Source organism: Muntiacus reevesi, chromosome 16 (assembly GCF_963930625.1).
Source record: "Muntiacus reevesi chromosome 16, mMunRee1.1, whole genome shotgun sequence".
NCBI classification, from domain to species: Eukaryota; Metazoa; Chordata; class Mammalia; order Artiodactyla; family Cervidae; genus Muntiacus; species Muntiacus reevesi.
In genome coordinates, this window is record NC_089264.1 from 46535660 (window position 1) to 46679838 (window position 144179).

Below are 144179 nucleotides of genomic sequence, written 5' to 3' on the forward strand. Positions count from 1 at the left end.
GTAAGAGAGGGGTTAGTTTCATAAGCAATTGCCAAACTGTCTTCCAAAGCAGCTGCACCATGCTGCATTTCTTCCAGCAATGAATAGAGTTCTTGTTGCTCCACATTCTTGCCAGCATTTGGTGTAGGCAGTGTCCTGGATTTTGACCATTCTAGTTGGTGTGTAACAGAATATCATTGTTGTTATTGTTTTCATTCTAAAACTTTACATTGCTTTGTTTATTTAAATTTATATACTACTTTTCTATATCTCAGTTAAACTAAACAGCTATAGGCTGAGAAAAAAATGTTTTATCTTTGTTAACTATGAATCTCAGAAACTCTCTGAATATTTCCAAGTTATTTAGTTAACACACCTGAGGAATAATTATACAAAACTTCTAGCTCTGTGGATTCAGAGATACATAATCTGTATCTATATAAATTATATAAAGATATGTAATATATTACTCCTTGTTGTTTTAATTTGCATTTCCATCATGACATATGATGTGGAGCATTTTATCATGTGCTTATGTGTTGTCTATTTTTTTATTGAGGTGTCTCAAAGCTTTTGGCCCATTTTTTCATTAGTTTGTTTGCTTTTATTATTGATTTTAAGAGTATTTTAGATAATGATTCATTACTCAGCAGTGTTTTGCAAAAATGTCTCATCGTTTGATGCTTGCCTTTTCATAATTTAGCAGTGTCTTTCACAAAACAGTAGTTGTATATACTTGTATGTTTTATTTTAATGAAGCCTGGCTTATTAATTCTTTCTTTCATGGATGTTGTCTGGTGTTGTATATATAAAGACGGGCTTCCCAGATGGCACAGTGGTAAAGAATCTGCCTTCCAATGCAGGAGACATAAGAAATGCAGTTCAATCCCTGCGTCAGGAATGTTCCCTGGAGTAGGAAATGGCAGCCTGCTCCAGTATTCTTGTTTGGAAAATTCTATGGAAAGAGGAGCCTGGAGGGATACAGTCGATGGGATCCCAAAGAGTCAGACCAGACTGAACACACATGTTTAAAAACACCTCCAAACCCAAGGCAATCAAGATGTCCTCCTATTCCATCTTCTAAGGGTTTTATAGTTTTGCATTTAGCTGTGTGGTTCATTTTGCATTAATTTTTGTGAAAAATATCAAGTCTATGTCTATATTCACTTTTTTGTTGGATACGGATGTTCAGTTGTTCCAGAACCATTTGTCAAAAAGACTGCTTAGCTCCACTGGATTGCATTTGCTTATTTTTCAGAAATCTGTGGAGTATATTTATATGAGTTTCTTTCTAGATTCTCTATTCTGTTCCATTGATCTACTTGTGTATTTCACTGATATCCCATTGTCTTGATTATGGCAGCTTTATGCTTTTTTAATGTCGGGAGTGTTAGTCCTCAGGCTCTGTTACACTTAATCACATTTTAAATAAATTAATCACTTTTAAATTGGAAGTCAGCATTGCAATAAATTAAGCAGGAAGTTATATGGATTAAATGAAGGCTTTGGTCTCAGTTTAGGATTGAATGTTAGCTCTGTTCCTTACTAGTCCTCCGAAGCTAGACATAGGCAAACTACTCTACTTGCTTAATTTCAGTTATAAGTAAAACCTGCTCAGCTATGTCCAGCTCTTTGCAATTCCATGGACTGTAGCCCACCAGGCTCCTCTGTCCATGGAATTCTGCAGGCAAGAATACTTGAGTGGGTTGCCATTTCCTTCTCCAGATGATCTTCCTGACCCAGGGACGGAACCTGGGTTTTCTGCATTGCAGGTAGACTCTTTATCATCTGAGTTACCAGGAAAGTCCTATTTGTTTCAGTTCATTTCACTTCAGTTAAGTCACTCAGTCGTGTCTGACTCTTTGCGATCCCCTGAATCACAGCACGCCAGGCCTCCCTGTCCATCACCAACTCCTGGAGTTTACTCAAACTCATGTCCATGGAGTCGGTGATGCCATCCAGCCATCTCATCCTCTGTGGTCCCCTTCTCCTCCTGCTTTCATTCTTTCCTAGCATCAGGATCTTTTCCAATGAGTCAGTTCTTCCCATCAGGTGGCCAAAGTACTGGAGTTTCAGCTTTGGCATCAATCCTTCCAATGAACACCCAGGACTGATCTCCTTTAGGATGAACGGGTTGGATCTCCTTGCAGTCCAAGGGACTCAAGAGTCTTCCCCAACACCACAGTTCAAAAGCATCAATTTTTCGACGCTCAGCTTTCTTCACAGTCCAACTCTCACATCCATACATGACCACTGGAAAAACCATAGCCATGACCAGATGGACCTTTGTTGGCAAAGTAATGTCTCTGCTTTTTAATATGCTGTCTAGGTTGGTCATAACTTTCCTTCCAAGGAGTAAACGTCTTTTAATTTCATGGCTGTAATCACCATCTGCAGTGATTTTGGAGCCCCCCAAAACAAAGTCTGACACTGTTTCCACTGTTTCCCCATCTATTTCCCATGAAGTGATAGAACCAAATTACCTCATCCTTAAAATGGGAATATTGGAGAGCATATCTCATCACATTGTGAAACTAAGTAAAATTTTTGGTATGTAGTATTATGCAAGGGCATATACCTCCAAGTCAAAATGACTGTAGTATTCTCAATGGCAGTGGTTTTGTTATCATTATTCACATTGCTAAAGACCATCAGCCACTCTAGACTTCAACTTTAGTTCTGAGTATTGGCTATATATATAGTTGCATAAGGTATTATGAACATGAAACCTAAAAGTACCTAGCAAAACCTTGCACAAGTCAGTTCTTAAAAATATTAGGGAATTGGATAATTGGAAACCAATGTTCAAATTTTCTTTTCTGTAAAAAAGCATGATATGTAATACCTGCCTTTCAGAGTTCTTGTCAAGAAGAAATCAGATTATGCATTTAATATTTTGGGATATTATAAAGACTGAACAAATCACATTATCATTATTATATTATTGAGACACATTTTAGCTACAGAACTTGAAGTTTGTTGTTTGCCTTATACCAAACTATATATTTGAGAAAAATGGAATGTTACATTTCATTTATTTTGGTTTTTGTTTGTTTGTTTTGTTTAATGCACTGATTTGTTTGTTCAAATGAAGGCTAACTTCAAAGTCCAAAATAAATATAGGGAACAAGCAGAACTGCTGTGTTTGAAGCAGTGGGGAGTGAAGGGTTCCTCTTACTGAACCCATTACCCCTCCCATCAAAGTGTCCTTGAAGTATATCTATGAAAAACAATTGGAAAAGCAATGATATATTCCAACCCTCTCATTTCACAGAGAAAAGCTGAAAAATGAATTTACTTCAACAAAGTTGCAGAGGAAGTTAAAGACAGGAGTAAAATCCAAGATCCTAGATCTCTGGTCTGTGCTTTCCTAAGTAAAAGGCATGAGAATGACAGTGGGGTTGACAGTGACAGCATGATATATGGATTGTACCAGAAGTTTCCGGGAGGCAGGGACAGTGGCGTTTACTGTTGGGCTTGGACTTGTTCTGCTTCAGGCACTTATGCACTGCTTCATTCACTTCGTTCATGGTTGAAATTTATTGACTGGTAGTCGTTTGGTTTTACTTTGTAAAGTAAAATTTAATTCATATCTTAAATGATTATGAGACTACTCTGCAAAGCAGGATAAAATTAAAAATTTCATAGATCAATGTTCTAAATGGCCATGCCACAGAACCAAAATTATGAAACTATGAAATCCACTTTCCTAATTCTCCTGGACCACATGAATATGATTTAAAACATATTCTTTTTTTAAAAAATCATAAACAATATTTTCAAAGGGTTTTCAGTGATGATATGTTGGTGTCAAAAACATTGTCGGATTGTAATAAAGTGACAATATATTTGTCAGTCATTTAAGGAAAATGGCAGTACCATTCTGGTTTAGGATTATATATATATATTTACTATTAAATTTAAAAATATATTTCAAAAGTAAACAATTTAATAATTCTCAAATGGATAGCTGAAAGATAGCAAAAATAATCTTCCCCTTTATGAGGTATTTTTTTTTTTTTGCCTTCAAAAATGAAATATAACAACGGACTTTTAAATATGTTGGTTAATAAAAATTGGAAGCAAATGCGTTAATCTGAATAGTGTTGAATGTGGGTTCCCCTAAAATATTACCAGAACAACTTGAGTTATTGTTTACTGTAACAAAGGAAATAGCCATGTCCATATTTAGTGAAGGAAAAATTTAGGATATTTATGAGATTTTGAAATCTGCTTGAAGATTACACATTCAGTGGGGGCTTCGTTAGGATTACATAGGGTCATAATGTAAGAGTTAAGGATTGGTGGGTACAAAAGTGAGAGGGATTTGAGTCAAGCGGTGGAGTCAGGGTGTTGGTATGTAAACTGTCCTTTGATGCTTTTCATTGAAGAGTCTATGGGCTTCAGGTAGTTTCTAGTATAAGTAATCAAATGATTTGCCACTTCTATTTTCTCATGCAAAGTTCTGCTCTTCAGAATATTAAAATCATGATAATGAAGGGAATAAATATTCAGATCACATTAATGAAGACAATAAGCCATGTAGATTTAGAATTTTTGGTTTTCGGAGCATTCACATGTAAGAACGATGAGTGGGGAAAAAAAAAACCAGATTGCCTTCTCTTGCAGATTTCTAATGAGCATGCTCAGTTGCTTCAGTTGTGTCTGACTCTGCAACTCGATGGACTGTAGTCCACCAGGCTTTTCTCTGTCCATGGGATTCTCCAGGCAGAATTCTGGAAAGGGGAGCCATTTTCTTCTCCAGAGGATCTTCCCAAGCCAAGGATCAAGCCCATGGCTCCTGCGGCTCCTGCATTGCAGGCGGTTTCTTTACCCCCTGAGCTACCTGGGAAGCTCAGATTTCTAAGATATATATAAGGGCTTTACTTTCCTCCACAAAATCAACTCACATGTACATTTTCAACCCTCTCCCATGTCTGTTACTAATTTCTATTGAATTGCTTGAAAATGTGTGTTCTGGAACCTTAAGACTACTTCTCACTACCTCAAAGAGTTAACGACATTTTCACACACAATTTACACCTTGTTCCTTGAAGTACCCCAGGGAGCATTTGCCTCCAGCTGAAGGTACCAGATAAAGAGTCTTCAGAGAAATTTGACCTTACTCTCAGTAGCTGCCCCATTACCTGCATATATTCCGTATCTAATCTTTTCTCTCTTCAATTCCTTCTTTCATTAATTCAATAAATAAATATTGTTTTCTGGTATGGACTAAAAAGGATAGCAGCAATGGGACCAAGAGACAAAAACATAGCTCTTTACCTTCATTTCTATCTGATGGGAAAGAAATGAAATGAACAGTGAACACTATAATCATCATAAGGGATCTGAAGGAAAACACAGGCTGGGGCCCAAACAAGCAAGTAACAAGAAAAGCAAACCTAGCATAGTCAGGAATAGTTTAGGAAAGATTTTTTGCAAAAGTAAAGTTAAAGCATTGCATTTTATGAGGAGTATGATTTAGCCAGGCAAAACGGTAGTGGGAGGGAGAAGAGAGATAGCAGACACAGAAAAAGTATTCATTTATTTATTAATTAAACAAATGTGCATTCTATCATCTGGTATAACTCCCTCTCCCATTGTGTGACCGTAAGCTTATTTTTTCCCCCTTTTGTTGCTGTCGTTTCCTATTTACTGCTATATCCGTAATAACTAAAAGGAGAGTAGCTGTGATCTGATGGCTGCTCTGTGGCAGGTATTCTTTTCCTTCCTGAGTTCCCTCAAGGCTCAGCAGCTCACCTTTGGTGACGGCTACAATTGCTGATGGCTGTGACATCCCTTGTTTACAGATATGGCAAGCAATATTCCATTTCTCAGTCAGGTGAGGACACAGACAGAAGACAACCATCTATAAAGAGGAAATAGACCTTCACCAGACACTGAATCAGCTGACGTGTTTAAGCTACCCAGTCTATGGCATTTTTGTTATAATAGCACAAACTGGCTATAATACCCTGATTAAATCAAGAAACAGAAAAAGACCATCAATAGAAAAAGTGATAAAGTCCGCTTGAGTTTTAATAGTTATATATCAACGCCAGTTTCTCAGCATTGACAAAGGCACCTGGTAATGTGAGATGTTAACAATCAGAGAAACTGGGCAAGAGTTTTACAGGAACTCTTTGTGTTTTTTTGGTAACTTTCCTGAAATTTGAAATTATTTCAAAATAAAATTCTTCAACCCCCAAGGGCTACATTTCATGGGTTCACAAAGAGTTGGACACGACTGAGAAGCTAACTCACAAAGTTTAAATACAAATAAATAAAAGGCAGCATCGTATCAATTAAGTCCTGTAGGACACTACACCTCAGCAAGGGTCTTGTCTTTCCTTAGATACTCAGTACCCATGGAGATGTCTTCATGCACAACAAGCTACTTATATTTTAATGGATATTGGCTCTGAAATGTTACTGGGCTTTTTCTGTTTGTTTGTTTCTCAAGTGGGCCAGAAAACACTTCAAGAAATGATTTGTGTTGGCTTTTTTTTCTTTTTTTTTTCAACTATTTGGAATAACTGCCATCAAAAGTAATAATTTTAAGAAATAAATGAAAGCAAGCATGTTCTCAGGAAACTATTAAAGGACAGAGAAAATATTATATTTGACAAGTCGATATTAAACATCTTATTTTTTTTGTAAATCTCTGTAGATGTCAGCAATAAACATTATGAGAGCAGGAAAAGTTAGTTTTTAACATGAAAAACATTCAAAATTATGTATTCCTTGGTGACTTTTAAGATGCAGTTATTTTTGGAATATTTTTAACAAAAACAGGGCCATAACTCCACAGCATGACTATGTGCAAGTGTCTTCTGACTTGTTTCTAATGGATTTCTGGTTTGTTTGTTTGTTTGTTTGTTTTCATTTAGACCTATGTGACACTGCTCTTGCAGCTCAGTAATGAGCAAGTCAAGTGTTCTATTCCACAGAATAGTTATTTCCAGAAGTCACTCCTGATTGGTCAGAGGCAGAAGAGATAGAATATACTGCCAAGATTTTTGCATCCTTTCATGAAGTTCTTTTTAAGCATGAAGTACTCACAAATCCATTCTACTTCAGTAAATCCAAAAAAAATAGGGATATATGTATATGTATACCTGATTCACTTTGCTGTACAGCAGAGACTAACACAGATTGGAAAGCAACTATTCTCCTATATATATATATATATATATATATATATATATATATATATATATTTTTTTTTTTTTAAGAATTCTGATTGCCTTAGACTCATTATGATCAAAAACTTACCTCAAGAACCTGTGTTACTTCCTAATTTCTATATGTATTTGCAAAGCACTAAACTTTCTAAGCCTTAAGAACAGTGGTCTCTGATCTTTGAATTTATTTTACTCCACCCATTTAATAAATGGGGAATATATATTGATTCTGATTTTGAGTTATTTCTTCATACTTCATCCTCTATATGGAGAAGGCAATGGCACCCCACTCCAGTACTCTTGCTTGGAAAAGCCCAAGGATGGAGGAGCCTGGTGGGCTGTAGTCCATGGGGTCGCGAAGAGTCGGACAGGACTGAGCGACTTCACTTTCCCTTTCATGCACTGGAGAAGGCAATGGCAACCCACTCCAGTGTTCTTGCCTGGAGAATCCCAGGGATGGGGGAGCCTGGTGGGCTGCCGTCTATGGGGTCGCACAGAGTCGGACACAACTGAAGCAACTTAGCAGCAGCAGCAGCAGCATCCTCTATAACTATGCCTAATAATAAAGTTGTCTTCTTGGCGACCTCATGCTTAGACAGCTCGTTTCGCAAGCCATCAGTAGGCATCTCTGGCTACCGTTTATTTCCAACAAATTCTGATAAAACTGTGTTTAACGATCTTTCCCAGTCCCCCAAGGAGAAAAAAAAATTTTTCCCCCCCGGAAAGGCTATTGGCCAACATGGTGATCATCATTCATTAAAATCAGGCTTTTTGTTTCCCTTGACTTTTTGGCAAAACAAAGGCAGCATTAAAACATAGAAACCAATTAACCAAAACTCTAATCTTCTGGGAAAAAACGTTTATCTACACTTTTTTTCTAATGCTTTTGTTCTCATTAGCTTGTGCTTGTTCCTCTATTTGTTATAGAGTTGTGTTCCAAGTGTCCTTCATTAGACCTTTCCTACAACTGCTCTAGCATCTTGTAATGTTTCACTTTCAGATCATATATATTATCTCCATGCATTTTCAGCTTTATACAGATATTTATTTTGTCTTTGTTTAGTTTGTCTCTTCAACAAAAGAGAAGGCTCTGCAGATCTATTATCTGTCAACTTATCAATGAACATAGTTCAATGAACCTATGAAAAAAAGGAAGAAATTTTAATTGCTTGAAACTCAGCCATTACATATCTGGTGTCCTTGATGTTGAGGTGCATGACCACCTCATATCAGAAATCTACAGAAGTGACTGTGTCTTTCATATCTATATATGTCTCTATCTCTACTAGCAATTCATTTTATGATGTATACAAATATAATATATAATTTAAAAACTAGCAATTTTCACACTTACAGTTTTGCCATCCAGAGATCCTTCATGGAACAGGGAAACTCTGTTCCACTCTCTACCTTCATCTTCTTATGCTTTTCTCCCTGTGCACATGTCTAAATTCAAATTTTCCATTTTTTACAAGGGCACCAACCATATTGGATTAGAGTCTACCACCCTAATGTTCTCACCTTAACTTGATCATATGAAAAGATCTTATTTTCAAATAAGGTCACATTTACGGGAACCTGAGTTTAGGATTTCAACATATTTTGGGGTGTTATAATTTGACCTCTAATAGGTATCTTATATTGAATAGGTCTCTCACTGGTAACTCACATGATCAATCTTCACTGGGGACCCAAGCACTGCCAAATATTGTGATTTCTTCTCCACCTGTCATCAAGATATTTTATTTGCTATTTCCTATATTATCATTATATTCTTATAGTTGGGTATAATATGAGCAATAAGCATAATTTCCATGAAGTGAAACATTCTATTAAGACATAATTTAAAGATTATACCAAACTCATTTACAATACCATTACTATTTGGAATTATATGTTTTACCTGTATATTTGTGCTTATCTATGATTGTTTTTTCAGGAACATGTTTTAGACTGTAATTTCTGAGCAAGAGTATGTCATGTGAAAGCTGTCCTATATTGCCTTTTCATCAAAACTATAAGGAGGTATTGGTCTTACTTTTCTGATGTTCTCTAATTTTCTTAGTAGTGAAGTAATGTTATTGTAATATTTTATAATTTATTTGTATTATATCCCTTGTACATTTTAATTTGAAATCACCAATCATTTTCTCATCAGAAAGCAAGTCCTTAATGCTACTTAAATAATATCAACCTCTTACGCACTATGTTTTCAAAAATATATGTATATGTATCGGGGGATTCCCTGATAGCTCAGCTGGTAAAGAATCTGCCTGCAATGCAGGAGACATGGAGAAGGGAAAGGCTACCCACTCCAGGGTCCTGGCCTGGAGAATTCCGTGGACTGTATGGTCCATGGGGTGGCAAAGAGTCAGACACAACTGAGTGACTTTCACTTTCACTTTCACATTCATAACATTATATGAAGTTCTGAAGATAAATTTGCTATGATGAAATTGACCAAATTTGCCATTCTGGCACTTTCTTTTTTACTGTAGAAAAACATTCTCATTTATATATGAGAAAAACATTATTTTTTTTTTAACATTATCATATATATGTATATATATGTATTTCAAATCACCTTTTATTTCTTTTTTTTGGTAATTTAACAAAGTGCTTTATCTGAAATCTATTTTATTGTGTTGTTGGAAGTAAATATGTAAATATATCCTTTTTCAAATAATCAATTTTCTTAAACCATTTACCAGATTACATCCTTTTATCTGATGTTTGGTCTTTGTTTGTCATATTCTAAATATTCATATATAATTTGAAGTATCTGATATATAAATACCATAATTTCTTTTTCAAATAACCATTCATTACTGTAAAAGCTATTAGGGAGACAAACTGAATGTTAATCTTCTTTTTTTTTTTTTTCATACTTTGAGTTACTTTTATCTACTTTTACTTCCAAATATATTTTGGGATCATTTTGTCAATGTGTTATATTTATAAAATAACATGTGAAACATAAGATTCTTAATTAAGATTAATCTTTTCATTGAAGAATATCTCTTAATGTCATTAAGTTTTCCCTTTTGGCTCTTTAGATGAGTTATATTTTAGCATTTACTTTACAAGTCTTAAAATATTATTGGTATTTCAAAAACTCTAAATTTTAGTTTACTCTATTGTTTGCTTTATATATCACAACTCTTCACCATGGTCACTGATGTGCTAAATAAACATCTTAATTCACCATAAGGATGTCGAATATACTGTTACTGCTGCAGTTGCCATTACTACGAACACCATTACTATATCCAGTATTTTATGTCAAAGCCAGTTATTCATAAACTTCACTTAAACAGAAATCAAAATTTCTCCCATAGTCAAGTCTTATGGAAATGTGTTTACAAGTAAAGTAGTATATTTGAAAACATTTCTAAAAGATATTAAGAACTAACTTTAATAGCTAACACAATCATGTTAGCTATTTGATAGAAGGTATAATTTCATCATGCTATTTAAACTTCACATCAAACTACACAACAAGGCTATTTTATCTCCAATTAACAAATGAAGGAAATCAGATTGATAACAGTCAAATACCATCTTATACTATTTCAGTCATGCAGCAAGAACTTGAACTCTATCAACCAAACTCCAGACCCACTCACTTCATCACAACATTGCTCTTGACACTTACACAGGTTCAGTCTGTTTTTAAGAAGGACAAGTTCAGATAGGAACAACTTGGTCATTAGATAGTAGGTCATGTTTCATGAGCTCTATCTTTGTTCTTAGCATTGCCCTTGCCACGTAGAAGGGGTTTCTAAAGAGTGACTATACATTTATCAGGTGATTAAATTGTAACTAGGTAGAAATATTTTATTTTTCATATTTAAACTTTGCTAATGTTTGGTCAGAAGTTTTAGTACAAATGTCTGTATGATTTCTCAATATTCATTCCTGAAAATTTCTTACAGAAGTTATTGTTGGGGTTTATTTTGGTACAATCAAGAGACTGAAATTGCTGTTTCTTAAAAAGAAAAAAAAAACTACTAAGTATTATATTAAATCAGGCACAAGAAGATTTATGAGCAGAGATGTCTGATATAAATCTTGGAATGAGTTCAGGATTTTGCGACTAAATTTTTATAAAGGTTGGTTAAAAAACAGCAATAAAAATACAAACATGTCTTTTTTGCAACATAATAATAGGAAAATGACCACAAAAAGAAAATAAAAATGTTTGCTTCCACAGTTAAATTTCACAAAAGCTGTTTTATTTATTTTTTTATCCTTAAGTCACTGCAGAAAGGAGTAGAAATGGAGGAATAAAGATGACTAGAAAAAAAATTATTAACTAGATCTAATAAATCCATCTGCAAGGGTGTTATCAATATTATCTTAGTGTTTTTCTATAGAAAAATATTATTACAAGTCGAATTATTTCACAAGAACAGAAGCTTAGAAATAATAAACATCTTGGTTGAGAAATGTGTAGAGAGATCCAAAGTTCAATCTTTAGAACCCACCCCCCCCCCATCTCAATGCATTAAGTTAGGATTATAAATTCAACTTGAGACAGTTTACAGGACTATCTAACTAGTACACTATTGAAGTTTATATTTCATTGCTGCCACTGTAATACCGTTCTAAGTTACTTTATGATCCAGAGGTTTCTGCAATAAACTGTTTAACAGTAATTTAAACAGAAATCACTAAATGCTGTTCTTTAGTTTTCAGGAATTTTAAATTTAATACAGTCTTATTTCATTATAATTTTAATAAGCCAATCCATTTTTATGACATCTATGCCTATCTAAAAATGTGAATTATCCTATCATTTTACATAGTTCAAATCCTATTTCTATTTGAAATTAATAGAAAACTGAATCAATTTTATTATTTTTGAGTCTCTACTATGTCCTTGAAACCAGATGCTGAAACTTATTGACACATTATCCTAATTTGGAGTATAATTAATCTAAGCTAAATTATTTTTTAGTATTTTTACAATTAATAAAATTATATTGCACAGATTTCCTCTCCATAAAAGTATTTGCATTTTCCTCTTAACGGCATGTACACAAGATAAATCCATAGATAAGCAAGATTGCTTCAGCACATCTCATATTGAAAGGATTTCAACAATCAAACATTGCTTACGTCAGACAAACTAATTTCCATTCCGAAAATTTACAGGTTGTCACGTACATATGTTCCTCCCCATTGATTTCATATAGCTCCCTTTGCACAGGCAGGTATTTTCAATGTGATTTTATTACTCCAATTTATTAACCTGACAGAAACATTTCAAATTAAAGAATTTTTCAATCAATATGTTCCAGTCCACTTAAATCTGTTTGGGCCATTTTAAACTGATATTTTATAAGCTTAGAATGAAAACAAGTGTGATATCTAAGCAAACTTATATACAGACCTACTTTCAAAAGATGTATATCTGACTTTCTTATCAAAGTACTAAAAACTATTGAGAAAAAGACAGCGTTAGTCATGGTCTGCCATTTAGCAACTAAACACAGAAGCCTCTTGTGTGCGTTACATGGGTCGATATTTACATCAGCTTGTTTTTACAGCTCAGAGCATCCTTATATAAAAGACTTGAATATTTTCATGTAATTCTAATAACTTGTTTATTATGAATATATCCTGTGGTGTCAAACCCAGTATACAGTTAGTAGATTTTTCTGTTCATCAATTCATTTCATTTGATTTTAATTGCTCACACTTTCATATGTCAAGAAATAACTCCTAAATTTATATCTGCATCCAAGACTTCTGTATGCAACTCTAGATTCGCCTGTCTAAATGTCTATCTTAAATCCCCATTTGAATGTCTAAGGATCATCTTAAACTTACCATGCCCAAAATTAATTTGATCCTTCCTCTCAAACTTATTGCAGTAACAGTTTTTCCATCTCTGTGAATGACATCTCCATCCTTCAATTTGGCTTACCCCAAACTTTGATTTTATCTCCCCTTTCTTGTATGACACCCAGATATTACATTAGGAAGTAGCTCCAGATTGCAATCACTTCTCTTTACTAAACTGCTGTGACTCTGGTTTGAACCTTATCATGTCTTCCCTCACTGTGGTTATCCAGATCTAGCTATCATTATGCCTTATTTGAACCATTTCAATAACTTCCCTATCTATGTCCTTGTTCCAACATTGACCACTTAGCCTTACTCCCTACAAAGAAGACAGAGTCATCCTATTTAAGCATAAGTCAGGAAATGGCAACCCACTACAGTGTTCTTGCCTGGAAAATTCTATGGACAGAGGAGCCTGGCAGGCTACAGTCCATGGGGTCACAATCTTGTCGCACGTGACTAAGAGACTTTCACTTTCACAGGCCACACCATCTCTCTACTCAAAACCATTCAGTTATATCCTATTTAAAGCCAAATAAAAGGCAATGGCCTTACAATAGTCAACCCCACCTTTCACGATTCTAGTCTAACTTTGTCTACTGCTCTCCTCATTGCTAAAGCCAGCCTAGGCTCACTGCTTGCATTCCTTCTTTGCTTGACCATGTCAGGCATGGACCATCTCAGGGTCTTTCCGCTGACTTGACTCTTCGACTGGAATGCTTTCACCTTTAGATATCTACATGGCCAATTTTTTCATATTCTTCAAGATGTTATTTAATGGGAACCTTCCTCACTATTCTTCTCTGATCACCCTGTTCATAATTTTAACCATTGTCACAGTTTCACAGTCCTCCTCTCTTTCCTCTTTTATTTCTTCCTTACTACTCATTACGGGCTTCCCAAAGCCTGACACAACTGAAATTCCTGAGTGCAACATATGTACCACTGGTCAATTTTACACACGTGATTTAATTTTCTGATGTTTATTCCCTATCTCCCTCTTTGTAAATTACTTCAGCAACAGGCTTTCCATATTTTATTCTTTGTTGTATTGCAAGCCCTATTTAAGGTACTAAGGGAATCTTGGCTGTATAAATAAAACAAAATGATGAAGTAGAAGTATATATCGAGTGTTTTCATAAATACTTTATCTCTTGTTCATTTTCATTTGATTACATACTCATGTAATCTTTCTTGTTAAATATAACTAATTTGATTGAAAATAAGAATGTAGCTAAACATTTTGTAGGAGGCATTCAGTTTTAGCTCTAATAATTCATAAGCTAGTTCATCTTTCTTCTGATATTACAGCTGATTGTGTGTATGTTTACTGAAAGATGAAGTGAAAACATTGAGAAGCTTTAAATATATCTTTATTTACTGGAAATAATCTCTGTCATGAAAGCAGAGAGCTCTATAGTTTGCTCTGAGCCCCTTCCAGCTTTCTGAGTAGTCATCACATGATCAAACCCTTATGTGTTAATAATTATGCCAACAGTCCAGACAAGTAAAGTAAGATTGCTTCCCTGGTCATTAAGCTATTGTGCTTTGGAATCTTTATTATCTGTGGGGTTTTTACCATGTTCTTATCCACATATAAAAATAAATAAATACAACATAAGCTTTGGAAATAAAGAAAAATATTGGGGGAAAAATAAATGAAAATTTTGGAATCATGGAGGATTGATTGAGGAAGTGTAGGTCATATATACAGTTTCAGAAGGAGATAATACAAAGAGAATATAATCCAAAAACCAATAGTACAAACTTACCCCTAGCTAAAAAAAATGACTAAGCAATGTGGTCACTGATTGTAGCTTTCTCTTAAGCAACAATGGAATGTATGAGGACATTTTGTTTTGTTTCTAAAATTCAATATACCATGGCAATTTTAATGATATATAGTGGTCTGAAATGTAAAGATAACATACTAAGACAAATTATATTGCCTCATGCAAAATTCTAATATATTTTCTTATAGGAAAGCAATTAATTTTTTAAAAATAAAGTATATACTAATTTATAATCTGATTCAATTATAAAATAATTTGTCCTCATACTAACCCTGTATGTAAAAGGCCAGTTGTATTAGGTAAAACATATATAATTAAATTGTATGCATCTCAAGTAATTATAAAGTGTGAACATATTAAATATTAATAATTCATATTTTATTTATCTTTGAGATGGTATCCTACAAAAAAGTGACTGGAAACTTAAGCAAATAATTAGAGGGTATTTTTCATTACATTTGTAGGATTATCTTATTTAATAATTGCAGTTCATTTTTTCTGAGTATTCTATAATTAGAACTTATGCTTAATGCTGTCTACACTAAATTTGCTAATCAATCATTGTAAATGTGTGTAGTTTACCTATAATACTGTTGCTACCTAGTATTAGTATATAATAAAATATTTTATAAAATATTTCATTGCCAAAAACAATAAGAGGTGTCAACAAAGAACCATGGCATTTTAGAGAGAGAAAAAGAAAAGTGAGGGAGGTAAGAAAACTTTAAAGTTGTTATAAGGATTAGATCAAGACTAAACCTCATGTGCTTTGTATCTAGATTCATTCTTATAATATTTTGATGAGTTTATTGCACATGCATTGGATAAATTCTATTTTTTTATCAGTACCATCTCAAATCTACTTTTCTCCTCATCACATAGATCTCCTTTCTGACTGACTCTGAATGTGTGTGTGTGTGTGTGTGTGTGTGTGTGTGTGTGTACACATGCATGTGCTTCCTTTACTAGCAAAAGTTTTTCGGGTCACTTGTGAGAACTCCATTTTCAACATGCAGTCAATGTTTTCCCCCCAATTTCCACAGCAAAGTGACATTATAGTAACTCAAAATTACTAAGAATTACTAAAACTTCCATGCTATGAAATTTAATCATTTCCTTAAAAATTTTATTAGAAAAATAAAGAACAAATTATAAGACGGATGACTGCACATTAATGAGACATTCCTCAATTTCCTCTAATTCTTATCCAAACTTTTTATCTTTTACAATCATTCATTTCAAATTAACTAACTTAATCTCATAATAGCTACATGATGGGAGAGATAACAGGTATACAAAATTCAGGACAATGCCTGACACTCAATAAACATTTCTTATTTTCAAGCTCTTTATCAATTAAGAGTTTTATAACTTTTTATGATATATATTAATTCTTTAAAACAGTTCTTAAGTATATTGTCTATGCCTTGGATTCAACAAAACACAAAATACATCTTTCCTTTGAAAGAGATTAGAGTCACATACTAATACCTAAAAGTGTAAATAAAAGCTAAAGTAGAAAAGAGCATTCTTTTGTCATACATAACATAAAATCCAGTCAAGAATAATTAGGTCAAAATTGCCTAGCAATTTACAGCACTAATTATTATAAATATATATATATATATATATATATATATATATATATATATATATATGTTACATTTTCCCCATAGGAAATATTCACGGGAAACTATTTAAATAAATTCTTCAAAATTGCATTATCACATAGATCGTGTATAGTTTAGTATGTTTTCTTCCTTATCCAAAAGAAGTTCCAAATTCTTTACTTTCTAACAATCCTGGGAGCACTAATGTGGGTAGGGAACCAGGTATCTTTCTGAGCACTGAATCTAAATTGTAATCCAAGATTTGCGTTTCGTTTCCCTAGTCTTACACAGTATATACGACCATTACTTAGTGCTACATATGTAATAAGGAAGCAACACTCCACCTGCAGACTCCCTCCTTTCCTTAGCTATATCTTTCAAATAATATTCTATCTGTTTTTCCATTGATATCTGGGGATTTATGTGCCTTATTCCACTGTGCATTGATCGGTGTGTAAATCCCCACAATATGTTTCTTTTCCAGGTTTTGTTATATATTTCAGACCAAATGTTACTGTCATATTTTTAGAGCTTATACCACACAAACTGCAGATAATTCAATAGACCAAGAAACATAATTCACTTCTTACCCTGCTAAAAAAATATGCTTGAGAAATGTTTCTGAAAACTTAACAATAGTTAACATGTGCCTTCAGTTTTTGAACATGGTTATTCTTGTTGAAATTTATAGAGAAAAACAAGGGCAAATTCTGAAAGGAGTATTGTTATTATCATTTGTGCTTATAACACACAGTCTGACACAACAAAGTAAAGGACATTTATAATATATATGTTTTTAGAATATATCAATAAAGGTTGTCAGTGTAGGGTTGGGTTAAGCATCCAATAACTTATATGAAATTCATTCTATGATTTTTCTTGTGTGGCATTTATTGGTACACCTTTGATGCATAGCAGAGCATCTAAAAGTTGTTTTAAAATGTTGCATTAAATCAATTCAATCAAGAAATACTACAGTTAAGACACATTAAAATACATGCAACATTCACTTTACACCATAGCAATCATTTAGCTAAAATATTTTTTTTATAAAAAGGTGAGCAATATTCAAAGAAAAAAAATTAAAGGAATCATTTCATCTAACAGTAAAGTGATCAACTGAAAAGCAGTTATATTATATTAGTTCAGTTTTGTTGGATCAAGTTATATATTGCATAGAATTAAGATTCACGATTGTGACAAATATGCAATAGGAACCTATGAATGTCCCGACCACTTCAAAAATCACCTGAAAGGAAAGTGCTTGGAATATAGTAGATAACAAAATTAATTGACTTGGGATCTATTTGTTACATGAAATAATTGCAAGCTAGAGCACTGATATGGTGATCAAAAAGTGACACTAGGAAATGTATTTTCACATAGGTATCCAACATGGATGCTTACAATCTTGTATATGAAATGTCTCTCCAGGACAAGTATGTAGAAGCTGATAATTTTAGATGGGTATGGCTATGTATCATAATGTTATTTTATCTGAATTGACATGTAGACTCATAAAAATTAAGACTGTGTTATGCATTTAATGATCATGAATTTATGAAAAAAAAACAACATTCCAGTTAAGCTTATTGCTGCATCCTGAAATTTCAACATAAAGCCAAGCCTTTTCACATTCAACTACCTTCTTTGGGCTGTTGTGAGTATAAGGTAACTGTAGTATTTGATGGTGACTCAAGAATTTCACTTCATTTTTCAAATATTAGAGATATCCCATTAAGTCCAGCCTCATGACAACAAAATTATATGAGTTAAATAAGACAGATTTAATAAATCCAAGTAAGTCTTGAGCCTTGAGATGTCTTCATATTAAGCTTTTTAATTTGTATCATAAATTCCAATATAATTACTATCAAAGATTTTGGAATATCTCCTGGCATTACCATCAAGCTAGGTAAAATACATGAACTAGTGAATCAGTATTTTTCAGTGCATTCACAGTGTACTGGATGTATGAACTCAGTGCATTTACAAAGTATATATACAATGAATGTATAAATTCAGTGCATCCATAATGTATAAGTAAATCTACATTTATGTTTTAACTTGTATTGCTCTACTCTGAGTGATAAAACTTAAGAAGTAGAGATCTTCCTTAACTTATGAGAGAGATACATCCTGATAAAGCTACCATAAATTGAAAATATTCTAAATCAAAAATGCATTTAATGCATTCAAAATACTGAACATCATAATTTACCTAGCCTACCTAGAACATGCTGAGAACATTTACATTAGTCTACAGTTGGGCAAAATTAAACCCATTTTATAACAGTGTTCACTATCTCATGGAATGTATTAAATAATATAAAGTCAAAAACAGAATGGTTGTATGATACAGAATTGTTGTATGTTTATCAGTTGTTTACCCTTGTGATCATATGGCTAACTGTGAGGAACAGCTCTCTACCACTGTCCAGCATCACAAGAGAGTATCACATGGCATATTGCTAGCCCAAAAAAAGATAAAAATTCAAAATTTGAAGTATAGTTTGTACTGAACGCATATAACATTGGCATCATCATAATGTTTAAAATGAACAGTATGAAAAAGCAAAAAGATATGACACTGAAAGATTAACTTCCCAAGTCAGTAGCTGTCCAATATGCTACCAGAGAAGAGTTGAGAAATAACTCCAGAAAGAATTAAGAGATGGAACCAAAGTCAAAACAACACCCAGTTGTGATTCTGACTAGTGATGAAAGTAAAGTCTGATGCTGAAAAGAAGACTATTGCGTAGGAACCTGGAATGTTAGGTCAATGAATCAAGGCAAATTGAAGTAATCAAACAGGAGATGGCAAGAGTGAACATTGACATTTTAGGACTCAGTAAATTAAAATGGACTGGAATGGGAGAATTTAACTCAGATGACAATTATATCTACTCCAATGGGCAAGAATCCCTTAGAAGGAATCGAGTAGCTCTGATAGTCAACAGAAGAGTCCAAAATGCAGTACCTGGGTGCAATCTCAAAAATGACAGAGTGATCTTGTTCATTTCCAAGACAAACCATTCAATATCACAGTAATCCAGGTCTATGTCCCAATCACTAATGCCAAAGAGGCTGAAGTTGAACAGCTCTATAATGACCTAGAAGACCTTCTAGAACTACCTCCAAAAAAAGATGTCCTTTTATCATAGGGAACTGGAATGTAGAAGTAGGAGGTCAAGAGATACCTGGATTAACAGGCAAGTGTGGCCTTGGAGTACAAAATGAAGCAGGGAAGAGGCTAATAGAGTTTTGCAAGAGAATGCACTGGTCATAGCAAACACACTCTTCAAACAACAAAAGTGCCTCTACACATGGACATCATCAGATGATCAATACCAAAATCAGTTTGATTATATTCTTTGCAGCCAAAGATGGAGAAATTCTATACAACCAGCCAAAAAAAAAAAAAAAAAGACCAGGAGCTGACTATGGCTCAGACCATAAATCTCTTATTGCCAAATTCAGACTTAAATTGAAGAAAGTAGGGAAAACCACTACACCATTCAGGTATGACATAAATCAAATCCCTTACAATTACACAGGGGAAGTGACAAACAAATTCAAGGGATAAGATCTGAGAGATAGAGGGCCTGAAAGACAATGGAAGGAGGTTCGTGATATTGTACAGGAGCCAGTGATCCAAACATTCACCAAGAAAAAGAAATGAAAAAAGGCAAGATGATTGTCTGGGGAGGCCTTACATATAGCTGAGAAAAGAAGAGAAGCAAAAGGCAAAGGAGAAAAGGAAAGAGATATCGATCAGAATGCAGAGTTCCAAAGAATAGCAAATAGAGTTAAGAAAACCTTCCTAAGTGATCAATGCAAAGAAATAGAGGAAAACAATAAAATGGGAAAAACTAGAGATCTCTTTCAGGAAATTAGAGATACCAAGGGAACATTTCCTGCAAATATAGGCACAATAAAGGACAGAAATGTTATGGATCTATCAGAACAAGGAGATACTAAGAAGAGGTGGCAAGAATACACAGAAAAACTACACAAAAAAGCATCTAATGACCTTAAATAATCACAATGGTGTGATCACTCACCTAGAACTAGACATCCTGGAGTGCAAAGTCAAGTGGGCTTTAGGAAGCATCACTACCAACAAAGCTAGTGGAGGTGATGGAATTCCAGCTGAGCAATTTCAAACCCTAAAAGATAATGCTCTGAAATTGCTGCATTCAATATGCCAGCAAATTTGGAAAACTCAGCAGTGGCCACAGGACTGGAAAAGGTCAGTTTTCATCTCATTGCCAAAGAATGTTCAAACTACCACACAATTGCACTCATCTCACATGCTAAGAGAGTAATGCTCAAAATTCTCGAAGCTAGGCTTCAAAAGTACATGAACTGAGAAATTCCAAATATTTAAGCTGTATTTTGAAAAGGCAGAGGAACCAGAGATAAAATTGCCAATATTCATTGGATCATAGAGAAAGCAAGAGAATTTCAGAAAAATATCTACTTCTGCTTCATTGACAATGCTAAATCCTTTGACTGTGTGGATCACAATAAACTGTGGAAAATTCTTTAAAAAGTGGGAAAACCAGACCACCTTATCTGCCTACTAAAAAATCTACATGCGAGTCAAGAAGCAACAGTTAGAACTGGACATGGAACAACAGACTGGTTCCAAATCAGGAAAGGAGTACGTCAAGGCTGTATATTGTTACCCTGCTTATTTAACTTATATGCAGAGTACATCATGAGAAACGCTGGGGTCATTGATGCACAAGCTGGAACCAAGATTTCCAGGAGAAATATCAACAATCTCAGATATGCAGATGACACCATCCTCATGGCAGAAAGTGAAGAAGAACTAAAGAACCTCTTGATGAAAGTGAGTGAGGACAGTGAAGAAGCTGGCTGAAAACTCAACATTCTAAAAAGGAAGATCGTAACATCCAGCCCCATCACTTCATGGCAAATAGATGGGGAAACAATGGAAACTGTGGCAGACTTTCTTTTCTTGGGTTCTAAAAATCACTGCAGATGGTGAGTACAGCCATGAAATTAAAAGATGCTGGCTCTTTGGAAGAAAAGCTATGGCAAGCCTAGACAGCATATTAAAAAGCAGAGACATTACTTTGCCAAAAAAGGTTCTTATTGCCAATGCTATGGCTTTTCCAGTAGTCACATATGGATGTGAGAGTTGGACCATAAAGAAAGCTGAGCACTGAAGAATTGATGCTTTTCAATTGTGGTGTTGGAGAAGGCTCTTGGGAATCTTTTGGACTGCAAGGAGTTAAAACCAGTCAATCATAAAGGAAATGAATCGTAAATATTCTTTGGAAGGACTGATGCTGAAGCTGAAGCTCCAGTACTTTGACCACCTAATGTGACAACCCTGATGCTGGCAAATTGAAGGCAGGAGGAGAAGGGGAAGACAGAGGATAAGGTTGTTGGATGGCATCTTCGACTTAATAGACATGAGTTTGAACAAGCTCTGGGAGTTTGTGATGGATGGGGAAGCCTGGTGTGTTGCAGACCATGGGGTCACAAAGAATTGGGCTCAACTGAGTGATTGAACTGTTTGTTTAAAAATTATAAGTTGAACCATAAGTCAGGGATGATCTGTACAGTGAAAGGCAAACAACTTTGACCAAAACATCTGATACAACACTGCTTAATGATAATGTTTAGAAACATGGCACAAAAAACAAAGCTATATGAAAGTCAACATACGTATATAATCAGACTCACACTCACAGGTGATGCTTGCAAAATTTCAGATTTGATACAGTCCCACAATGCCAACTTTGCTCTAATTAGCATCAATGATCAATGTCTTTAGAATGACAATAAGTATCACATTCAATAGACATCATCAGTATAAGTAATAAAGATCATTCACCTTTTAAAAATGTCAAAAAAAATAGTGAAAAAAAATTATTCCAAATAGCCTTAGTATCTCGTTCTGCTCTTGGCAACTGCGCATAAAGGACTATGGTGGAATCTTAGTAAATCTTCAGTTCAGAGAAGCCGTCACATTTTATGCTTAGACCCTTCAGACATGCATGATCAATTCCCATTCTCTCAGTTCTCCTGAATTGCATCAATGATGGGTGCTCTTTACTCAACAAGAATGCTCCTGATCATAAAATTCCGGTGTTTGGTATTGTACATATGTCTCAGCCAAATTTTCGGTTGTTCAGTGAAGGACCATATCTTACATTATACATTCCAGGAGACCAGGACAAATGCTCGGAAACCACCAAAACTAGAGCAATGACAATAAAATCAATATTTTCCTTCCACTGCTGGATAATAACTTAGGTTACATAAACATGACTTGATTGAATGAATGAAAAGTCCTTAAAATGCCTTCCAGTTTATTAGACACTTATTACAAATGCAAATGCAACCTTAAAATTAGTAGTTTCCTTTTTAATGCTATAAAATATATTAAATTGAATATAGATAAAATGATTATAACATGATCATAATAATTTGGAATATGTATTTAAGTGATTGGTGTGAAGTTAGTTAAAAGAATGGACTGTTCTGGAAATTATTTTAATTCACCTCACTTCTGAGAAAGACAGTAGTATCTAGTCCCTTAAAGCAGAGTAAATTTAACACTCATATCTTATTTTTCTAATTATATTTTCAGTGAATGCTTTTGCTAAATCTTTGTAATTTACAAACTGTTAATGATTAGCTATTTAGTCATTAACCTTTCTAATATCTCCTTATTTGTGTAAATCTTACCACATTAGAAAGTATTAACCTACAGTTCTAATGCATCAGGTTGCAGAAATAAAATGGCAGCTATTTTTTCTTCTGTAATGTATGTTACTATATGAAAAGATATTCAATATAGCAATAAAAAAGTAGGGTTCTATTTAAAAGACATTGCAATAATGTAGCAAAATAGAAATCTTTGTTTTTGCTAAATAAGTAGCTATTTTAATGCATTGGTGTATTAATATTGTTATATCTTTATATGATGCAAAAAAGTATACATGCTTAAATTCCAAATCTATAATATATTGATCTATATTTATTATAATTTACTGTTTAAATATTTTAATATCCTGCTATTTTAATTTATCTTTACTAATTTTATTGTTATATAAAGTCTTTTAAATCATAAGAGAAAATATAAATGATCATGTTTTAAATGTTTTAGACTCTTTGTAACTGGTCTTAATTTAACATGAAAGAACAATTTTTCTGTGTAAATTATACAATGTAAGCTCTTTTAGCTTAAAATCATTTGTCTATGATTACTTAAATTTTTACTAAGTGAAAAATTCATGGAGGAGAATATACTATTTCCTGCTAGTATGATAGAGCTTCCCAGGTAGCTCAGTGGGTAAAGAACTCCCCTGCAATCCAGGAGCTAAAGGAGCTGTGGGTTTGATCCTTGGGTTGGGAAGATCCCCTAGAGAAAGAAATGGCTACCCACTTCAGTATTCTTGCCTGGAGAATCCTGTGGGCAGAGAAGCCTGGCGGACTACAGTCCACAGAGTGACAAAGAGCTGGACATGACTGAAGCAGCTGAGCATGCACATTAGAAACCTGCAAGATAATTTATTATTTATTACTAGTAACATAAAGATGACTATAGTTTAATATCTGTTCTCCAGGTCCATATAGTGTAGTTATGACAATAATGCTATAATATAAATAAAAATTTGTGGGAAGTAGTTTCAAAAGCTAGAAGATTCTATCAAAATTCAAAAATAGAAAATTCACTTCCATCATACTGAAGGAAAGTGGCATTTAATTCAGGGTTTAAAGGCAAGTAAAAAGGCAGGACAATGAGAAGACTGGGAGAAGGTATCAAAATATGGAGGAGGGAAACCACATGGTGTGTTCTAGGAATGATGAGCAAGTCAGATTGGCTGCATCAGTTAACATATATTGAGAAACAGTGTGAGAAATGTTTGGAATATATAGCTCATGCAGAGATCTGAATAATCAGATCAGATTTTAAAACATTATTGGGTGTAATGGGTAATCATCAGGAGTTTCTGGGTAAGGAAATTTGATGCAAATTTCTTTGATTTAGGGTATGTTAATTTGACAACTATATGTAGAATAACTTGGAGGACAAATATACTAGAAATATTTAAAAGAGTTTACAAAAGGACTATGAGATTTATGTGTTGGTTAGGGGTCATCTAACATAGTGGCATGAGATGCAGAAATACTGAAGGCTTAAACTAAAATGGCACTTGGAAATAAAGACCTTCTATCCATATGATAATTGTATGCATCTTCCATAGTTTGAAGTTTTTACTGAGAAGCAGCATCCAGCCCATGTATTACCCAATCAGACCCAGCTGACTGGTGGCTTTGGGCTGTCATGATCTTACCTTAATTTAATGGGCTGAATTCTGAAATCTGCAGCCCAGAAAATGTGCCTACAGATAGCCCATGAGTGCACGCGGGATCTGTACCACTGTGGATGGGTCCCTATGAGGCTCAGTCTTGTTCACCCCATGCCTTTCCCAAGATGCACCCCTTCTGATGTGATGGAGTTTAGGGATACACTCAAATCCAGCAGAAGCTGCATCAAACCTCCAGCATCTGCTCAGAACTTGATGCTTCTTAGCCACTCTGCCCTTCATGGGTCTTCACCAGGAAAGGCCACGCCGAATACATCAAGGGCTCAGGGGGTGATGTCTGAACCCAGGAGATGGAGAGACATCATGTTCCCCAACCTCTTGGGAGCATGGGACTTCCTTTCCCAGATCACCCACATCAGGAAGACTGGCAATGGTCAACCTCAAGGTCGAGCTGCCCTACTGCCTCCAGGTGGTGGATCCTGAGAGCCCTAGAGAAGCGGTCCCCAATCTTTTTGGCCCCAGTGACCGGTTTTATGGAAGAAAATTCTTTCAGGGACCAGGGTAGGGAATGCTTTGGGGATGATTCAGGCACATGACATTTATTGTACACTGAATTTCTATTATTATTATATCAGCTCCCCTCAGATCCCTGAGTCAGGAAGATCCCCTGGAGAAGGAAATGGCAACCCACTCCAGTAATCTTGCCTGGAGAATCCCATGGACAGAGCCGCCTAGTGGGCTACAGTCCATGGGGTTGCGAAGAATCAGACAGGGCTTAAGGACAACATCCAGCCAGGGACTGCAGTTTTTAACCCCCACTGCACCAAGGTGTAATTAAACATCTGAAGATAGTCAAATGCGTGGAAGGACAAACATCATGTCCAGTTGTTAGGACAAGTGTTAAGAAGCAAATTTCCTTTTGCCAATTTTTGACACTGTCTACTAAGTGAAAGCAAGCAAACGAACAGCAACAACAACAAAAACTGAAGTCTAAGATGGCAAAACTTACAGACGGGAGGAGCCCAGTTTCCTTATTATGAGATGCAAGGAAGCCCCTGAAAATCTGAAAAAGAAGTGAAGTGTTGTGTTTTTGAGGATTTAAGTTTGGGATTTTAATAATTACAACTAGCTTTACCCTCTCAAAGTTGAAAACCATATTCAAAAGCCTACATATAGTTCATATTGTGTTTTTTAATTTGTTCAATGTTACTTTTTATTGTTCATTCAAACAATATGCAAGAAATATTATATTCCATTAACTCATTAGGAACCAAGGCTCCTTGAAGAAACAACTGACTTTAGGCCTTTGGCAGGATAGATCAAAGATAAGTATGAAGACTCTTCCTGTGTCAGAAGCACACATTCACAAATATAGGGAGAATATCAAAGGAGCACAGAAGCCAGCTGAAAGATCTCCCTATGGATTAAGTCTCAATGGACTAAAAATTTGAGCATCAAAGCAGATAAAAAAATACTAGGTCACAACTCAAAGTGAAAAATAAATATCCATGAGGCCACATTAATATTAATAAATGATTAAACAAATAAGGGAAAAGAAACATCTCCCACAAAGAAGAATTTTTAAAAACCTATATGCATACCCTGCCTTCAGAGAGGTGGGGAACTGCTTAAATTCTGGCTCGGCCTGACGATTACTTCCAAAGAGTATATATCGTATGGAAGGGAAAAAAAAAAAAAACACAAAAATCAATAACTATAAAGTGGAGAAAACGGCCAAACAATATCTCAGCTAAGAGATTAATACCAACCATTGTAAATTGGGTTGGTAGTATATGTCCTTAATATAATGTGGCCAATACTTTGGCCACCTGATGCAAAGACCTGACTCATTGGAAAAGATTGAGGGCACGAGGAAACGGGGACAACAGAGGATGAGACGGTTGGATAACATCATCAACTCCATGGATATGAGTTTGAGCAAACTTAAGAAGATAGTGAAGGACAGGGGAACCTGGTGTGCTGCAGTCCATGGGGTCACAGAGTCAGATGCAACTTAGCAACTGAACAACAACAGCAATATAATGTGACGGGTGGTACTTTATCTTCATGATCTTCTTAAAACCCCACAACCCCAGCCTAACCATGAGAAACCTATCAGACAAAAGGCAATTGAGAAGCATTACTACTCAAAACTGTAACTGTCATCCAAAAAAGGAAAGTGAGGGAAGAATAAATTGGGAGGTTAAGATTAATTAACCTTAAGATTAAATACACACTACAATCTATAAAATAGATGGCTAATAAGAATTTACTGTATAGTCCAGGGAACTCCACTAACTCTGTAATGACCTATGTGGGAACAGAATCTAAAAAAGACTTGATATATGTATATGTAAAACTGACTCGCTTTGCTTCACAAAAGAAACTAACACAACACTATAAATCAATAATACTCCAATAAAAACATGAAATAAATTTTTTTTTTTTAAAAAAGGGAATCTTGAGAAACTATCACAAAAAGAAGACACGTGACACAATGTGACATAATAATTAAAGTAAGTGGTATGTAACCCCATGTACTGTAGCCCGCCATGCACCTCTGCCCGTGGGGATTCTCCAGGCAAGAGTACTGGAGTGGGTTGCTATGCTCTCCTCCAGGGGATCTTCCCAGCCCAGGGACCAAACCCAGGTCTCCCACATCACAGGCAGATTCTTTACCATTCAAGCCACAGGGAAGCCCAAGAATACTGGAGTGGGTAGCCAATCCCTTCTCCAGGGGATCTTTCTGACCTAGGAAATGAACCAGGGTCTCCTGCATTGCAGGTGGATTCTTTACTAGCTAAGCTAGCAGGTAAGCCCATGTGACTGGAACTTAGAACAATAAAAGAGCCTTAGGTGAAAGCTAATTAAGTAAGCATCATAATTTATTTAGATTTCATATGTATTAATATCAAAGTTGATTCACTGGCTATGATAATGATACCAAAATAACACAAGATGTTAATAATAGAGGAAACTCATGGCATATAGAAACTCTGTATCATCTTACAAATTTACTGCAAATCAAAAACTATTATAAAATTAAAATTTCATTTTAAGTAGTAATGATTACAAAATTAAGACATAAAGAAAAATCATAGATCATAAAGAATACTAGACACTTTATCCCAGAAAGCAGAATAAGCATCTAATCAATACATTTACTTGTTATCAAGATGAAGGTATTTGAGGAGACAATTCTCTATGGTTGTCATGTTTTTGCACATTTTATGACAGTAATTGCCCTTTTGTTTCAGACTATCTTTTTAATGCTGTTTTTATGGCAAACTGTATATATCAAACATTTCTATATCAAATATCCTTGAAAGGTAAAGTTAAGAACAGGTTCATTTCCTGTCCATTACAGAAGATTCAGATTCCCTAAGCTCATGTTTCATCTACTGTGACACAACTTATTTTTTTGAAGGTGATACACAAGGTCTTTGTATTTCCCTGTGAGAACTGTGGCTCAGAGAACCAGGACAGGTAAATGCTGACATTGCTATGATATTAAACTGTCTTTCATCTGTGACCTAGAAATATTTAGTCTACCAACATCCACAAATCTGATCAAGTTAATAGACTGTGAGTAAGGTATCATATCAGATATTTCATGATTCTTGACAAGGGACCTCACAGTGCATGGCTGGTCTGGTGGAATCCTTGATGGGAACCAGTGACACCTATGTGCCTCCTAGCCTTTCCTTTTCCAAAGGGGAGTTTCTATTGCAGCCACTCACTGTTGCATATAAAGTGTTGCTATTGTTCAGTCACTAAGTTGTGTCCGACTCTTTGTGACCCCATGGACGGTAGCATGATAGGTTTCCCTGTACTTCATCATCTCCTGGAGTTTGCTAATGTCCATTGAGTCAGTGATGCCATCCAACCATCTCATCCTCCGTCCTCCCCTTCTCCCCCTGCCTTCAATCTTTTTCAGCATCAAGGTCTTTTCCAATGAGTCCGCTCATCACATCAGGTGGCCAAAGTATACTAAATGTTATAACTAAGTTATGTTTAATTTGTACATTTTCAGGCAACTGAATTTATATCCAGATATGATAAAGAAGTATATATAAACATATCTGATATATTGGCATCTCCTTTGGATGACAGCTCTTATGTGGATGGGAAGAGGGTTTGGAAAACTATTTAGTGGTCTTGTAGTTAGACTTTGGCCTAGATGTACTACAGCATTTTTGGTTTCAGTTTTCCTGGCAAGTATTTATAAGACCAGGAATTCTAAGGTCCTTAAACCAACACTTTAGGCAACTAATGAATGTAAAACAAAAATGAAGTGATATACAATTTCCTGGACAATGTGGTGAAATTTATTTGAGCTTTCTATGTCCTTCATCTGTTATCTGCCTGCTGGAAATAACTCCATGGCCTTCTGAGATGATTGACACAAAAGTTGGTAGGATTCTGTGTCTCCAAATCACTTTGTAAAATACTGGCTATTGAACATATTTATCAAAACATTGCATGACTAAGAGGTAAACAAATTTTGTTAAGCTACTGAGTATTTAAGCTTTATTTGTTATTGCAGCTAGTACTATCCTACCTAATGCAATGATGGTGCAAAAAGAATGGCCATTAGAGACAAAATAAATATTTTTTGGTGATATCAATAGATTTTTTGACTGATTTATGGAAATGTAAACAAAAACATAATTTTTTATGGCACTTGAGGAGGATGTTTGGGAGGTTAAATTTTGAGATTTGTTTTGAAACTTCTCTCTAGACCTTACAAATACTTATTTTGATTTGTTAGCTTTGGTAGGCAGAATAACATATTGCCCAAAGATATCTATGTTGTAATTTCTGAAATGTTTTAATAAGTTATTTTCCTGCAAAGTTGGAGTTAACATAGAAGATGGAGTTAAGATTGCTAATCATGCACCTTAAAATAGGGAAATTATTCTGGATTATCAGGTTATACCCAAAACAATCACAAGGCTCTATAATGTGGAAAAGGGAGATGAAAGAGAAGTGCAGTATGATGTAACATTAGGACTCACCTTGGCTGTTGCTGATTTGAATTTGGAGGAAGTGGCTGCAAGCCAAGGAATGCAGGATTCCTCTAGGTGCTGTAGAGGACAAGGGAACAGATATTCCCTGAGAGCAGTAATGCAGAAAAGAAAGTAGACCTGCTGATACCTTGATTTTAAACCACTTGTTCTCATTCTGTATTTCTAAACTACAGAATTGTGAGTTAATGAATTTGTCTTTCTTTAAGACAGTAAATTGGGGAACATATTATTGCAGCCATGGAATACCAACGAACGTAGTAGTCATCTACTCAGAGATGATATCTCAAACATCAAGAGAGTAAAAGATCAGCAGGAAAGAAAAGTTAGAAGAGGGAAGTGAAGATAATTGAAAAAAAGGGAAAAAGAAAACTGACAGTTATTTGATAACATCTATATTTCTTATCAAGATAAGAAAAATCTAGAGGTTTATATGTTTCTTTTTAGGAAGAGAGGGAACTTGTACAAAAACACAAAAGCAGAGTAGAGCACAAAGTTATGAAGCTTGTACCTTTCTTCTATCATCTCTCAAACTGCAGTGGTGTTCTATGCATGTGTGCTCAGCCGTTTCAGTCGTGTCTCACTCTGTGAGATCCCGTGGACAGGCTCCTCTGTCCATGGGATTTTCCCGGGCGAGAATACAGGAATGTTTTCCCATGCCTTCCTCCAGGGGATCTTCCTGATCCAGGGATCTTCCTGATTCTGTCTGCTGCATTTCCTGTATTGCAGATGGTTTCTTTACTTGTTGAGTCATCAGGGAAGACCGTGGTGTTTTATATTAGCTACTTCATGTTATATGACCTCTAACGCAGTTCTTTCCTCAGTTCTGAGTGAGAGCAGATCACGCAGATGTCTCTGGCCTAAGGCTTAGCATATTTGGGTGCCTGCTCTGCCGCCAGGTCTCCTCCCACCACCCACCAGACCAGTGGGCCAGAACTCCATCAGGGATGGGGAGCATGAGACAGGTGACTCCCTCTGCTTCCCACAAGCCCACAGCTGTAACACAGAAAAGACAGGCAACCCCGGAGGGTGCCTCGACACTCTTAAAGCATTAGGGATATGGATGGGGTATGGTGGGTCGGGGACACTCCTGCCATCAACACACCAGCAAGCAGATTAGGTAGCTCTTGTCTGTGGAGGCTAATCCTTAGTACATGCCACTAGGAGCATTGGTAGCCACACAGTATCTGAGCCACCAGAGAAGTCCAAATGTTTGGGGGGTCAGTCGCTAAGTCATGTCCAACTCTTGCAACGCCATGGACTGTAGCCTGCCAAGCTCCTCTGTCCACGGGATCCTCCAGGCAAGATTACTGGAGTGGGTTGCCATGTCCTTCTCCAGGTAAAGAAGGGTATACTCACTTAAAAAGAAAATCATCTGGATGGAGCACCAGTGCTATTTAATACAGCAACAGAAGTCACACTCTCATTTTGGGGTGCCACCTGGCTTTGTACTCAACTCTGACTAAACTATACCTTGTTTATTTACAGTTTGATAGTAGCTGTGGATTTGGAGAGCTGACATTAAAATACTAGGCCACATATTCATTCATTTGTTAAAATATGTAATGAAATTGTAAAGAGATTTTAGTTTGTTATCCATCATCAGAGAAGTCTGGGGTTGGTGGCTACTATTATAGTATTGATCAGGATCATAAACAGAAATTAAAAAAAAGAAAAAGACAAAATAGTGAAAACCAAAACAGCAGGGATTAAAAAGAATAGCTGAAGTCATATTGGAGTATTACTTAGGATAGAGTCAGGTTATTAAAGATTTAACAGGGAAAAGAACATTTGCTTATGCCATTCTAGGATTTAATAAAAGCAAATGCCAATCTGTCAAGCATAGGTATGTGCATGTGAAATTGCCAAGGTTTGAACGTGGCACATACACACAGGCATACACGTGAATTCAACAAACAGCTATATGTTTTCAGTTGCTCATTCATGTCTGACTCTGTGCAACCCTTTGGACTGCAGCCCGCCAGATTTCTTTGTCCGTGAGATTTGTTCAGGCAAGAATACTGGAGTGGGTTGCTGTTTCCTTCTCTGAAACAAACAGCTAAGATTTTACTTAAATAGTGTTGATTTGTTTTAAAATAAAAGAAAATATATTTCTGGCATTTCATATGCTTTCTAATGTCAAGATGGTAACATTACTTGGTAAAGAATATAATGTGAAAAATAACACTGAAATATCATTGACATTCATATATGCATAAAACCAGATTATACTTTCTTATTTACATTTCATTAAAGTATGGAATCAAAACATTAGATTCATTTTGTCATTTTATTTAATTTATTTGACTGTGAGGTGATTGCTAGTTACTTTGCAAAATATGTTTTCTATAAAATTTTTTGCCTCAAAGGCACTTGAAAGCTATTAAAGACGATTTGCCTTTAGGGTAATGGCTTGGTGTTTGGTAATTGTGTAATTTATTTACATTGAATTTGTAAGAGTGATATATTTTCTGGATATTTGAAGAAGTATATTTTGATAAAACTTTTTATTTATTACTGTGGATATTTTCAAACATTTACTTGAAGAATATGTGAAATTAAATATAGTATTAAAGAATTAATATAAAAAAATACAACTAGTGAGAAAAATTGAGTTTATTATCTATCATGATTTTTAAAGTATCACTTAATTAGTTAGTATTTTTTAAATTAACCAAACAGTTATAAAGTATCTTTCATCAAGATTGAGCTCATCACTATTCACAGAAGATATTTAATATTGAGTATATGACTGTAGTAAGAAAAGAATAACTTGTAAATAAATTGTGTTTATATTTGATTATATTTGAACCATAGGTACACATAATTTAATTTAGAAAGGATCTGGAAACCTCTAAATTCATTTTCTAGTTGAATGGCCTTGGTCAAATACCCTTTCAATGCCTATATTTCCATATCAATAAAAGGAGAATAACAGTATTAATTTCCTGTTATTTTTCAAGATTCGGTGAATAGACCTATCAAAGGATTTTAAACAATGTTCAGTAAATATTAGTTATATGTTGTTATCATTGGTTTCTTCATCTACATACTTTACGTATTCTGATAAAATGAATATCCCACTATCAGACATATCTCAGCAAACAATTTTCTGAACTAGTGTTGATGGTTACTTTTTCCATGTGTATCCCTGCCTTGTGCAATTCATACATCCCCAAGATCATCCATGAGTTTTGGATGAGACTGAATCTACTCCACATATCCAGGGATGGTCCTACTCTGAGTAATTTAAGCCAATGAGAACATCCCATTCTTTTGGCAATAGTGATCGATTCATTGTTGGACAGTTGCAGCAATTCATGCAAGTGGCAAAGAGAAGATCACATGAATCTCTGGGTTATACAATGAGAGCTTTCAAAATCAAAACATACTATGGTCATACTGCTGCTATGAGGGAATGCACTGAATCACCCTCAAGCTACCATGTGAGACTGAAGAAAACTCCCTTAGTAAAAGGCATAGTAAAGACAAATAGGCAGTTTATATCACTGATATATCATCATGTAGGTAACTGGACCAACACTCACCTGAAACCAATTCTCCATTTGTTGTACCAATAAAACATTTATCATATAAGTGAATTTACAATTTAATTATATCTATAAGCTATATCTAAAAGTAACTTTTGATATTTGGGAAGAGTAGAATAGATTTTGAAACATAAATTTTAAAAGCTGATAGTAAAGAATCTGCCTGCATTGTGGGAGAGCTGGGTTCGATCCCTAGGTTGGGAAGATCCCCTGGAGAAGGAAATGACTACCCACTGCAGTATCCTTGCCTGGAGAACTCAAATGGACAGAGGAGTCTGGTGGGCTACAGTTCATGGGATCACAAGGAGCTAGACATGCCCAGAGCGACTAACACTTTCACTTTCAACCGCAAAATAGGAAAATAAATTATACCTCCTTTTCAAGCTTAGTGAGCATGCACTGGGCAGCAGATGACATGTGGGTTTAAAAGTATATTAGGCAGAACTTTATGTTCCCAAATTCCTGGATTAAGTAAACATTTAGAGCACTCTTAAGAACACCCTAAATGGCACTGAGATTGAGAATGCAAAAACTGAAATATCTTTGTGTATTTCAGGGAAGAAGATTAGCAATAGAGATGTGGTACTCCTGCTATTTTCTAACTTATATCTTTGAAAGCTCCATTGACAAAGTATAAAATCTTCAAATTTATGCTGCAAAAAGAGAGAATTCTTTCCATGATAATATAGTATCTAATCTTTCATCTAAACTCATTCTAGGTTGTTGAAAGAGAGATCTATCACTTTCTTTTATCATTTAAATAAAAAACAATTCTATTATTTGAAAGAAACCTCATTTACCATTTTCTAGCCAGCTTGCTTATTTAGGTCAAAATACCCAATTCTAGAAAATGCTGATCTCAATAATGGGTTAGTGGTAGTAATGTTAGTTGCTCAGTCATGTCTGACTCCTTCTGATCCCACAGACCAACCTGCCAGCCTCCTCTGCCCATTGGACTCTCCAGACAAGAGTACTGGAGTGGGCAGCCATTCCCTTCTCCAGAGGATCTTGCGAACCCAGGGATCAAACCTGGGTGTCCTGCATTGCAGACAGATTCTTTACCATTGAGCTACATTAGACTGTTGGCCATTAGTAAATAATTCCGCAGCAATCATAATAGGAGCTGTGGACATAGAGCTCAACTAAAGAAACAGAATTAATAAGAAATATATATTAATAAATTAACAGCAAGTCACTAGCTTACAGAATAGTGGGGACTGTCTAAGCCAAGTGCAAAATCCTTAGAGTCGTCTGTTAGGAAATGTAGTCTGTAACTCATTGATAGGGGAAAACCTACTGTCCAGAGGTGGAATTTCATTTGCCTCTGACTTTGACTACATTTATAAAGACCCTTGTGGTTACTTTGATCCCACCTGGATAATCTTCTCAAGTCATATCATATTACTTAATCATATCAGCATGTAAATATCTTGTTGGGAGATGGGTGGAGAGAACTATTCTCTCTACAATAATAGTTAACAGTAACAATAAACATAGAACATAGGAAACAAAGATTAATTTCACCAAATTTTCTGATTTTCTTGAATACAGATACTGAAAATTATTTTCAACTATAACGGAAAAAATGGCAGCATCAAGCTTTTCATAGTTTTGCCAAACTATCAAAAATACAGTATTTGTTTTGATCTACCTATTTAGAAAAAAGAAAAAAAAAGAGTTTGTAGTATTGTATATAGGGGGAAAGATTTAGTAAGAAAAAGCCAGTTTTATATTAACCATAAGGAGACCAAATTATAAAAAGTTATAAGCATACAAAATCATAACCCACCTGGAAAAATGAAAAATCCACAGATACTCAAGAGATCATCTCAAGTTTCAAAATGAAAAATAATTTTAGATACAGTAGATGTTTGTATCTTCCAATGAACTGAATTTCTCAAGAGAGCATAAATGATTTTTTTAATTCAATTATATCCTTTGGAGCTTCACCAGAGCTTATCTTTTTACTAGTCCAATTTCTGGACATACTAGTATGACACTAGTATGTGCCATATGACAGGAAAAAAAAAAAAATCGAATGATCTGCCAGGTTATTCCTCGACAGTGAAGAAAACTGTATGTTCTATTAAAAACAAATGTAGCAAAACAAAAGCTACAAAAAGAAAGAACAGAGTAAAATAAAGGATATTTTAAGAAAAATTTTATATATATATATATATATATATATATATATATATATATATAAAACCAGTAGATTAAAAAAAAAAAACAGTAAACAGAGCAACAAAAGAAATAAAATAATATTGAATCAGTAATGACAGAATCAGTACTAGTAAATTAAATCAGTACTGATCAAATATTTTGCTGAATATGTGCAAAAGTTTCCCAAGTTTAAACCTGTAGAGTGGTTAAAACCATGAGTGGTAATTTTTGAAAAGACAGTTTTGTATTGTGATTTCAAACCCTTTAAATTTTATCTTAGGAATAACTTAGATGCAGGTTCTGGTATTGCTTTACATGTGTCTTCCTTTTCTTGTTGGAATATTAAGACATATTCCCCATTTCTGCACTTAACTCCATCCAATCATAAAAAGCAAAATTCTAGCATCTTTACTTGTTGGCTTCCCCTATGGCTCAGTGGGTAAAGAATCCACCTTCAATGCAGTAAACCCAGGAGACACGGGTCTTATCTCTGCGTCAGGAAGATCCCCTGGAGAAGGAAATGGCACTTAACTCTAGTATTCTTGCCTGGAAAATCCCATTGACAGAGAAGCCTGGCTACAGTCCATGGGGTTGCAAAGAGTAGGACTTTACTGATGGACATGACTCTTCTCACTGTGGATGTATTTTCTTACCTATCTACTCACAGACTTTGGTCACCCTCTTGTTATATGTCACTGCTATACTTTATTACAACACATAAATATTCTCGCAATAGTGAGGGCAGAGGCCTCTGGTACCATGTGAGTAACTAAATGTCACAAATTGTGTCTTAATTATTTTCAATCCCTAATCACTCATCACAGCATCAGGGGCAGAGTACGATCTCCCACAGTATTGCTAAATAATATATACATATAATGCATAAGCTTGTGGTCATGATGTTTAATACGTCAGCTCTGTCCACAGATAAAATACTGGAGGCATGTAATTGTTATAATAAGAACTAGTAGAGTTATCTGAAAGGGATAGGAGAAAATAATAATAAACTGGGGTCCTCATTTAGGTTTAAATATTTAAAGGAATATAACATTTTCAACTATTTGTAGACTCTATATGAAATATTCAATTATCTTATTCCTCAGGTGAAATCTGATAAAGAATGAAAAATTCATCACATATAATTTACTGCAGTGTTATAATGCAAAATAAATATTCTGACATCTAAAAATAATATGGGTAACAAAATGCTTAGTTAGTTTTATTATGTTCTTCTACTAGTTAATCATTCATTGTACTAATATTTTATATATGATTCTGTCTATTTTGATTCATCAAAGCAATTGTAAATAGTAGTTATTATGTCTCTTTTATAGATGAGAATGCATGTGCTTTGAGTCCTACACTTAGAACTGGCAGAACTAAAATACAACCAAACTTTGCCCAAGACCAAAATTATGCCTTCCCATCAGGACATACCTATCACGGCATCACTTTCATTATATCCTTTACTCAGCAAAGGCTTTTACAGAAAGCAAGATACAAATTCAGTTTGAATCTTTATTTTCCATACTGATAACTGTGTTAGATTAATTGGTTAGCATTATCCTTTACATTGTTTTTCACTGCTATCAGGATTATATGTTATATATAAACTATTTATGAAATCTGAAGAGTTTTAGATTCCAAAATTTGTGTCGAAAATAATCTCCCAGCTTTCAGTTTCTTTATATGATGGATTTTTTTAAAGAGAGAAACTCCATTGAAGTAAATATTTTTCTTGATGTGCTTTTCTTACTGCATCTATTTTCTCTGTCATTCCCAAGAATCTTAAAGAATATGTTCTTTGTTTCACCACTGATTGAACTCAAATGTAGACTCTTTCTCATTCACCTGAACATTCTTTGTCTAGTTTCTTTTACCAACTGTATTCTTTTTCTGGGAAACAATCTTCTGTGCAGTGAATCCTTTGAATGGGGTCACTGGTAGCAGGCAGGTAGTTGGCCATGATATGGTTTAAGACAAATTACACATCCTCCATGATGATTTTCACCTTAGTTCTCAGAGATAAGACTCCTGCGATTTCACTTACTATGGATAATACAGAGGAAGAAAATGTCAAATATGTAGACTCTCTAATAACTCATGTAAGCACTGAGGCTCCCTTTTCTGTGTGGCTAATGCAACTATTACTCATCCTAATAAAATTTTAGTCATATTCAGTTGTATTTAATTATTTCTTTGCAATGGAGTATGCAAACCTGGAAAGAAGCTTTCTCTGTCAGGGGTATATCCTTAATGCTAAACAAAACTCTGCACCTGTTACCTGATCCACACATTTAGTAAATTAGTGAATACTTTTAATTATGAAAAGATCTAAGGTATGGATGTCTAATAATACAACACATGGCAATTAAATTCCTTATTAATTGTGAGTAAAGCTAAAGAAAAATCACATCTGGAAGGACAATCAGTCTCTGGAATTGTCATCTTTTGTCCTGGAACACCTAAAACAGCATTTGGGCTTATGAAGAAATGCAAACTAAATAATTTATCTTTTCTAAATTCCTTCAGTAGTTTAAAGCAAACCCTATTCTATTGAATTGCAAAAAGAGCTATGTTGATGCTTGCTGCTGCTGCTGCTAAGTCGCTTCAGTCGTGTCCGACTCTGTGCGACCCCATAGATGGCAGTCCACCAGGCTCCCCCATCCCTGGGATTCTCCAGGCAAGATCACTGGAGTGGGTTGCCATTTCCTACCTGACTATTAAAGTGGAAAATGCATGTCAGAAGTTTTTAGTTATTGAGAATTTTAATATCCTGTGAAATATTCACCTGAAAATAACTATACAAGGAAATAAATTACAGAAATATGATCTATTTTAAGCCTAATCATCTAGAATGTTTTTTATTTATTATGATTATCTATATTACAAAATGGAATTAAAAAAAAAACCAAATAAAAATGGTCATATAGTAAAAGTGTTGGGAGCTTAAATATATGTGTGTGTGTGTGTGTGTGTGTGTGTGTGTATAATTTCTTAAGAGGCAAGGTCAATTATAGAACAACTTAAAAATGTCTAACTTGATTAAACAGGTATGATACATCTCAAATAATATTTTTCATGAAATACTCTCCAAAAACTATGAATTTATGGAAGATTGTTCTTTAACAAAATTAAGAAGAAATGTAAGCAAAAACCAACAGCACTCTTTTCAACTGCTGGAAGACTATCCCCTAAAAATTGGGGGAGTAGTATTTATTATATATTATCTATAGATATGACACACTCTGAAGTTTAACCTACATTATTGATACTCTCTGTCACTTTGTGAATTCTAGACAATTAAAAATAAAAAATTAGTCAAAGCCTCTATTAGTGTTTCCTGATTTCTAGGGCATAAATACTCACATCATGGTTGGTTTGAAGCTACTAATGATGTCACTGGACCCAAAGTTTGGAAGAACTGCATATTATCATGCTATTTTTCAAGCATTTTCATCATAAAGATAAACATAGTTAACCTCAATACCATAGATTATAACAGAATGTAGTAAGTGCTGTCTTGAATATTTATTACATGTATTTTTAATATACTGTTTAATTATAAATTATGCTACACATTTTAAAATAATGGTGGTATTTAACAAATTTTTTAGACGTTTCTGAAAAATTAAAAATAAGCATTTGTGAGGTGATAAAATCTGGATTAAGACTACCATTGTTAGGGTTTTATACAGCAGAATATCAAAGACTGGCTTGTAATGTTGGAAAGGTAGTGATCTGCAAGTATTCTCCAGACACTGATAAAGAAAGTGGCTAAAGAATTCCCTTAAGATATCTTCAAAGTCACTTGGAATGCAAGGAGATCAAGCCAGTCTGTCTTAAAGGAAATTAACTGAATATTCATTGGAAGGACTGTTGCTGAAGCTGAAGCACCAACTCTTTGGACACTTCATGCAAAGAGCCAATCCACTAGAGAAGACATTGATGCTAGGAAAGAATGAGGGCAGAAGAGAAGGGGGCAACAGAGGATGAGTTATTTAGATGGCATCATTAACTCAATGGACATGAATTTAAGCAAACTGAGAGACAGCAGAAGACAGAGGAGTCTGGCAAGAGGCAGGCCATAGCATTGCAAGGAATTGGACATGACTTGGTGACTGAGAAACAAGTCAGGAGTGAGTAGAACCAGCACAGATAATAAGTTCACATCACTGATACTCTGAACTAAGATGGAGGAACAGGAACCAGTTTTACCCTCTTGACTGAAACAACTTAAAAACTGAACTAAAATGCCTGAAAAAGCATACTTTTAATTATTAGTTATCAAATACTGTCAGATAGTGAGCTCTGAGAAAATCAGGGGGAGAAAAGATGAACTTCATGATTTTCCCAGCCTTCAGCCTAGTTATCAGGCCACAGTGAAGAGAGAGAAAGCTTAAGCAGAATATGGAAGTCTCTTTGACTTGGAAACGTGGAGTTTGGGATCCACAGAATCCAAAATAGCCAGAGTTCATGGAAGCAAGAAGAGAGAGTGTGGCACAGACAGAGAATATTGGTGATCTTCACAATATTTCTCTCAAATATTCATCTGAACACTAATCAGTGTATATGTGAGGATATTATTGACGGCCAGAAAAATAAACTAACAGAAAGATTAGAAGGAGTATGCCCCCAGTTCATACAGGGACAGAGTGGGAGGGTGGTGAATGTGTTCCCATTAGTCTAAGGGAAAAACTCATAATTCATAGAGAATCCATTAGGCTAAGGATTTTTGCGTCTGTGGTTGGGAGAAGTTAACTTAGACTAAAATTTACTGCCGTTCAGCAGACCTCTGTTTGACCCCTAGGTCAGGAAGATCCCCTGGAGAAGGAAATGGCAACCCACTCCAGTATTCTTGCCGGGAGAATACTCCATGAACAGAGGAGTCTAACAGGCTACATTTCATGGGGTTGCAGAGTCCAACACAACTATGTGACTATCACTCACTCACTCAAAATGTACTATGGACTCACCTAAAAAGCTTTAAAAACAGAAACCCAGGAGAATTAACCTGTTTCCCTGATGGCTCAATGGTAAAGAATTCACCTGACAATGCAGGAAATACAGATCCAATCTCTGGTCTGGGAAGATCCCCTAAAGAAGGAAATGGCAACACACTCCAATATTCTTGCCTGAAAAATTCTGTGGAGAGAGGAACCTGGCAGGCCACAGTCCATGGCATTTCAGAGTCAGACATGACTTGGTGACTGTACAAGAGTAAAAGTAACATAACTGTAGCCCAGAACAAGCCTTCAGAGTAATAAAGGAACATAAAAAATACCCAGCTCTAAACAAGGAAAAATTCTCCTATTTGGTATTTCATAAAAATTACAAGGCATGAAAAGGCAGGAAATTATAATTTACAGTGAACAAGAAGAAAAAAATTCAATGCAAACGACATATAAGTGACACGAAAAATACTGGATGAGAACATTCAACAGTTATTTTAGCTGTAATCCATATTTGAAGAAGCTATAGAAAAGATTGGATATGTTAAATGGAGACATTAAAAATACATTTAAAAAGAGACCAAACCAAAATTCTATAAACGACAAGTAAAATGTCAGTGATGAAAAACGTTGTGTGTGAGGTTAACTATATACTAAATATTTCAGAAAAAAATAGTAGGTTTGAAGTACAACAGATATCTGTTCAAGGATAACAATAGAAACTCTTGAATGATAGCAACAGAAACTCTTTGAAGTGAAATATGCATGTAAATAACTTGTAAAAGAAAGAAGATTGCATCAGTGAACTGTGGCACAACTATGAGCAGTCAAATATATGTATAATTGAAGTCTTCAGGGAACGTGGGGCAAAAAAAAAAAAAAAATAGAGGCTGAAATTTTTTTACAAAGACATCCAAAAGCTTTAAGAACTCCAAGCACAAGAAAAGCTCTAAGAACTCCAAACACAAGAAGCATTCATCAATCTGCTCAAATTCAGTTGCTCAGTCATGTCTGACTTTTTGAGACCCCATGGACTGCAGCACGCCAGGCCTCCCTGTCCATCACCAACTCCCGCAGTTTACGCAAACACGTGTCCATTGAGCCAGCGATGCCATGCAACCACCTCATCCTCTGTCATTCCTTTCTCCGACCATCTTCAATCTTTCCCAGCATCCGGGTTTTTTCCAATGAGTCAGTTCTTTGCATCAGGTGGGCAAAGTATTGGAGTTTCAGCTTCAGCATCAGTCCTTCCAATGAATATTCAGGACTGATTTCATTTAGGGTGGACTAGTTGGATCCCCTTGCAGTCCAAGGGACTCTCAAGAGTCTTCTCCAACACCACAGTTCAAAAGCATCAAGTCGTTGGCTCTCAACTTTCTCTTTAGTAGGGCTTCCCTTGTGGCTCAGTGACAAAAAATTTACCTACCAATTCAGAAAACAAAAGAGATGTGGGTTCAATCCCAGGGTCAGGAAGGCCTTCTGGAGTAGGAAATGGCAACCCACTCCAGTATTCTTGTCTGGAAAATCCTGTGGACAGAGGAAACTGGCAGATTACAGCTCACAGGGTGGCAAAGAGTCAGACATGACTGAGCACCACCACCATACCATTTCTTTATTACCCAACTCAAACATCCATACATGACCAGTGGAAAAAATCATAGCTTTGACTAGATGGACATTTGTTGGCTAAGTAATGTCTCTGCTTTTTAGCATGCTGTCTGCTGTTGCTGCTGCTAAGTCACTTCAGTCGTGTCCGACTCTGTGCGACCCCATAGACAGCAGCCCACCAGGCTCCTCTGTCCCTGGGATTCTCCAGGCAAGAACACCAGAGTGGGCTGCCATTTCCTACTCCAATGCATGCATGCATGTTAAGGCTCTTCAGTCATGTCTGACCCTGCGTGACCCCATGGACAGGAGCCCACCAAGCGCCTCTGTCCATGCGACTCTGCAGGGAAGAATACTGGAGTGGGTTGCCATTTCCTTCTTCAAGTATGCTGTCTAGGTTGGTCATAACTTTTCTTCCAAGGAGCAAGAGTCTTTTAAGTTCATGGCTGCAGTCAAAATCTTCAGTGATTTTGGAGCCCCCAGAATAAAGTCTCTCACTGTTTCCACTGTTTCCCCATCTATTTGCCTTGAAGTGGTGGGACCAGATGCCATGATCTTAGTTTTCTGAATGTTGAGCTTTAAGCCAATTTTTTCACTCTCCTCTTTCACTTTCATCAAGAGGCTCTTTAGTTCTTCTTCACTTTCTGCCATAAGGGTGCTGTCATCTGCATATCTGAGGTTATTGATATTTATCCCGGCAATGTTGATTCCAGTTTGTGCTTCATCCAGTCCAGTATTTCTCATGGTATACACTGCATATAAGTTAAATAAGCAGGGTGACAATATACAGCCTTGAAGTACTCCTTTCATGATTTGGAACCAGTCTCTTGTTCCATGTCCAGTTCTAACTGTTGCTTCCTGACCTGCATACAGATTTCTCAGGAGGCAGGTTAGGTGGTCTGGTAGTCCCATCTCCTGAAGAATTTTCCACAGTTTGTTGTCATCCACATAGTCAAAGGCTTTGGCATAGTCAATAAAGCAGAAGTAGATATTTTTCTGGAACTCTCTGGTTTTCTCATTGATCCAATGGATGTCAGCAATTTGATCTCTGGTTCCTCTGCCTTTTCTAAAACCAGCTTGAACATCTGGAAGGTCAGTGTTCACGTACTGTTGAATCCTGGCTTGAAGAATTTTGAGCATTACTTTGCTAGCGTGTGATATCAGTGCATTTGTGAGGTAGTTTGAGCATTCTTAAAAAAAGAATTCAGTTTTTTTGTTCCTGCTTCCCTAAGTTAATCTTTATTTTTCATAATTATATCATCCTAGACATGAAATGCAGTGACAGTAGATATCACATCAAAACATTTTACTCTTAATCCAGAACACCACAAGTACTGTAAGAAAAGAAAGAAGCTTTCACTAATTTGTCAAGTGAAGATTGTAGGTAATTTTAAAGTGGGTACTCTTTTTTTTTTATTTTAAAACTAAAGGAAGAAAAGTGGCCATAATAATTCTGCAATGAAAATGTAAAAATAGTACAGTCCATATCTCCAGGAGTTATTAATTCTCTTCACTTTGTGATGCAGTAAAAACCTAACAAATAAAACATTTATGCAAAAAAAAAAAAAAAAAAAAAACAGTACAATGAGCTAATTGGAATTCAAGTTATCATATAGAACATTCAAATAATGAACACTAATTTAAAGATGTATCACTTAATATCCTGTCACAAATATTAAAATTTAACAAAATGGTGTGCATATAATGGCATATCTGGTATACTTACGGATTTTTATAATTCTCAACCTAGTGAAAAATTAAAATTATTTGAGAGGTGATAAAAACAGTAATAATACCATCATAACAGAACATGATAACATGGTTTCTATGATATTCCTACTGTCAGTGACTCAGTCGTGTCCAATGCTTGTGACCCCATGGATTTTGCTCACCAATCTTCTCTGTCCATGGGATTCTCCAGGCAAGAATACTAGAGTGGGTTTCCATTCCCTTCTTAGGGGATCTTCCCACCCCAGGGGCTGAACTCTGGTCTCCCACATTGCAGGCAGATTCTTTAACATCTGAGATATCGGGGAAGCTCATGATAGTCTTAATTATTGAACTATTTCATAGGGAACAAAATTTCCCTTCTATAAAACAAGTTTTGCCCCTCTTATGCTACATAATCACAAGGAAATATTTAAAGTACTTCAAAATATATTAGACAAGTCTTCTAACGTGCTTGAGGCATTTTGAGGACGATACAGAATAAAATAGGTAATTAACATACAAACCTTAAAGAAAAATAAAAATCTGGAAAATAGACTAGAAATAATAATAACTATAATAATGAATTGTGCTTTGCTGTTTTTGTTTTTTTGAATGAAGAGTAGAATGTCCTTAATCCACAAAGAACTACCCTACAATTTTATGCATCTTCATACTTATTAAAATAAGGTAATAACATAATTCACTTTAAAATTACCTTCAGATGTGTTTATTAATAGAAGCAGTGTAATCCACAGAGTACCTGTCCAAGTCAAAAGGTGTGTGTGTTGGCCATATCTATTTTATTTTGTAGAGACTAACAATAGTATAATTTCATGTTTACAATAAACTATATAGACTATAAAAACAATGTATATTAAACTGGGGTTGAAATAAAAATATATAATAAACTGGAAATGAATTTCTCAATTTAACTACATGGGAAAGGACAACTAATCTATTGGTTTGGGTGGTCATGAGAAGGAAAGTTTATTTAGGGTTTACTAGATACCAGATGCTGTTGTTAATGCTGTTTGTGTAATATTATGTCTTCAGTTCAGTTCAGTGGCTCAGTAGAGTCCGACTCTTTCTGACCACATGGACAGCAGCATGCCAGGCTTCCTTGTTCATCACCAATTCCTGGAGCTTGCTCAAACTCATGTCCGTCGAGTTGGTGATGCCATCCAAACATCTCATACTCTGTCATCCTCTCATCCTCCTGTCTTCAATCTTTCCCAGTATTAGGGTCCTTTCAAATAAGTCAGTTCTTCACATCAGGTGGCCAAACTATTGGAGTTTCAGCTTCAGCATCAGTCCTTCCAATAAATATTCAGGACTGATTTCTTTTAGGATGGACTGGTTGGATCTCCTTGCAATTCAAAGGACTCTCAAAAGTCTTCTCCAACACCATAGTTCAAAAGTATCAGTTTTTGGCACTCAGCTTTCTTTATGGTTCAACTCTCACATCCATACATGATAACCAGAAAATTATAGCTTTGACAAGACAGACTTTTGTTAGCAAGTAATGTCTTGAACCACACCCTTGTTTAACTGAACAAAACTATGAGCCATGCCATGTAGAGCCACCCAAAATGGATGGGTCATGGTGGAGAGTTCTGACAAAATGTGGCCCACTGGAGAAGGGAATGGCAAAACACTTCAGTATTCTTGCCTTTAAAACCTCATGAACAGCATGAAAAGGCAAAAAGAGAGGACACTGAAAGATGAACTCCCTAGGTCGGTAGGTGCCCAATATGCTACTGAAGATCAGTGGAGAAATAACTCCAAAAAGAATGAAGAGATGGAGCCAAGGCAAAAACAACACCTAGTTGTGGATGTGACTGGTGATAGAAGCAAAGTCCGATGCTGTAAAGAGCAACATTGCATAGAATCCTGGAATATTAGGTCCATGAATCAAGGCAAATTGAAAGTGGTCAAACAGGAGACGGCAAGAGTGAATGTCAACATTTCAAGACTCAGAGAACTAAAATGGACTGGAATGGGTGAACTTAACTCAGATGACCATTATATCTACTACTGTGGGCAAGAACCACTTAGAAGAAATCGAGTAGCCATCATAGTCAACCAGAGAGTCTGAAATGCAGCACTTTGGATGCAATCTCAAAAATGACAGAATGATGTCTGTTCATTTCATGCAAACCATTCAGTACCATAGTAATCCAAATATATGCCCTGAGCAGTAATGCTGAAGAAGCTGAGGTTGAATGGTTCTATGAAGACCTACACGACCTTCTAGAACTAACACCCAAAGAAGATGCTTTTTTCATTATAGAGGACTGGAATGCAGAAGTAGAAAGTCAAGAAACACCTGGAGTAACAAGCAAATTTGGCCTTGGAGTACAGAATGAAGCAGGGCAAAGCTAATAGAGTTTTGCCAAGAGAACACACTGGTCATAGAAAACACCCTCTTCCAACAACACAAAAGAAGACTCTACACATGGACATCACCAGATGGTCAATACAGAAATCAACTTGATTATATTCTTTGTAGCCAAAGATGGAGAAGCTCTATACAGTCAGCAAAAATGAGATAGGGCACTGACTGTGGCTCAGATCATGAATTCTTTACTGCCAAATAAGGCTTATATTGAAGAAAGTAGGGGAAACCACTAGACCATTCAGGTATGACCTAAATCAAATCACTTATGATTATATAGTAGAAGTGAGAAATTGATCAAGGGATTAGATCTAATAGACAGAATGCCTAAAGAACTATGGATGAAGGTTCATGACATTGTACAGGAGACAGGGATCAAGACCATCCCAAAGAAAAAGAAATTCAGAAAGGAAAATGGCTGCCTGAGGTGGCCTTACAAATAGCCGTGAAAAGAAGAGAAGCCTAAAGCAAAGGGGAAAAGGAAAGATATACCCCTTTGAATGCAGAATTCCAAAGAATAACAAGGAGAAAAAAGAAAACCTTCCTCAATGATCAATGCAAAGAAATAGAGGAAAACAATGGAATTAGAAAGACTAGAGATCTCTTCAAGAAAATTAGAGATACCAAGGGAACATTTCATGCAAAGATGGGCACAATAAAGGACAGAAATGGTATGGACCTAACAGAAGCATAAGATATTAAGAACAAGTGGCAAGAATACACCAAAAAACTATACAAAAAAAGAGCTTCATGACCCAGATAATCATGATGGTGTGATCCCTCACCTAGAGCCAGACATCCTGGAATGTGAAATCAAGTGGGCCTTAGGAAGCATCACTACCAACAAAGCTAGTGGAGGTGATGGAATTCCAGTTGAGCTATTTCAAATCCTGAAAGATGATGCTGTGAAAGTGCTACACTCAACATACAAGTAAATTTGGTAAAAGCCAAAGGACTGGAAAAGGTCAGTTTTCATTCCAATCCTCCCCCCCCCAAAAAAAAAAGGCAAAACAAGAGAATGCTCAAACTACTGCACAATTTGAGCTATTTCAAATCCTGAAAGATGCTGTGAAAGTGCTACACTCAACATACAAGCAAATTTGGAAAAAGTCAAAGGACTGGAAAAGGTCAGTTTTCATTCCAATCCTCCCCCCCCCAAAAAAAAGGCAAAACAAGAGAATGCTCAAACTACTGCACAATTTCACTCATCTCGCATGCTTGTAAAGTAATGCTCAAAATTATCCAAGCCAGGTTTCAACAGTATGCGACCTGTGAACTTTCAAATGTTCACGCTGAATTTCAAAAGGCAGAGGACCCAGAGATCAAATTGCCAACATTCATTGGATCATCAAGAAAACAAAGGAAGTTCCAGAAAAAAATCTACTTCTGCTTTATTAACTATGTCAAAGCCTTTGACTGTGTGTATCATGACCCACTGTGGAAACTGCTTAAAGAGATGGAATACCAGACCAACTGATTTTCCTCTTGAGAAATCTGTATGCAGGTAAGGAAGCAACAGTTAAAACTGGACATGGAACAAGAGACTGGTTCTAAATTGAGAAAGGACTATGTCAAGGCTGTATATTTTCACCCTGCTTATTTAATTTACATGCAGAGTACATCATGAGAAACGCTGGATTGGATAAAGCACAAGCTAGAATCAAGATTTCTGGGAGAAATGTAAATAACCTCAGATATGAAGATGACACCACCTTTATGGCAGAAAATGAAGAAGAACTAAAGAGCCTCTTGGTGAAAGTGAAAGAGGAGAGTGAAAAAGTTGGCTTAAAGCTCAACATTCAGAAAACTAAGATCATGGCATCTTGTCTCATCGCTTCATGGCAAATAGATGGAGAAACAGTGGAAACAGTGACAGACTATTTTGGTGGGGCTCAAAAATCACTGCAGATGGTGATTGTAGCCATGAATTTAAAAGAGGCTTGCTCTTTGGAAGCAAAGGTAAGACCAACCTAGATAGCATATTAAAAAGCAGTGACATTACTTTGCCACCAAAAGTCCATCTAGTGAAGATATGGTTTTTCCAGTAGTCATGTAGGGATGTGAGAGTTGGACCATAAAGAAAGCTGAGTGGCAAACGTTGATGCTTTTGAATTGTGGTGTTGGAGAAGACTCTTGAGCATCCATTGAACTGCAAGGAGATCCAACCAGTGAACCGTGAAAATAATCAGTCCTGAATATTCATTGGAAGGACTGATGCTGAAGCTGAAACTCCAATAATTTGGCCATCAGATGCGAATAACTAACTCATTGGAAAAGACCCTGATATTGGGAAAGATTGAGGGTGGGAGGTTAAGGGCATAATAGAGTATGAGATGTTTGCATGACATCACTGACTCAGTGGCCATGAGTTTGAGTAAACTCCTGAGTTTGTGATGGAAAAGGAGGCCTGGCAGGCTGCAGGCAATGAGGTCGCACAGAGTCAGACTTGGCTAAGCAACTGAACTGAGCCTAACTGAATGTCTCTGGTTTTAATAAGCTGTCTAGTTTGCTCACAGCTTTTCTTCCAAGGAAAAGGAGTCTTTTAAGTTCATGGCTGCAGTCACCATTGGCAGTGATTTTCAAGCTCCCGCAAAATAAAGTCTGTCTATGTTTCCATTGTTTTCCCATCTATTTGCCATGAAGTGATGGGACCAGATGCCATGATCTTAGTTTTCTGAATGTTGAGCTTTAAGCCAACTTTTTCACTCTCCTCTTTCACTTTCATCAAGAGGCTCTTTAGTTCTTCTTCACTTTCTGCTATAAAGGTGTTATCATCTTCATATCTGAGGTTATTTATATTTCTTCTGGCAATCTTGATCCCAGTTTGTGCTTCATCTAGCCCAGCATTTCACATGATGTACTCTACATATAAATTAAATAAGCAGGGTGACAATATAGAGCCTTGAAGGACTCCTTTCACGATATGGAACCAGTCTCTCGTTCCATGTCCAGTTCTAACTGTTGTGTCCTGACCTGCATACAGATTACTCAGGAGGCAGGTCAGATGGTCTTGTATTCCCATTTATTGAATAATTTCCCACAGTTTGTTGTCATCTACACAGTCAAAGGCTTTGGCATAATCAATAAAGCAGAGTAGATGTGTTTCTGGAACTCTCTTGCTTTTATGATGATCCAATGAATGTTGGTAATTTGATCTGTGGTTCCTCTGCCTTTTCTAAATCCAGCTCAAATATCTGGAAGTTCTCAGTTCATATACTGTTGATTCCTCGCTTGAAGAATTTTGAATATTTTTTTTACAAGCATGTGAGATGAGGGCAGTTTTGTGTCAGTTTGAGCATTTTTTGGCATTGTCTTTCTTTGGCATTGGAATGAAAACTGACCTTTTCCTGTCCAGTGGCCATGGCTGAGTTTTCCAAATTTGCTGTCATATTGAGTGCAGCACTTTCACAGCATCATCTTTTAGGATTTGAAATAGCCCAGCTGGAATTCCATCACCTCCACTAGCTCTGTTGCTAGTGATGTTTCCTAAGGCTCAATAAAGTAAACTTTATGCAAGTAGTATTCTTGGACTGGTAATCAATTCAAAGCCATTTTCTCTCCTCATAGTGTTTCATATACTCAAGAATTTTTGTTTCTGCATTTTAATGCTGATTGAGTTATGGACTACTGTATTACCAAACAGGTGTAATTCTTCATGAATGGTACAGTTGACTTATTCAGGCCATGTTCTCACTTGCAATTTTGTGCAATACTCAGTAGTACTGCCGTTAAACATTAATTAAAACATCTGAACTCTTTGTATGATAATTTTTCAATATAGTGCCTCCAATTTATTTCACAGTGAAAGGGCTACAAAGGAGGACAATATCTGAAAGTATTTGAAACTAGGTTTCAGCACACTGGCAGCTAGTTCACAATTGAGATTATGCTGCATCTTTCTATTTTTCTCTCAGTTATATTTAACTTCTATAAAAGTCATCCCTGGGAAGATATTTGTGAGGTACAGTTATTTATTCAAAACCCAACTGAACTGATATATCAAAATTTTATATTTTTTTCCTCTAAGGTTAATGAATATTTACAAAGTTAATCAAGAATTGATATAATAATTCAGGAAACTTTTGGCATACATTTAGATTTTTTTTTTTTCTTTGCTTTGAATAATCAAGATTTTTGCTAACATTCATCAAATTTAAAAGGTAATCACTGAACTGTTTATTTTTCACAGTAGAACGTGAGAGACTTGGAAAATAAGGAAACGGATGGAGGAAATACCCGAACTATCTGCCCATTGTCAGCTCACATTAGGGGGAAAAGTCATTTTCTCCAGTAGAAACCAGTGGGCTCTTGCTCATGTACTTACTCAGTAAACTTTTATGCGACATTTACCCTTATTCAGTCAGTATGATAACAACAGAAACACAAAAGTGACTTAGAGATGGCCCCATCCTCAAGGAACAAATTCTCTGGGAGACAGACTGAAATAATAAGAAAACAAGTCTTGAAACTGAAATTTTAGTTTAACGGTTCAAAGAAGTAGAATGGAAAAAGAAATAACAAATTACCTTGGGTTTCAGAGATGGTTTGAGTTTAATTATAACTTAAAGATTCAAGAATTGTTTTTTTAAAAAACTTTATATATTTTAAAAGATTTGAAAGTTTCACCTAAGTCATGGGCTTCCCTGGTAGCACAGATGGTAAAGTGTCTGCCTATAATGTAGGAGACCCAGGTTCGATCCCTGGGCCAGGAAGGTCCCTTGGAGAAGGCAATGGCAACCCACTCCAGCATTCTTGCCTGGAAAATCCCATGGACTGAGGAACCTGGTAGGTTACAGTCCATGGGGTCGTGAAGAGTTGGAAGAGTCGGACACGACTGAGCAACTTCACTTTCATACACACATATATTTATATATAGCCACATGGCTTATGGAATTTTAGTTCCCTGGCCAGAGATCCAGCCCTTGGCAGTGAAAGCATGGAGTCCTAACCACTGGATGGCCAGGAATTCTCTGTAATATTTGGCTTTAAAGCCTAACTGTGTTTCAATCGGACTTCCCAGCAGGCTCAGTGGTAAAGAATCTACCTGCCAATACAAGAGATGTGGGTTTGATCTTTGGGTCCAGAAGATCCTTTAGATAAAGAAATGGCAATTCTCTCCAGTATTCTTGCCTGGGGGATCCTATGGTCAGAGGATCCATGGTTCACCAAGAGTCAGTCATGACAAGGACTAAACAAAAACAACAGCGTTTCCAATGGACCATCATGATGCTATCAGTGAGTAAAAGATTCTCTGGGTAGTTTTATCAAATGAATAAATTATATTAATTATTTATTTTGCATTTTCTAATGTATTGTGTTCTTTTGGAAAAAAAATGCTGTGTTCGAGTTATAGGAAATGTAGCTCAAAATAAGAAAGAACCTGATAACTGGAAGTGAAAAGCAGATTTTCTGTGAGGAATGAAGAATTGAATTCTAGTCTAAATTTATTGAGGAAAATATATGAATGCTAGTGTTTTTAAGATATTGTATAAAATGTTTACTGTTATTATGTCCCATATCTCACTCTATTTTTATTACTGACTTTAGGCTATGATATTCATATATGCATTAAAAAATAATTCAAGTAGGTGCAATAACCTCCAGTCATGTCATCATGGCTGATGTTTTTGTACATTGTCACATATTTTATTTTCTTATACTTGTATATTATGTATATTGTATATAGGAAGCAAAATAAATGCTAGTAAAAAAGATCTTATTCTCTGTCTCTCTTTTTCTCTTACTTTCTTGTTCTCATTATAATTGCTTCTGTTCATTCAACAGTGATACATGAAATAAACACACTGTTCTTTACTCTGTGAGGGGTGGGGCTTCCCTGGTTGCTCAGATGGTAAAGAGTTCATTAGCAATGATGAGAAAAACTGAATGCAAAATTTGAGTTGTCCCATTGTATAAACATAAATGGAATGACAGTGTTTCCCAGTGCTGACAAATGCTGGGGAATGTGAGAAGCATTAATACACTCTGAGATTTAGAAAGATAAACCCTGGTTTGTAGTGGAGAACTTGAGAAAGCTGAATTTCTGTCCATAAAAATGTGTGAAGAATTTTCACTTTTTAGGTTATCAGCCAAGAGAAAGGGAACAGGGAGTCATTCAAGATGGTGAGAGGCTTGGTGCTTCAAACGAAGAATGAGTATCAGACAGACTCAGGTCCACAACTCAGTTCCTAAGTGACTTTGAAGCATTAGCAAGAACAACATTCAGAATTAAGTACTCTGTTATAGAGTAACATCTCCCTATTGTGCCAGATGTCCATAGCATTTAGCTCACACAAACATTTAATTTTGGGTTTGATGAAGGAAGGGGGGTGAAAGAGGGAAATGACATGTTAAAACAGCTGTTGCCTGAACACAGAGGTGGAAATGAAAGAGTCAGAGTAATTGACAGGGGTAGCAGGACCAAGTGGCAGGTGAATACCTTTAGAATTTTCCAAAGGTTTTAGGAAGAATGATTATTTACTAAAGCACATGAAATGGAGAGACAAGTCTGAGCCAATTTTAACAAAATCTTAAAGGCCAGTTTACAAGTTGGAACTCCTGCAGATTAACCAAGAAGTGTCTAATCAGCGCACACACACACACACACACACACACACACACACACACACACACACACACACTGTGTCTTTCTCTGTTTCTCTCTCTGCGATGGACTGTATTGTGTTGCTCCAACAACCCAAATTCACATGTTTAAGCCCTGACCTCCAATGTGACAGTATTTGGGGATGGGATCTTTGGGAAATAATTAGGTTTTGATCAGGTCGTGAGGATACAGTCCTCACGGTGGGGTTATAAGAGACCAGACTCTTATAAGAGACCAGAGGGTTTACCCCTTTGGTGGCTCGGTCAGTAAATAATCTGCATGCAGTGTGGGAGGCCCAGGTTTGATGCCTGAGTCGGGAAGATCCCCTGGAGAAGGAAATGGCCACGCACTCCAGCGTTCCTGCCTGGAGAATCCCATGGACAGAGGAGCCTGCCAGTCCATGGGGTTGCAAAGAGCTGGACATGACTAAGCAACTAACACTTTCTCTTCCGAGAGAGAGCTTGTTTCACTCTCTTTCTCTTTTTATTGCTCAATTATGTGAAGACACAGGAGAAGTAAGTTGTCCGCAAGCCAGGAAGAAAACTCTGACGAGAAAATGTATTGGCTGGTACTCTGATCTTGGACTTCTCAGCTTCCAGAATTATAAGAAATAAATGTTGAAACAGTGTTTAAACCACCCAAACTAGGGCACTCTGTTAGAGTAGCTCAAACATACTAAGAGACAACACACACACACACACACAAACACACACATGACTCATATATGTTTACAGATAGACAGAGATTTTATGCTACTATTTTCTAATCTTCTGTTTTATTTAGTAGGGTATCAATTCATTAAATTGGGGAAGTTACCATGACTTTCTAATGGATCATGGCATAACATTGTGTGGATATGTGTATTTGTTCACTATACTTTCACAAAATAAATAATTTATTAGATATATTTAATAAATAATGCATTATTGTTTAAATATTAATTCATGTTTTTGGATATTTCCATTGAAATATTTCCTCAGATTTATTAAAGTTGAACATTTTGAATATATTTGCAGTCCTTATATTTAATTTCAATATATATTGTACATATGACTATATATCCTAATAGATTGTAAACATTGGTATGTGGTATTTTCTTCATCTTCAGATTATTTCACATTGACTTCACAGAGTAGATATTTAGCAAACATCTCTTGTATACTGGAGTAATCACTTATTTATACCATGAGACTACCAGCTGTTATGTAATAGTATTTTTTGTTTTTGTTTCTTTCATGAGATATGAGAAAATATTTATGGCTTTATTAGCAATTTTTATTAAATTTTAATCCACCTTATCTTTTTGTATTTGTACTTATCAGTCATGTGGCTTAACAGTTTTATACCATTAACTCTACTTTCTATTACAATTAAAAATATAATAAAATAAAGGCATTATTTAAATTACATTCTGAGATGACTTTTCCTAGATTTTTCAACCAAATAAAAATGGTTTCAGAAAACTGCCTGTAAAACAATTTTTTCTTAGTACTTTGATGTGTCTAGGGCTTTACAGTACTTTATGACTGTTTCAACAAAAGTATTAAGCTCTTTGGAGAGATAAAACCAAAGCATTTGAAATCTGAGTGAGCCATACATCATAGGATGCAATTACTAAGTGACATAGAGCAAAGATGCTGTTGATCTATGACTGAAAAAATAAGCAGATAATTTAAATGCAATTGTCTTAATCAAAGATACACACTTTCATTTCAGTGCTAGACTATGTATGTACAAAACAAGAAATATGAGTCCATATCATAATATTTCACAGGAGCTTGTTGTGTAAAAAGGTTTTAGTGACAGCATTTAGGGCAATTCTATTGATAAAGTTAAAAAAAAAACTTTTTTTATAACCATCTAAAATAGAGTTGTTTCAATCATGGTTCAATTCTTAAAACCACTTAAATGAATATTCCAGTGATACAAGAGATGGTAAGTAAAAATCTAGTGCTCTTCTGTTGTCATGTAAAGTCATCAATATCGGATTTAAAGAACTTTCCTGATGGGAGAAATACGAGATCCTGAGGCTAACAGACCTTTTGTCTGTGGTACCAGTTGTCAGCAAAGCCTTTTTCATCATGTTATATTGTATTTTGGACTGCTTGCATGTGAGTTTTAAGCTATGCTTTTATGCTAACAGGCCCATGGTGTGCCCGATCAATAGCTCAGCATTTATAATATCAATATTTTCACTTGTTCTAAATCCATTGCTTTTTGGATGATCTGAATATCAGGATCAGCCATGCTTGGGTTTTTCGCTCTACATGTATTGACTTTATGCTCAACTGAAGTTCGTAAAACTGAAAAACATCCTGTCCTTAGTATCCTACCTGTTTCTTCCTACATTTTCTTTTTCACAGGCTTACTTCCAACTGCCAATCTCTGATGAAATCATATGCGACTCAACGTAAGGAACATTTTTATCTATCACATGTTGAATCCTCCCTACCTCCATTTCATTTACCAAAACAGTTTTATTTTTATCTGTCTGTTTATTCTAGAGCACCTAGCTGTAACAGGTAAGGCAATACAAAAGAATAGAAACTAGAAACTTATTTTAAGTTTATTACAGTGTGACTTTATAATTCAAATATAACAGTTCATACATAAAGGCACGAAGCCATGTATTTTAGCAATACTTTTATAGTTTTTAGATGATACCTCTTTGTGTCTTTTGTAGTCCTACACAAAAATAGTTACATAACTGCTTTACAATAAATTTAGGAAATTAATCCTATACCCTTATTTCAAAATTAATTTTTAAGAAAAGTATTATTATTAAATAGATAATATAAAGAAAGTAGGCTAGGTTCTCCAGGGTACATTAGCTTAAATAAGCTAATCTGTTATCTAAAGGGGACCAAGATTAATAGCAATAGCAATGATGATGGCAATAATAATAGAGTTCATGCTTACATAGCAATTAACATTCACTGTTCACTGTTCTCAGGGCTTTACATGCATTAACTCAATTAACTATGTCAGGGAATAGAACGTTATAGATTGTGGTGGTATTCAAAAGATTTCATATATCTACAGTTCATGGCAAAAGTTGCAGGTTTTGCAGGCAGGTGGATAACTTTCTATTTGGTAAAGGACAGCTACTGATGCTCGTGACCTCTGGGTTCTGATAAGTACTGAGCTGTTGCCCTCCTGCGTGTTAGTGCTACCAACGGGATGACATCAGCCCTGCAACTTCCAGCGCCTTCGTTTGTGGACTTTCTCAGCTACCTCTGTGTGTGCATGCTCAGTGATGTCCAACTTTGAGACCTCCTAGAGAACTGGGGAGAGGAATTCACTGACTACCGCATAACTGGGGCCAGGTAGCAGGAGGAGGTGAAGTGAGAAGAGATTAAAGCAAAGGAGATGCTTTCTGAGAATATCAGTATATATCCGGAGGCCTCTAAGAAATTCTAACATAGATGGAGAGGAAAAGATAAAAGAAGCAAGTCTGAAGAGCTAATTGGTTGAGCAAGGTGCCTAGCGTTTGGGAGGACTAAGATTCAAACGTAAAGATGAAGGGTTATTTTTATCAAAACGGGGGAAATGGCCTCACGAAGATATATGAAGTTTTGTATGTTGGCATCAGTCTTAGTAAATGAGAAGAAAACTTTTGAAAAAATGAAAGGAGGCTAGGACAAAGTAGGAAATGTGGGCAACAGGAGACATTTTATAGAACTGTCATTTAAATAAGTAATTAATAAATGACAAAGTTTAAATCAGAGAGAATTACTAGTCAATATTAAGGAGCCTCTACTTAGCCTGGAATTCAGGATATTATTATGCCAAATAAAAATTAAATCCAAACTTAGAAATACTGTCTCAACAGGGATAGGGGAATTATTGAAATAAGGGGAAAGGGACTGTTGCACAGTAGTCTGAACAAAGGACATGCAAGTTGTACAAAGTCAGGCATCTCTGAGGCAAAATGTCTTGTCTTTTACAAGGAAGAATGAACAAGGTTGGAATAACCAGGTGTGGGAATGTGGGATTTAACACGTGGTGTCTTCAGACATTTGATAGGTGAGTGTTTTTCCTTGAGATAGGTAAATTCTCAAGAGATGCCATTAGGGGGAGATTTTTTTGCATTCATATGCCTACTCAAGAGTAGGTCAAGTCAGTGTCTTTCGTAGAGAGGAATCACTTGGCTAAATTTTGGTTCGTATGAGTTAATAAGCATTTTGTACTGCATAGCTACTGAAGACAACCATTCAGCTAATCATGTATTAGACAAACAATGTGATTTTCAGGATCATGTCTGTCTCTGTTGTAGGTAAGGAAGAGGCTCATTTCATCTGGGATTCTTATTTTAGTCAAAGGGAGATGAATGCTTCTTTGAAAGTAGCTCTTTTCCAGACACAAAATGATGGGAGTATTTCTTAACTGTGGCTGTTTTCCAGGAACACAGGGCTCAGGCAAAGTTCAGAGTTGTCAGATATTGCTTTTATTTAAACTCTCAAATGTCACTGAATTACTAAGAAGAAATGGAGAAAATGTGAACCATGCAGAGAAAGAGAATGGCAAAATAAGGACGATATATATTCTGATGAGGTAAATTTTTCCAAAGGTGTGAAGTAATCATAATTGAATGACTCCCTCCAGAGAGAATTCCAGAAAAAACATCTAATTTTGCTTCATTGACTAGGCAAAAGCCTTTGACAGTGTTGATCACAACAAACCATGGAAAATTCTTAAGAGATAGGAATACCAGATCACCTTACCTGCCTCTTGAGAAACGTGTACATAGGTCAAGAAGCAACAGTTAGAACCAGACATAGAATAATGGGCTGGTTCTAAGTTGGGAAAGGAGTATGTCAAGGCTGTATATTGTCACCCTGCTTATTTATATGTAAAGTACATCACGCAAAATGCTGGGCTGGATGACTGACAGGCTTGAATCAAGATTTCTGCGAGAGATATCAACAACCTCAGATATGCAGATGATACCACCCTTATGTCAGAAAGCAAAGAGAAGCTAAGAATCTCTTGATGATGGCAAAAGAGGAGAGTAAAAAATCTGGCTTAAAACTCAACATTAAGAAAACTAATACCATAGTATCTAATCTCATACTTCATGGCAAATAGATGGAGACACAATGGAAATAGTGACAGGCTTTATTTTTTTGTCTCTGAAATCCCTGCAGATGGTTACAGCAGTCATACAATTAAAAGAAACTTACTCCTTGGAAATAAAGCTATGACAAACTTATCATGTTAAAAAGCAGAGATATCACTTTGTCAACAAATGTTTATATAGTCAAAGTGAAAGTGTCAGTTGCTAGGTCGTGTCTGACTCTGTGACCCCATGGAGCGTAGCCCACCAGGCTCCTCTGTCCATGATATTTCCCAGACAGGAATATTGGAGTGGGTTGCCATTCCCTTCTCTGTATAGTCAAAGCTATGGTTTTTCTAGTAGTCATGTAAGGATGTGAGAGTTGGAATATAAAGAAAGCGGAATGCCGAAGAAGTGATGCTTTTGAACTGTGGTACTGGCAAAGACTCTTGAGAGTCATTTGGACAGCAAGGATATCAAAGTCAAACCAGTCAATCCTAAAGGAAATTAACCCTGAATACTCATTGGAAGGACTGATGCTGAAGCTGAAGCCCCAATACTTTGGTCACCTGATGTGAACAGCTGGCTCATTGAGAAAACATCCCGATGACAGAAAGAAATGAAGGCAGGAAGAGAAGGACATGACAGAGGATGAGATGGTTGGATGGCATCACCGACTCAATGGACATGAGTTTGAGCAAACTCAGGGAGATAGTGAAGGACAGGGAAGCCTGGCGTGCTGCAGTCCATGGGGTCACAGAGAGTCGGACAAGATCGTGCAACTGAAAAACTGTAGAGACAAAGATGGAAAACAGACTTCATTCCTGCAGGATACTGAGACAGAGAAGATAAAATTTCAACCATTACAATCAGACTTGGAATGTTAACTGTTTGAATGACATTGGTAGGAGTGTGTGTGTGTGAAAGTCAAAGTTGCAATGAATTTTATTGAAGTTTTCCTAAGTTTTATCTTGCAGCAGTAGAAGATCCAGGCATTTTGAGCACATATAAAGTGTTAGTGGTAGATAAAATAAAGATCCATTTTGATGGCTTCCCATGAGTCATATTTGTTGTTTGTTTGTTTGTTTGTTTTAATATAATAGCTCCAAACTTAAAGTTTTCACTTAGATCAGGCATTGTTGACACTGGGAATTAGAGAGATAGGTTAGGGATGCTGTGTGCTGTGCTTAGCTGTGTCTGACTCTCTGCAGCCCCATGGACTGCAGCCCGCCAGGCTCCTCTGTCCATGGGGATTCTCCAGTCAAGAATACTGGAGTGGATTGCCATGCCCTCCTCCAGGGGATCTTCCCAACCCTGGGATTGAACCAGGGTCGTCTGCATTGAACGTGGATTCTTTACCAGTTGAGCTACAAGTGAAGCCCAGTTTGGGGATATATATTAATAACAGAATGTAGAAAATGCCATATAAGCATAATTTAATCAATGCAGTGTCCCTGGGGGACAAATAACACACTCTTTATAATAGGATATTTTAATAAAGGAGAGATTTACAAAAGAGTAGTGTAGGAAGCGTGCATTATCCTAAGCCAATCAGTAGAGACCTGGTCTGGAGTAGAGAGAACCAGGGAAAAGAACTACCTAATCCCATTCTCTCCCCATCTTCCACTCTATCATGCTTCCCATCTCAAAATCCAACAAGGAGCCAGAGGGCAAGAGTCTGATAAGATCACAGACCAAGATGGAGACAGAAAAGAACAGGTCTGGAAGGGCAAACAGAGCATTTCCAGCTTTGGGGGCAGGGAGAATGGTGATTAGGAAAACAGCTAGCTATTCTTTTCTTGTTAAATATGTGAACTACGTGATTTCTGGTTAAATATGCTGTCTGACTCCAATGCAGTGTCACCAAACTTCTCAGGAGGATTCACACAGAAACACAGGAAAAACACATTTGCAACATAAGTCCAGATTCTGAAAGGAATCCACCTTTAATACGAAGGCAGATGGAGAATGAAGAAAACCAGTTGAAGATTTGCTTCATTGTATACACAAAGTATTGTACCCTGAAAGTGAGAGATAAGGGAACATTTCGAAAGATACTTTATCTGTTCTGGTTTAAAGCATCCAAAGCCTATATTAGTTTGAAATTTAGCTCTATTCCTAAAGGACATGTTATTTTAATGAATGTTAATTCATCTCTTAACCTAAGCTGTCTATGTCACAACTCTGAAACAATTCCCTGGAAGATTGATGTGTGAGGATTACAGTGGAGTTAGTGCTATTGAGAGAAAGTACAAAAATTAAACAAGGAAAGACTCAATGACAGTGACTTTGTCATCCAATGGTCAATTGACAACCCTTTCACAGGACAAGGATTTTATAATTACATTGAAAAACATAGTACAAAGTTACGGGGAGTGCACCCAGGCTTTTTTATTTGAAAATTTGGTCTCAACAAAGGATTAGTCATAAAGGAGAAAGAACAACAGGAAAAATCTGTCAAGTGATTTTTGACATTAACACATATATTTCAGTCTTTGGAAGAAAGAAATCAATGCAAAGTAAATAAATCACATAGAGGATATTAATGATTTAATTTATATGCTTAGCACAATGAAAATATGTCTAATTAGTACCAAAAGATGAAGAGCAAATTTTTCCAAGGCCCTGGAAATAGTCACAAAATTTAACTTATTTAGGCACAACAGCAATAATAAAAATGAACAAATAAAATTTATATTATTTTATCACAATTCAAGAAAACTTAATATCAAGGGCTACCCTAACAGCTCAGTTCAGAAAGAATCCTCCTGCAATGCAGGAGACTCCAGGTTGATTCCTGGGCGGGAAGCTCCATTGGAGAAAAGATAGGCTACCTACTCCATTATTCTTGGCCTTCCCTTGTGGCTCACTTGGTAAAGAATCTGCCTTCAATGAGGGAGACCCGGCTTGGGTTGGGAAGATTTCCTGGAGAAGGGAAAGGCTACCCACTCCAGTATTCTGGCCTGGAAAATTCCATGGACTGTATAGCAACTTTCACTTCACAACAAAACTAAAAAATAACAATAACAGTTTCTTTAAAATTTGTATATTTTTGAAACACAATGTGAAATTGCAATTTGATCATATTTAGTAAATAAAACAAAAGCATTATTTATCAGTCTTTATAGAGGCAAAAATCTGCATTCAGACAAAAGTTTATGTGTTTAGCTATATTATTTGTGTTTATATGTTAAATGTTATATGTTACATTTCTTTTTCTTGGGTATGGTCTTGATCCCTTTCTCCCGTACAAAGTCATGAACCTCCATCCAACATTCATCAGGCACTGGGTCTTTCAGATTTAGTCCCCTAAATCTATTTCTCACTTCCACTGTGTAGTCATAAGGGATCTGATTAAATCATACCTGAATGGTCTAGTGGTTTTCCCTACTTTCTTCAATTTCAGTCTGAATTTGGCAATAAGGAGTTCATGATCAGAGCCACAGTCAGCTCCTGGTCTTGTTTTTGCTGACTGGATAGAGCTTCTCCATCTTTGGCTGAAAAGAGTATAATCAATCTGATTTCAGTGTCTACCATCTGGTGATGTCCATGTGTAGAGTCTTCTGTTGTGTTGTTGGAAGAAGGTGTTTGCTATGAACAGTGCATTCTCTTGGCAGAGCTATATTAGCATTTTCCCTGCTTCAGTCTGTACTCCAAGGTCAAATTTGCCTGTTACTCCAGGTGTTTCTTGACTTCCTACTTTTGCATTCCAGTCCCCTACAATGAAAAGGACATCTTTTTGTGGTGTTAGTTCTAGAAGTTCTTGTAGGTCTTCATAGAATTGTTCAACTTCAGCTTCTTCAGCGTCACTGGTCGGGGCATAGACTTGGATTACCATGATATTGAATGGTTTGCCTTGGAAACGAACAGCGATCATTCTGTCGTTTTTGAGATTGGATCCATGTACTGCATTTCAGACTCTTTTGTTGACTATGATGGCTACTCCAACTCTTCTAAAGGATTCCTGCTCATAGTAGTAGATATAATGGTCATCTCAGTTATTCATCCATTCCAGTCCATCTAAGTTTGATGATTCCTAGAATGTCAATGTTCACTCTTGTCATCTCCTGTTTGACCACTTTCAATTTGCCTTGATTCATGGACCTAACTTTCCAGGTCCCTATGCAATATTTTTCTTTACAGCATCAAACCTTGCTTCTATCACCAGTCACATCCACAACTAGGTGTTGTTTTTGCTTTGGCTCCATCTCTTCATTCTTTCTGGAGTTATTTCTCCACTGATCTCCAGTAGCATATTGGGCATCTACCGCCATGGGTAGTTCATTTTTCAGCGTCCTATCTTTTTGCCTTTTCATATTGTTCATAGGTTCTCGAGGCAAGAATACTTAAGTAGTTTGCCATTCCCTTCTTCAGTGAACCACATTTTGTCAGAACTGTCCACCATGACCCATCCATTTTGGGTGGTTCCACACCCCATGGCTCATAGTTTTATTCAGTTAAACAAGACTGTGATCCATGTGATCAGATTGGCTAGATGTCTGTGATTGTGGTTTCAGTCTGTTTGACCTCTGATGCCCTCTCTCAGTGTCTACCATCTTACTTGGTTTTCTCATAACTTGGACGTGGGGTATCTCTTCATGGCTGCTCCAGCAAAGTTCAACCGCTACTCCTTACCATCACCAAGAAAAAGAAATGCAAAAAAAGCAAAATGGCTGTCTGAGTAGGCCTTACAAATAGCTGTGAAAAGAAGAGAAGCCAAAAGCAAAGGAGAAAAGGAAAGATATTTGATGCAGAGTTTGAATGCATTTCCATTTGAATGCAAAATTTCAAAGAATAGCAAGGAGAAATAAGAAAGCCTTCCTCAGTGATCAACCCAAAGAAATAGAGGAAAACAATAGAATGGGAAAAACTAGATATCTCCTCAAGAAAATTAGAGATACCAAGGGAATATTTTATGCAAATATGGGCTCAATACAGGACAGAATGATAGGGACCTAAAAAAAGTAGAAGATATTATGAAGAGGTGGCAAAAATACACAGAAGTACTGTACAAAAAAGATCTTCATGACACAGATAATCATGATGGTGTGATCATTCACCTAGAGCCAGACATCCTGGAATGTGAAGTCAAGTGGGCCTTAGGAAGCATCACTACCAGCAAAGCTAGTGGAGGTGATGGAAATCTAGTTGAGCTATTTCAAATCCTGAAAGATGATGCTGTGAAAGTGCTGCACTCAATATGCCAGCACATTTGGAAAACTCAGCAGTGGCCACAAGACTGGAAGAGGTGAGTTTTCATTCCAACCCCAAAGAAAGGCAATGTCAAAGAATGATCAAACTACCACACAATTGCACTCATCTCATGTGCTAGTAAAATATCACTTAAAATTCTCCAAGCCAAAAAAAAAAAAAAAAAAAAAATTCTCCAAGCCAGGCTTCCGCGATGCGTGAACTGTGAACTTCCAGATGTTCAAGCTGGTTTTAGAAAAGGCAGAGGAAACAGAGATCAAATTTCCAATGCCCTCTTGATCACTGAAAAAGCAGGAGAGTTTCAGAAAAATATCTATTTCTTTTTTATTGACTATGCCAAAGACTTTGACTGTGTGGATCACAATAAACTGTGGAAAATTCTGAAAGAGATGGGCATACCAGACCACCTGACCTGTCTCTTAAGAAATCTGTATGCAGGTCAGGAAGCAACAGTTAGAACTGGACATGGAACAAGAGAATGGTTCTAAATCGTGAAGGAGTACTTCACGGCTGTATATTCTCACCCTGTTTGTTTAACTTATATACAGAGTACATCATGAGAAATGCTGGGCTGGAAGAAGCACAGGCTGGAATCAAGATTGCTGGGAGAAATATCAATAACCTCAGATATGCAGATGACAGCACCCTTATGGAAGAAAGTGAAGAAGAACTAAAGAGCTTCTTGATGAGAAAGGAAGAGGAGAGTTAAAAATTTGGCTTAGAGTTCAACATTCAGAAAACTAAGATCATGGCATCTGGTCCCATCATCTCATGGGAAATAGATGGGAAAACAGTGGAAACAGTGGCTGACTTTATTTTTCTGGGCTCCAAAATCACTGCAGATGGTGATTGCAGCCATGAAATTAAAAGATGCTTACTCCTTGGAAGGAAAGTTATGACCAGCCTAGACAGCATATTAAAAAGCAGAGACATTACTTTGCCAACAAAGGTCCATCTAGTCAAGGCTATGGTTTTTCCATTGGTCATTTATGGATGTGAGAGTTAGACTATAAAGAAAGCTGAGTGCAGAAGAATAGATGCTTTTGAACTGTGGTATTGGAGAAGACTCTTGGGAGTCTTTTGGACTGCAAGGAGATACACCCAGTCCATCCTAAAGGAGATCAGTCCTGAGTGTTCATTGGAAGGATTGATGCTGAAGCTGAAACTCCAATACTTTGGCCACCTGATGCGAAGAGCTGACTCATTGGAAAAGACCCTGATCCTGGGAAAGATTGAAGGTGGGAGGAGAAGGGGATGACAGAGGATGAGAATCTTGGGTGGCATCATTGACTCAGTGAACATGGGTTTGGATGGACTCTAGGAGTTGGTGATGGAAAGGAAGGCCTGGCGTGCTGCGGTTCATGGGGTTGCAAGGAGTCGGACACGACAGGGCAACTGAACTGAACTGATATGTTACATGTTTAAACTGTGTGTAATAAATTAAAAATAAAATAAGCAAAATAATTTTGTTCAAGAGTTAGAAAAGCCATAAAATATATGCAATGAAAACAAGATAGAAACACATACATATTTAGCCAATTAATAAAGTAGATATATAAATATTAAAATTTAATAATGAACCATAATTTGCCTGTGGTAAACATAATCAAGAATAACTTTTATGAAACAACTAAATTTAACATGAAAAGATGCATATAGTTCCATTGGGAAATCCTACAATTGCAAAACTATATTTTATAATCATATAGCAATATAAATACTGTTTGGTATATTTTATATGCATTTAGTGCATAATATTTCTATACTTATTTCTACTATATCTGTTAAATTACATTTATATATATTCATATTTTGTTATATTTATTATTTTACTATATTTCAAAATAAGCTAGAATTTGCTGTATTTTTCAACTTTGAAAAGATAAAATTTAATTTATACAAAATAAACCTTCTTTTAGGCAATGCAAATTGATGCATTTTACTTGTCAATGCTTGCAAATGTTGAGGAGATAGTTGTTTCTTATGGACTGGTCTAAAGCAAAGCTCAGAATGAAGCATTTTTCTATTTCTCTCCTGCTGCTTGCTATTTCTTGATTTCTAGTGATGTTACAGATGTGTGGGTTTTTTTTTTTTTTTTTTTGCTTGTTTGTTTTTGTTTTTTGTTTTTTTTTTTACTTAATTTTCTGTTTTCAGTGGATTTTTTTATGGAAAGTAATGCAGGGCTAGATTCTTACTGCATAAGAGTATAAATATATACATGATAAGGTCATAAATGCAAGTTTTCCTAGTTTGTTGCATGGAGAATCATGTTCATTTCCTGCCTCTTTAAGTTTCTTCTCTATCCATTCATCTGTCAAGTCTTCATGTTACAATTTGGCCATCCTCTTTCTTTAATAAATAGCAAGCAGTACCTTTGATATGCTAAAACTTTTGCTCAACTCCCTTAGTCTTTATTACACAGCGATGCACATTTTTAGAGATTTGTTGGATTAAAGTGGTCCAACAGTTTCATGTCTGAGTATTGGACAGTGAGTGCAAGGCACCAAATTAGCTCCATGGAGACTCCATCTTTCTCCTTCTCATTGGTGTCCAATTGATTTCCCTAAAGCATGGGTTTTATATACCTTAATTGCCAACACATTTCCATGTTCTCTATAGGGCAGTATACATTTGAAAACAGGAAAGCTACTCTACATTCCATTTTTTAATGCACCTTCTAAGCTTTATCTCCAGCATTCATCTTGTATCACAAAACTTCAATCCATGCTTAACTATTCACCCTTATTTTTTCTCATTACACCCTTTCCCTTTGCTACACTTCCACTATTTTTTTTCTTCTTTCCCACTGATGCCACTTTTGTCCATTTTCCTATGTCCAAAAATGTTCCCTTTTTTTTTTTTTTTTTTTTAATATTATTTTATTAGTTGGAGGCCAATCACTTTACAACATTTCAGTGGGTTTTGTCATACATTGACATGAATCAGCCATATAGTTACATGTATTCCCCATCCCGATCCCCCCTCCCACCTCCCTCCCCACCCGACTCCTCAGGGTCCTCCCAGTGCACCAGGCCCGAGCACCTGACTCATGTATCCCACCTGGGCTGGTGGTCCGTTTCACCATAGATAATATACATGCTGTTCTTTCAAAACATCCCACCCTCACGTTCTCCCCCAGAGTTCAAAAGTCTGTTCTGTATTTCTGTGTCTCTTTTTCTGTTTTGCATATAGGGTTATCGCCACCATCTATCTAAATTCCGTATATATGTGTTAGTATACTGTAATGTTCTTTATCTTTCTGGCTTACTTCACTCTGTATAATGGGCTCCAGTTTCATCCATCTCATTAGAACTGATTCAAATGAATTCTTTTTAACGGCTGAGTAATATTCCATGGTGTATATGTACCACAGCTTCCTTATCCATTCATCTGCTGATGGGCATCTAGGTTGCTTCCATGTCCTGGCTATTATAAACAGTGCTGCGATGAACATTGGGGTGCACGTGTCTCTTTCAGATCTGGATTCCTCAGTGTGTATGCCCAGAAGTGGTATTGCTGGGTCATATGGCAGTTCTATTTCCAGTTTTTTAAGAAATCTCCACACTGTTCTCCATAGCGGCTGTACTAGTTTGCATTCCCACCAACAGTGTAAGAGGGTTCCCTTTTCTCCACACCCTCTCCAGCATTTATTGCTTGTAGACTTTTGGATAGCAGCCATCCTGACTGGCGTGTAATGGTACCTCATTGTGGTTTTGATTTGCATTTCTCTGATGATGAGTGATGTTGAGCATCTTTTCATGTGTTTGTTAGCCATCTGTATGTCTTCTTTGGAGAAATGTCTGTTTAGTTCTTTGGCCCATTTTTTGATTGGGTCGTTTATTTTTCTGGAATTGAGCTTCAGGAGTTGCTTGTATATTTTTGAGATTAATCCTTTGTCTGTTTCCTCATTTGTTATTATTTTCTCCCAATCTGAGGGCTGTCTTTTCACCTTACTTATAGTTTCCTTTGTTGTGCAAAAGCTTTTAATTTTCATTAAGTCCCATTTGTTTATTTTTGCTTTTATTTCCAATATTCTAGGAGGTGGGTCATAGAAGATCTTGCTGTGTTCCCTTTTTGAAGTTCTTGAACACTTCCAGAAAAATACTCCATCAGGAAAGCAAACACACCAACATACAAATCTCCATCTCTCATAAAAGAAAAGGCCCTCTCACAAGACTATATCTGCAAATGGCTTTGTTCAATTACCCCTTTTATATTATATTTTTGCTTCTCACTTGTGTGTTTTCCCAAAAGGGACAAAAGAACACAATTGGCCCATATTTAGGTGATTTTAAATAACAGCTTACACACAATTGTTCTAACATATTTATTCTAAACCAAATGAAAATGGCAAATGTTTAAGTGAATAAAATTATTAATTGCACGCTGGGCTTTTAAGGAACTTGAGGCTATTCCATAAGTAATATTGTCAGTTCACTGGGGACAAACTGTGGTTTTAATGCTGCCAGCATTCTCTTTCTGTGCCACAAGGAAAATGGATTTGGCTCTGCTTCAGTGGGCCACTTGTTTATGTAAATGTAAAGCTCAAATATTATTTTGAAATAGTATGAGAAACCAAGAGGGTATGCTGTTCATTACATTGTTTAAATTGTCTCCCAGCTCAGAGCCAGAAAGAGTGTGGTGTTTTTACGTTTGTCTCAGATGTAGCCAGCTATTAGAAAACTATAATTTGTTAACTCACTAGATTTCTCTTTTGACTTTAGCTGATAGAGGCTCAGAAATAAACTTCAAACAAAAATACAGCAGCTTTCCTAACTTTTTGTCTCTTACTTAAGGATCTCCTTAGCTTTTTATAGCAATTATTATTATTATTACTTTATTGTTCAGTGTATTGCTTTCTGATGAGGAATACTTTTACATACTATGATAAGTAAGGGTTTTCTAGGTGGCACTAGTGATAAAGAACCACCTGCCAATGCAGGAGACATTAGAGATGCATGTTCAGTCCTTGAGTTGGAAAGATCCCCTGGAGGAGGGCATGGCAACCCACTTCAGTACTCTTGCCTGCAGAATCCCATGGACAGAAGATCCTGGTGGGTTACAGTACATAGGGTCTCAAAGAGTGGGACTCAACTGGATCGACTTAGCATCCACACGTGATAAGTAAGCTAGATTTTCTTAATATACCACTGATAATATTATTTTTTAAAATCAACTATAAGTGTTTTGTATATAGTGTAAGTATTTATTTGTATTTATGCTTTATTTGAGATTCCAAGGCCACCTAGGGCAAAAAACAACACCCACATTATAATCATTAGGAATCACCTCACAATAATTGGCAATTATCTTGTTAGAATTTTTCTGGTTTCTGCCCTTTCTTTTAGTTACCATGCCCAATTCATCAGGAAGTTCTCTGGTATCTCCTGAACACCTACTGTTTTTCCATTCTTATTTCTCTCTCCTTAGTTCATACCACTATCACATCACACCTGGATTACTTCAAAATTGTCCTAAAATCTCTCTTATACTTTATTCCCAGAAATACATTGTCTTCAAGGTTGCCAAGAGGCTATTTAAATGTAAATCATATTATGTCATTCACTTGCTTAAAACCATGCAATTTTTTTCATATGCTTTTGAAATCAAATTATGGCTCCCTGCCTTCTTTTTCATATACATATATCACTCAAGTACCTTTCTGTGACTATTTTTCACCATTCTTCTCCTTCCCCAAGTATTTCTATCACTCATGTCTTTTATACGTTCCTTGAATACACACATTCTTTTCTACTTTAGTGATTTTCCTCTTCCTGTAATGATCTCTCTTAGTTTCCCAATGGTTGAATCAAACCACTTATATTTCAGTTAATAGATAGCCTTTTGAGTAACTCTTCCTAAAGCTGACCACCCAATCATTGTAGATGATCTCAACTTTATTTTAATATTCCAGTATAGCACTTATCATTCTATTTATTTGTATTTGTCTATTCATTCATCTATTGATACATCTATTATATGTTCTTTCATTGGTTGAACAGTAGTAATCTAAAAATCAAGATCTATGAAAGAAGAAACATCATTTGTGTGTTCACTACTTTCTCTGTGACTTAAACTGATACCTAATGTATAGTAACAATAAATAAGTGTTAAACCAACAACTGTTAAACTAACAAACTGTTAACTGTCTAACACTCAATTTTATCTTTATCATTCATTTCACTACTGAAATCCATTCATATTGCTATCTAAAGATCTTAGAAAAAGTAAGGAAATTCCAGAAAGACTGCTACTTCTGCCTCATTGACTACAATGAAACTTTTCACTTAGTAAATAAAAAAGATGTGGAAAATTCTTAAAGAGATGGAAATACCAGACCACCTTACTTGCCTCCTAAAAAACCTGTATGCAGGTCAAGAAGCAACAGTTAAACTAGACATGGAACAATGGACATTCAAAATTGGGAGAAGAGTACATCAAGACTGTATATTGTTACCTTGCTTATTTAAAACTTATATGCATCTACATTATGCAAAATGCCAAGCCTGCATGAATCACAAACTGGAATCAAGATTGTTGGGAGAAATATCAATAACCTCAGATATGCAGATGACACCACCCTAATGGCAAAAAGTGAAGAGAAACTAAAGAGCCTTTTGATGAAGCTGAAAGAAGAGAGTGTAAAACGTCGCTTAAAACTCAACATTCAAAAATGATGATCATGGCATCCAGTCCCAGCACTTCATGGCAAATAGATGGAGAAACAATGGAAAGAGTGATAGACTTTATTTTCAAGGGCTCCAAAATTACTGAGGATGGTGACTGCAACCATGAAATTAAAAAGACACTTGTTCCCTGGAACAAAAGCTATGACAAACTTAGGATATTGAAAAGCAGAGACATCACTTTGCCAACAAAGGTCTGTCTAGTCAAAGCTATGGTTTTTCTAGTAGTCATGTGAGAATTGAATCATAAAGAAGGCTGAGCACTGAAGAACTGGTGCTTTTGAACTGTGGTGCTTGAGAAGACTCTTGAGAGTCCCTTGGACTCCAAGGTGATCGAACAAGTCAATCTTAAAGGAAACCAACCCTATATATTCATTGGAGGGACTGATGCTGAAGCTGAAACGCCAACACTTTGGCTACCTGACACGAAGAGCCAACTCATTAGAAAAGACACTGATGCTGAGAAAGATTGAGTGCAGGAGAAAGGGTAGACAGAGGATGAGATGGTTGCTTGGCCTCACCAACTTGATGGACATGAGTTTAAGCAAATTCTGGGAGATAGTGAACGACAGGGAAACCTGGCATGCTGCGATCTATGGAGTTGCAAAGAGTTGCACACTACTGAGCAATTGAACAACAATCTAAGGATCCAGTGCAGACTTCATATGGTTTCGAGATATTTCTCCATTTGAGTAACCACACTATTCTGTAGATCTTTCTCTTTAGACCTGTGGGATAATACCAAATTTTTCTATTCCAGACAGTGTTGCATAAATATCTTCATCCTTATCTCCTACATACATGTGAGTGAAGCTCATACACTCTTACCAGGTATTATATTGGCTGTATGCTTTAAATTAAATACCTAAAAATATGCAAACTTTTTCTTATAGGTACCATATGATTTTTTCTGGAAAACAGATTTGTTTTGTCAAATTCTCAGATGTATGGTGACCCACAATATTTAGGTACTTAAAGATTGAATTGGTAAGTCATAACTTCTCTGAATTTTTCAGTATTATTGTATATTGACAATATTCCAAATTGAGTAAACTTACTTATATTCTAGCAAAGGACATCTCTTTATAATGTTATTATCCATTTCTTTTTTGGTTTTGCATATCTTATTAAAAATTGGTATCTAATTTTTTGAGGGTTGTTTTTCTCTGTTTATTGTAAGATTAAATCTTCATGAGATATTTCAATATATACATATATGTTAAATATATATACATTAGATAAATATATAATGTATTTATCAAAACATACAAAAATTAACTTTTCGTCCTGTAGTAACCTTGCATCAATTGTCCCAACATGCCATCTTTTTCTGAATCTATATCCTTTGAAGTGTTCTCCTACTGTGCATGGGAAGCAATCCCCACCAGTGAATTCAGTCATGAGTTTGTTAACTGAGTAACAAAAATAATGATGCTCGCAGTTCTAAGTTTAGATATCAGGGGACCCAGCGTATTCTGCCTACCTCTTTATACTTCTACCACTCTCATTGGAAAGATGCCCAGGCTGGTCTTCAGGTCAGAAGAAAAGGATGAATGCCACGTGGAGCAGAAGTGCCCCAGACAGCTACTCTGGCCAAGCCAGCCTTGAGTGAAGCCTCCAGCCTAACCACACATGTATGAGCCAAGTGCCCACAGGAGCCTGAGGGAACCCAGACAAGATGTGCAAATCCACACCCTCCTGACTCATGGGACATAGTAATAAATGCTTGTTTAAGCCACTGGGATTTGATGTGATTTGTTAGTCAACAATAGCTAAAGCTTACATATCTATATCAGCAAAAGTGTTTTGTCCTGGGGAAAAAGAAAGTCAATTTTAATGGCTCAGTGAGATTTTCATTTATATAATAACATGTGTAAATAAATTATACATTGTGTTTTTCTTCTGAGCAAACTCAGGAGTTGTTAATTTTCTCTTAGGTATGTTAGGTTTAGTGCCATGCCATGCTAAGCTGCTCAGTCATGTCCAGCTCTGTGACTGTAGCCTCCCCAGCTTCTCTGTCCCTGAGATTCTCTAAGCAAGAATCCTGGAGTGGGTTGCTATGCCCTACTCCAGGGGATCTTCCCTACCCTGGAACCGAACCCGCGTCTCTTAAAGTTTCTGCATTGGCAGGAATGTTCTTTACCACTAGCACCACCCGGGAAACCCAAAATGTTTAGTAGTCATAATCTAATATATAAGCAATATATTAAGGCAAATATATATTCATATGACTAATAAGTATAAGTTGAGGCCTTGGAATGTCAACTTTCAAACAGTGATAAGGTATTGACTGGAGCTTTGAAACACACACACACACGCACACACATACACGCAGAATTGGTTTCATAAAACAAGCCAGGTGGTGAATCAAAATCGATTTAATCCTTAAAAACTTTCATGGTGTGAATAAAAACAAATGATTTTTTTTCAAACCTGCATTTTTGTGATGTGACATTAACATGTGTAAAACTCAACGAATTAAAAGAAAACAATATTGAAAGAAGCCAACCTTTGAAATAAATCCCCATGATTTCATATGTTCAAGCAGATTCCTTTCTCTTTGCTTTAACTACGTTATCCACAATTTATTTTTTGCATGCTCTCAGCTTTTTAAATTAATCAAATAATAATAACTTGATAGTATCCAAGTCTAGTTTAACCAATAAGATTAATATGACCGATTCTCTTTGGCACATGTAAAACACAATAATAGTAATAGTGCTTATTAAATAAATATGTTAGAATTTCACCATCTGGAATTTCAACATGATAAAAATGACTAACCAAACCCCTTTCATCCTTTACACAAGTTTACAGTAATAGCATCATATATTAATATTTTTATAACAAAATTTCTTTGAAATTTTAAATAAATAATTGAGAGAATCTGCACTACTTGTCACAATTTTTAAAGATTTAAGATAAGTCAAAGAAAAGAAAAAGAAACTTCTGGAAATATGGAAATTTAACTCAGATTTAGGTAATCACAGGAAAAAAGCTGATTTCATTCTTGTCAAAATCCACTTATTCAAGAATGTCTGAATTATATATGTTAACATATATAAGAATATATATTGTATATCTCATATATATTCCACATAGAGTAGAACCTTTAAAGATAAAACTTTAGATGCTGCATTTTTTGGTATAAATATGTATGTGAAGAAAAGAACATGTTCAGTCCCATAAATTAATTATATTTACTCTTCAAATGTAAGTCAATATTCTGTGTTAAAGAATAGTGAATTTGGAAACCATGTGTTAGCTAAGTACATTTTTAAGTGCAATAAATTCACAATGTTTAATAGGAAGACATTAAAATAATAATACTTTATTATGACTGAAGCCTGGCTTGGAGAATTTTGAGTAAAGTAATGCTCAAAATTCTCCAAGCCAGGCGTCAGCAGTATGTGTACTGTGAAGTTCCAGATGTTCAAGCTGGTTTTTGAAAAGGCAGAGTAACCAGAGATCAAATTGCCAACATCCGCTGGATCATTGAAAAAGCAAGAAAGTTCCAGAAAAACATCTACTTCTGCTTTATTGACTATACCAAAGCCTTTGACTGTGTGGGTCACAATAAACTGTGGAAAATTCTGAAAGAGATGGGAATAGCAGACCACCTGACCTGCCTCTTAAGAAACCTATATACATGTCAGGAAGCAGCAGTTAGAACTGGACATGGAACAACAGACTGGTTCCAAATAAGAAAATGAGTACAACATGGCTGTATATTGTCACCCTGATTATTTAACTTATATGCAGAGTACATCACGGGAAACGCTAGGCTGGAAGAAGCACAAGTAGGAATCAAGATTACTGGGAGAAATATCAATAACCTCAGATATGCAGATGACACCACCTTTATGGCAGAAAGTGAAGAACTAAAGAGCCTCTTGATGAAAGTGAAAGAGGAGAGTGAAAAAGTTGGCTTAAAGCTCAACATTCAGAAAACTAAGATCATGGCTTCTGGTCTCATCACTTCATGGCAAATAGATGGGGAAACATGGGAAACAGGGGAAACAATGGCTGACTTTCTTTTTCTGGGCTCCAAAATCACTGCAGATGGTGATTACAGCGATGAAATTAAGATGTTTACTCCTTGGAAAGAAAGTTATGACCAACCTAGACAACATATTAAAAAGCAGAGACATCACTTTGTCAACAAAGGTCCATGTAGTCAAGGCTATGGTTTCCAGTAGTCATGTATGGATGTGAGAGTTGGACTATAAAGAAAGCTGAGTGCCGAAGATTTGATGTTTTTGAACTGTGGTGTTGAAGACTTTTGAGAGCCCCTTGGACAGCAGGGAGATCCAACCAGTCCATCCTAAAGATCAGTCCTGGGTGTTCACTGGAAGGACTGATGTTGAAGCTGAAACTCCAATACTTTGGCCACCTGATGTGAAGAGATGACTAATTTGAAAAGACTCTAATGCTGGGAAAGATTGAGGGCAGGGGGAGAAGGGGACGACAGAGGATGAGATGGCTGGATGGCATCACCAACTCAATGGACATGGGTTTGTGTGGACTCCAGGAGTTGGTGATGGACAGGGAGGCCTGGAGTGATGTGGTTCACGCAGTTGCAAGGAGTCCGACATGACTGAGTGACTGAACTGATCTGAAAAAAAAATAGACATCTTAACATGTAACCTGAAATGTGAGTATGAATGTTTGTTTTTCCTCATTTTCTTCCAAATATTCAAGTGTATATAAGTAATGGAGTGGAAATAACTAAATATATTTTATCTATTTATTCTTCATACTTTAAATATCCTCAATTCCTTCTTTTCTGCTTCTAATATCATTAAAATTGCTTTTTCATAGCTTAGGTCTGACCTTTCATACTTCAAAGTATTCACATTGTTCATGTCATAATTACAATAAAACAACATAAATCATCGTGTCAGATTTTTGTATAAGTGGATAAGAGCATGAGCTATTTTTTGTTGTTGTTGTTGTTAACTGTATCTCTTATAATCCAAAAAATAGTTTTGCAAAGTGGAAATTTATTATTGGTTTGTTTTGTTTGAACAGGGACTATAATAGAATTTAATAAATATTCTAATTAGTTGTTTAATTAATAAAATTAACTGCATTGATGCAAATCATAATTTCCAAATCTTATACCTAGCAATATAATATGCAAATACATAAGCAACTTTGAAAATAGCTAAAATATAATTATTTAAATCTATGTGACAAATGTGTCATTTTTTTCAGTAATCAAATATTTATTTTAGTAATTACAGATTTACTAAGGTATCAATAAATTAGTAAAGAACCAAATACAGCATATATGGTTTAAAGTCTAGGTACTTTACAAAATTACAGATTGTGAATTGATCATTCAGGGCACACATTTTGTTCTCTTACCTTCTGAGTGAGAAAGCAACTGAGATAGGGAGATAGATTGCTGTTTAATCCCAAAGTTGTATCCTACTCTTTTGTGACCCAATGGACTGCAGCCTGCCAGGCTCCTCTGTCCATGGGATTTCCCAGGCAAGAACACTGGATAAAGTTGCCGCTTCCACCTGCAGGGGATCTTCCTGACTCAGGGATCAAACCTATGTCTCCTGCACTGGCAGGTGGATTCTTTACCATTGACCTAACTGGGAAACAGAATAGGTATCTGCTACAATCCTGTTTGTATTCTCTACTAGTTCACACTGAAATCTGTAAATTCCTTTCCTGTATCACAGCAGTTCTCATCCACTTGCCTTCTAAATCCTCACCTTGATCGTGATGTACCATCCAGGAAACCTATCAAAAAATGCCATCTATGCCTAAGATGGATGCTTAAAGAAATAAAGAGTAGATAAACATTAACTAGGTATTGTTCTCTACTTTTGCAGTAGGAATCAGGAAACTGGTCTGATAACAGACCAGTTATCATGACTAGAAAACACTACATTAACTTCCTGATAAATTACAATATATTTATGCTTCTAGTTAGTATCATAAAGACATATGCTAATGTTAATCATCTATTCTCTCAACAAGCATTTTCTTTACTGTTGGTTCTGGAAAAAGCATAGTGATTGATTTTTCCTCTTTTGTGTGCTAATTATTTAATATAAAAGGGCATTCAAATTTTAGCAAGACTATATTTTGAATGCATTATATTTTTGAGATAAGATAAAATTTGGATTATAAAAACTTACTACAGTATTTAATAAGAAGAAGTTAGTTTGCTTTCTTGAAAATTTGTGCTCAATGTGTGCTCAGTCACTCAGTAGTGTCCGATTCTTTGTGACCCCATGGACTGTAGCCTGCCCAGTTCCTCTGCCCATGGGATTTTCCAAGCAAGAATACTGGATCTGGTTGCCATTTCCTACTCCAGGGGATTTTCATGACTCACGGATCGAACCTGTGTCTCCTGCACTGATAGGTGGACTCTTGACCACTGCGCCACCTGGGTGTGTTCAGCCACGCCCAACTCCGCCAAGGAAGCAGAAGTAGCTGTTTATTTGTAACTCCTTCGCTTTCTCCATGATCCAAAGAATGTCAGCAATGTGATCCCTGGTTCCTCTGCCTCTTCAAACCTCAGCCTGTATATCTGGAATTTCTTGGTGCATGTACTGCTGAAGCTTAGCTTGAAGGATTTTGAGCATATCTTGCTAGCAGCATGTGAAATGAGCACAACTGAATGGTAATTTGGACATTCCTTGGCATTGCTCTTCTTTGGGATTAGAATGAAAACTGACTTTTTCCAGTCCTTTGGCAACTCTTGAGTTTTCCAAATTTGTTGACATATTGAGTGCAGCATTTAACAGCACTTTGTCTGCATGCAAGCTTAGTCATAACCAACTCTTTGCAACACTATGGAGTGTAGCCCACCAGGCTCCTCTATCCATGGATTCTCTAGGCAAGCATACTGGAGTGGGCTGCCATTTCCTCCTCCAGGGAATCTTCCCTTCTGAAGGACTGAACCTTCATCTCCTGCCTCTTCTGTGTTTGCAGGCAGATTCTTTACAGCTGAGCCACCTATTTAATTGTCTACTAAAGTCAAATAAAATGGAAAAATATCCCACCATGATGTATAATAATAAAAATCACAATTAGAACTCATAGTTTATAAATTATTTTAAAGGTGTTTTATTAAAACATAAAAGGAAATATTTAAAAAAAAAATTTCCCCTGATAAAATTTTCATAGTTTGTCTTTGTGCCTCAGCTATAGAAAACAAAGATGAGAACTAATGATTTTCTCATTGTTTATGTTTTCCACAATGTATGGGTTCAAAATTGGGAAGGAGTACATCAAGGCTGTACATTGTCACTCTGCTTATTTAACTTATATGCCAAGAACATAATGCATCTGGGCTGGATGAAGAATGAGCTGGAATCAAGACTGCTGGGAGAAATACCAATAACCTCAGAGAGGCAGATGACACCACCCTATGGCAGAAATCAAAGAGGGATTAAATAGCTTCTTTGATGAAGGTGAACGGGGAGAGTGTAAAATCTGGCTTAAAACTCAGCATTCAAAAAGTGAAGATCATGGCATCCAGTGCCATCACTTCATAGCAAATAGGTGGGGAAACAATGGAAACAGTGGCAGACTTTATTTTCTTAGGCTCCAAAATCACTGCAGATGGTGACTGCAGCCATGAAATTAAAGGACACTTACTCTTTGGAAGAAAAACTATGACCAACCTAGACAGCATATTAAAAAGCAAAGACCTTACTTTACTAACAAAAGTCCATCTAGTCAAAGCTATGATTTTTCCAGTAGTCATGCATGGATGTGAGAGTTAGACCATAAAGAAGGCTGAGCACTGAAGGACTGATTCTTTTGAACTGTGGTGGTTGCAAAAGACTCTTGGGAGTCTCTTGGACTGTAAGGAGATCAAACAAGTCAAACTTTAAGGAAATTAGTCCTGAATAAAAATTGGAAGGACTGATGCTGAAGTTGAAACTCCAATACTTTGGCCACCTGATATGAAGAACCGATTCATGAAAAGACCCTGATGCTGGGAAAAACTGAAGGCAGGAGAAGGAGATGAGAGGATGAGACGGTTGGATGGCATCACCAACTTGATGGACATGAGTTTGAGCAAGATCTGAGAGAAGGTGAAGGACAGGGAAGCCTGGCGTGCTGCAGTCCATGGGATCACAGAGAGTCAGATTGGACTGAGCTACTGAATGACAACAGCAAATATTTATCTTTATCCAATAAAGTGACTTTTTAAAAGTTTATAATTTAGTTTCTAACTGGTCCTGTGTTACTTATTTATACTCTATGAGGTATATGTTATGTAAAAAGTGTTATTCAGTAGATTAGATGAAATTTAAATATATCTAAAATGTGACTCCTATTTTTGAAACGTTCAAAGACTGACAATCACACTAATTTACATTAGTGTGATTTTACTATAGACACTATAGACTATATGTAAAATAGTGTCTATTTTACATTAGACAAAAATATACCTACCAAGGTAGAGCAAAAGTGTTTTCTACCATCCTTAGAAATTATCATAGTGAATACATTTTTTTTAAACTAATACATACTAGATAATGAATATCCTTCAAAAGTGTGTTGTTCCCATCAAGGGTACAGGAATTTTGTCTAAACCCAAATGCTGTATGAATCAGATATACCTGTCTAGGTGACACATACCAGATTTTTTAGAATTTTGTGATGTAGATCATGGTTCAAATAATATAACGACATTAAAAACTCTTTCTATTATCTGAGGAAAGTTTAAAGACCTTAGAGAATAGTGAATAGACTGTTTTGAATATACTTTTATATTCTACACTCTTCCTAAATTTTTTTAAAAAATGACCCTATGACTTCTTGTCAGGAAAAAAAAATATATATGTCTTCCCTTCACACAGTCATTTAATTAAAAAATTGCCATATGCATCTAAATGAGAAGTTAAAAATGAAGATTTGGAAAGAAAAAAAAAAGAAAGAAAAAAAAATGAAGATTTAGGATGCATTGAGAATACTTTAAAATTTACAGTCGAAAAATTAGAACCAGTTAATTCTATTGCACCATTCACATATAAAATTAATATGAAAAGATATATTGCCAACATATTTTAGTCAAGTAAGTTTATACAATTTTTGATGTTTACATTTTTAATTTAGCACATTATATGGGCATCTCTGGTGGCTGAGCGGTAAAGAATTCACCTGCATTGCAGGAGTCACAGGAGACAGTTTCAGTCTCTGGGTCAGGAAGATCCCCTGGAGAAGGAAATGGCAAGCCATCCCAGTATTTTTGCCTGGAGAATCCCAAGGACAGAGGAGCCTGGAGGGCTACAGTTTTTAGGGTTGCAAAGAGACATGACTGCAGTGACTTGGCACATAACATACACACACACATGGACTAAAATTTTTTTTTAATGTTTTAACAAAAGCGAAAATTGATGTATAACTGTTTTCTCATCTTTAAAGATGATATTATACAGTGAAGCTGTCAAATAATCAAAAATAATAAATGAGTAGACACCTAGTCTGCAAATATTAAAAAAAAATAATAATAATATTAAGAAACAATGTGAAAGTGTTAGTCAGTCAGTCATGTCCAACCTTTTGTAACACCATGGACTGTAGCCTGCCAGACTCCTCTGTCCATAGAATTGTGTAGGCAAGAATATTGGAGTGGGTAATCATTCTTTTCTTCAGGGGATCTTCCCCACCCAGAAATGAACCTAGGTCTGCTTCATTGTGGACAGATTCTTTTCCATCTGAGCCACCAGGGAAGCCCCAAAAGTAACATATACATCATAAAAAAGGAATTGAAGTTATTATATATGAAAATTTAAAAGTTGTGGATTGGGATATTTGTACATATCTAAGGTTGCTGGTGAGGTGACAAGAATACAGAGAAGAAATATACAAAAAAGCTCTTCATGACCCAGATAACCAGGATGATGTGATCACTCACCTAGAACTAGACATTTTGGAATGTGAAGTCAAGTGAGCCTTAGGGAGCATCACTATGAACAAAGCTAGTGAAGGTGATGAAAATCCAGTTGAGCTGTTTCAAATCCTAAAAGATGATGCTGTGAAAGTGCTGCACTCAAAATGCCAGCAAATTTGGAAAATTCAGCAGTGGCCACAAGACTGGAAAATGTCAGTTTTCATTCCAATCACAAAGAAAGGCAATGCCAAAGAATGCTCAATCTGCTGCACAAATGCACTCATCTTACACGCTAGCAAAGTAATGCTCAAAATTCTCCAAGCCAGAATTCAACAGTACGTGAACTGTGAACTTCCAGATGTTCAAGCTGGATTTAGAAAAAGGAGAGGAACCAGATATCAAATTGCCAACATTTGCTGGATCATCGAAAAAGCAAGGGTTCAAGAAAAACATCTACAGCTTTATTGATTATGCCAAAGCCTTTGACTGTGTGGATGACAACAAACTGTGGAAAATTCTTCAAGAGATGGGAATAACAAGCCACTTGATTTGACTCCTGAGAAATCTGTATGCATGTCAGGAATCAACAGTTAGAATTGGACATGGAACAACAGACTGGTTCCAAATCGGGTAAGGAGTATGCCAAGGCTGTATATTGCCAACCTGCTTATTTTACTTATATGCAGAGTACATCATGAGAAATACTGGACTGCAGGAAGCACAAGCTGGAATCAAGATTGCCAAGAGAAATATCAATAACCTCAGATATGCAGATGATACAACTCTTGAAATGAAGTAGAACTAAAGAGTCTCTTTATGAAAGTAAAGAGGACAGTGAAAAAGTAATCTTAAAACTCAACATTCAGAAAACTAAAAGCATGGCATCCGGTCCCATCACTTTATGACAAATAGATGGGAAACAATGGAAAGAGTGAGAGACTTTATTTTTTTAGGTTCCAAAATCACTGCAGATGGTCACTGCAGCCGTGAAATTAAAAGACACTTGCTCCTTGGAAGAAAAGTTATGACCAGACTAGACAGCATATTAGAAAGCAGAGACATTACTTTGCCAGAGACATTACTTTGTCAGGTCCATCTAGTCAAAGTTATGGTTTTTCCAGTAGTCATGTGTGGATGTGAGAGTCGGACTATAAAGAAAGCTGAGCACAGAAGAATTGATGCTTTTGAACTGTAGTGTTGGAGAAGACTCTTGAGAGTCCCTTGAACTGCAAGGATATCCAACCAGTCCATCCTAAAGGAAATCAGCCCTGAATATTCATTGGAATGACTGATGCTGAAACTCTAATACTTTGGCCACCTGACGCAAAGAACTGGCTCATTGTAAAAGACCCTGATGCTGGGAAAGACTGAAGGTGGGAGGAGAAGGGGACGACAGAGGATGAGATGGTTGGATGGCATCACTGACTCAATGGACATGAGTTTGAGTAGGCTCTGGTAGTTGGTGATGGACAAGGAGGCCTGGTGTGCTGCAGTCCATAGGGTCTCAAAGAGTCAGACACAACTGAGTGACTGAACTGAATTGAACTGAAAGCTTCTGGGCCTTCTGACAACCACTAGCCATTTATAGACAGTGAACATTTGGAATGTGGCCAGTCTGAATTGTGACACACCTTAAGTGTAAAATGCACACTTGAATTTGGAATAATTACATGGAAAATACATTATTCTTAACTCTACACTGATTATATATTGAGTGAAAGATATAACAAGATATTTTTCTTAAAGAAACCAATACATAATTAATTTATTTTATTTTACTATTATCAGTGTGGCTACTAGAAAATTTAAAATTACATATCACACTATACTCCATTGGATAGCTCTTTTCATAATGTTATCTATGTAATCCCCTCTGTGAAAACTTTCAGAAATTTTCTATCAATATATGTAATATCAAGAATGCTGGGTTACACTGCTGAAGTGTGTAATAATGCACACTGTCTTGTAAGATCAGGTGATCATTACTGAAGGAAAAAAAAATTTCTAAAGGCAAAAAATATAATGATTGTGTAGGTGGTCATGAGGACAATTTAATTTACTTAAGTATAGTTATGAAAAGTGAAAGTGTTAGTCGCTCAGTTGTATCCGATTCTTTGTCACTCCATGGACTATAGACCACCAGACTCCTCTGTCCATGGGATTCTCCAGGCAAGAGTACTGGCATGGGTAGCCATTTCCTTCTCCAGGGGATCTTCCTGACCCAAGGCTTGAGCCCAGGTCTTCCACATTGCAGGCAGATTCTTTACCATCTGAGTCACTTGGGGAAGCCCCATGTATAGTTATAAAATGAGGAAAATAACTGTCCTATAAGAGTATTATGAAATCAACAAAACATGAATGTTAGACCAAATATGCAAAATCACCTCAAAGAGACCAAATGATTATCAAGACAGCAAAAATGTTTGTAACCATATTATTGATACTAAAGTGCTAATGAAAGAGTAGGTCAATAAGGAGGTTTGGGGTAACAGTGGAATATACAGACAGTAAAGCACAGAGGCAAACGTTGAAGACACCCACCTAGATGCAGTACAGTGAAGAGTCTGTCACATTAAGACAAAGTTAGCATCTACTTGCCTTAAAGGTAAATTATGCCTATGTACATAAACACACCAAATCATCAAAATTTGATGTATTTAAGCACTCTAATTATACCAGAAAAAATAAAAGTGCTTGTTTTAGTTCTCACTCATCAAGCATGTTTTCAGTAATTTGTATTACCAGGTAACTTGTCTGTAAATGAAAATGTGGTAGTTTTTTGTTCAGTTCAATAAAACAGCAGTATTATCTCTTGTATTTGACTAATGAATTTCTATTTTGGCTTGATCCATTTGTTTATTTTACATTTTCAGCTTTATTGAGGTATAATGGGCTACAAGGAGATCCAACCAGTCCATGCTAAAGGAAATCAGTCCTGAATGTTCATTAGAAGGATTTGATGCTGAAGCTGAAACTCCAATACTTTGGCCACCTGATGTGAAGAACTGACTCATTGGAAAAGACCCTGATGCCGGGAAAGATTGAAGGCAGAAGGAGAAGGGGATGACAGAGGATGAGACAGTTGGTTGGCATAACCAACTCAATGAACATGAATTTGAGTAAACTCTGGGAGTCGGTGATGAACAGGGAGGCCTGGCGTGCTGAAGTCCATGGGGTGGCAAAGAATAGGACACAACTGAGCGACTGAACTGAACTGAGCTATATTTGTCTCCTTTATTAGAGAAAATGAGTGGACCTGAGAGCTGTTATATCTGAGGCCCTAATAAACAAGAATGTCTGATTTTGAAGGTTGATGATTAGACGCAGGATTTGAAAAAAAAAAAAAAAAAATTGTCCATGGGGTCATTAAATGTTCCCAGGTGGCGTTCTCCATCCATATGCTGAGTGGATCTCTTATCTGATGTTTTCAAAATACGAAGGGTTGCATGTCCCTTTCGGTGCAGTGGATAGTAATCTGCATGCAGATGCAGGGGACATGGATTCAATCCCTATTCCAGAAGGCTCCCAGATGCCGCAGAGCAACTATGCGCTTGTATTACAACTACTGAAGCGTGCACTCCAAGGGCCGATGCTCTGCAACAAGAGAAGCCAGCACAGTGAGAAGCCGAGCCCAATGAAGAGTCGTCCCTGCTCGCCACAACCAGAGAAAAGCCTGCCAAAACAGCAGACCCAGTGGAGTCAAAAATAAAAATAAACACTTAATTTAATTAAATATATAGAGCTTAGATGGAAATCTGAACAGTATCTGCACAAATATAATCTTGTGATGATTGGTTCACTGGATATAAGTGTGTGTGTGTCTGTCTGTACATGAAGCAGAGGGAAGAAACACTATGAAATTAACTTCTCTGTAACACTATAATTGAAGCCATGAGAAACATGTGATGCTTGATGCTTGGAAGCTTTGGAAGTAAGGACAGAAATGTGCCATATGTGTCACAATTCTCACTAAACCAAGAAATATTTTTGAAACACAGATATGTTGACAATAAATCATGACTCATTAATATTTATCTCATTTATAATTGTTTGTATACCTTATCTAGAATTCAAGAAGATTATCCCAACCCTTCTATGTTATCCCAAGAGCCCAAGTATAAAGAGGAGAAGATAAATGAAAGTACATAAAATCTGCCGTTGATAAAATACCAAAAGTAAAGAATCTGTTGCTTTCAGAACTATGAAATAGTAAACTATATTTTCTGCCACTGTTATATTACTTCACATAAGTGTGATCATAATATTTTCAGATGTTTTCCAGGACCTGATATATCAGTTTGTGTAAACAATAGGGGCTGCTGTGACTTTGTTGGAAGAGATTTTATGTCATGGAAGGTTGCTGCAGGAAGAGCGGAAGTTCTAAAGAGCACTAAAAATTTAGCTGACTTTTAGAGTAACGCCTTAGAAGAGAAAAGCTAAACAGTGAAAGATAAGTGTGAGATCCTAGAGGGATAAAAACATAAGCAAAAAGACAAAGCAAAATACTTTTAAGTTTCTCATTTTAGAAGCTATCAAGTAAAGAACAATTTTATTAAAAACACTTAATTTTCCCACAAGAATAAACTTATCAAGATTTGACTCAGAATGATATTGATATTTTTCCAAGACGATTATTGTAGGTCCATCATGAAGCATTTGAAATGTTTTCAGCTCTTTTCAGCTTTTCTTGTTTCCAGTGACTATAAAATTTAATTGAAAGTCTTACTTGTCATTTCCAAATGGAACATAACAATATCATAGCACTCCTACATTTCCCTTCTGTTTCTCTGAACATGTGGAATTACTTATTTAGTCTTCTATGAGAAACTGGTAAACTCCATGAGGACAGGAACAATAGTCTTATCTCTGAGCTGAAAGTGACTGGCAGAACTATTTCTTGATTAATAATTGATAAAAAAAAAACCCAATTGATAATTTAAATAATGTCTTGCAGAAAGTGTGAAGATATCAGAGTTTTATTTTTAATATAATTGCAAGACAGTTCATTCTACATGTATACTACGTCTTCAATCAAACATATATTGATATCTAACCAGAAGTAATTTCCTTCCTGAAAACTCTCATTAGAGTCTGTGTAAAATCTCATAGTGAACGTAAATTTTCCCTGCATTATCATAGTTACTGACATTAGATTTTAGGGGTTTCAGTATGAATGTCCCCTGGGAAAAACCAAATGTTTTAAATAATAAAGCCAGACTTGGGTAGTGACAGTCATACCTGGCCCCAGCTAAGTGACACTGTTTGAAAGTTCATATTTGGTCCTGTAAAGTCAATTCTTTCAGCTCATTTAAGATTATACAACTTCATAAAGTTATTTTCTATATTGCACTTTTGTTTAAACCTTATTTACATGGTATCAGGCTAGCACACTGGACATAGCAAGCATTGCATTAACCTCTTTGGATTAGTTATACTAAGTATAATATGCAGTAAAATTTTAAAGACAATAAAACTAGTCAAAATAAGAGTGAAATGTGTTTACTTTATTAATGCTTTCTTCTACAAGGCATTAGATTATACCTATGATATTAGTCAAAATGTCCTACTATGAGAATGGCATTAGAGGTGTGTGTGCCGCAATGTATATTCAACTGTATATTCAATGAAAATTGTTTAAAAATGTACTCTTATTTCCTCTTAAAATGCTATGGCACAAAATTCAGAGAATATTAGACAATTTTACCTGCTGTGTTATCACAACCTAACAGTGATACTGAAAATGCTGTTTTAATTCTAGAATTAATTATATCATATGTGAGGTACTAAATAGCAAGTATGATATCTTATTTATTTTCTCTTCTTCCAGGGTTAAACACTGCATAAATAACTTTTTAGTATGTAAAATTATATATCATTAATTAATTAATGAAATAGTTGACAATTTAAAAACAGTTTTCTAAAAGCAAATTATATATAGTTAATTCAGTAACAATCAGTTCAGTTCAGTCACTCAGTTGTGTCCGACTTTTTGTGACCCCATGAATCGCAGCACGCCAGGCCTCCCTGTCCATCACCAACTCCCGGAGTTTACTCAAACTCATGTCCATCGAGTTGGTGATGCCATCCAGCCATCTCATCCTCTGTTGTCCGCTTCTCCTCCTGCCCCCAATCTGTCCCAGCATCAGGGTCTTTTCCAATGAGTCAACTCTTTGCATGAGGTGGCCAAAGTATTGGAGTTTCAGCTTTGGCATCAGTCCTTCCAATGAACACCCAGGACTGATCTCTTTTAGGATGGACTGGTTGATCTCCTTGCAGTCCAAAAGACTCTCAAGAGTCTTCTCCAACACCACAGTTCAAAAGCATCAATACTTTGGCACTCAGCTTTCCTCACAGTCCAACTCTCACATCCATACATGACCACTGGAAAAATCATAGCCTTGACCAGACGGACCTTTGTTGGCAAAGTAATGTCTCTGCTTTTTAATATGGTATCTAAGTTGGTCATAACTTTCCTTCCAAAGAGTAAGCGTCTTTTAATTTCATGGCTGCAATCACCATCTGCAGTGATTTTGGAGCCCAAGAAAATAAAATCTGACAGTGTTTCCACTGTCTTCCCATCTATTTTCCATGAAGTGATGGGACCAGATGCCATGATCTTAGTTTTCGGAATGTTAAGCTTTAAGCCAACTTTTTCACTCTCCTCTTTAGCCTTAAATGTATCACCAGATAAATTCATATAGATGGATATGACCACCTTTCTCTTAGAAATGCTAGGCTGAAGCCCTCCTTTAAGAGAGTTTGAGATAGCTTTCCTTTATCAAATCTGACCCATAGCAAGCTCTCCTTTTACCTCAATTCCATATTTTCCCTTTCCTAGCCACGCCTCATCCTTGCCCTTGAAAGCAGCAGTTCCTTGATCAATGGTAACAGGGAGAGCTCCTTTTTGATTGGTACCTTTCTGAATTACACTACTTAAAATACAGATATTCAGTTCTAATTATAAAATGGCAGGTGGCATTTCATACTGTTCCTTTATTACCTAGTGATAAATTCACACACATTCTCTTCCTTAAAAGTGCATTCTAATGTGAGCATTCTAACAATGCTGTTGTTTGTTTAGTCACTAAGTCATGTCTGACTCTTTTACGACCCCATAAGCTATAGCCTGCCAGGCTTCTCTGTCCATGGGACTTCCCAGGCAAGAATAGCGGAGTAGGTTGTCATTTCCTCCTTTAGAGGACCTTCTCAACCCAGGGATTGAACCCACATCTCAATGCTTGGAGAAGACTCTTGAGAATCCTTTAGACAGCAAGGAGATAAAACCAGCCAATTCTAAAGAAAATCAACCCTGAATATTCACTGGAAGGACTGATGCCGAAGTTCCAATATTTTGACCAGCTGATGTGAAGAGCTGACTCACTGGAAAATACCTTAATACTGAGAAAGACTGAGGGTAGGAGGAGAAGGGGTGATAGAGGATGAGGTGGTTGGATTGCATCACAGACTCAATAGACATGAGTTTGAACAAACTTCAGGAGTTAGTGAAGAAGAGGGAAGCCTGGCGTGCTGCAGTTCATGGGGTCACAAAGAGTCCTACACAACTTAATAAGTGACCAACAATAACAACCCACTCCAGTATTCTTGCCTGGAGAATTTCATGGACAGAGAAGCCTGGTGGGCTACAAATTTGAACAACAATAGCTCCTGTTTGGCAGGTGGATCATTTACTATTGAGCCACCAGGGAAGCAATATAATAGGTAACAAAAAATCACTTTCAAAAGAAATAGTCTCCTAATCTTGCATTTGTTGCTTCCTTCTGTTGTTTATGAGTTCCTGACTTGGCTCCCCAGGCTCTCCTTCCATCCAAGCATAGGTAACAGATGACATTTTCTAAGTGTCACATTGGATGAAGGAAAAAAAAAAAAAATCCTTACATTTTTAATGTCAAACCTCTCATATCAACTATACAGTCCTTTAGAAATATACTCTTCAAAATTGCACACAATAGTCAATACTTTTTATTTATAAAATGAAATAATCAAAATCACTTTATTCTTCATTTGAGCAAGGTAAGATACATGTATACATGTATGCAATCTCATAGAGCTATGGGTGGTGACCTTTGAGACATTTCCTTTTGTTAAAAGAAATCTTGAAAGGAATTATGTCTGAAATATCTGTTGATATTTGAGGACACTGGAACAGAATATTTAAAATCAGGACTACAATGTGAGAACAGACTGAAAATTTGCCATATAAATTATTTTGAAACATTTCCCTATTTACACTGGGCTTCCCTTATAGCTCAGTTGGTAAAGAACCTGCCTACAATGCAGGAGATGCCAGTTTGATTCCTGGGTCAAGAAGTTTCCCCTGGAGAAGTGATAGGCTACCCACTCCAATATCCTTGGGTTTCCCTGGTGGCTCAGCTGGTAAAAAAATCCACCTGCAATGCGGGAGACCTGAGTTCGATCTCTGGGTTGGGAAGATCCCCTGAAGAAGGGAAAGGCTACCCACTCCAGTATTCTGGCCTGGAGAATTTCATGGACTATATAGTTCATGGGGTCACAAAGAGTCAGACACGACTGAGCAACTTTCACTTTCACTTTCCCTATTTACTCTACACAACCAGTAATATAATGTATAATAGGTATAGATAAGCATACTCTTTTTCATAACTTTTAATATATACTTTCCTAATGCCTTTTATTTTGACATGCACTGTCACTTGAAAACAAAACTAAATACATTCTTGAAGAGTCAACAAATCTTGGTACTTATTAACTACCTCATTATTTCACATTTCAGAAAAGAAAAACTGTCTGAAGTTTCACTGTGACTAATTTAACTAGACCAACGCTGTAATTCCCAGTGTACAATTTATAGCATCTTTATTTTACTATACACTTTAGTTTTCTTGTCAGATAAAAACAAAAGGGAAACAGCATCCCTTCTAGTTTTAAATTCTACTTTGTTTTTTGACTTAAAAAAAATCTTCTTTTAGGTACTGCATATCTTGGCTTCTTTCTCCAGTCACACCTTCTATTTTCCTATATTATACTATAAAAATTTGATTCTTTTTTTTTAATTTGATTCTTAACAATACCTGTCTATAAGGTGATTATTTCATGATAAAACATCATTATTTTATTAAGGAAGAAAAAGCCAATCTACATAGATGCAAACTAGTCAAAAGAAATTAATTTCTGCTTTATTTATCATAAATGCTGTCTAACAAAATAGTTCTGGAAAGATAATCTGTTTTTGCCTTTATAATAGTTTGCAATTTTATTTCCCATCATACATTGTGTTCTTTTCTGAAGGATTATTATTTAACTAACATTTGCTTTCACTTAGATAAATTAGCATAAAAATGTGAACCATTCACTTTTCCATATAAACTAAATTTATTTCAAAAATACTTGTCTCCCATAACTGATCTCCTTCACCCAGTATATCACATGATTTATAGGACAAAAGAGTAAATATTCCTCATAATTTTGTGTAATTTGCATCAAATTTTAATGATCTTCCAAAAGATCATTTAAAACATACAAAATCTAGTCTACAAGCAATAAATGCTGGAGAGGGTGTGGAGAAAAGGGAACCCTCTTACACTGTTGGTGGGAATGCAAACTAGTACAGCCACTATGGAGAACAGTGTGGAGATTTCTTAAAAAAATTGGAAATAGAACTGCCATATGACCCAGCAATGCCACTTCTGGGCATACACACTGAGGAATCCAGATCTGAAAGAGACACGTGCACCCCAATATTCATCGCAGCACTGTTTATAATAGCCAGGACATGGAAGCAACCTAGATGCCCATCAGCAGACGAATGGATAAGGAAGCTGTGGTACATATATATACGCCATGGAATATTACTCAGTCATTAAAAAGAATTCATTTGAATCAGTTCTAATGAGATGGATGAAACTGGAGCCCATTATACAGAGTGAAGTAAGCCAGAAAGATAAAGACCATTACAGCATACTAACACATATATATGGAATTTAGAAAGATGGTAATGATAACCCAATATGCAAAACAGAAAAAGAGACACAGATGTACAGAACAGACTTTTGGACTCTGTGGGAGAAGACGAGGGTGGGATGTTTTGAGAGAACAGCATCGAAACATGTATATTATCTAGGGTGAAACAGATCACCAGCCCAGGTGGGATGCATGAGACAAGTGCTCGGGCCTGGTGCACTGGGAAGACCCAGAGGGATCGGGTGGAGAGGGAGGTGGGAGGGGGGATCGGGATGGGGAATACGTGTAACTCCATGGCTGATTCATGTCAATGTATGACAAAACCCACTACAATATTGTAAAGTAATTAGCCTCCAACTAATAAAGATAAATGGGAAAAAAAAAAAAAGAAAAAAAATTTAAAAAACAAAACGTACAAAATCCAATGTGAATATATGTGGTTTTTTTTTTTTTTTTTTTTTTTCTCAACTCCTTCCTTTTATACTGAGAGAGGATGCTTTATGCTATTGTTGAGTCTCTAAGTCCTGTCTGACTCTCTGTGGCCCCATGGATTACAGCATGGCAGGCTTCCTTGTCCTCTACTCGCTCCTGGAGTTTGCTTAAACTCACGTACACTGGGTCGTTGCTGCTCTCTAACCATCTCATCCTCTGCTGCCCTCTTCTCCTTTTGCTTTCAGTCTTTCTCAGCATCAGGGTCATTTCCAGTGAGTTGGCTCTTCACATCAGGTAGCCAAAGCATTGGAGCGTCAGCATCAGTCCCTCCAATTAATATACAGGACTGATTTCCTTTAGGAAGGACTGGTTGGATCTCCTTGCTGTCCAAGAGACTCTTAAGAGTCTTCTCTAGAACCACAGTGCAGAAGAATTGATTCTTTGGGGTTCAGCCTTCTTTATGATTCAACTCTTACATCCATACATAAGTACTGGGAAAACCATAGCTTTGACTATACAGATCTATATTGTCAAAGTGATGTTTTTGCCTTTTAATATGCAATCTAGGTTTGTCATAGCCTTCCTTCCAAGGAGCAAGTCTCTTAATTACATGACTGCAGTCACCATCCACAGTAATTTTGAAGCCCCACAAAATAAAATCTGTTACTATTTCCATTTCCCCCATTTAATTGCCATAAAGTGATGGAACCAGATGCCATGATATTAGTTTTTTGAATGTTGAGTTTTAAGTCAGATTTTTCACTCTCCTCTTTCACCCTCATCAAGAGGCTCTTTGATTTCTTTTTATTTGCTGCCATTAGAGTGGTGTCGTCTGCATTTATTTCTCTTGGCAATCTTGATTCCAGCTTGCGATTCACCCAGCCTGGCATTTCACATGATGTACTTGGCATATAAGTTAAATAAGCAGAGTGACAACATACATTCTTGCTATGTTCCTTTCCCAATTCTGAACCAGTCTGTTGTTCCGTGTCAGTTCTAACTGTTATTATCTCGACCCTCATACAGTTTTATCAGGAGACAGGTAAGGCAATCTGGTATTCCCATCTTTTTAAGAATTTTCCACAGTTCCTGTGATCCATATAGTCAAAGGTTTTAGTGTAGTCAATGCAGCTGAAGTAAACATTTTTCTGGAATTCCCTTGCTTTCTCTATGATCCAAGGAATGTTGGCAATTTGATCTCTGGTTCCTCTGCTTTTTCCAAATCCAGTTTGTACATCTGGAATTTCTTGGTTCATGTACTGCTGTAACCTAGCTTGAAGGATTTTGAGCATTACCTTGTTAGCATAGGAAATGAGTGCAGTTGTATGGTAGTTTGAATATTCTTTGTTATTGCCTTTCTTTGGGATTGGACCAACCCAGAGGTCTGTGTCTCCTTTGTCTCCTGCATTGGCAGATAGATTCTTACCACTGTGCCACACTAATAGAGGTGTCCCAATTGCTCTTTGCATAGGAGACAGGGCCTCACCAATAACAAATGAGCAGATCTGTTAGTACAAAACTTAAGAAATATTTATCTGTTTACCAATCTGATAGGTTAAAGCGTGTTATTTTAATTTCTCTTTTGTTTTAGAGAATTTCTATGAGCTATATGTTCATACCTTATGACAATTTTTTTACTGAGCTATTATACTTCTTATTTTGTATGAGCTATTTATATATTGAGATGCTTAGCTTTCTGTTTATGGTACAAACATTAAAATGTTTCTCAATTCATCAGTTTGCCTTTAAATTTTGCTTATGGAGTTTTACATCACTATCTTTAAACTGAAGACAGTTGAATATATATCAATTTTTATTGTATCATACGGATTTTAGATCGAGGTTAGAATGATTTTCAACATTCTGAAATTTTAAAACAATAAAAATTTATATCATTTTAATATAATTTTGCTACTTTTTATTATTCATCTTTGTATCATTTGGAATTTACATTTAGGTTATGTTTGGCTTATAAATCCAATATATTTTTATTTCCAGAAAGTTAATCAATTATTTAAAAAGCTAAATATTGAAAAGTCATCTTTTGCTCACTGCACTGAAATGTCATTATCAGCACATACTTAGTATTTGTTTATGTCTGTTTTATATCTGCATATCAATTATTCATTTGCCTGGCATATGCCAGGTATTTTACTATTTTCAACTGCTAAAGCTTCAAGATAGATTTTGCTTCTGAAGAACAAGTATCCCTTTACTGTTCTTATTCAGCTTTCTGGCTGTTTTCACAGTATATTTTCTAAGGGTGCCAACTCCATATCTACTTCATGTGAAGTCAAACTTCATTTCCTACAGCTTTAGCAAGTTTCTTAATCAGTTTTATCAGCTGGAAAAATTGAGAAAATAATAATACCTACATCAAAGTGTTGTTATATTTATACTTAGGGGTCTCAAATAATGTTTGGCTAATAATACTCAGTTAAGGTATAACGCTATCATTATTTATCATCTTACAGGAACTATGCTATTACCTGTCCAGTTAAAATGATAATATTTTCAAGGGATTTCATTAATGACATACATAGATGTGCAGATTAATTTAAAGAACATTGGCATTTTTATGATATGTAGCACTAAGCAAGAATATAATATGTTTTATTTTTTTCAAGTAGTCATTTGTCCAGAATACATACATTCTACATATGGAACCAACATATTTCAGAATAAGTTTATTTCAAAGCATTTTATATTTTTTGGTTGCTACCATAAATAAATTCTTTCTCCCATTATCTCTTGTTATTCATGATGCTTTTAATTAGAAAATTATGGAATTTTATACATCAATGTTTGTACTCATTATAGAACTATAATCTGCTATGACTTGCAGTGGGTTTTCAATTTCTGCATTTGGGAGGTACAAAATTTTAGCGTTTGAAAATAGATATAATTTTATCACTTCCTTTCCATTTCTTTTTACTTCTAAGTGATATCTTCTCTTCACTTGCATGGATTGGAATGTACATTTTAAATGTAAATACTAAAAATTACCAAGAGCAATTCATGTTGTTCCCTTTTTCCAATTCAGTGGAGAATCTTCTAATATTTCAAGTGTGGGCTAAGGTCATCATATTTTATTTTCCTAAGTAAGTAAAATTTGAATTTTAAAAGCACTACTCTCAGCAACTTGATAATAGTTATATTTTCAACAAGTATCCTTAATAACATAATAAATTTAAATAATTTCCTAATAACAAAATATCAGCCCATTCCTAAAATAATCTTTACTTTATTACTATATATCTTTTAATTAATTCTGGATTTTTTTTACTACTATTTTATTTTAAATAATTGCATTGACATTAATAATTATATCTCCCAAAGTTTTGTGTTTATTTGGAATATTTAATATATTTTTGCATTTAAAATAATGTTAATTAATGGTTCCTATATTTTATTTCATTTATTTCAAATAGAATTACAATATTTTCTCTTAAAAGTATGCTATAATTCTTCTGTAAAAATTTCTGGGTCACATAATAAGAGACATTATAAAGAATTATTAGTATGGAAAACAATATAAAATAAATAAATATCCTTGTCCTCAAACCAAAAATATATGTCATATCTGCATTTGGTTTATTTTCTTCCTTTCATTTCTTTCCTGAGATTTTCTTGCCAATAATGTTTTATCTCATTTGTTTCTTTGTATTTTGAGTCATTCCATTCACTTTTGAGGGTTATTTTTTTTTTAATTTTTTTTATTTTTATTTTTTAAATTTTATTTTATTAGTTGGAGGCCAATTACTCCACAACATTGCAGTGGGTTTTGTCATACATTGACATGAATCAGCCATGGAGTTACATGTATTCCCCATCCCGATCCCCCCTCCCACCTCCCTCTCCACCCGACTCCTCTGGGTCCTCCCAGTGCACCAGGCCCGAGCACTCGTCTCATGCATCTCACCTGGGCTAGTGATCTGTTTGTACATGCTGTACTACTTACTTTCTTATTAGACGTTCAATATACTGGATTTTCCTTAAGTTACTCCTTAAGTTTTTCTATAGATAGAAACTCTAAGGACCAGAGTAATGCTTTCACAAAGCAAGTAAACAAAATTTTATTGTCTCAAATAACTCTGAGATACAAAATTTTTAAAGAAGAAACAGGAGGAAATATCACTCACACAGAAATCACATCATAAAACCATAGTGGCAGGTAAAACTAAGTAATATTTCCATCTTTACCCTTCCGCAACGAATCACATGCATAGTTGTGTTTATATACAGAGAAGAGCTATGGTCACCTGATTTTCTACTTCTGCTATTATAAATAGGTAATTTAACTTGTCTTACTTTAAGGATTTCCCCCTAAACTTCAGAATTTTATTTCTTCTTGCACTTAAAGCACAGGGTAATTCTCTTGTGTACTATCTACCATATTTAATTATATATTTATTTATATGATTATAACTCATTAGTGATTTCTACATCAGATTTTAAGCTTCATAAGAAAAGAACAATCTATATAAATAATGGGCATCAGGATGTGGCTTGTTAAGATGTGACCTGATATGGAGAGATAAGGAAGGCTTTACTAAGAAAATAGCATTTGACAAATGATGAGGTTCATGTTGCTTTTGCAGAGAATTCTAGAATAAGCATCAAATGGAGTAGTCCTATGAAAATAAGAAAGAAGGTACATTGGAAGATTGGAAGAAAGTGGCACTTGCAAGAAATGAGGCTTGAGAGTCAGCAAACATTTTATAATTAATATTTGGCATACTAAATTTTATTTTTTTCCCAAGAATAAACAGGGAAGTTCTTAAACTCTTATAAGAAAGTGGTCCAACTCATGGCATTCCCAATAATTTAATCATTATGTTTTACATATTTTGCCATATTTAAACACATAACTGAATTTAATTTTTAACTTATTACTTATTATTTGATGCTTGTTACTTTAGTAAGTTTAAACCTTCATTGCAAGAAACTTGGCTAGTGATTTGTCAACCTGATCATAAAAGATCTTACAGTAAATCTTATCATCTTTGCCTATAAAAGCATCAGGCAGTTTGTAATGACATTTTATTTTGCTGATTTTTACTGTCTCTTCACATAATGAGTTTATTTTAAATCAATCCCAAGCAGCCCTGATATAGTATGACTGAAATGCAACATCTGAATAAAAAGATCTCTAAATGAATTATGGAAGAACAATTAGACATTAACAAAAACTGACTGCATGGAAATTGAGAATCATATCTGGGAGAACCAAAATGAACATTATTAAATATGAAACATCTTGATAAATAAAATGCTATCTAAATATTCTTCTAAATATCTGGTATAGAAAATATTATTTTACTTAAAATATAGGCAATTCATAAACACATTAGTTAAGGCAGAACTTGTCAGAATGACCCAAGAAAATAAAAATCAACTACATATTGCTTAAATAAGCTTAATTTAACTATAAAGACATATGCAGATTAAATGTAAATGGATGAAAAAATATGAACCGTGCCAATAGTGATAAAAAGAAAACAGGAGAAGATGTTAATTTCACACAGAGCCTACCTCACACTGAGGAATGTAATCAGATAGATAAGTACATTACATAATGATAAAGGGATCAATTCACCAAGAAGATATCACAATCCTTAATGTGCATATGCCTAACAGAAGGTCAAACTACTTGAGGCAAAAACTGGTACAACTTCAAGGAGACAGATGACTCTACAAGTGTATTTGGAGAGTACAGCAATCTTGTACTGGAAATGAACAAATCCAGCAGACAGAAAATGAAAGAGGACATAACTGAACTCAACAACATCATCAAGCAACTGTATATAAATGGGTATCTTTAAATGGCTTCATTCGATAAGAAAATACACATCCTTCTCATGGTCACATGGAACATTCACCAATACAGAATTACATTTTGGGCCATATGACACACTTTTAACAAATTTAAAATAATAGAAAACATACAAGGTCTTCTTTCAGAATTCAATGGAATTAAACTAGAAATCAACAACATAAAGGTAATTGGAAAATCCCAAATTATATGAAAATTAGAAAACATACTTATGAGAAACATGAGTGAAAAAGGAAATCCCAAGAGAATTCATATTTTGAAATAATTGAAAATGAAAACACAACTTATCAAAGTTTGGGGATCCTAGAAAAGCAAAACCTGGAGGGTTGCTTGAGTGCATGTATTAGAAAAATATCTAAAATCAATAATCTAAGTTTTCATGTTAGAAAACTAGAAAATGAAGAGCAAATTAAATTCAAACTAAATAGGAAAAAAACAAATGAGAAGAATTAAAACAGATCAGTTAAATTGAAAACAGAAAATCACTAGAGAAAATCAAGGAAGCCAAAAGTTGTTTCATTAAAAATATCAATAAAATCTATACACCTCTAGCTAGGTAACTATTGAAAAAAAGAGTGTATACAGATTTCTAATATCAAAATAAAACAGGGAACTCTACTACAAATCCCATAGACATTAAAAATACAGAAAGAAATACTATGAATAACCCTATGCCCACAATCCTGATAACCTATATTAAATGATAATCTTTTAAAACACAAGCACCTAACTTAGATGATTTGCTAGTAAATCTACCTACTGGTTTAGGTAAAAAAGTTATACTAATTTTCTACGATCTCTTTCAGAGGGTAGAAGCAATGGGAATACTCGCTAACTCATTCTATGAAACAGACTTTGCCCTTATACTAGAAGCAGCCAAAGATGATATAAGAAAATAAAACTACATACCAATATCTATCATAAACATAAGTGCAACAATTCTCAGCAAATTATCAAAAATGGAGACCAACCATAAATAAACAGAACTATAAGCCAATTTCACCAAGTGAAATTTATTCAAGCTATGAGAGTCTGGTTCAACATTTGAAAATCAATAAATCTAGCCCCTCAGACTAATAAGCTAAAAAGAAAAATCATACGATCATACCTACGCTATGCTGTGCTTCGTTGTCCGGTCGTGTCCAACTCATTGCTACCCCATGGACTGTAGCCCACCAGGCTTCTCTGTCCATGGGGATTCTCCAAGCAAGAATACTGGAGTGGGTTGCCATGCCCTCCTCCAGGGATCTTCCCAAACCAGGGATTGAACCCAGGTCTCTTGCGTTGCAGATTCTTTACCATCTGAGCCACTAGGGAAGCCTGATGACATCTATAGCTATAGAAAAAATATTTGAAAAATCCAATACCCAAAGTCTTCCCAGGTGTTGCTAGTGGTAAAGAATCAACCTGCCAATATAGGAGATGCAAGACTATGGGTTCAATCCCTGCGTCAGGAAGATCTCCTGGAGAAGGAAATGGTACCCACTCCAGTATTCTTGCCTGGGAAATCCCATGGCTAGAGTAGCCTGATTGGCTATAGCTCATGGGACGACAAAGAACTGGACACAACTGAACACACACACAGCACACCTATTCATGATAAAAATCTCTTAGTGAACTAGAAACAGAAGGAAACTTTCTCAACTTATTAAAGACTACATACAAAAAAATCTATGGTTAACATCATACTTAATAATGTAAATTGGAAAATATCCCACTCAGGTCAGATAGAAATCAAGGATATCCCATCTTACCATTTAATTATTCCCTCATACTGGAATTCTTGAAAACATAATAAGACTGGAAAAAGAACTAAAATATATACAGACTGGTATGGAAGATTTGGAAGTGTCTTTGATCAAAGATGATATAATCATCTATGTATAAAATCCAAAAGAATTATTAAAAAATTCTGCAATTAATAATTAAACGTAGCAAAGTTGAAGCATAGAAGATTAGCATACCAAAGTCAACTGCTTTCCTATATAACAACAATAAACAAGTGGAATCTGAGATTAAAAGCATAGTACATTTTATTAGCATCCCAAAATTAATTATGTAAGCATAAATTTGACAAAATATATACAAACAATATATCTATATGAGATGAACTATAAAATTTTGATGAGAAAACTCAAAAGAAAGAACAAAATAAAGAAAATTTTTATGAACAAATTCAAAAAAGAGCTAAATATATAATAAATAAATTTTGAGCTTGTTGAACAAACTCAAAAAAGAACTAAGCAATGGAGCTGTTCTATGTTTATGGATAGAAAGTATCAACATTATTAAGTTGAGAGTTCTTCCAAACTTATAGATTCAGTGTAATCTCACACAAAACCCAGCAGGTTATTTCATGGAATTTGACGATCTGAATTCTAACATCTATGTAGAGAAGGAAAAGACCTAGACTAGCCAACACAATGTTCAAGTTGAAGAACTAAATGGACTGTCAGTTTCCAAACTCAATTCTTACTAAAAGGAAGAACACTCAATTGCAACGATTTATTAGTCACCAAATCTATGGTGAAAGCATAGACTAATAAATCAAATCAATGGAACAGAATAGAGAGTCAAGATATAATCCCTCATACATATTAAGTAACTTTGGCAAAGGAGTCAAGGCAATACAATGGAGAAAAGATAGCTTCTTCCACAAAGAATGCCTGAACAACAGGACAGGTGTGCATGTTCAGTTCTGTCATGTCCAACTCTTTGTGATCCCATGGACTGTAGCATGCCAGGCTCCTCTGCAACAACAGGACCAGCACAACCAAAAATTTTAAAATAACACAAAATAAATCTATACACAAAGATTATACCCTTCACAAAAATTAACTCAAAATACATTAAAAACCTAAATGTAAAGCACGAAATCATAAAACTTCTAGAAGATAGCATAGGCAAAAACCTAGATAACTTGGTTTATGGTGATGACTTTAGACACAGCACCAAAGGCATGATCCACAAAAAACAACATAAGTTGAAATTTATTAAAATTAAAATTATTTGTGAAAGATAATATTCAAAGACTGAAAAGACAAATCAATCACTTACAGGGAAGAAATGTTTTCAAAATATACATCTGAAAAATTATGCTAGAAACAGTTAATACTCAACAATAAGAAAACAAAGAATATGATTTTAAAAATGAATCAAAGACGTTAACAGACAATTCATCAAAGAAGATATGCAGGTGGAAAATAAGCAAATTAAAAATGCTTAACATCATATGGCATCAAAAGAATGCATATTAAAAGAAGTTACTACTATACATCTATTAAAATGAATAGAATGACCAAATTTGGAACATATCATTAAATGGTGTTGAGGATGTGGAACGGCAGGAACTTTAATTTATTGCTGGTGGGAAAGCAAAAATGGTACAACAATTTTGGAAGACAGTTTAGTGGTTTCTTACAAAATAAATTTATTCCTAAGATAAGATCTAGAAATAACACCTAAAAAGGTGAAAACATGCCCACATAAAAACCTACACACAGATGTTTATAGCAGCTTTGCTCATAATTAACAAAACTTGAAAACAACCAATATTTCCTTCAGCATGTGAATGGGATAATTAAACTGTGGTATATCCAGACAATGGAACATTACCCAGTGATAAAAAGAAATGAACTATCAAATCTTAAAAAGACATGGCTGGATCTTAAATGTATGTTAATAAGCAAACGCAACCAATCTGAAAATGTTATATACTGTATTATTCCAACTGCATGACATTTTAAAAGAGGCAACACTATCGAGACAGTAAAAAAATCAGTGATTGCCAGGGGTTGGGAACTGCAGCACTGGAATAGGTGAAACAGAGAGAAGTTTTAGGAGAGTAAAAATATTTGTATGATATTATATTGATGGATACATATTATTATACATTTTCCAAACATAGAATGCCTAACACAAAATTGTGAAAACTAAGGCAAGCTTCCAGTGTCGGGTATTTATTATGTGCCAACATTGGTCAAGTGGGCCTTAGGAAGCATCACTAGGAACAAAGCTAGTGGAAGTGATGGAATTCCAGTGGAGCTATTTCAAATCCTAAAAGATGATGCTGTGAAAGTGCTGCACTCAAAGTGCCAGCAATTTGGAAAATAAGCAGTGGCCAAAGTACTGGAAAAGGTCATTTTTATTCCAATCCGAAATAAAGGCAATGCCAAAAAATGTTCAAACTACTGCACAATTGCACTCATCTCACACACAAGCAAAGTAATGCTCAAAACTCTCCAAGCCACACTTCAAAAGCATGTGAACCATGAAATTCCAGACGTTCAAGCTGGATTTAGAAAAGGCAGAGGAACCAGAGGTCAAATTGCCAACATTCGTTGGATCATTGAAAAAGCAAGAGAGTTCCAGAAAAAAAAAATCTACTTCTGCTTTATTAACTATGTCAATGCCTTTGACTGTATGGATGACAGCAAACTGTGGAAAATTCTTCAAGAGATGGAAATACCAGACCATCTGACCTGCCTCTTGAGAAATATGTATTCAGTTCAAGAAACCACAGTTAGAACTGGACATGGAACAACAGACTGGTTCCAAATCGGGAAAGGAGTACATCAAGGTTGTATACTGTCACCCTGCTTATTTAACTTTTATGCAGGGTACATCATGAGAAATGATGGGCTGGAAGAAGCACAAGCTGGAATCAAGATTGCCAGGAGAAATATCAATAATCTCAGATATACAGACGACAGCACCCTTATGGCAGAAAGCGAAGAAGAACTAAAGAACCCTTTGATGAAAGTGAGAGAGGAGAGTGAAAAATTTGGCTTAAAACTCAACATCCAGAAAACTAAGATCATGGCATCTGTTCCCATCACTTCATAGCAAATAGATGGGTAAACTATGGAAAGAGTGAGAGACTTGATTTTGGAGGGATTCAAACTGCAGATGGTGACTGCAGTCATGAAATTAAGAGATGCTTACTCCTTGGAAGAAAAGTTATGACCAACCTAGACCACATATTAAAAAGCAGAGACTTACTTTGCCAACAAAGGTCCATCTAGTCAAGGCTATGGTTTTTCCAGTGGTCATGTATGGATGTGAGATTTGGACTATAAAGAAATCTAAGCGCCAAAGTATTGATGCTTTTGAACTGTGGTGTTGGAGAAGACTCTTGAGAATCCCTTGGACAACAAGGAGATCCAACCAGTGCATCCTAAAGGAAATCAATCCTGACCATTCATTGGAAGGACTGATGTTGAAGCTGAAACTCCAATAATTTAGCTACCTGATGTGAAGAACTGACTCATTGGAAAAGACCCTGATGATGGGAAAGATTGAAGGCGGGAGGAGAAAGGACCAACAGAGGATGAGATGGTTCTATGGCATCACCGACTCAATGGACATGAGTTTGAGTAGACTCCGGGAATTGGTGATGAACAGGGAGGCCTTGTTTGCTGTAGTCCATGGGATTGCAAATTGTCAGACAGACTGAGTGACTGAACTGAACTGAATGTTGGTTCATCAATTATACTGAATGTATCATTCTGATGATTGATCGTCAGGAAGCATTTAACAGGAGGCTTCCTGTGTGCTGTTTTGGATCTGTCAGGAAACCTTTGGCCCTTATTAATTCCTGAATATTCAGGAATTAAGAGGAGAGGCACGCCTTTCCCTGGGCTGAGGAATCCAGGCATTTCCTTTGTTAGTTTCTCATTATGGTGATTAAGCACCCTCTTCTCTCTTTAATAGGGATCGCCTTGTGTTTTGTAAGTCTGGAATTTTAATCTTTATCTTTGCTGAGAATAACTACCTTGTAAGACAGTATATATGCCCACACCATGTTGATTAAAACACCTTTGCTCCATCAGAGCTTGGGTTCCTGTGTCTTTCTTTCTTTATCTCTCTCTCTCTTTCTCTCTCTCTCTCTTTCTCGCTGAGTCCCTGGAGCGCAGAAGCATAATCTAGGGAATATTAGCCTCTTTCCTTCTTTCACTCTCTCATCGTCAACTCTGGACCACCAAATTCTGGTCCATTAAAAGATCAACAATTGATAACAGGAGAGGCTACACATACATAGGGGCAGAGGGTACTGGTTTGTTGTGAACTGATGTAAAAAATAACATCTTCAAAACAAAACAAGTGTGTGCCAGATAGACAGAAAATGTGGTCTGAGAGTTCCTAGGAAGGATGCTATTGGTGGCAAAAAATAATAGAAAGGTTAACTGTGGTGAAATCAGTCACTCCAGACCAAAAGCACAGGCTTAGCAAATGCCAAGAAATGTTAAAAATATATGTAAGCTGTTAATATATCTGCTTGACTGGAGTACACATGTGTGAATTTCTACAGTAAAAATAAGCTGGGACCACAGTATAGGGGGCTTTTAATGCTATCCATTAAGAGCTGGTACATTATTCTGTAAAGGAAAAAAAAAAAAAGTCATTGAAAATAATCAGCAGAAAACAGAAAAATACATCTTTGAACATCTTAAAACTTCTTATTATGAAAGTTTACCTTTCAAGAGAAAGGTATTGCAGGAGTAGACCCAATCCAATAAAATTAGCCTCCTGAATTTTATCCTAAGATCACAGGATCCACAAATACTTTTAGGGAAAAATAACATGTGTAAATATGACTATTGACAATTTATAAATGTTTACTATTTATTTTCACTTATAATTTGAAGATCACATAAACTAACACTATCATTAAAATTTTCATCTTCTATTCTTTTACAAATGTATGAATGTCTCAAAATTTAGGTCTATTTCCCCAATTTTCTGTTGTGTAATTAATTTTTATGTAGCTCAAAAAAGAGTAAGTTTAGCGGGCAGCTTATCCTCTCTTGTCACTTCTAAAAAAGTCCCCATATTTGTTATTTTTTGGTCAGTTGTACTAAACAACTTCATAATTTTCCTGTGAAAAGACCAGGTAAGCTTGCTTGCATATTTATCGACCCTGCTTGCATTTTTCATCTTTATTTCGGTGTGTGTCTCTTCTGTAGGATTTACAATAGTAATGTAAATATCTTATTTCAAAAACAGTATCAAAATTAGTCAAATAGTTGTTCTCTAGTCAACATGCTAAAGCTCTGATTTATTTTTTATTTATTTCCAGGATAAGAATGTAAGTTGTTTTTTATCTACTTCTTTCTTACAGAGGTTTTTAATTCAGAAATAATATTCAACATACTGTTTATACTCCTTATTAAGATTATACATCTATTGATTCCATTATAGTGATCATTGTCAAATCTGTGTATTGTGATGATGATGATGTAAATTGTGTTCAATTACAGGTCAGTAAACATATTTTAATATGTATATTTTGCATTGCAATTTAAATCAGTTTTCTATTATGTGTATTGTATATATATTTTACTGTGTGCTCTGTGCTATGCGTGTGTTATTTCTTTAGTCATGTCCGACTCTTTGTGACACTATGGACTGTAGACCACCAGACTCCTCTGTCCATGGGATTCTCTAGGCAAGAATACTGGAGTGGGTTGCCATTTCCTCCTCCAGGGCTATCTTCCAGACTCAGGGACTGAACTCACATCTCTAACATCTCCAGCATTGGCAGGCAGGTTCTCTACCACTAGTACCACCTAGGAAATTTCATTAAAACATAACTATTGAGACAGAGAGAACTTTCTTAATACATACCTGAAAGTAACAAATTGACCAAAAACTCGACATGTTTTATATAAATTCATGATTATTTATGTGTGGATAATTATCCACACATTATATCCACATAACCAGAATTATATCTGTGAATAATTGTGATAATTCTTTAACTTTTTGTTACTTGTCTTTATTTACCCTTTTTATACTGTATTTTTATTTCTAGAAATTATAGTCTGATGTCTGCAATTGCATCCTCTTTGGCTAAGAAAGCACTGTTAATTGCAACTGATTTCACTGGTTAGTGTAAAGACAGATAATTTGATAAATGACAATGCTATAAAAATGGAAATCAGATTTTCCATGTAAGGTTCTTTCAGTGCTAAAAGAGAAAGAACTAGACTTACTGCCAATTTACATTGACTTGGTCTAATGTGCTCAAAATATTTCAGGAGGAAATGCTATATACAACCACCTATATGTGACAAAAATATATAAATTATAAGAACTTGAAGTCATTAATTTTATGTTTTGTTGATAGGAGATCATGAAAACAACTTTAGTGTATTTGTAAAATTGCACAAATTTTACTTCCTATTGAGGTGTATTTGATATACCACATTAACAGAAATAGAAGGGACTATCTGTGAAGAAAAAAAGAGCATTCTATGTTTACCAAGAATTTTGTGTTGTTACATAAATTTTATATTTGTTATAATCTATGAATATGCTTATTGAAGATGATAAACCTTGACATACTAAGAGAAATTTTGTTCCATGACAATATATAGGACATGACAGAAGGAAAATGTGTTTTTCTAGGAATTATAATGATAGTCATATGCACTAAAAATCCTAGCTTTAGTGATGTTTTATGAGTCTACTTTCAGTTAACATAATAATTCTATGCTTTATTTTAAGTAAATGCACTTTCCTAGAGAATACATAAGTTCAATATATGGTAAGATATCATTTATTTTATGCAGAGCCAATATTTTCAATATTTCAGCCATGAAATTAAAAGATGCTTACTCCTTGGAAGAAAAGTTATGACCAATATAGACAGCATATTAAGAAGAGACATTACTTTGCCAATAAAGGTCTGTCTAGTCAAGGCTATTGTTTTTCCAGTGGTCATGTATGGATGTGAGAGTTGGACTGTGAAGAAAGCTGAGCGCTAAAGAATTGGTGCTTTTGAACTGTGGTGTTGGAGGAGACTCTTAAGAGTCCCTTGGACTGCAGGGAGATCAAACCAGACAATCCTAAAGAAAATCAATCCTGACTATTCACTGGAAGAACAGATGCTGAAGCAGAAACGCCAATACTTTGGCCACCTGAGGCCAAGAACTGACTCATTGGAAAAGACCCTGATGCTGGGAAAAATTGAAGGTATGAGGAGAAGGGGACAACAGAGGATGAGATGGTTGGTTGGCATCACTGACTCAATGGACATGAGTTTGAGTAAACTCCGGGAATTGGTGATGAGCAGGGAGGCCTGGTGTGCTGCAGTCCCTGGTGTCACAAAGAGTCAGACACGACTGAGTGACTGAACTGAACTGACTGAATATTTTCAAATATCAGCTTTATCCATTGGTAAGCGTACTCATTATTTTGGTGATAATATATTGTGTTTTACTCCATTTGATATTTTCTCTTTACACACCAGAGGGATAATAATATTAGATGTTTATTTAGAGCATTACAAGATAATGCATGTCAAAGTTTGTTTTAAATGCATGAGTGGTGGAAATGGTGTAGTGACAGTATAATTCTCCCCAAGTAGAGTCAAAGTCTTTAGCAATTGCGTCGTTTGTAGATGCATAATCCATAAAACAATCAATTCATAGATTTTTCTGTTTAACTTATTCATTTAACTAAATAAATGAGTAGGAATAAGTAGTAATTATAATCATAATTTCCTAGGAAGGATTTTCTTGGCAAAATTAATGTAGTAGTTTATATGATTAGTGTTTTATGGCATAATTAATGTAGTAGTTTATAAATACAATTATCAACCATTATTATTTAGAATTTTATTTGTTGGATAAACAATGACTGACATCACAATCCTCTATTATATTCATCAACAAGAAAAAAGATAAATGCAAGTTAAATACCAATAATAAATTACAAAACTTTAGGGAACATAGACAAACTACAATTTTGATAGTTAAAGAAGTTTTTGATGCAGCTTGCTTTTCAAGATAATGATGTAAATTTATCAGACCCCCAAATATTGCAGTATAAAAATTTTTAAATTTCATCACAAAAATTATCATTTTCTAGTGACAACCTATAGAATAGAAAAAGAGCCATACCACTCAAGACAGAGTCATGCACACTGATTATAACTCATTGTCAGTGAGTATTTCACACCATTCTAAACCTCAGAGCAGGATTTGAAAGGAGGTCATCATTGGGAAAAATAAAGGAACTATATAAGGATTGTCAAGAAATTTGAAGAATGAGAGTTGAAAATAAATACTACTTTGCTTACAAAGTAATCTTGCAGCAACTCACTCCCTTGGGATAATTTTTTTTTTTAAATCATTTAGCTTTTGTGAAATCTGTAAACTTTTAATACAGAAACACTCAGGATTATGAAATCTGAAAAGTGAAAGTCGCTCAATCGTGTCTGACTCTTTGTGACTCCTATGAATTCTTACTAATAAGTCACAGCATTAGAATGATAAATTCCAACTCAAGTCGGTCTTTCAATCAAAAACTATTGTTTTCACATGTCTTTCCCATTAAATCCAAAATTATGTCATCATCCTCTATATTTTGTCATTGTATATGTTTTCAAGCTTACCAACAAATTTCTTTCACAATAAATGCCACCTTTTACTTTTCCTTAATAAAGAAAATAGCTTATGTTTCTTGAGCAATACACTTCCAGTATCTGTCATTCAGTCACTATTCTAAAGTTATTCTAAGTATTCTTTTATTTGATATTCACAATAATCTTATGAGGTAGCTATTATTATTATTCCCATTTGGCAACTGAAGAAGCAAGGGTTAGAAGTAATGTGTCCAGAGATTAAAAGAGCTTTTGATACCAGAAGGAGTATTCATCTCCAAAGTCTGAATATAACATTCTCATGAGCCTCCTTAAACATATCTGAACCTATAACACAAAAGATATAGATGGTGTCCTGGAGAAAACAAACAAATAGATCGACTTATCTTTGTTCATACAATCCCTTTTCCTTGAATCCAGAGTCCTCTGCTAAAACCCTCAGATTTTTCAGAGCATAGTTTAAACTCCACCACCTTTATAAAAAACATTGTCATCAATATCTTCATTGATATCAGTCTATATTGATAACAGAATCATATTTCTTCCCTCACTTCTCAGAATCTCTTTCCAATGTTTTGTTGAATTTCTTTTATCATAAAATTAATTTCCAAATGGAAAAATAGTCATCTGTATATTTTGATTATTGCCTTTTCTGTTATGATCATTGAAATCAAGTTCTGTGTCCAATTCTGGTCATTATCCTCTAAACACTTTTTGCCATAGAATATCTGTTGAAAAAATTAATTTATAAATGTATATGGGAATACTGGTAGATGTCAACGAGTCAGGCAAATATTCCTCTCTCCATCTCTCTCATAAAAATAACCTCTTGATTGTAAATTGAGAACATGAGTATAATGGATTATTTTTTAATGATTTCTCTAGGATTCAGAAACTGAGTCATTGAATCATTTTGTAACAGCTGTTTTACCGCCGCGAAGTGAGGAAAGAATGGTGAATCTTAATCCTCTGGCGTGGGAATATATATAGTATGTAAGCATAAGCCCTTGCATACTCAGGCTTAAACCTTCCATTCCTCTTCATTGTCTGTTTCAAGAAACTCTACCCACCTTCACTTGGTCTTAACAGCCTATTCCTAACAATACATTTCATCAACATTCATCACACTTTGCCTTATTTCTGATTCTCAAGCTACATGGGACTCTACTCAAATTTTTCTGCTTAGGTCATATTGTTCTCCAAATTGATAAGAATTGTTCTCCCTGCTTTTTCGTGTGAGTGTAGCATCACTCATCTTTCAAGTTGCAGCTCAGATTTTTACCATGATTTTTAGTTGATAATTATTTACTACCCAGTGTTTACTTATCCTACTACAGTATTTGTGATGTGATTTGTTGGATATATATATATATGCCTATAAGATCATAAGATTTTAAAAATGACAGAATCTAAGCTCCACAAAAGTAAGGATTTTTTTTCATCTATTTTGTTTACTGCTAGCTGTTTGAGAACATTACAGGTACCAAATATTTTGTGATCTTCCAAAATTCACAGTATATAACAAAATATGTTTACTTCATATGGATACATTTTCCAAACTAAAACTTCTAAACGCTAAATAGTGTTTACTATGGAATTTATATATGTGAAAAAAGCATTAACTATAAATATTCATAGAAAATGTGCTATTTAAATAGTTCCAATTTCAGGTTTTGTTCTAAGTGTTGGATAGGGTTTAATATATTTGATCTTCATAACAAAGCCCTAAATAAAAATAATAATATTATTTTAACCATCTTTTCTGCTGAGGAAATATGAGTACAGAGAGGCTATCACAAGAAGCAGAGTCTAGACAAAATCCTAGCAGTTGGATTTTAGAGTCTAGAGCCTTTTTTTTTTTAATCATTATGTTATACTATCTTACTTTTCCAAGTTAAAGCTTGCAAAAGAGACTTGGAAGACACAAACTAAAATCCTTGCATGTCAGCTGTTTACTAAATATATGGTTCAATATAAGACTTCAGTGACTAATTTAGAAAGACAGCCAAGTGAAATTTTAAAATAATGTTTCATCTTGTAATGGGGACATATTGACATGTATCTTTTTCAAAAAGAGAAGAAACCTCAGAGAAATAAATGGAGTTGTGGCTAAAATTTAAATTCTGTATAATTTAATGTGATTTTAGTTTCACCGTCTACCCGCTCTTGTATATTTTCTCTATAGTTCTTTCCCATCAGGTGAAAAGGATACTCAGCTATATTCTAAGAAGCCTAAGTACCTGGCAGCATTTGGACTGTGTTCTCCCAAGTGTGTTTTCAATCTTTTATTTTCCACAATGGACAATTTGGCATAGTAATAGGGAACATTTTTATGCAAGTCATCTTGAATAAGTGCATAAGTGAGTTTTATTCACTCATGTCACTTGCTATATTTCTAAAAAAATATGTGTTCAACTTCCAAGGTATAATATACTGCCATCTTTTAAAAATGATTGCTTAGAGAACTTCAGAGTCACAATTAATTTCTGTATTTATAAATGATTTTTAGCAGTTTTATTTTTATTTAAATTTATGTATTTTTAATTGGAGGATGATTGCTTTACAATATTGTTTTGGTTTCTGCCATGCTTCAACATGAATCAGCCCTAGGAACATATATGTCCCCTCCCTCTTGAACCTCCTTCCCATCTCCCACCTCATCCAACCCCTTCAGGTTGTCACAGAGCACCAGGTTGAACTCCCTGCATTATATAGTAAATTTCCACTGACTATCTAAGTTTACATATGGTAATGTATGTGTTTTGATTTGGGGGGCTTGCTATTTTTTATTGAGGTATAATTGATTTACTATACTATATATAAGTTTCAAGTGTTTCAAGAGTTCACTATTGTTCAAAAATACTCATATAATAACAATTTAGCATCACCTAGTATGTGTCAGGTACCTCTCTAAACATTTTACTTTGACATTGAACAAAAGTACTCTCTTGGACTATTCAAATAAAGAGATTTATCAACAGCAACAGGCTGGAAAATTAAAACCAAGCCCTGATTTGTAATATTTTCTTTTTAATTTTCTTGATGTACAAACCAGCAAAATTGATTTTGAGCTTCCAACATGACGCCACTAAAGATGAAGTTGGGATGGGATGAGAGTGATAGTCACGACCTGTTATGAGGGAGAATAAGAGCACATCACATTTTAAAAATCACAGGTGTTGCTTAGAAGACAATGGCAAGTGCTGAGGACAAGGACAGAATAAGTGAATGCAGAACAGGCAAAGGAGACCAAAACAGAGACGTCAGCAACAAAAACATGATCAAAGAGGAGAGCACAGTGAAAATAAGTCAGTGGAAAAGTATTTTGAAAATGTTATCCTATCAAGAAGTCATGGCAATATATTCAAGAGATTAAAAAAAAAAAAAAAAACACCCGGAGAGGATCAGGGCTTCTTAGAAATAGAAAGCTAGATAAATAAATAAGTAGCAACACGTTCTTCAGTTATTGAGAGCAAGGATCTGGCTTAATTCATGATGCCATCAGTAGCATCCAGCACTGTGCGTTACATAGCATAGGAGCTTAGGGAATACCTGTGATGACAAGTGGATGAATGCTGTTTTTCACTCAGGATCCTTTCTGAGGGTCACATGATGAATTTCTCTTTAGGTTTAATGGTGATCACTTGAGAGAGGGAGGGAGTTAGTTATATATCCTTGAACCTCACAGCACTGTGGAGTTCAACGTTACATAACGTGAGCTTCCTTCTTAGAGTTTGAAATATCACCTGTTTCAATTTAGAGTCCACGTCATTCTCTCCAGTCATAGAGAAAGTGGTATCCTACTTTTTGACCAAGGCCACTGAACAGCTGCAGATTCGGAAAGACATGAGTTTCATTCCCAGATTGTCCACTTACCTGCTATGTGATCTTAGCACATTCTTTAGTAGTTTTCTTTTATCTCACTTGCATAATAATAACGATAACAACACTGATAATAATAAACAGCTTTATTGTAGAGGTTTAGATGATATAATTCTTGTAAAGACTGGAATTTAGAATACTGTAAGCATTTCATATATACTAGGTACCATTTGTTACCAAGTAAGAGGCCAATAAAATACTTATTAAATAAAGGTATTAATGAATGAATGATGAACAATTTTGACTCTGCTCTTACCTTTGAAATACCTCTTCAAATTTCTATGTTTCCTGGTATACATTACTAGTTTACATATTGTACAGTTAATAAATATTTTAATAATCATCATGGTCCCTGGCTATAAATACTCACCACTGCAAAAAATCAATTTTTTGACATGAACGGGAATTAAGAAGCCATGTATTTTGACACCTGTGTTTCATAGTTGAGAGATGTGAGACTTAGTGATCTTATTAAAATAAAAGAAAATAATGTTGAAAGAGGGGAAGAAAATGTAGCCTATTGTAATTAATTGAAGGGGATGCTACTTACGTCCAAATAATCTCAAAATAAATTAATTATATTATAAAACAGAAAATATTTTGGTTCATGGAAAGAGAGAGAAAACAAGACACCAGTGGAGTTCATTTGTTTGTCATAATATGTTTCTATGGAGGAAGAAAAGCAAGACAAAAACAAAAATAAAAATTCACTCATTTAGTTGAAGGAAAGGAACTGCAATATTCTTTAACACCAATGATATATATGTGTGCTTGTTTGTTTGTATAACTATGTCATACAGAATCAATTTATATAGTGTTCTTTATGTTATTCAATGTCTATGAATACTTTAAAATATGTTACAGAAAAATCCATACAGACACTCGTACACACACATATGCAATTGTTCAGTCATTAGGTCAGGCACGATGAGGAACTGTAGTCATTGCTTTTTAATATATATCTGTGAGACTGAGTCTACTGTTACCTCATTTTACAAAGAAGCACACGGAGAATAAAAGAAGTGATATGAGCAAAGTCACAGAGCTATTCAGAGGCAAAGCCAAAACATGAACTTAAAGTTTTTATCATATACAAATTCTGCAGGTAACCATCATGCCATGAGATAGTCATTCATTCATTATACAAACATTTATTGAAGACCCAATATATTTGGGCTTCCCTAGTGGAGGAGGCAATGGCAACCCACTCCAGTACTCTTGCCTGGAAAATCCCATGGACGGAGGAACTTGGTAGGCTGCAGTCCATGGGGTAGCGAAGAGTCAGACAGGATTGAGCAACTTCAATTTCACTTTTCACCTTCATGCATTGGAGAAGGAAATGGCAACACACTCCAGTGTTCTTGCCTGGAGAATCCCCTGGACAGAAGAGTCTGGTCTGTTGTAGTCCATGGGGTCTCAAGAGTTGGACATCACTTAGCGATTGAACCACTACCAATATATATGAGGAATCATACCAGATGTTGAACATACAAATTCCAATAGGGTACAGAGTATTCTTCCTTCCTCAATATCACAACTTAACAAGGAAAATAAACAGGCTAATGAGGAATACATTACAGAGTGAAACATAACATGATAATAGGAACTCAATACTAGAGTGTTGGGTGAGTGTCTAAAACTTTCAGAAAGTGTTTCCTAAAGGAAGGAGCATACACCATTCCTGAAACAAAAGTGGACATACACCAAATCCTAGACAAGAGGAGGAAGACTGAATCTGCAGGCTATTTACGAATCTGCTGTGTTAGCTTGCAAAAACTTGGGGAAGTATTTAGATACTGACAATGGAGGGTGCATTTAGATTGTTGTGATGAATTCCAGAGGCTGATGGGGTCAGGCACAAAAAGTAGAAAAATGCAAGCTTAGGATATCAGCCTAATAAGTTGCTGTGAAGCTCTACTAACTTTGCTTTGAATTTAAAATCACTTTTCATTCTCACACCAAGGTCAGCAGACTAAAACATCATTGGTACAGTGTTTTACCACATTTATCTCCTTCAAACTCAAAGGATGACCTGCTTTATATCTCACTTAGAATGCCCAGGGATGTCTGAATTGCCTATTACACCATGAGAAGATGTTCTCTTTTACAAAATAATATAGAGCCATGCTTTGAGAGCTATTTTCAAGATTTGTTATCTCAGGGAACATGACAATCTAACACAATTTGGTGACCAGGTAAAGAAGGAAGAGGAAAAAAAAAAAAAAAAACACCCAAACCCTGCAGACTATAAGCACAGCAATAAGGGAATTAATTCTCCATAATTCGTTTACTATTGATTAGTTCTTTCACAACAGCACCTGCAATACAATATTCAGGTACTGAAATAGCCAAGAATTAAGAACTCTAATTAGAAGTATCATTGAGTCAGCAGTGAACACACACGGGGCAAGGTAACCTAATACCAGGAGCACGTTATTAAGGCATAAGTCACGGGCTGACCTGCTTCCAGCTATACCCACAGCTAAGTGATGCAGGAGCTAAAATCCTGACAAAGCAAGTCAAGGACCATCTGATGGTCCTAAGCAGAGCTAATTCTTAAAAGAAGCACTTTTCAAAAGAGCAGTGCCCAGCAATCTCTGTAGAAATCTTCTTAAAGATGTTATCTCATAATAAGCAACTCTCAGTCCACTTAATTGACAATTTTCAAGATGAACAAAGTTGTAGATAAATAAGACAAAATGGGCAATAAATTCTAGGAAACATTTTATTTTTTGCAGAGCTATGTGAAAGCAACTGAAAAAGAAATCTGATAGGATGAAAAAGTAAGGCTGTAAGGAAATGCAAGAATGAATGACAGAAAAGGAAAGAAAGGGGAAGAAAGCAAATTCAAAATGTGAAATTTTTCTGTAAGTCTGTGGGGCCCTCAAGCAAAATGTGTTTGCTGTTTACAGTTACATTTGTCAGCTCCATCAATGTTTAAAGTAAGTTTACTGTAAAAGGGAAGAAATCATTTAAGAAATCACTTTTTTTCCTAAATAGGTTTATTTATGACCTTTGTTGCTCTCTCTTTGAAAATCTTATTGATAGGAGAAAGCTTGCCTACACAGGAAAGCTTGATTTGATATTGGTTTATTTTAAGTGCTGTCTGGGTTATTCTGCCAGTTCCTGAAATGCTGTTAATTCACATTGGTAAGAGAAAGCTAAAGACAACCCAGATTTGCTGGTATTTAGTGTACAAAATTCTTATAATCAGAAGCCTTAGATTAGGTCTAATTATATATATTCATTTAGTTGACCAAATTTGCTCATATAAGCCATTATTTTTTCTATTATTTAAAATAAAATTTTAAAACTTTGTAACAGATGATCAAAGGTAGATCCTTTAATTTACACATAAAAAATGTGAGGACTTCAGTTCTGGACTAGATCAAGGTTACCAGATTAATTAATGGCAAAATGTGCTAGACAAAAATATATTTCAGCTAGTTGTCTAGTGTCCTCATTAGTATCATCTGCTATATTTATGATTTTAATATTACATGAAGTATGAGTTACATAAAATGAAGGGATGCACACTGTGTACTGATTTCTCAGTGACACAGTTAGCTTTCTTTCTGTCACATGCATTCCACTTTGAATTCTTCTAGCTTGACCCTTCCAAATTAAAATTTGAGGAATTTTGTCAATTATGTTTAAGAGCTTTATAAGTTAATTAACTGAATTTAGTAGCATCATTTTTAACCTCTGAAACCCTCTGTAAAAAAAAATATATTAAATATCTTCATGTCTACATGCACAAAATCACCAACAACTTTATAATTGTCTTTTATTTTTAAATATCAAAACACAGTTTCTAAAAGCATAGGTCATTTTTTTTAAGATGAATGCTAGCAGTCCAGTGTCTTAAAAAAGTGAAAAGAGGTAAACATTTGCTCCTTTACATGGAAAAAAATATATATCTGGGGAAAAATTACAGTCATTAAACATCTTAGAGCATTAGCTGGTCTAGAGGCAATTTCTGTAAATATAGTCTTGTCTATTCTCTCACTTAGCAATTAACTGGGTTTGAGAAACATGAATTTTATCTTTTACATCAATCTTCCATGTGTTTGACTCAAAATACAGAGTGAGGAGACATGTGATTCCATGTAGTCATTTATGTACAGGTGGTACTAGACCAATTGAGCTGCATTTTTGCTCAAGTGAAAATGAGAAGCCAAGATGAGAACAAAGCCGAAAATGAATGACATTGTGTAATCTTATATCTTACTTCATACAGTTAAGCAGAATGCCGTTTTCTTAGCTTAATATTTCTCATTGATGGTTTACAGCCCTGCCAATTTCCTGAGTGAATTCTGAAACTGGCCACTATACATAGAGGGCAAGCAGAGACAAAAGAAGCAGGCAAACTACTCCAGATTGGTAGGTGGCAGGTTTAAAAGGCAAGGGGACTTATATTCACAAGACTTGTCTTAGGCGGCCGCAGGATGAGAAGATCTCCTTATCTTGCCACCAGAATCTAAAGGTTTATATGGAGGCCTTAATAATCACATATTCTAGTCCTGATAGTCTCAGCAGTGCATTGCTCTCTCAAGGCTGTGTTGTTGAAACAGCTCCTAGTGTGAGGACTCTGGACGGTATCTACCTTCCAAGAACAAAGAAGTGAGCGAGGAGCCTCTGACGGCCCAGCTCCAGCTGGTGGGTTAGCCAGCATCACGGCCTCTCAACGACCTTCTCCAACACCAGCAGCTGCTACTAGTCCCACTCTTACATGCCACCAAGAAGAATATTTTTTACAGTGTACAAAACTGAAAAAAACTAGAAGGCGATTGTTTCTATCACCACTACAAATGATTGTTTCTACAAGTCGCCCACACAATGTTCAGATTCAGTACCAGTATCATCAGATATACTCAACCTGGAGGAAAAAAAAATGAAAAACGTTTGGCACTGAATTCTAATGAGAATCATATTCTGAAATTATCCTAGGGCCTGAAAAGTACTGTCTTTCAGCACTGCAGGAAATTCTTTGTGCTTCCAGTATACTCTTGTGATTCTCCTTTTAAAAACATGAAAAGAAAAAGAAAAGAAAAATTTCTTCAGAAATTTCATTTACAAATTATGGAATTATCTAGTACTAGAATTCACTCTTCTAAGTAAACATAGAAGGGATTACTAATTATTTTTTTCAATTATGATAAATAAATTTACTAGAGACTTCATACTGTTGCTTGAATATTGTGGTATATGTATTTGTGTGTGTGTGTTTCTTTCAAGTTAGAATGGTACAAAAGTGCCAAGTAAGATTTTGAAAAGTTTTCAAATGTATTTTACTAAAGATTAAATTTCAGAAAATGCTGACAAAATAATTGCTATTTTTTTGAGGATTTACTATTTGCTATTCACTGTCTTAGGGTATATCTCAAGTAGAGATCTCTTAAAGCAATGAGAGCTGGCTGTTACAATATTAGCTGTATAATAAAATTTTTAAATTAATACTTTAAAATTAAAATTATAATTATTGAAATGTAAATATATAATATTTCAAGCAATTCTCATGTATGTATGTGTGTTTTTTAGTGTGATCAGTGATAAACATTAATGTTTTTTAAAGAAAATTATGTATTCAGTAAATCTCTTTTCAAAGATAACAGTTTTAAAGGTTATATTATCTTGATAATAAAACTTTTTTGTCTGATTGTAATTATTCACAAAGACTTTTAACAAAGTGAAAAACAGGGAATGAATTTTGTTTTCAATGTCTGGTAGATAACAAGTGACAGGAATCAATTTTGGTCTAGTCAGGAACAGCTGGAAGGGGAAGGGAAGGCCAGATATGACGGCTGAGGGTACCTAGTTCGAGTGGCACTGGGGAGTCACATACACTCTCAGATGATCACTATATTGGAAGAGTGTTGGGTTGCTTGCCTTTTCTTTTTTTTTTTTTTTAACTTAAACACAATATACTTTAATTAAAAAAAAAAAAAACACAATCCCTTAAGATGATCATGAAACATCCTTGGTGGTAGAATACAGTTTTGTTGATGTCTATTAAAAATATAGACATCAGAATCATATCTACATATTGCATAGTGCTGAAAAGGTTTGGAGAAAAAGAAAATGCTTCTGAGGCTTTGATGAAAGCTAACAATGAATTTGACTGAGTTCTGTGCCATCTCTCCAGTGATCATAAGTACACGTCATGTATCTTAGAAAATATAGGAAGCAAATGACATATCAAGAGTGAACAGTCATAATTTATAGAGATGTACCTACAGTTTTCAGTAAGCCAAGGACTTATAGGAGGATTTATCAACTGAGAACTGATTCTTTTGACCAAATATGATCGTATTTCAGGGGCATGCATCATTTATTGAAATTCTTTTAATGTAGAATTTCTTGGTTTGCAAATCTTAAGTTAAAGGAACTATCATATTTGTTATTAAAGAATTGTGTTTCCTACAACCTAGAGGGTTGGGATGAGGTGGGAAGTGGGAGGGAGTTTGAAGAGGGAGTGGATATATGTACACCTATGGCTGATTCATGTTGATGTACGGCAGAAACCAACACACCGGTTTAAAGCGATTACCCTCCAATTAAAAATAAATAAATTAAAATAAAAAATAAAGAATAAAGAATTGTGTTTCCTAAATTATTTATCTCTACATTTTCTTCAATCAAAACGTCATAATTTTATATTGTTTCTTATTGCTTAACACCTACATAAATTTCTTAGGAAACTTTTACACTTCTTTGCAATTATGTTTAAATTATTTGTTACAAATTCACATTGCAGTTCATCTTTTGATTTGGTAATAATTACTTGAGTATGTTCAAATAACCACAATCTAATTAGTTTCTCATGAGTTAAATTACACTATCCAGACTCAATTGCTATTTGGATACAAGTCATTGACTTCTATGAAAATACAATAAATGTCTCATTTTCTACACATCATATTTATTCACTTGAATTTTCCTGTCAGTAAAATTTAAATTTCTCTAGGTATCTAAAAATTAAGTAATGAGTAATGCTGTTGTACTATTATCTTGTTTCATCATTTTTCATTTTATCTAACAAACTTTAATTTCTCATGTTTTTCAACTGACAAGTATATTCAGAATAAATGTTCAATAGTTTCCCTTCTTCTGTATCTAAATGGAGCCTAAATGATTAGTTCTTTGTTGCAGAGAAGAAAACAGAAACAGCTAAGGTTAGCAACTCTCCTTCATGTTTGGGAAAGTTCAAACAATTGACAAAATATTTAGTGAATGAAGACAGAGAAGGATATTTAAAACAAAAGGAGAATCAAAGTGGGAAGATAAGGGGTAATTTCAGAGAGAATAAAATCAAAGAAATGTCCATAACAGAAGAAAATTAAATAATGCTTCCAAATGTGATAAGAACAACAAGGGATTTACTTAAAATGAATATTTCATAAATATTAAAGAATGTTAATCCTTATGTATTCTGCATTCTAATACTTTGTGATAGTTTTTCCAAACATTTCTCCTAGTTATTCATCTATATAGCAATGTTTATTTTGTTATCTTTAAATTTATAAAAACTAATTTTTGGAAGATTTCCTGTCATTACAACAACATTTGCAATATGCTGTTAAAACTGAAATAATCATTAATGTAAAATATCTGACATTAACTTTCTAAATTACATTAACATGAGACTTAGAACTACAGAAAATAATTAGGAAAAAGGCTACAAATCTATTAATAGAAAAGACAACAATAGATAGATTGAGATGTGTGTATGTGTATTTATAAATGGCATTAAAAAAAATTCCAAGACATATTATACACTAGATATCTCTATTTTTTTCTTTAGGAGGAGGAAAAATTACTAAGTAAAAAGTAAATTTACTAAGTAAAAATATTAATTTTCAAAAGTTAAAATAAAGAATCTGATAATGTAAACTTGGCTTTTGTAGAGTAGTAAATATATCTCCAAATATCCTTAATTTTCTGGATTTATACATTAGGTCTTTCTTTTCCAGTAACCTGAAGGACTCTATTTTCTGGTGGTTTTTACATTCTAATTTTTCATTCTTTTTTAATTCTTTTGGTATCTCACATTTAAGTGTTAGTTTTTATTCTTGAGTAGTTTCTATTTTCAAGAGAAAAGGGGAAGTTTCTTAGGTTGCCATATCCACCCTCATAGCTTTAAAATCATCTATTTTCCAGGTGTCTCAATCATAAAGAATCTGCCTGTAATACAGGAGACATGATTTCATCTCTGGGTCAGGAAGATCCCCTGGAGGAGGAAATAGCAACCCAGTCTAGTATTTGTGCCTGGGAAATCCATGGACAGAGGAGCCTGGTGGGTTACAGTCCATAGGGTTGCAAAGAGTCAAGCATGCATGCGTACAATAACAGTTCTGAAATTAATATTAATATTTCTAACTGTAATACTTTTGGAGTTCTCCATACCTTCAAGAGAATGCTATGCACTTATAAATATGTTTTGGAACATACATGAGAGAAATTCATTGTTGAGATGAAATTTACCAACTGCCTGAACATTGTCATGGCCCCAGGGCTAGTATAGTGTGAGATTTCTTTGATGTGAGTTTGAAACTGCAGGCAGGACTTGACAGAGCCTCCTGCAAAGCTATTGCAAGGCAAAAGACTGGCTGGCTTCAGAAGGTAGAATGTGACTATATGATTTACAGTATTACATAGAAAATAGATCAAGGGAACTGAGACCTCCGATCACAGTTTCATTTGAACTTAGTTTGATATCTGATAGACAAATTTCTCCTCATAAACAACAAAGCAAAGAAATGGAATTTTTAAACAAATCAACTCCCAATAGATAATTGAAAGAGTCATTTATCCTCTTTTCCCTATCCCTTAAATACACAATTTATCTTCTATAAGAAATTCATAGACCTTGGGTTAACTTGATTAAAGCCAATAGGAAAAAAAAAGCCAATAGAAAATGAATACAGTTTGCAAATATCATGAAAAGAGGAAAAGTCCTTAAATATCAAATTTTCCTGATATCATAAAACACAATCATCCTCTATATACATAAAATGTAAAAATCTCAAGGTTGATTCTGGTGTGATAAATACACAAATACCACCTTTGGGATGGTTGAAATTCAATATGTTCATATGTAGCTAATAGTTTACTTAAGTCCTAAATAATTATGCCACTGTTTGAGCCCTTTGGGGCATGCTAACTATGTGGAGTTATTTTTCCGTGGTCAGTTAAGGAATAAGAGATAGTAAGAGTCTGTTAGTGACCCAAAACCTATTCTTAATGATGGCAGAGACATTTGTGTACAAGAAGTTATCGTGACAAATGTAGAGAAATTTTTTTTTTAAGATGAGCAAATAATACAAAATTCCATGCATGTTCAAGTAGAACATTTGTTGCAACCAGGGTTCAGAGAATCAGAACCCCTAGACACACTAAATAAAATTCATTAAAGGGATCCTGCCATATGCGATTGTAAGAGCCAAATGGTCTCTGTGAGGCGGTTTCATTCATGTCTGTTGCCTAGAGCTTGAAGTTCTCAAGGCAGACTGTTGGAACAAGAAAGATGAATGTGAAGTGGGGGTGATCAAGGACAAGGTAAAACCCAAAGCAAGGGTTGATACAAAAATAAATTGGAATCCAATCATATGCATCTTTTACAGCTGTTATAACAAGTAACTGCAAATTTGGGGGATTAACAGAAATTTACTACCATATAGTTCTGGAAACCAGAAGTCTGAACTGTCTTGTTAGGATAATATCAAGGTTTTGTGAATATTCCTTCTATACACTCTAGCGGGGAATCTGTATCCTTGTCTTTTCCAGTTTCTAGAGGCCCCCTGCACTGCTTGACTCACAATCTTTCCTTCATTTTATGTCAACAGCAGACCACCTTCAAATTTCTCTCTAAAATGATTTCTGCTTCTACTGTCATATCACCTTGTATGATTCTGACCCTCCTCTCTTCCTCTCTTATAGGTTACCTTGTGATTATATTAAACCATTATGATAATCCAGGATAATTTTTATCTCAAGTCTTAATTCAATGATATCTAAAAAGATTCTTTTATAATTAAGGTAGCATAAGGACAGGTTTAGAGATTAGAATATTTTCCTGAGCTCAATGTAAGACATAACTATAGATCATCCAAACCAAACTATCTGGAATGAATTTTTGTTTTTTAAAAATCAAGTAATATACAACTAACATTTGGACTATTTTTTTTTTACAGAACAAAGTGCTATAAAATTCGACAAAGAACTATTATCTCAATTTATCTCAATTAATAAAAATTTTCTACCCTGCATGTGTATTCCATATGGTCTATTATATTCTAAAATGCTACCTCTATATTTTTTATTTGGAGTTGAATTTATTTTTTTCAGTTCAGTTCAGTTGCTCAGTTGTGTTTGACTCTTTGCGACCCCATGAACTGCAGCATACCAGGCTTCCCTGTCCTTCACCAACTCCTGGAGTTTGGATATCTTTTCTTTGGAGTTGAATTTATTTTTTTACCTGCTTATTTTATTTGTTGCAAATGTTATATTGCTGCTTGTAATTTGCTGGTGTTTTACTCTCATACTTCATATCTCAACAATTTCCATCAAGAGCTGTATGATTCTACTATTTTGTATATATGAACTTTCTCCCAAAGTACCATTTCTCCATTATCTCCAAACTTTGCCTATGTTCTTAATTCTACCCAGAATTCCTTTCTCTGTCTCAAACTTGCAAAGACTAACACCAGCTCCCATCCTTGTCATGCCCAGTCCCATTTCTGACTCTTTTCGAGTGCAATTCCTACTCAATTTTAACTCCTAACTTTTATTTTGAGAAGAGTTAAGAAGTTAATATTTATCTTCACGCTTTTATTGTAAGTGCATTTTAGTCTTTATATTTCCCTTTAGAGTACAAACTCTTGAAAACAGGATCAGATTTTTATTCCAGGCATATAACACACAAGGTTACTTGGGTGCAATCTCAAAAATGAAAGAATGGTCACTGTTTGTTTACAAACAAAACCATTCACTATCACATAATCCAAGTCTATATCCCAACCACTAATGTCAAAGAAGATGAAGTTGAACAGTTCTATGAGGACCTATAAGACCTTTTAGAACTAACACCAAAAAAAGATGTCCTTTTCATCATAGGGAACTGAAATGCAAAAGTAGGAAGTCAACAGATATCTGGAGAAACAGGCAAGTGTGGCCTTAAGTGAAGCAGGGAAAAGGCTAACAGACTTTTGCCAAAAGAACACAGAGATCGCAGCAAACACCTTCTTCCAACAACACAAGAGACAACTCTACACATGGATGCCACCAGATGGTCAATACCAAAATCAGATTGATTATATCCTTTGCATCCAAGATGGAGAAGCTCTACATAGACAGCAAAAATAAGACTGGGAGCTGAATGTAGCTCAGATCATGAACTCCTTACTGAAACATTTAGACTTAAATTGAAGAAAGTAGGGAAAACTACTAGATCATTCAGGTATGAACTAAACCACATCCATTATGATTATACAGTGGAAGTGACAAATAGATTCAAGGGATTAGATCTGCTAGAGAGAGTGCCTGAAGAACTATGGATGGAGGTACATACATTGTACAGGAGGCTGTGATCAAAACCATCCCCAAGAAGAAGAAATGCAAAAAGGCAAAATGATTGTCTGAGGAGGACTTACAAATATGAGAAAAGAAGATAAGCAAAAGGCAAAGGAGAAAAGGAGAGATATACTCATCTGAATGCAGAATTCCAAAGAATAGAAAAAAGAGATAAGTCTTCCTAAGTGATTGATGAAAAGAAATAGAGGAAAACAATAAAACAGGAAAGACTAGAGGTCTCTTCAACAAAATTAAAGATATCAATAAAACATTTCATGCAAAGATGGGCACAATAAAGGACAAGAACTGTACGGACCTAACAGAAGCAGAAGATACTAAGAAGAGGTGGCAAGAATACACAGAACTATACAAAAAAGATCTTCACGACCCAGATAATGATAATGGTGTGATCACTCACCTAGAGCCAGACATCCTGGAATGTGAAGTAAAGCAGGCCTTAGGAAGCATCACTGTGAACAAGGTTAGTGGAGATGATGAAATTCCAGCTGAGCTATTTCAAATCCTAAAAGATGATGCCATGAAAGTGCTGCAGTCAATATGCCAAAAAACATGTATAACTCAACAGTGGCCACAGGACAGAAAAAGTTCAGTTTTCATTCCAATCCCAAAGAAAGGCAATGCCAAAGAAAGTTTAAACTACTGCACAGTTGCACTCATCTCACATGTAAGCAGAGTAATGCTCAAAATTCTTGAAGCTAGTCTTCAACAGTACATGAACTGAGAAACTCCTGATGTTCAAGCTGGATTTAGAAGACAGAGAAACCAGAGATCAAATTGCCACCATCCATTGGATCACTGAAAAAGAAAGATAATTCCATAAAAACATCTACTTTAGCTTCTTTGACAATGCTAAAGCCTTTGACTCTGTGGATCACAACAAACTGTGGAAAATTCCTAAAGAGATGGGAGTACCAGACCACCTGACCTGCCTTCTAAGAAATCTGTATGCAGGCCAAGAAGCAAACCTTAGAACTGTACATGGAACAACAGACTGGTTCCTAACTGGGAAAGGAGTATTTCAAGACTGTACATTGTCATCCTGCTTGTTTAATTTATATGCAGAGTACATCATGGGAAATGCTGGGCTGGATGAAGCTCAAGTTGGAATCAAGATTAATGGGAGAAATATCAATAACCTCAGATATGGAGATGACACCACCCTAATGGCAGAAAGTGAAGAGGAACTAAAAAGCCTCTTGATGAAAGTGAAAGAGGAGAGTGAAAAAACTGAGTTAAAGCTTAGCATTCAAAAAACTAAGACTATGGCATCCGATCCCATTACTACATGGGAAATATGTGGTCCCATTACTTCATAGATGGGGAAACAATGGAAACCGTGAGAGTCTTTATGTTTTGGGGCTCCAAAATCACTACAGATGGTGACTGCAGTCATGAAATTACAAGACTCTTGTTCTTTGGAAGAAAAGCTATGACCAACTTAGACAGCATATTAAGAATCAGAGACATTACTTTGCCAACAAAGGTCCATTTGTCAAACTATGTTTTTCCAGTGGTCATGTATGGATATGAGAGTTGGACCATAAAAATAGCTGAGAGCCAAAGAGTTGATCTTTTGAACTGTGGTGTTGGAGAAGACTCTTGAGAGTACCTTGCACTGCAAGAAGATCAAACCAGTCAATCCTAAAGGAAATCAGTCCTGAATTTTTATTGGAAGGAATGATGTTGAAGGTGAAGCTCCAAAGTTGGCCACCTGATGTGAAGGACTGATTCTTAGAAAAGACCCTGATGCTGGGAAAGATTGAAAGCAAGAGGAGAAAGGAAAGACAGAGGATGAGAGGGTTGGATGGCATCACTGACTTGATGGACATGAGTTTGACCAAACTCTGAGTGTTGGTGAAGGACAGGGGTATCTGGCATGCTGCAGTTCATGGGGTGGCAAAGAGTCAAACACAAATGAGCAACTGAACTGAATTGAACTGAACACACTACAGCTAGTGCACTATACTTTAATGAATTAGTTTGTATTAATTTTATTTGTCATTTCTTGGTTTGTAATCTGATTTATAATATTGATACAGGATTCATCAATGTTCAGTTTAATTTTGCTTTCAGTCTTGCTAAAGACAACAATATTCTCACATTCTTTAATCATATGTAAATTCAAGAGATATATACCTTCATTTTATACAAGAAATAAGACACCAAAACACTTTGAGTTACATGATCCTGATGACAGCTGATAAATAACTGCACCCAACTTTCATTTCCTATCTTCCAGTTTTGTGGTCTTTCTCAGTCAAGTTATTAACATTCAGTTGCTCATAATGTTTTTTATATCTGTTTAATTAAATGTTTTCATGTACATATCAGTACTTCTGTAATTTAATTAATCCTTTATTTAATATTATTTAACTGTTAATTTTATATTTTTTACATTTGCAACCTGATATTCTTAGTTGATAACTACCATTAAATATCATTATTAAATATAGATGGATTTTTTCAGTCTCCATGTGAAAAAAAATGCTTTTGATTTATCATTAATTTTGCTTATTATTCTTATGTACATCCTTCTGCAATTGTAGTATCATCATCAATTTTCCCCTTCCTCATGTCTAGCTTCCACTTAAAGAGAAGATACTGGAATAAATGTTATAGTCTGTATTTAATTACTTACTTCTTTTTCTCAATATTAACATTCCAAAACTATTAATGTATTTTGATATCCATATCAATTGTATAATTCATCAGGGTTAAAATTTGAAGGACATTTTGAATTAGAAAAATGCAGTATATTGTCAGTGAATTAAAAAATTGGTAGGAAAAAATCCTTTGCTGATAAAATCACTGTACAGGCTGATTCATGTCAATGTATGACAAAAACCACTACAACATTGTAAAGTAATTAGCCTCCAACTAATAAAAATAAATGGGAAAAAATATAATAAAATCACTGTACAAAACCCTATACACAAACCTATAAGCAAGGGAAAATAGATGGCAATACAATTTGCTTCTATAGTTTCTTTATTAAAAAATAAGAGAGATTATATAGACAGTCTTGGGCTTCTCAGGTGGCAATAGTGGTAAAGAATCTGCCTACCAGTGTTAAAGATATAGGAGGCACAGGTTTGATCCCTGGATTGGGAAGATTCCTTGAAGGAGGTCATGGCAGCCCACTCCAATATTCTTGCCTAGAGAATCCCATGGACAGAGGAGCTTGGCGGGCCATGGTCCATAGGGTCGCACAGAGTCGGATGTGAGTGAAGTGACTTAGCATGCATGCAGACAGCCTTGGAGAAATAAACTCACTCATGAGGAGCAGAGCTTTGCTATCTATCTCATTGTCTAGCATATAATTTAAACTGATTATCTCATAAAACATAAAGATTCTGTGTGTGTCTAATTGCATATTAATATTATACTATACATTTTACTGTTGGAATAAAACAAATCATGGTGTTAATTGTGTGTATTATTAAACTCTCATGGTGTATTGGCTACCTATTACAATATACCAAATTACTCCAAACAGTGACTTATAGCAACAAAGATAATTCTAACATGTGTTATCACAACTAAACTTCTTATCTAGACAGTGTATTTAAGACAACTAAACTTCTTATCTAGACAGTGTATTAAGTCCAGTACTAAAGTTATCGGACTCTGTTTCCCTTCTGGTCCTCAGCACGACACTTCAATCTAATAACAGCTACCTTGGTGTAAAACACGCTACACCGTGCAGATGCTCTCGGGTCTGACTCTTTGTAACTCCACAGACCTGGAGCCCACCAGGCCCCTCTGTCCATGGAGATTCTCCAGGCAAGAATACTGGAGTGGCTTGCCTTGCTCTTCTCCAGGGAATCTTCCCAACTTAGGGACAGAACCCTGGTGTCTCGTATTGCAGGCAGAACCTTGGGATCATCTTAAAGGTTTTTCATGAAGACACACCAATGTCTTCAGTCTAATTTTGGCTAGCCAGCTCACAGCGTTTTTAAAATGGAACACCAGCATGCTGCTAGCTCTGCAGATGCACAATACTTGGAATTACTTCTGCTTCCTGGTACAGAATTATTGAATTAGAGACTCCATATGATGATGCACTCAGTCAACTCCAACAGCCGGCCACAGGCAGAAAGATTCTGATTTAACCAAACTTTATACTATTCCTTCTTTGTTTATGGAGGAGTTACCTAAAGACCAAGATAATCTTTCTCATAGAACTTAGCTAAAAGTGGTAAGGAATTGGCACAGAAAGCTTTCTTATTTTCTTTTGTTTTGCTTGGTTTTAACTTCACTGCCATTTGCCTTTCAACATAGTTAGTGTGAGTTTTACTCCTACTTTCTTTTCAAACTTCATTTCTCTTGACATACCCATCAGTTGAGCTCAGTCATTCAGTTGTGTCTGACTCTTTGTGACCCAATGAACCAGAGCATGCCAGGCCTCCCTGTCCATCATCAGCTTCTGGAGTTTACACAAACTCATCTCCATTGAGTCAGTATTGCCCTCCAACCATCCCATCCTCTGTCATCCCCTTCTCCTCCTGCCCCCAATCCCTCCCAGCATCAGGGTCTTTTCCAACGAATCAGTTCTTCATATGAGGTGACCAAAGTATTGGAGTTCCAGCTTCAACATCAGTCCTTCTAATGAACACTTAGGACTAATCTCCTTTAGGATGGACTGGGTGGATCTCCTTGCAGTCCTAGGGACTCTCAAGAGTCTTCTCCAACACCACAGTTCAAAAGCATCAATTCTTCGGCACACGGCTTTCTTTATGGTCTAACTCTCACACCCATACATGACTACTGGAAAAACTATAGCCTTGACGAGATGGACCTTTGTTGGCAAAATATGTCTTTACTTTTTAATATGCTATCTAGGTTGGTCATAACTTTCCTTCCAAGGAGTAAGCGTCTTTTAATTTCATGGCTGCAATTACCATCTGTAGTGATTTTGGAGCCCAGAAAAATACTGTTTCCCTATCTATTTGCCATGAAGTGATAGGACCGGATGCCATGATCTTAGTTTTCTGAATGTTGAACTTTAAGCCAAATTTTTCACTCTCGTCTTTCACTTTCATCAAGAGGCTCTTTAGTTTTTCTTCACTTTCTGCCATAAGGATGGTGTCATCTGCATATCTGAGGTTATTGATATTTCTCCTGGCAATCTTGTTTCCATCTTATGGTTCTTCCAGCCCAGTGTTTCTCTTGATGTACTCTGCGTAAAAGTTAAACAGGGTGACAATAAACAGCCTTGACGAACTCCTTTTCCTATTTGGAACCAGTCTGTTGCTCCATGTTCAGTTCTAACTGTTGTTCCTGACCTGCATACAGGTTTCTCAAGAGGCAGGTCAGGTGGTCTGGTATTCCCATCTCTTTCAGAATTTTCCACAGTTAATTGTGATCCACACAGTCAAGGCTTTGGTGTAGTCAATAAAGCAGAAATAGATGTTTTTCTGGAACTCTCTTGCTGTTTTGATGATCCAGCAGATGTTGGCAATTTGATCTCTGGTTCCTCTGCCTTTTCTAAAACCACCTTGAACATCTGGAAGTTCACAGTTCACATATTGCTGAAGCCTGGCTTGGAGAATTTTGAGCATTACTTTACCAGCGTGTGAGATGAGTGCAATTGTGTGGTAGTTTGAGCATTCTTTGGCATTGCCTTTCTTTGAGAATACCCATTCCTAGCCACAAATCTAGAAAATCTACTCAATTTTACCTCATAAAGTCTGATCTAAGAACCAGTGGTTCTATTATTAAGAGAGAAAATATATCAATGACTATTAAATCAGACAATATTTTCAATTAAGTACAACACACAAATTAAAATATTTGAGTAATTAAAATTCATTATTTTTTGCAGGTCCAACCAACAAAACTGTGTCTAGATATAGAAGCAAATAGATGTAAAATATGTGGTTAGGTATGGAGAAGCTATATACGTATAGAGAATATATAGGCACAGATAGATAAAATCAATGAAATGAACAAAAATAGACAACCAAAATTTAAAAATTTAAAATAAGACAGCTATCGCTCTCTCTTTAAAAGACACTGTCTCAAGAAATAGATAAAAGTAACTTTTTGCTTTTCTGAAATGTTACAAAATTTCCTCTCTATATGTTCCAATATTCCTTCAGCACTTTTAGATGTCTTCTCTAATATGCCTGTCATTTAAAAAGGAACTTATTTTAAATTGTGATGGTAGCTAGTGGATGGATGCCATAAAAGCAGAAACAGGAACACAGCAACTAATTAGAGAAATTAGATCCTGTGTGTTGCATGAATCTCAAAAGAGAATTCTTTGCTGCATATAAAGAGACAACAAATTAATTTATGAATTTCTGTTTTTTTAAATACAACGAATATGTTCAATCATCCTTAAGCTTTCATCTTTTTAGCCAATTTGTTTCAGAAACCGTACCAACCTGTCAAGAACATGTATAAATTAAGAGAGGTTCTCAACATGGTTCAAAATAGAAAACACACATAGCAATTGTAAATAATGATTGTTTCCTTACCATAGAATTCAAAGACTACTCAGGAGGACTAGAAGCAGAATTCAAAGACAAACAGCCAAAACCACATAAATTGTGAACAAACTCTGGACAGTTTCTTCCAAACCCCGTTTGCAGTGATGGCCCGTAACCTCATGCCAAATGAAGTCAATGTATTTTATGGCTTTGTAGATGTTACAGTCCTTAATTCTTGCAAAGCTGTTCCTGATTCACCATTTGTCTTTATTACCTGACAAAACGCCTGATAAAAGTAACATTTTTTGAAAGTCCCTCTAACTCCCCAGTCCATAGGCTGGATGAGTGATGTAACATTCGGTGGCAGATACACTAGTTCGATGTTGGGGTAAAAGCTGTCCATGAATGAGGAGTGGCCCAGAGCACTGAAATGCATCAACAGAATGCTGAAGGGACATCCTTCTCTGGTTAATATTTCTCTCCCTCTGGGATGCCGTGGTGGAAAAATCAGTCTTGGAAAATGGCCTTGTGTGATCCAGCCTTTGGAGTTACTCTTCCAAACAACAGGAAGAGAGACTTGGCTATGTTTTTAAGGGCTCTTGGGTTGTCTGAATGATAAAATGAGAGAGGTCTTAGTTAGATATCACTGGAAGCATTGCCAGCAAGCAACAGAGTTAGACTATCCTTTGATGCTTTATAGCCTGGCATCAACTTTTCCTCCATACAGACGTAACTTTGGCCTGGCATTCTCTTCCAGTATAGTCCTGTCTTATCCACATTAAAACACAGCTCAGGTAAAATACATGCCTTCATCAGTAATTTCTCAAAATGAGTCAGGGAATTCCCAGGTACTACCATATCTGTACTCACCACCTTGCCACTTATTTTCATGTTGTGAAGTCTGGATTTAGCCCTGAACTGATGAAACCAGTCAAGACTGACATTAAAAGATATACCTTCTGATTCTTCACTGTGTTTCTTCAAGTCTTCATAGAAGTTTTCAACTTTCTCTTCAATTAGCATCAAGCTGAATGGGACTCCACACTGATACTGATCCTGTATCCACACACTTTGAGAAGTTTCTCCATATTCTCCATCATTTTCCCACATTTCTTGGCCATTATTATTGATATCATAGGCACAGCAGTCTTCACAGGTTTATGATCTTGTCCTTGTTCTCTAGATCTTGCCAATGTTTGAGTGAGTTATGCTATAAGAACAAGGGATATCTACCATTTTTTCCCTTATGCCACTCACACAATTACTTTCTCTTTTGTTTCCACAGTTATTGCTATGCTTATTAGCAGTTCCAGTTAATCACAGCTACTTTTACACTTGCTTCTGGACATCCTGGGCTTGAAATGAAGATACTGTACTACTATACTCTACATAATACTGTATGGTAAAACTCATGAAAGTACACCTACTTGTAAAGGATGCACACACATGAGAATATACACCAGACACATGAACAAACTTAGGTGATTAAACATGCAAGTGCATGTGTATGTCTTGAAATTGTGCAAGTTGATCATTCATATGTAGAGGACTTACATTGAAAAGTATTACAATTGAAAAGTATTCCTCTTTTCAATTCAATTTTAAATTTATTGAGAAAACACAGAATATTTCTCAACATCACAATTTTGTTACCATTCTCTTTATCACATATTATTTTAAGGAAATATAGAGATTGGCCAGAAAAGATGTGAATTCAGTTCAATTCAGTTGCTCAGTCATGTCCGACTCTCTGTGACACCATGGACTGCAGCATCCCAGGCTTCCCTGTCTATCACCAACTCCCAGAGCTTACTCAAACACATGTCCATTGAGTCGGTGATGCAATCCAACCATCTCATCCTCTGTTGGCCCTTTCTCCTCCCACCTTCAATCTTTCGAGCATCAGGGTCTTTTCCAATAAGTCAGTTAGCATAAGGTGGCCAAAGTATTGGAGTTTCAACTTCAGCATCAGTCCTTACAATGAATACTGAGGACTGATTTCCTTTAGGATTGACTGGTTTTATCTCCTTACCATCCAAGGGACTCTCAAGAGTCTTTTTCAATACCACAGTTCAAAAGCATCAATTCTTTGCTGCTCAGCTTTCTTTACAGTCCAACTCTCACATCCATATGTGACTACTGGAAAAACCATAGTTTGACTAAACAGACCTTTGTCAGCAAAGTAATGTCTCTGCTTTTCAACATGCTGTCTAGGTTGGTCATAGCTTTTCTTCCAAGGAGCAAGTGTCTTTTAATTTTACGGCTGCAGTCACCATCTTCAGTGATTTTGGAGCCCCCCAAAATAAAGTCTCTCACTTTTCCATTGTTTCCCCATCTATTTGTCATGAAGTGATTGGACTGGATGTCATGATCTTGGTTTTCTGAATGTTGAGTTTCAAGCCAACTTTTTCACTGGCCTCTTTGACATTCATTGAAAGGTTCTTTAGTTCTTCTTTGCTTTCCTCCATAAGGGTGGTGTCATCTCTGTATCTGAGCTTATTGATATTTCTCCCTGCAATTTTGATTCCTGCTTGTGCTTCATCCAGCCTGGCATTTCACATGATGTACCCTGCATACACGTTAAATAAGCAGGGTGACAATATACAGCCTTGACACACTCCTTTCCTGATTTGGAACCAGTCTGTTGTTCCATGTCCAGTTCTAACTTTTGCTTCTTGACCTGCATACAAATTTCTCAGGAGGCAGGTCATTTGGTCTGGTATTCCCATCTCTTTCAGAATTTTCCACAGTTTGTTGTGATCCACACAGTCAAAGGTTTTGGCATAAAACAGAAGTAGATGTTTTTTCTGGAATTCTCTTGCTTTTCAGTGATTCAATGGATGTTGGCAATTTGATCTCTGGTTCCTCTGCCTTTTCTAAATCCAACTTGAACATCTGGAAGTTCACGGTTCTCCAAGCCTGGCTTGGGCAATCTTGAGCATTACTTTGTTAACGTGTGAAATGAGTGTAATTCTGCAGTAGTTTGAGCATTCTTTGGACTTGGAATGAAAACTGACCTTTTCCAATCATGTGGCCACTGCTGAGTTTGACAGGGAGGCCTGGCGTGCTCCAGTCCATGGGGTTGCAAAGAGTTGGACTTGACAGTGGCTGAAGTGAACTAAACTGAACTCTGTTTCCAGAGATAAGCAGACAAATATAAACATTATAAGTGAGAACCTTAATGTACTTAATATCTAATTGGTAGGATAGGGAAATGTTTGTGAATACATTGATATAAGAGAAAAAAATTGAAATGAATATAATTTGTAAAATAAATAAAAAGAAAAAGAGACAAACTATTTGCAACTGAAGAAATTGGAACATCTTGTTTGTAGGATGATTAAGTTTAGTCTAAAAGTGAAAGTCGCCCAGTCTTGTCTGACTTTGTGACCCCATGGACTATACCATTGATGGCTGGCCTATTGACTGGAGCACTTTCACAGCATCATCTTTTAGGATTTGAAGTAACTCAACTGGAATTCTATCACCTCCACTAGCTTTCTTCATAGTGATGCTTCCTAAGGCCCACTTGACTTCATATTCTATGATGTCTGGCTCTAGGTGGGTGATCACACCATCGTGATTATCTGGATCATGAAGATCTTTTTTGCATAGTTCTTCTGTGTATTCTTGCCACCCCTTGTTAATATCTTCTGCTTCTGTTAGCTCCATACAATTTCTGTCCTTTACTGTGCCTCAAGAATAAGGAATGCAAAAAGGCACAACGGTTGTCTAAGGAGGCCTTAAAAATAGCTGAGAAAAAAAAGAGAAGTGAAATGAAAAGGAGAAAAGGAAAGATACACCCATCTGAATGCAGATTTCCAAAGAATAGCAAGGCACAATAAGAAAGTCTTCCTCAGTGATCAGTGCAAAGAAATAGATGAAAACATTATAATGGGAAAGACTAGAGATCTCTTCAAGAAAATTAGAGATACCAAGGGAACTTTTCATGCAAAGATGGGCACAATAAAGAAGAGAAGTGGTATGTACCAAACAGAAGCAAAATGTGTGAATTAGTGATATATATTTTACTAAAGTGTTGTGCAAACACAAGACAAATAAGAGTCAGCAAAACTAGTGATTTTAACTATCCTGATAAAGTTTTCGTTACTAAAATCAGAGTACTTCATCTTTACCTATATGTTTATGTGGCACCAGCAAAGACAGAGTAAAGTCTGGCTTATATAATCCTTGATTATGACTCAGCTTCATGGAAATAGGTAAATACATCTCTCAACCTTTAGTCATAGAAGACAATTTTATAAATATTAAATAAAATAAGAACAACATCAATTACCTTTTCCAACCCCCTTTCTTACCCCACTACCATTCTTTACTCAACATAGAAAAATAAATATTTTACACATCTCTTTCTTTTCTTGACAGTACTTGATAATTTCATGAGAGAAAATCTTTGATTGTAGAAACCCTATGCTTGCTTCTAGACATTTCAAACTCAAGCTGGTCAAGACTAAATTCATCATTTTTCCTCTTAACCCCCCCCCCCAAAAAAAAACAAAGAAAGAAAGGAAAAGAAAACTTCAGATTTAAATATGTTTTTAAAAATTCTCCATCACTACATAGCCATCTGAATTCAACAATGTTCTATAATGAACCAATCTTTTTTCCTAAAAATACAACATGAGAATTTGTAGTATTTTCATAAGAGAAACTGCTTAATAGAAAACACAGCTACAAAACCCATTCTCATATATTAATATGGATATTTATTTGATCTTCTACCCATAAAATGCAACAAGGACAAAGCCTGTGTGTGTGTGAGCCCATGTGTCTATGTGTGGTATATGTGATTGTTTCTTCAAATTGTTATTCTAGAGTTTTATAGGTTGATGAGTATTTAATATATTATACAATTCCAGATCTCAGATTGAATTGTTTTCATTTCTTCAATCCTCTCTCCCAAAACTTAAACTGTTGCCAATTTCTATAGTTTATCTTAATCACAGGTCTTGAAAATTTCAGTTTTCAAGTTTGAAAACTTATTTTTTCCAAGTTTTGTTTCTGTCCTTACTGTATTAAATGTATCCTTAAATAGTTTTTCTGTCAGTTAATAAGCTATTCTAAATTTTGCACACAGTGAAGTCTTGAATGTCTCACATCGTTGTCCAAAATACTTTATTGTTTTCCCATTAAATGTAAAGACAAGTACTACTCAGTATGTCAATAAGTACACTCTTGGGTATTTTTCCCATCAAGCTTTATGGTGCTCTACTGTTACCTCTATTAGTAGTGCTCTTCCTCCTCCTTCTGTCTCACTTCCACTTCTGCACACACACACAAACACACACTCACACACACTCACACACACACTCACACACACTCACACACACATACGCACTCACACACACACTCACACACATACGCACTCACACACACACACTCACACACACTCACACACACATACGCACTCACACACACACTCACACACATACGCACTCACACACACACACACACACACACACACACACACACACACTTAAGCCAAAACATATCATTCAAGGTTCACTACAATTATCTCATAGGTCCATCTTGTAGGTTGACTTTTCAATTTGCTTATGGTTTCCAAATAAACGATTGACTATAAAAAATGAACAGTCACAGATACAGAGAACGAATTAGTGGTTACTAGTGGGGAGAACGGGGGAGGCGATGGGCAAATGGGGGTAGCAGATTTAGAGGTAAAATGTACTACATATAAAAAATAAACTACGAGGATATACTTTATAGCACAGATAATATAGCCAATGATATAATACCTTTAAATGAACTCTAATCGATACAAAGTTTGAATAACTATGTTACACACATGAAACTAATATATTATAAATCAATTATATCTCAGGAAAAATAAATAAATAGACATTTATTTAGAAGTAAATTATATTAAAAGATTACATATTAAAATGAAGCTATAAATAGTACTTAAAGCAAAAGTTACAGCTAGTAAGATATGACTGAAAACAGAAACTAGGCTGAGCTAAGGTCAATTCAGAAAGATGGAATAAAATAAACAATAAGAAAAACAGAACAGATTTAGATAAAATATATAAGAAAGTTTCCAGTTAGGTTTTTGTTGCCCCTTTTTTTGAACACTGAAACTTGTGTAATACAGAGTATTACAATATTGTTTATCAATGATAAACAATATTGGAAGTTGAAATTCTAATTTTAAATGCATAGATGTTTAAAAATACAAGAGGATGTTAAAGAAATATTTACACATTCTTATGCAAAATGGCAAAATGGAAAATAAAATTTGCTAATACTGAAGAAGAAAGAGAAGGCCTAATTAATGTCATAATCATTAAAGAATTTGGATCAGTGATTTAAAAGTTTCCCACATATAAAAGAGGCTACTTATAAAAGAAGTTATAAAATAGATTTTTCCAAATTTACACAAATTTTTCCAAAGAAAAAGTAATATCTTTCTTTAATATTTTAAATGTACTCTATATAATATTATGGCTTATTTGACAGTTCAGACAGTAAAGAATCTGCCTACAGTGCAGGAGACCTGGGTTCAATCCCTGGGTTGGGAAAATCCGCTGGAGAAAAGAATAGCTACCCACTACGTATTCTTGCCTAGAGGATTTCATGGACAAAGGAGAAACAGCTAATTATACATATATATATATAGATGTGTATATACATATGTTAGGATTCACACATATATTCCTTTGCTCTGTCAGCTAATAGGACTTAGAGCCAACAGAATCCTAGTAGCAACTGTCGTTTTTATTATCTAATCTTAGTTTCTGACACCCTTCTTTAGAAAAACAAACTAGGGTACTTTAGATTAATAGCTGATCTTAAGACTGGCTTAGAAGATTTACAAGATGAACCTGGAGCTTTTTCTATTGTGAGAAAGGAAAAATGGGCTCAAAACAAGCAAACTGTTGATGGGAAATGTCAAAAGGAATAGAAGCCAATTAAAAGAGCTCATCATGCACAAAGTTGGACTAATTTAAGACAGAAAATAAAATAGTAAAGGATTATACTCCAAATTACAAAGTTAATAATCATGAACACATGCCGATATAAAAATGATTGGATAAATAAGTCAAAATGATAAATAGATATATATCTCATGCAAAAGAATTCCAAATAATTAGTATAGATATTCTGTCTTAAGGAAAGGCAGTATACTTCTCTATAACTTAAGTGTTGGCTATACCTGTGGGTGACTGCTTTCCAAAAGGTATAGTGTAGAAAGGGTGGGGAGAGAGCAGCTTTACAGGGGATAATCCTGAAAAACTCTATGTCAGTCTGCTGGTCAAGCCCAACATAAGGAGTGGTAAGTTATGTTCATACCATATACCTTTGAACAATAAAAAATCATCTTCCCAACCTTCTCTGAAGCCCCAAATCCTATTCCCAAATGTGAAGAAAATATCAGATAATCTCCAACAGAGGGGCATTGTATAAACATCGGACCAGTATTTTCAAACTTATCAGGGTCACCAAAAACATCCAAGAGCAACCTAAAGAGACATGGCAACAAAATATAGTGTGGTACTGTGGAAGGGATCCTGGTGTACAAAAAGATGTTAGAAATTAAAGACATATCAATTAGTTTTGCACATTAGGTAATGATGATGTGCCAACAGCAGAAGGAAAGGGTGAGATGAATTGGGAGAGTAGCTTTGACATATGTGCATTACCATGTATAAAATAGCTAGTGGGAATCTGCTATATAACACAGGGAACTCAGCCTAGCGTTTTGTGACAAGCTAGAGGGGTGGGAAGGGCCGGGGTAGGAGGGAGGTTCTAGAGGGAGGGGCATATGCATTTCTATGGCTAAGTAATGTTGATATGTAGCAGAAACCAACACATTGTAAAGCAATTATCCTTCAATTACAAATTTTAAAAATTAAAAAATAGTAACTAAAAAAATAATAATTATGTGTCAATACTGGTTCATTAATTGCAACAAATGAACCACAGTATTGTAAAGTGGTAGTAGTGGAAACCATTTGAGCAAGTAGATGATGAAGGATGGGGAGATGGTGAAGGACAGGGAAGCCTGGCATACATGGGGTCACAGATTTGGACACAACTGAGCAACAACAAATAGTGAAAACTGGGTGTGGGGTGTATGGAGACTCAATTTCACTTTAAATCTGAAACCATTTTGAAAAGTAAAGTCTACTTCAAAACAAAACATGACAGGATTTTCTTTTTTAAAAACTTTCTTTCCTTTTAGAATTTCATAATTAAAAAAAAACAAGACATTTTTTAAAGCATGTAGTCTATCTCAAGTTAGCATTCTATTTTAAAACGGAGTGTCTAAAGAGGGATTGTGTAACCCAAATCAATGAATGACTAATAACAGAATTGCAAAAAAAAAATATCTCATAACATCCTGATTAATCCTGTGAAAACAACTCTGCGATTTTATAACTTCCTTGCCAAAATAAACCTATGATCTCCAATTTTTTTTAATAGCATCTGCACTTCTGTTTGGATTTAAAGTTTTATTTTTTCTTAATTCATATCCAAATCTTGTTTCCTATATCTTCATGACACATTCCCTTTCTTCCAGTCAAGTTACCTACTCATATTTCCACATTGATATAAAAATAAATAAGAAAGAAAAACTAAGAATAAAATTTCTGTGCTTGGCAAACTTTCAGCAGTACAATTCCTCTTTCTCCAATATTCTTCCTCTTCTGTTGATGTTCTGCTCAAATTTTACCATCCAGCTCAAAATTTACAACTTACAATCTTTTCTGATTATATTTGCTTGGAATGAAATCACATTCTTCAAATATAAACTTTCAAGAAACATCATTGTCTTTCACTATAGGGAGTTACTAACTTTATTTTCTTAAGTTATTTATTATTTTAATTGGAGGCTATTTTCAATATTTGTAGTGGTATTTGCCATACATTGACATAAATCAGCCAAGGTTGTGCATGTAACTTTAAATTGTATCTTACATATATTGGAGAGGATTCACGCCATTCAATAAATATTTACCCAACATGGCACTAGTGTAAGCTAAAAGACTTAAATGGAAAGGAAGTAAATCTATGAGAATCAGATCTCAGTATATATATTTTTATGTTTGCAGGAATTTACTTAGCAATTCAACACACATGATCAAAATGCATCTCAAAATTTCTTTTCCAAAAAGAATTTTAGGGGTAAAACAGCAGGAGCAATTAAAGTAAAGATGATCTAACTAAGGATCAGGAGAAAAAATACAGAAAGAAAACTTGATATTAACCCAGGTTTCTCATGATTAGTGTTTGTGCAAAATAATTTTTCTGGTCATTTCATTTTTACTAATCTGTGTCTTAAATTTTCAGTGGGTTTCTTATAGACATCATACACTTGGGTCTTTATTATCCATTACAACAGTTTCTGAATTTTAATTGAGGGTGTTTAGATCCTTTATTGGAGAAGGAAATGGCAACCCACTCCAGTATTCCTACCTAGAGAATTCCATAGACAAAGGAGCCTGACAAGCTACAGTCCATGGGGTTGCAGAGAGTTGGACACTACCGAGTGACTAAGCATACAGATCCTTTATATTTGATTAAACTGTTGATGGAGTTAGCTTAAATATACTATTTCTATAATTTTTTTCCCTTTTGTACTTTATTGCTATTTTTCTCTGTCTCTTCTGGACTAAGTTCATTTTAATGATTCCATTTTATCTCATTTTTGACATATTATCTATAGCTCTGTTTTATTAATGGTTGTTTTAGAATTTAAAGTATACATTTTGATGTCTCATAATCTCCCTTCAAATAAAACTGTACAATTTTCTGTATAATGCAAAATCTAAAATATTATACTTCCATTTCCTCCTTCCTATCATGCTATTGTGTTCTTGTATTTTACTTCTGTATATGTTATAAATCCCACAATATTTTATTATTCATTTTTCTTAAAACAATTATCATTCAGGGTAATTTTAAAAATAAAAAAAAAACATTTTATTTAACTGCATATGATCATTTTCATATTTTTCTTCTTTCTATAGACTAGCATTTCAATTTCTCGTTATTTTCCTTCTGCCTTAAGGACTTTCTTTAACGTTTCTTACAGTGACACTGATGATCTATCACATCATATATTTATATTTCACAGGTCTTTACTCTGGCTTCATTTCAAAGCATATTTTGCTGAAATAATGTTTCAGGTTGACAATTTTTCAGTACTTTTAAGATACTTCTCCCTTTTTCTGACTTGAATTGTTGTTGACAATATATCTGTTCTCATTCTTACTTCCATTCCTATGTACATAATATTAATATATATATATTTTTCTCACAGCTCTAAAGCAGTTTCTATTATCACTGGCTTTAAGCCATATGATAATGATGTCCCTAGGTACTGCTTTTTGCTTCTTAACTTTATGCTTTATGCTTGAAATTAACTGAGCTTCTTGGATCATTGGGTTTATTAACATAATTCGTCTCAAATTTGGAAAAAAAAATTCTGTTTTTTTTCAAATATTTTCTCTGATGCTCCCATCTCTTTCCCTGATAATTGAGTTACACTTACATTGAGCCACTTGATGGTCATAATTCACTGGTACTCTGTTTATTCTTTCCAGAGACTTAAAAATCTACATGTCATTTTCTAGTTTCTTGATTATGATATATTTAAATTAAGTAATATTTTTCTTTTATATTATCTGAAAGTGAAAGTCATTCAGTTGTGTCCTGACTCTTTTGAGACCCCATGAATTGTAGCCCACCAGGCTCCTCTGTCCATGGGATTCTCCAGGCAAGAATACTGGAGTGGATTGCAGTTCCCTTCTCTAGCAGATCTTCCAGAGCCAAGGACTGAACTTGGTCTCCTGCATTGCTGGTGGAGCCTTTACCGTAGCAGCCATCAGGGAAGCTTCTCCTAATTCAACTCAGTGTACTTTTAATTTTAAATCTAAAGAACATCTCTAGAAGTTTATTTTGTACCTCTGTTTTATCTTTTTTCTCTATGTTATCTTTACACACTACTTTATGAACATATAGAACATATTTCCCATATACCGCGTATGATTCCTTGTCCTTTTCTACCAATTCTATCATGTGTAACTTACTGGAATATAGTTCAATTTATTGATAATTTTTCTTATTATGCATTACATATTTCTGCTTCTTTGCATACCTAGTTTTTTTTTTTTTTTTTTTTTTTTTTTTTTTTTAATAAATTCTAAACATCAGATTTACTTGATTGGTTGCTGGAATTTTCTGTGCTCCTATAAATGCTTCTGGGGCTGCCCAGGTAGGGCAGTGGTAAAAGCATCTGTCTGCCAAGCAGGAAACACAGAAGTCTCAGTTCGATCCCTGGGTTGAGAAGATCTCCTAGAGTAGGAAATGGCAGCCCAATCTAGTATTCTTTATATTTAGAGTACTTTAGTATTCCATGGACAGAGGAGTCTGGCCGGCTACAGTCCACGGGGTCGCAAAGAGTCAGACACGACTGAGCGACTGAACACAAATATTTCTCCCTTTGCTCTGGAATGTAGCTGAGTTATTTGGGAACAATTTCTACCTTTTGAGCCTTGCTTTCAAGCTTTCTTAGGAAAGTCTGGATAGTCTTCCCTCTAGAGCTAACCTGGCTTCACTACAAGAGGGAATAATCTTTTATGGACTCTAGTTAAAAGCGTGTGTGTTACCATATATTTCCATTGTGACTGGCGAGAATATGAATGATTCTTTACCCCACATCATTTTCAGGTTTGTTCTACCTGGTCACTTCTGGTGATCTTTTCCTGGATCTATTTCCTATTTTTCTCATAAATATGTGTGGATATTCACTCAGCTGTATACTTGGGATACTGTGTAACTTCAGGGCTTTCTCTTTCTCTCTTTGTGTGTGTGTGTGTTCGATCTGGGGTCTGCCCTGTGAGTTTTAGTCATCTTGACTTCCATACACTCTGAACTGTTTCTTCAATTAATAAATATAGTTAGCCTTTACAACTGAGTCTCACCTCTTTGGGTTTTTGCCTAGAAATTGTATTTAGTTAGTAAGAGAAATCATATGGCTCAAATTTTGTCTTTCCTTTCAGTTGTCAATGTCCTGCATTGTTGATTTGCAAAATCTCAAAAAACAATTACTTCATATATATACTGCCTAAATTTAAAAGCTTAAGCTAAATTCATTCATGACAGGAAATGTCAAGATACCTTAAAATTGGCAAATTAAAGATGGAAAATAAATGGAGGCTGGTGTGAGAATGTTTAGGAGATAGAAAAATATAATCGAATATGACAGGTGATGAGGAGTGGGAAAGAATCTAGACCAATTCACTTTCTTCACTTTTTATGTTGATATTTCTTGTTATTTTCCTTTAAGCTTTATTCACATTTTGATTAGCATATGATTCATTCTCTTTCATTTGACATGGATATACAGATGAATTCTACTCATGTTTCTTTTGTATGTATCTTCTTTCTAACACCCACATCTATACCACAATCATCTAATCAAACTTTGAGAAAATTTAATGCATTAATGCTTACAGATTATTTTCACTGTATATAGTAATAGGACAAAGTATTCATTTTGCCAATGAATGGATCACATGATCCAAAATGGTTTCATTTTGGATCATATGAATGAATCAAGACATCTATGTGGTAGGAGAAACTTTTGTGGCCCTTATTATCTTTAACATATATATATATATATAAAGTTTTTAGAATGTATTTATATTGTTGACATGACTTGTGAATACAAAAACAACCACTTGTCAATTAACGTATGAAACAGTTCATTGGAAGTGAATGATGAAACCAACTGATATTGAAGTACTAAGAAATTTAACTTATTTTAAATTATAAGTTGGAACTTTAAAAATATAAATCTTTTATCTATATAAATAACTGGATATTTGGAACAGGTGGAAAATAACTTTTAATATAGATGTGTAAAACGTATATCTCAACATAATGGTCTTCCTGATTGAATAACTGAATCATCCTTAGAATATAAGTGGAATAATCCTTTCTTTAGTTCTATCTTCCAGGGATTGAAATAAATTATATCTGGGACTAAGATTTGAAAATAAAATAGTGGATAGTTGTTATGAATCAACACGAAAGTTATTTTTGACACAAAAGTTAATTGTTCTCAAATTCATTTCAGAATATTAGGGTCTGATTTTATATTGTCTTTGTTAAGAATAGAGTCATCAGATATGGAAACAATATAAGTTTTCTGTCTCCTATTTTTCCTTTAATTCCTCAGCATTCACAAACATACACCAAAAGTATAAAAAGGAAAAAAGAAAAGAAGAAAAATGAAAATGTTGAGATCTTCATTTCAGGTTAACAAGGTAGATGGAATAACATCTTATTCAGTGATAATTTGTGAAACATTCTGCTGTTAATAAAATCAAAAACCTTCCTGGTTACCTTCCAAAACTCCAAATTTGGAAGTACCTATTTTGCCAATACTGACAAGATGAGAAATATGAACACTTGAACTTAGTATCAAGAACAAGGAAAAAAAAAAATCTCCCAAGCTGGTACAGCACTCTAATGAGCTGCAGAAATCCATGCCCATTCCAGATGCCACTGGAATTAGAAACTACACACCTTACTACCTCTGTTCAGGAATAAAAAAAAAAAAAAAAAGGCTGATTCATTCACTTCAGTCACTCAGTCGTGTCCGACTCTTTGTGACCCGATGAACTGCAGCACGCCAGGCCTCCCTGTCCATCTCCAACTCCCGGAGTTTACTCAAACTCATGCCCATCGAGACAGTGATGCCATCCAGCCATCTCATCCTCTGTCGTCCCCTTCTCCTCCTGCCCCCAATCCCTCCCAGCATCAGGGTCTTTTCCAATGAGTCAGCTCTTCGCATGAGGTGGCCAAAGTACTGGAGTTTCAGCTTCAACATCAGTCCTTCCAATGAACACCCAGGACTGATCTCCTTTAGGATGGACTGGTTGGATCGCCTTGCAGTCCAAGGGACTCTCAAGAGTCTTCTCCAACACCACAGTTCAAAAGCATCAATTCTTCTGCGCTCAGCTTTCTTCACAGTCCAACTCTCACATCCATACATGACCACTGGAAAAATCATAACCTTGACTAGACGGACTTTTGTTGGCAAAGTAATATCTCTGCTTTTTAATATGCTATCTAGGTTGGTCATAACTTTCCTTCCAAGAAGTAAGTGTCTTTTAATTTCATGGCTGCAATCACCATCTGCAGTGATTTCAGAGCCAAAAAAAATAGTCTCACACTGCTTCCACTATTTTCCAATCTATTTCCCATGAAGTGATGGTACCAGATGCCATGACCTTAGTTTTCTGAATGTTGAACTTTAATGCCAACTTTTTCACTCTCCTCTTTCACTTTTATCAAGAGGCTTTTTAGTGCCTCTTCATTTTCTGCCATAAGGGTGGTGTCATCTGCATATCTGAGGTGATTGATATTTCTCCCAGCAATCTTTATCACAGCTTGAGTTTCTTCCAGCCCAGAGTTTCTCATGACGTGCTCTGCATATAAGCTAAATAAGCAGGGTGACAATATACAGCCTTGATGTACTCCTTTTTCTCTTTGGAACCAGTCTGTTCCACGTTCAGTTCTAACTGTGGCTTCCTGACCTGCATATAGGTTTCTCAAGAGGCAGGTCAGGTGGTCTGGCATTCCCATCTCCTTCAGAATTTTCACAGTTTATTGTGATCCACACAGTCAAAGGCTTTGGCATAATCAATAAAACAGAAATAGATGTTTTTCTGGAACTCTCTGGCTTTTTCAATGATCCAGCAGATGTTGGCAATTTGATCTCTGGCTCCTCGGCCTTTTCTAAAACCAGCTTGAACATCAGGAAGTTCACGGTTCACATATTGCTGAAGTCTGGCTTGGAGAACTTTGAGCATTACTTTACAAGCATGTAAGATGAGTGCAACTGTGCAGTAGTTTGAGCATTCTTTGGGACTGCCTTTCTTTGGGATTGGAATGAAAACTGACCTTTTCCAGGCCTGCGGCCACTGCTGAGTTTTCCAAATTTGCTGGCATATTGAGTGCAGCACTTTCACAGCATCATCTTTCAGGATTTGACATAGCTCAACTGGAATTCCATCACGTCCACTAGCTTTGTTCTTAGTGATGCTTCCTAAGGCCCACTTGACTTCACATTCCAGGATGTCTGATCACTCACCAGTGATCACACTATCGTGATTCATCGTGGGTCATGAACATCTTTTTGTACAGTTTTTCTGTGTATTCTTGCCACCTCTTCTTAATATCTTCTGCTTCTGTTAGGTCCATACCATTTCTGTCCTTTATTGAACCCATCTTTGCATGAAACGTTCCCTTGGTGTCTCTAATTTTCTTGAGAGATCTCTAGTCTTTCCCATTCTGTTGTTTTCCTCTATTTCTTTGCATTGATCTCTGTCTCAGATTAGTGTCTTCTAAATAGGGCAAAATATTTACATTATTGCTTACACTTTGACTGCAGTGTGTTATCAGCATAAATGAAACAAAATGTTATTCAAAATTAAAAAACATAAGTGATTAGAATTTAAAGCAACTAGGCACTGCTCTTTCACTCTACTATTTTATGTGAAAACATAAATTGATTACTTAAGTTTGAATATACAGAATTTTTATTTTTTAAGTAAAGATATATGTGTGTATGCTGGTATCAAATATTTATTAATGCTATGACTAGGGTGGCAGAAACAGTGTCACTCTTTGTCTATAATTACTCTAAATGACTTTATCTTCTAGATATCAAAAGAATACTATTAAAGCTCCCTCCAATAATACTAGGTTGAACAAACAGTATAGTCACTTTAAGTAAGGTGAGTTCTCTCCAGGTAAAAATGTTCACCGTTAATATTTCTCCTCATGTCTGGCTCCTCTCAAATATGGCTTCTTTTATTGTGTGGGACCACATGGCTTTGTGGCTGTTTAGGGAAAGGTACTGTGAGCTCAGTCACTCAGTTTTGCTTGACTTTGCAACCCCATGGCCTGTAGCCTGCTAGGCTCCTTTGTCTATGGGATTTTTCAGGCAAGAATACTGGATCGGGTTGCTGTTTCCACTTCCAGGAGATCTTCCTGACCCTGTGATGGAATCCACATCTCCTGCATCGCACATTCAT